Source organism: Gymnodraco acuticeps, unplaced genomic scaffold (assembly GCF_902827175.1).
Source record: "Gymnodraco acuticeps unplaced genomic scaffold, fGymAcu1.1, whole genome shotgun sequence".
In the NCBI taxonomy this organism is placed as follows: domain Eukaryota; kingdom Metazoa; phylum Chordata; class Actinopteri; order Perciformes; family Bathydraconidae; genus Gymnodraco; species Gymnodraco acuticeps.
The window spans coordinates 118,531-231,655 of NW_022992300.1; the positions used below are offsets into that span (position 1 = coordinate 118,531).

The 113,125-nt window shown below is 42.2% G+C and overlaps 9 protein-coding genes across 24 annotated transcripts in view; 6 read left to right on the top strand and 3 right to left on the bottom strand.

Moving 5' to 3' along the window:
* Positions 1–6,493, top strand: part of fam189b (family with sequence similarity 189 member B) — a 9,331-nt gene extending 2,838 nt beyond the window's left edge. The window contains exons 4-14 of one of the 2 annotated variants that reach the window (XM_034208009.1): positions 1–30; positions 638–745; positions 919–1,079; positions 1,606–1,705; positions 1,802–1,853; positions 2,092–2,389; positions 2,775–3,124; positions 3,211–3,252; positions 3,881–4,056; positions 4,180–4,326; positions 4,449–6,493. The exon at positions 1–30 is cut by the window's left edge and continues 87 nt beyond it. In XM_034208009.1, coding sequence (XP_034063900.1) covers positions 1–30; positions 638–745; positions 919–1,079; positions 1,606–1,705; positions 1,802–1,853; positions 2,092–2,389; positions 2,775–3,124; positions 3,211–3,252; positions 3,881–4,056; positions 4,180–4,326; positions 4,449–4,694 — 1,710 coding nt within the window. In that variant the 3' untranslated portion in view covers positions 4,695–6,493. Of the gene's footprint in view, positions 31–637; positions 746–918; positions 1,080–1,605; positions 1,706–1,780; positions 1,854–2,091; positions 2,390–2,774; positions 3,125–3,210; positions 3,253–3,880; positions 4,057–4,179; positions 4,327–4,448 lie in introns of both variants that reach the window. The other variant, XM_034208008.1, reaches the window with a different exon arrangement.
* Positions 6,494–8,077: 1,584 nt separating this feature from the next.
* On the top strand, positions 8,078–12,251 carry fdps (farnesyl diphosphate synthase (farnesyl pyrophosphate synthetase, dimethylallyltranstransferase, geranyltranstransferase)). 2 transcript variants are annotated; one of them, XM_034208011.1, is made up of 10 exons: positions 8,078–8,280; positions 8,703–8,858; positions 8,951–9,091; positions 9,647–9,727; positions 9,851–9,973; positions 10,050–10,138; positions 10,229–10,301; positions 10,396–10,473; positions 10,574–10,708; positions 11,469–12,251. In XM_034208011.1, exons 1-10 carry the CDS (start codon positions 8,278–8,280, stop codon positions 11,667–11,669), a joined length of 1,080 nt encoding a protein of 359 aa, XP_034063902.1. In that variant the 5' UTR covers positions 8,078–8,277; the 3' UTR covers positions 11,670–12,251. The 2 variants fall into 2 exon arrangements, with proteins under 2 accessions (XP_034063902.1, XP_034063901.1); XM_034208010.1 differs by lacking the exon at positions 8,078–8,280 and having other exon boundaries at positions 8,305–8,858.
* Positions 12,252–12,767: 516 nt separating this feature from the next.
* Positions 12,768–28,135, top strand: rusc1 (RUN and SH3 domain containing 1). Of its 6 annotated transcripts, XM_034208030.1 has the most exons (13): positions 12,768–12,887; positions 14,365–17,714; positions 19,889–20,728; positions 21,776–21,898; positions 22,009–22,085; positions 22,264–22,281; positions 22,513–22,687; positions 23,019–23,124; positions 23,257–23,303; positions 23,761–24,263; positions 24,347–24,576; positions 24,747–24,908; positions 25,661–28,135. In XM_034208030.1, the coding sequence occupies exons 2-13, from the start codon at positions 14,492–14,494 to the stop codon at positions 25,827–25,829; spliced, it is 5,673 nt and encodes a 1,890-aa protein (XP_034063921.1). In that variant the 5' UTR covers positions 12,768–12,887; positions 14,365–14,491; the 3' UTR covers positions 25,830–28,135. The 6 variants fall into 6 exon arrangements, 4 of the variants coding, with proteins under 4 accessions (XP_034063921.1, XP_034063924.1, XP_034063922.1 ...); XM_034208033.1 differs by lacking the exon at positions 19,889–20,728; XM_034208031.1 differs by lacking the exon at positions 22,264–22,281 and having other exon boundaries at positions 25,661–25,829.
* Positions 28,136–28,970: 835 nt separating this feature from the next.
* On the bottom strand, positions 28,971–44,442 carry LOC117540997 (histone-lysine N-methyltransferase ASH1L-like). Of its 8 annotated transcripts, XM_034208027.1 has the most exons (14): positions 43,890–44,441; positions 40,400–41,244; positions 35,461–39,520; positions 33,693–34,029; positions 33,341–33,514; positions 33,155–33,252; positions 32,962–33,035; positions 32,782–32,827; positions 32,636–32,676; positions 31,963–32,030; positions 31,698–31,876; positions 31,138–31,229; positions 30,917–31,054; positions 28,971–30,832 (listed from the first exon to the last, which is right to left on the bottom strand). In XM_034208027.1, the coding sequence occupies exons 2-13, from the start codon at positions 41,039–41,041 to the stop codon at positions 30,929–30,931; spliced, it is 5,937 nt and encodes a 1,978-aa protein (XP_034063918.1). In that variant the 5' UTR covers positions 41,042–41,244; positions 43,890–44,441; the 3' UTR covers positions 28,971–30,832; positions 30,917–30,928. The 8 variants fall into 8 exon arrangements, 5 of the variants coding, with proteins under 5 accessions (XP_034063918.1, XP_034063917.1, XP_034063914.1 ...); XR_004568250.1 differs by having other exon boundaries at positions 31,685–31,876; positions 32,636–32,827; positions 43,890–44,442; XM_034208026.1 differs by having other exon boundaries at positions 32,636–32,827; positions 33,341–33,466; positions 43,890–44,442.
* Positions 44,443–45,698: 1,256 nt separating this feature from the next.
* On the top strand, positions 45,699–51,725 carry dap3 (death associated protein 3). Its single transcript, XM_034208039.1, has 13 exons — positions 45,699–45,871; positions 46,056–46,097; positions 47,770–47,886; positions 48,036–48,137; positions 48,249–48,357; positions 48,458–48,550; positions 48,652–48,782; positions 49,401–49,481; positions 50,146–50,310; positions 50,410–50,469; positions 50,560–50,649; positions 51,219–51,336; positions 51,429–51,725. Exons 2-13 carry the CDS (start codon positions 46,059–46,061, stop codon positions 51,512–51,514), a joined length of 1,191 nt encoding a protein of 396 aa, XP_034063930.1. The 5' UTR covers positions 45,699–45,871; positions 46,056–46,058; the 3' UTR covers positions 51,515–51,725.
* A 507-nt stretch (positions 51,726–52,232) lies between these two features.
* On the top strand, positions 52,233–58,555 carry gba (glucosidase, beta, acid). Its single transcript, XM_034208036.1, has 12 exons — positions 52,233–52,387; positions 52,542–52,613; positions 52,743–52,934; positions 53,459–53,605; positions 54,311–54,444; positions 55,092–55,264; positions 55,363–55,452; positions 55,533–55,680; positions 56,880–57,104; positions 57,507–57,670; positions 57,778–57,894; positions 57,976–58,555. The coding sequence occupies exons 2-12, from the start codon at positions 52,547–52,549 to the stop codon at positions 58,079–58,081; spliced, it is 1,563 nt and encodes a 520-aa protein (XP_034063927.1). The 5' UTR covers positions 52,233–52,387; positions 52,542–52,546; the 3' UTR covers positions 58,082–58,555.
* A 47-nt stretch (positions 58,556–58,602) lies between these two features.
* rnf115 (ring finger protein 115) lies at positions 58,603–65,643 on the bottom strand. Its single transcript, XM_034208037.1, is given in 10 exon segments — positions 58,603–59,762; positions 60,449–60,564; positions 61,464–61,557; positions 61,641–61,713; positions 62,146–62,214; positions 62,341–62,624; positions 62,864–62,918; positions 63,102–63,160; positions 65,490–65,606; positions 65,608–65,643. Coding segments are annotated over 10 exon segments (1,023 nt in total). The 3' UTR covers positions 58,603–59,642.
* Positions 65,644–66,404: 761 nt separating this feature from the next.
* polr3c (polymerase (RNA) III (DNA directed) polypeptide C) lies at positions 66,405–74,963 on the top strand. Of its 2 annotated transcripts, none has more exons than XM_034208051.1 (13): positions 66,405–66,538; positions 67,225–67,371; positions 67,924–68,188; positions 68,340–68,641; positions 68,788–68,892; positions 69,498–69,671; positions 69,763–69,814; positions 69,926–69,986; positions 70,071–70,221; positions 74,062–74,163; positions 74,268–74,317; positions 74,460–74,609; positions 74,692–74,963. In XM_034208051.1, exons 2-13 carry the CDS (start codon positions 67,225–67,227, stop codon positions 74,771–74,773), a joined length of 1,641 nt encoding a protein of 546 aa, XP_034063942.1. In that variant the 5' UTR covers positions 66,405–66,538; the 3' UTR covers positions 74,774–74,963. The 2 variants fall into 2 exon arrangements, with proteins under 2 accessions (XP_034063942.1, XP_034063943.1); XM_034208052.1 differs by having other exon boundaries at positions 67,954–68,188.
* A 189-nt stretch (positions 74,964–75,152) lies between these two features.
* Positions 75,153–102,839, bottom strand: itga10 (integrin, alpha 10). The gene is made up of 30 exons (XM_034208050.1): positions 102,001–102,839; positions 92,791–92,902; positions 92,571–92,680; positions 92,399–92,487; positions 90,416–90,530; positions 90,186–90,313; positions 89,451–89,599; positions 85,068–85,218; positions 82,390–82,555; positions 81,424–81,497; positions 81,199–81,343; positions 79,781–79,929; positions 79,488–79,631; positions 79,132–79,338; positions 78,907–79,037; positions 78,266–78,432; positions 77,981–78,123; positions 77,775–77,885; positions 77,538–77,623; positions 77,291–77,432; positions 77,104–77,196; positions 76,909–76,985; positions 76,601–76,690; positions 76,430–76,514; positions 76,239–76,349; positions 76,059–76,166; positions 75,858–75,971; positions 75,663–75,758; positions 75,460–75,573; positions 75,153–75,367 (listed from the first exon to the last, which is right to left on the bottom strand). Exons 1-30 carry the CDS (start codon positions 102,050–102,052, stop codon positions 75,314–75,316), a joined length of 3,513 nt encoding a protein of 1,170 aa, XP_034063941.1. The 5' UTR covers positions 102,053–102,839; the 3' UTR covers positions 75,153–75,313.
* Positions 102,840–113,125: the final 10,286 nt, after the last annotated feature.

Genomic DNA, 113,125 nt, shown 5'->3' on the forward strand with positions numbered 1-113,125 from the left:
GACTGTCACTCAGTCAGACATCAGCTAAAGGTAAGTCATTTATTTCTATGCAAGAGTCACCCAACTATTAAAAGATTGTCGTTCAAGTTTGTCTTAAATAGTTCTCAACAGGTTTTCTTGTTGTAATGATTCCTCATGTGCAAACTGCCCATTAAAATATATCCTGTGTTGAAGGACACAGATCTTGTTTTGTGCACAGATGTATTCAAAAGTCTATCTGAAACTAAGTAAAGCCATTTGGGTTAAACACGTTTACTTGTTTCTTAGATTGTCAGGGACAATGCAAAAAACATTGTAGCTGGTTATAATAACATTATAAAGATATGTTGCATATTGGATTTTTTACAAAGGCTTATTTGAGACCCTTTTCCCTTGTTAGTCACTGCTTAAAAAGGTCATAACATCAAGTGAACATCTCCCTGAGTTTCAGTGTATTAGTACCAATTACATATTTTTGTGACTATCTTTCCACTGCAGCTCAGGGGAAAACAAAGCATGTTTCAATGTGTGTATAGGGCATGGGAAACTGACTATTGTTTTAAAACAGACTCTGAAAATGGTGAATCTGACATATTCCCACTATAAAATGCCATTACATTGTGAGATTGTAATCTTCTGAATGCATATTTCTCCAAAGGACCTTTTGTTCAGTGCATGCGGTCTCAGCATTCTCTCCACCATCATCTGCACTCTGTCCACTGTGACCTGCAGTATCCACATATTCTCTCTGGATCTCGTGCACCTGGTGAGTACAGACACAGCACATTTTACATTTACCAGGCTGGCTTTTTCCCCCACAAATGACAAGCACTCAGCAATAAACTACACAGCTGCACATTGAAGGACAGACTTGTACTGTAGCATTATTGAAGCTCATCACATTTATCTGCTATGTGTTTTCCTTCTTTCCCTGCCTAGCTGGCCCCACATCGCTCCCGTTCAGTCAACCCAGAATGCACCACTCCTCAGGACGCCTTCCTGACCAACATCATGGACTTTGAGGAGTTTGTCCCACCCATCCCTCCTCCCCCCTACTATCCTCCGGAGTACACCTGCAGCTCTGAAACAGACGCTCAGAGGTACTACCTTCAAAAAATGTATAATACTTTAACATTACTAATGCACAGTGTGTCAAACAGTCGTACAAAGTATTCAAATAATTGAATCTTAAAATGTTGTTATGGTTTCAAGGTTAGGAAATTGCCTGAATTTAATTATAGTCCCTAAAGAATGCTTGGTGTTTAATATGACCACAAATCTATAGATGTTTAAAATAAAAGAATTGCGTATTCATATTTGTTCGTTGTCTCCTGGCATCTTAAACCAGACATCGAGCAATGGGAGCTAGCTAAGCATTAAATAAATTAAACATATAATCAATTATAATATAAACAGCTGGTAAAATATATATATATGGGTATAAATTCATTCTTTAGTCTTTTTTGGAAATATTTCAGTTTAAACGTGCTGAAAAAATGCTTGAATTTAAAACTTAAAAAATGTAAGAACCATTTAATAGTCACGCAAACTATGATCCTTTGTTTACATTGACCACATTGAATGTGCACAATAATGATTGTTTGACATTTTTTAATTAACGCCCAGCATCACGTATAATGGCTCCAGGGAGAGCCCCGCTCTTCTCTACCCCACGGACTGCCCCCCTCCTTATGAACTTGTGATGGGACAAAGAGCTGCAAGCCAGGTGAGTTTGTGTGTGTGCGTATGTGCATGTTTGTGTTTAATTCAATGCTGATCCTTGTTTATTTTAATTATCAAGGTAACAGTGTTTGACCCCCAGGGCACTGAGCTGTCTGGAGAGAGAGGAACTTCTACTGCCTTCAGTGGAGAAGGTGAGAAGATGTTCAGTCCTAAAGGTTGTAAATGTGCTGAAGGGACATTTGGAGATATTCAAATATATCTGTTATTCAAAGTGTGATACTGAAAATCCTGAAACAGCAACATTAAAATGTATGATAATAAAACAAGCCAATAATGTAATTCAGTTATCACATACCGTTCTTTAAAGAGGTAAACCAAAAAAAGGGATGCTTAATATAATCAAATAAAATAAGTACCTTTGTTTATTAGTGTCCATGGATAGTGGATCTCTGTTGATGTCAGAGATTGTGGACATCCCTGATGACTCCTCGCCCTCTGAGGACTCCTGTCTGATGGAGGTTGGGCTGCGGACCCGTGGGGAGAGGGGCCACAGGAACGTGAGTGAGGGGGGAGACGTAGGAGACAGCGGGGAGTACATCAGCTTCCGCGGTCCCCCGTCTCAGACGCCAGAGAGTCCTTTGGCAGGAGGACAGAGAGCCAGACTTTGCACCAGAGGAGAGAGGTCTAACTCCTGCTCTTCCCCCAGCACAGCAACCCCCACATACAGGTGAGCACCAACACAAATGTATGTATTAATATGAGAAAAAAAACTGTCAAATGTATTTTGTATAGCACCTTTCATAAAAGAAATGCCGCACAAAGAGCTCTACAAAAAGGGAAATTAGACAGAATGAACATAAAACTGCTATATTTGTCCTTTAATAACAAAACAAACGTCTAAAATATTAGATTGGAAATATAACACACTATAAAAATACTTGAAATAAATTAATGAATTGAATACATAGAATGAATAACAAAAGATGGAAAATAAAACTTGAGTTAAAAAACATTTAAATCAATACCCATAATTGCAGCTTGCACATATAGAATAAGCACTAATATTGTAAGAGCTCTACAGTTCATTTGTAATGCCCTCCTCTGTCCTGCAGGTCTCCATTATTGCGTCACCAGGCAGTGATAGCTAGAAGCTGTTCCCAGCTTGAGGCCATCGGGAAAGCCAGCTCTCCACAGCGATCCTCCATCCCAGAGTTTCGAGGTCGGCCCTCCACTCCCTTAAGCCAAGGAGCTACCCCAACCTCCTCTGCTCCCCCCATTTCATCCTCAGCCACATGTGAGCAGAGTGCTGGTGATGGGCCACCGCTCACAGGTCCATTGTACCTTCGACGAAAGGCCGGGAAGAATGAGAAGAGTGGGGAGCGGGTAAGAAGGGATAGTGAAGGGCTCCTTCGTCTGGTGAGGTCACACAGTGAACCGGGCCTCAGCTCCTCCACTGACACAGGTAAGTCAGACACACACGAACAAGAGTACATCTCCTAAATACCATTTTGTTGTCTATAACCTGTCCTTGTATCTTCTCTTTTCTAGTTGAATTTGGCTCTGGAGGCAGCAAAGTATCTATAGACACAGGTAAGAGCTTAGCAATAACATCCTGCGGTAAGATCTGTTTGTTGAATGTCATCACTGTGTCTCTCTTTCAATCTCTCGTTTCACATTTAGCTGGCAGAAAAGCCGAAAAGGAAACACTTCTAAATTGTCTAAACGACAAATATGCGCTTAATGGCTTTCATTTATCAAACCCTCTTAGAAACTAGTGCAGATTCTACACTGATCTGTCACTGGCCGCATGTGATTTATTAATATATCTCACAAGATCTAAATAAGCAGTGATTTAATTTCAGATTGATGAATTTGATTCTGCTGCGGAAACAATAATGAGCCTCACCAGTTCCTCATGTACATGTTTTTATCAATTGAAGCATTCTGATTTATGAATGTTATGCTTCTTTTTGTATGAATAGATCAGGGAACATGTGTTGGTTCTTGTGTACGATGTTGACAACTTTATGTCAGAAAGGTAGTCCTATTTTGCAGTTTATTTAGTATTTGTTATTTATTTCAGGCTGGTTAGTCCTTCTGGCTTTATCCCTCCCCAAAGTTAAATGTAGCCGTTTTTACCTGGCAATAGAAATAATAAATGTGCAAACTGACTCCTGATGAGGGTCTAAATCTCTCTCTTTGTCTCTGACTCTGATAGGTCCACCCTCTGAGGCATGCCTTCTGCCCCGCACCTCTTTGACTCCTGCTGAAGCTCTGCCAAGGAAAGGCAGCATGACATCTGCAGCCACAGGGGGGCCGATCCCCGCCAAACCTCCCCCCACCTCACCACTGCGTTTACCTAAAGACTGCCACCGTTCCCTAGGAGACCTCAAGGTTAGTTCGAAAAAAGATGATTTGCAAGCAAAAAAAAGTGCAATAGTTGTTCATCACATGGAAGTCTGAGCTGTTGTTGTTGTCTTATTTATATCCTTCCCTTTTTTTTAACTTATCCTTCAGGTGACTCGGGGTCTGGTGGCTCGCTTCCTGCAGCGCTCCAAACGCAACATATCGCCCTCCTCCGAGCATGCTGGGAGCACAGGGCAGTGGCCTAAGAGACGGAGTGGAGTTGAGGGCGCTGCCAACAACCACCTGCAACTGGAACAAGTGTGACAGCATCTCTGATTTGGCATATTTATGTTCCCGTCTCCAGCTCATTACATCAGAAAGTTCATTGTTTCTGTGAGTTAAGCCCTCTGCACTTTGCATTAAATATGATTCATCTCCAGGTGTTGCTGACCCCTTGGAGCACCAGAGGAGGACACCCCAATCATCACTCACATCACCCTCATCGCCGTGGACACCACCATTCCCATAGTGACAGTCGACACAACCGGCATCACGGCAGTCGGGCGCCAGAGGGAATCCACCTGCGCAGCTGTGGAGATTTAAGCTCCTCGTCACTATGTCGACTCGTGACACCTCATCCACCGCATGGGTCATCGGGAGCCCTCTACTCAGAGTCTGCACTGTGAGCAGGGGGAAGGAGGGATGGAGGAGGAACATAGGACAGATATGAGTTGATAGGGTTGTTAGGAAGTTGGGAGGCAGGCTGATGAAAAGTCTGAGGCAGTTAAGTGGAAATATCTAGCTCTGGAAATGAGTGTTTACTTCTTTTCCTCTTTGTCAACTCAGTTTGCTGAAGCCAACTGTCAAAATGGCCTTATTCAGTGGTGCTCTTTATCACTCTGAACATCAGCCCAAAGCTCACACTATTTCACTTTTCAACATCAGTGAAAGAGTCACTAGATGCTGGGCAGTGGGTCCCTATTCGATCAGAATAAATCACACAGAGACAACAAGCATATTTTCTGCTGTATTCTCCACTTCCCCTCTCTGAATACTGATCTGCAGACATATTTTTCCTCAAGACTGGATACAGAACTCGACTAGCATTCATGCTACAACAACCACTCACATGTACATTCGGCGAACATTATTATGGGTTGCTATATCCTTCTGGCCCTTTTGTACATTGCTAATCATCCACCAGGTGAAGTGATCATGGAAACACATATTTGTTGTCTTCCATTGATAAAAAAAGGATCTCAATAGACATATACTTAGCTGAGTATAATGTAAGATAAACAGACAATGTTGCACATGAGGACACAGGAGCTCACATGGAAACATCTTAGCTGAGTTGCTGATTTTGTCTTTTTATTTTTGCAATTCACACTCTCCACATTTTTCCACTTTCACACTGGCCTTCAAAAAGGCAGCCAGCATTTGTAACATTGACATTAATGCACGCCACAGACACATGCTAAGCGTTTGAAATGTATTCTCTGTTGGTGGCCCTTGGACACGGTGGTATGATTTGCATATGTGCATGTTTTGCTACAGTCCCCGAAATACAGCAGGAACCTTGTGCATTCAACCCTGACCGTCTGTGTAACTATGTAACACGTCCTCAGAATGTCTTTAACTGCATGTTTGACGATGCTTATATCTTTTTTTTCCTCTTGCACCCAAGACTATGATAGTATTCATTTGAGATGTGTTTGTGTTATAGATAGCTGAAGGGGAAGGTCAGAGTCAAAGATGCGCAGTGCTCCCAAAGTTTTCTGTCAGATGGCTCAAAAAATGTCTCTGCAACCTAATTTGATGTTGATAAGGTTTGAAAATGATTCAAGAGCACAGGCGTCTCTGTGACACTGGCTAAAGTAGGTGGATCCTGGAAGATAAAAGGAGTACATTGCACTGTCACTCTGATGACATGACGAGTCTCTTGCAATAAATGTACAGACTAATTTGTTTTAGGGTCGGGCTTTGCACTATGTGTTGGTACGGTTTCGCTTTGTGGATAGGTGGTAAATGAACAAAAACTTGGGCTGCTGAGTGAACATGTGTTGGTTTTGGCAGCTCTACATTTTGAAGTATATTAATATTTGTGTCAGATGGAGTTATTTCTTTTTTGGAAAGTATTTTTGGTGTGCTCACTAAGTGATGATAATGGCTCCATATCAGTAAAGGCACAGTTTAAAAACATTCATATGTATGTATCTAATTTTAAAAAATGTACACACTTACACTTAGCCTGCACACAGAAACAGGCACAACATACACACCCTTATTAAGACACTACGTTGTATTTCTACCTCCTGTCTTGCAAAAAAAACGTTATTTATTTGAATAAATGTATATATGTATGGCAGGCTTAACAGGATAGAGCCTTGAAACATGAATAATAAATGTATCTTAATATGACACCTATTCCAAGTTATGTATTTCAAAATATGAAATAAATTATAGACATTAAATTAAAAAAGAACTTATGTTGATGTTTTGTAAATCTTATACAACATTGTAGGGTTAATTTTGTATGGGTTCTTATTAGCGTTTTTTCCCCACTTTTCTACTCTATCTCGGGCCCGGCGCCACAAGGGGGCAAAAGGGGGCATTGCCCCCTCAGTTGTATTCTTTGCCCCCTCACTTTGAGCATCATTCATCCATCGAAAAGTAAAATAAATGTCACAATTATTAAATAACTTTAAATAATTATTTCCCCCAACACACGTTACTATGATTAGATCAGATATGTGGGCAGGCAGCATGGGCGGCGCCAGGATTGTTTTGCTGCAGTAGCTTAGCAGTTGCTATATGACAGCACGGCGTTGCTAGTTAATTTAAAAAATAAATAAACAAACAATACCAATGGGCCAAGCACGAGCCTGTTCATATTGTAGCGTTCACCGCTATTCAAAATCACAGATCACGAGCCTTCAATGTCGAAAACGTTCTCTTTATTTTCTGGTAGGCCTATTGACGGCCACAGCCACGCCGTACAGAACCAATCAATAACACTCATTATTACTTTTCCCCACACTCGAACACAACTCCTACCGTCTTGTACTCCCTCCACACACCGGAAACCACACACACACACACACACACACACACACACACACACACACACACACACACACACACACACACACACACACACACACACACACACACACACACACACACACACACACACACACACACACACACACACACACACACACACACACACACACACACACACACACACACACACACACACACACACACACACACACACACACACACACACACACACACACACACACACCTGGAAGGGGCGGTCTCTCACTAACTCCCACAAACAACATTGCCTAAATAACTTTACAAATGTACTAAACTGTGCACATCTGATAACTGACATAATTATTAACTTGGACACGCTACAATAATATCATTAATATTTACATTAAAACATTCCTTTGACACTTATAACATTACTTTGCAAGGTAAGCACAACCAACATAAGTTGATAAAAGCAGAATTTGAACACTGTTTCTGTGCTCCTATAATATTTTTGTATAATAGGCGTGTGGTGCAGTGGGTTGAGTGTTGGTGTTCGGATCAAGGGGTCACAGGTTCAAACCCCACTGCAGTCAGCATGTCGTTGTGTCCCTCGGCAAAACACTTCACCCCAAATTGCTCCTGTTGGGATTTCCCACAGTATTGAGTATGTAAGTCGCTTTGGATAAAAGTGTTTAACAAGTGACATGTAATACCATAAGTACACAATAGCGATCGTTCACTGTTTCAACTGGCATGTACACACACACACACACACACACACACACACACACACACACACACACAAACGGATGTCCGGCTCCATTGGAGATCGTTTACGCTGACTTACTATATAGGCTCACCTCTAGCTTCACAAATCTCCCCACTCCACCTTGGCTCCACCTCTTCTGTAATCCTATTGGAAACCAGTGGAAAAACCCATCCTGGTTCGATTGCACTGGCCAATCAAAACGCTCAATGTCAAATGGAGCCTTCCAAAGTTCACGCCCACATGCACCATTCGAGTTCTCGCAATGGATGTTGGGGAATTTAGTTCTGGCGCTTTATATTAAAACGGACTGCAACGTGACAGCGAACTACAACCTGCACATCCTGGTCTGAGGAGACGTTCACTGTCTTCAGTTTAAAAGCAAGACGAAGAAACAGAAGATAAACTAATAAGCGTTCGAGTACTTCACAATACGGGACAACAGGACAGTAATCATTATGGTATGAAAAGGCATATGTTTGACTCCAAAAATATTTAATTTGGCAATTTATAGCTAGCTTTGTTCACAGGCTGGATGCATGAACATAATGTCAGCTAACGCTTCTTTTCATGATAGGGAAACCAACTTTAGCTAATAATAGTAATCCTGGCTCTTGTTTATGAGCTTAGTGGGCTAAGAGACCATGGAGATAACCGCCGGCTTGATAGTTTTCTTCAACCGGAACAAGTTTAACGTTATGTTGTTATAATTAAAACCGGAACCGCTTGTTCACAGTTAGAGATGACATTTAGCAGGTTGGGAATGAGACGTCTGCGTAGCTTGGTCATTAATGCCCCTCAAATATTCCGCACAATGTGGCGCGAGGTCTCTCCGTTCAAATTAAAAACCACATCTGCTTTGCTGTGCACCTCGTCTATCCAGGGAGACAGCATTTGCAATGGGACGCACAGCAGCAAAAAGGCGTTGCTGTCGGACCCTCAGTTGTTTGAAGCCCAGTTTGACGAGCTGGTGACGGAGCTTTCAGAGAGGGACTTATCTGACCCGGCGCTGGCTGACGCACTCAGCAGGTTAAGAGAGGTATGTATGGTGTCATGCTTTGTTTCCTCTGACAGGTGCATGAGTGGACTGCTACTTCATTTTGATCCTACCTGCGCCTGTTTTCCTCTTAGGTTTTGGTGTACAACTCCCCTGGAGGCAAGAGGAACCGAGGCCTGTCTGTGATTGGCTCACTGAGGGAGCTACTCCCGCCCACTGAGCTCACACAGGAGACCGTGCAGAGGGCCCTGGTTGTGGGATGGTGCATTGAGTTGGTAAATAGATGTTTTGTGTTTTTCTTACAATAAACCTTACATTTAAAAACGTAAAAAGTACATTTAGGATGTGCACCAAAAAAACTAAATAAACTAAGATGCAATGAAAAACAGGACTTTACAACACTTACAATTGCATCAGAAGTAATAACATAAAATAAGAAATATACAAAATACAGTCAGCCTTATGCTTTAAAGTTGAGCCTGTGTATTGGAGCCTTTATCTTGTCAAGTGTAAGTAAAAGAGGTCTGGCAAAAGAAAACTGGTATAAGAAATATGGAATAAAACACGGTGGTTCATTACACCTTAAAACAATGAATTCACAATATCTTTAACCATGTCATTTGTTTAATACTTTATTCAGACCTGAGCTCCACATGATCAAGGTTACACAGTTGTGGGGGGGTTGTAGGAAAGTAAAGCTCTTATGGGCTCCTAATGTGTCATCACAACAAGCACAGACTCAGACTGACTGCTGTGATGACACTTTGCCAGGGTGTTACGTTCTCTCGGTCATTAGGAAAGTGTTACGACTGTGTCTCTTTTGCTCGCAGCTTCAGGCATTTTTCCTGGTGGCAGATGATATGATGGATGGATCTGTGACTCGGAGAGGACAACCCTGCTGGTACAAAAAGGTGAGGCTTTATATTTTACAAAAAGATACTCAAACGCCTTGTTTGTTGATATGTGATTATTCATTTTCCACTATTAATGGTGTGCTCAGTATCTCAGGTGAATCATGCGTGTTTGTTTTGAAGGATGGGATTGGTCTGGATGCCATCAATGATTCGTTTCTCTTGGAAGCGACGATCTACAGACTTCTGCGCAGACATTGCCGGGAGCAGCCCTACTACGTCCACTTATTGGAGCTATTTACTGAGGTACTTTACGTCCGGATTGATTAAACAGGCCTACACATTGACACATTGTTCTTACTGCATGTTACCGCTGTTTCAGACCTCTTTCCAGACCGAGCTCGGTCAAGCTCTGGACCTCATGACGGCCCCCCCTGGTCAGATTGACCTCAGCAGATTTACAATGGCAAGGTAGTGAAGAAAATCAGTAAATAAATGTTCAGAGAAGGATGTTGCTTCCAAAAGTAAATGTGAATATTTGATTCTGTTCTTGTCTTTCAGATACAAAGCTATTGTAAAATACAAGACGGCCTTTTACTCATTTTATCTCCCAGTAGCAGCTTCAATGTACATGGTGAGTTTGTTTCTTTACTTTTGTCGTGTGTACAAATGAAACAGAGTAGTATCAATCAAATATTTTTCTTAACTACTTCACCTTACTTTTTCAGGCAGGAATTGAGAGTGAGGAGGAACACAATAATGCCAAACACATCTTACTTGAGATGGGAGAGTTCTTTCAAATACAGGTAATTCCTTAAACACGTCATCCCTCTTTCCCGTCACGTATTGAATCATTTGCATCAGACTATTCAGTGTTGATAACCACCCTATGTGTATCATTTGCAGGATGACTACTTGGACTGTTACGGAGACCCTGCTGTGACCGGAAAGATTGGTACTGACATCCAGGATAATAAATGCAGCTGGCTGGTGGTGACAGCCCTGGAAATAATGACTGCTGAACAGAGAGCAGAGCTCGAGGTGGGACTTTAGATAACAACCCTCTGTTTTAACACTTTTATATATCCAAATAACTTGTATTCAAACTATGGTTAGATATAATTGCAGGGAATTTATTGCCAGCCCATACATTTTAAAGTGTGGTATTTCACTATAATGTAGGCCTACCATGAATTCACTCGGTGGGTTTACTCCCTATTTCCATCACAAAATTATAAGAAGTATGCATAAATACTTAACATTTGGTTAGTATATGCAACAGATAAAATACAATGATATAATTACATCTCAGAACTGTACATTTAAATTCAATCAATTACTAGTCGACAGATTCTCAAATTCTCCTTTTGATTAAATGTTATTAACGCAAAATATACCACCATAAGAAAATTGGTAATTCTTCAAGTAAGTGTAGTAAAATGGTGTTTTAAAAGATAGAAATGCAGAACTGTGTGACTATATAAGTGTCCCTTCTTACAAATCTTTTAATACTCCCTATGTCTAATAAAATAAAAACAGGTCATAATACCTAATGTAACAATTCAAACAAACAGAATTGCTTCTCTGCAATAGATACAAATATTTATTAAAACGTACATAAAAACATGACTTATTGTAATAATGTGCTAGAACAAAGAAACTATGTTTTCTATGGTTCTGACCTCTGAACTCTTCCCTGTAGGATGTGGCCCCCGACACAAACGTTTAAAAAAGTTCTATCTGAGTTGCTTTCTTGAAGATGATGTGCAAAACCTAAATCTGTCTTCCTCTCCTCTTGTAGGTATGTTACGCGCAACATGATGATGCCTGTGTGGAGCAGGTCAAAGCTCTGTACAACACCCTGCAAATGCCAGCTTTGTACCACAAATATGAGGAAGAGAGCTACCAGCGGCTACAGAAACTCATCGCGTGTCACGCTCAAAACCTTCCCCACTCAGTCTTCCTCAACTTTGCTAAGAAAATATACAAGAGGAACAAGTGAGAGCACAAACAGTGTCAGATGTATGAGCCTGGGCTCATTTTGGGTTTGTCCATGACGCTCAGATTAACTCCTCGCCATTATTAAAGAGGGTTCGTCAAGGACAAGGCTGACTCCGATCAGCATGACCCGAACAGCTCTTAAAAATCCTGCAGGCAGTTTCTTATCGTGGCGGCTGTTTGTAGATATCTGGTTGTGACTGTCATTAAACAGCCTGCCTCTTTTGGTCCATGCTACCTATTTATTGAACGCAATGCATAATCAACAGTGTGTTGTTTTCTCTATTGAAGAAACCTGTAGATTGAAGAATGTGAAATGATTCACATATGCTGTAGCATTCATAGAAGTGTGCACTGTTGAGTGCAGAGCAGGATAGAGAAACATATCAGAGTAGAAATAGTTTTAATTGTTTAAATACAGATGTATTTGTTGCTTAGGGACTACAAGTAACAGTACATTTATGACAGCAGATGCACTCTTGTCAAAGGGCATCTTTCTAATTCCATATATTTTCATATTGCTGCTGTAAAATCTGTACTGAACTGAATGTTATATCTTTAAATAAATAATAATGTGAAGACTATATTTCTTTCTATTACATGTTTTTGATGATTGTAAAGCAAAAAACTGTAAATTGTTTCAATAATATATATACAATACTTATATGAAATATATTGTTTTGATTATCTATTCAATGTTTCAGCCATTTATTTTACAAAAATGACAATGCTTATTTTTCCATGTATGATAGTAATTCAATAATGGGGTGAATATAGTGGGGATTTTTGACATTATTATTAGATTGATCAAGAATATAGTTGACACATTAATAGATGGTTACAATCACGACTAGAAGCAGTAGTTGGGATATGTGAGGAGGATTGTATGTTAGTTAATTTCCTTAAAGCAGATTAATAAATACATGGATGAGCTGCAGATAGGATGATGTCACAGGAAAATGAGGCTCTTCACCTCAAAACTAATAATTTGAAGGACTTGAAGCTGAAAATGACATAAGATAAATTGAATGTGATGATAAGCCAAGTGAGGGGTGGGGTCTGGTTGGGTTGGGTTGGGAGGGGGGTGGGGGCGATGGTTTGTCGGACGCTCGCGAGAAGACATGCTGAGGCTGCCGTCGGAGAGAGTCACTTTCACACGGACTGGGATGTGAGCGAGCGCGACGAGATGGAGACCTTCATCCATCTTTACCTGAATCTGACTGTGAGTCGAGTCCGTATATTGTGTCATTCTATATACATATCTTTAAACAAATAATATGTTTTCTAATAAACCTGCATAGTGTGGTCGGATTAGCGAAAGCTGCTATTTCCACACGGAGCCTGCGTATCAAGGAACATGCATTCCGCTATTAGCAGTGACATTTAACGCATATTTTTGAGACAAAACATATTATTATTATCATCGGTTTTAACTGCAATCTTAATATTATGTGTGATATTTGAGAAATAGTAGGGGCCTGTGGGCTATATGAGGGCGATGCGGATGGAGGTACCCCTCCTCCCCCCCCTCCTCCTCCCTGTCTCCATCAGCTCTGTTGGATCAATAAATGCATGGGGTAAATACTGTGAACGGGTTAACTTACATATGTACATTTACTGTTATTTTTGTTTTATTTCGTGGCTTTGTTGGCTACAATGTTCATTCCGACGAAGGCCTAGTGCTAGCTTACTAGAGTGATTTATATTCCTCACTGATGTGAAGGGCACTGTGGAGGAATATATGAGTAATAGCTTTGGTGGGTTTTAAAAAGGCAGACTCAGTGTTGTTCAGAGCTGCTGCTAGATTATTTCATGCTCCAGTTACATTTTAAGTCATTGCTTCAGGTACTGTGTTTTTTTTTTTAACGTTATTTCTTTTGATCTACATCCTAGGCCTCTTGTTAACTTGTAAGGAAGGGCTGGCACAGATGGATAGTATAAATCATGATAATCAGTGCTCAGTGGAGCTGAACATGACTGATGAAGATTATGAGTGACAGTTATTAAGCGAGGAATTAGCTGACAATTATTATCATGGGGATTCTTAATATTTGTGGGTGACTGTTTTCTGAATTTGAATGCCAGGGAGACAGCATATTGAGGCAAACATGCACCCTAAAAAACATATGGACATTTTCAAGTATTGGTGTAACTGAGCAATTTGTAACTAGGTGTAGGTGTAACTAGGCATCTGAATATTTACAAAAAATAAAAATCTCTTGTTTAGTCCGACCGATGATCTAAATGTTCTGTTATGTGCAGTTTTCTTTCATAAAAGAGTCCAAACACATACGAGTATTCACATTTGAGAAGTTGGAACCAGTGAATATTTGACTTAAAAGATTAATTGAAAATCAATATAGTTGCTGATTCCTTTTCTGTCTGTTTTTTTATTTACTATTTATATTAGTTTGATTATAATCCTTTTGTGTTGATCCTTTTTCTTTTCTACAGTGCTGTGTGTAAGACAGTTTGTGTTCATATGATTGTTGTTGTATCCTCCCAGGAATTGGGCTGAGATAATTATAAAACAAAAAGCACAAAAGCAATCGTTTTAATGAATAGTCCAGATGGTGGGTTTAAACTTCAAAGACTTTGGTGAAAACGTGTTAAGAGCAAGAAAACGGTCTACGTTTGTAGAGAAGAATTTTGCTGCTAGTCGTTATTCACTGTGTGTCTCCCCTCCTTTGATGTTACAGGATCTTGGGAGTCAAGCCAAGATGTGACCGTCACCGCGCGTCATTGTTTGGATCCGTCCTGCCTTTTCAACACTTGTTTCTATAGCAACAAAAATATCAGAGAATACTTAAAAGTCCCTTTCCAACCATGCAGTCCTCTAGCAGCTCCTCTCAGCCTCCAAAGCCGCGGCGCTTTGACGTCAGCAGGCGGACCAATACCGTGGCTGGACTGAAGTCTCACGGCCCCGGTTTTCAGAGGGAGGATAAGAACATGAACACGATCGCCGCGGCCTCCCCACGCCGAGTTACCAAAACCCCTGTTGCAGCCACCAGGACCAGGGTTGGGGTGCAGCCTCGAGCACCGGTCACCCAGCCCAGGTTTGTCTCGCAAAGGTTGAGCCAACAAGGCCCCACCATCTCCAAAACAGCTAAGCCCAAACCCAAGACTCGTGCATCTGCCGCAGCCAAAATTGCACCAGCGGCCGCTCCACCTCCACTTCCCTCCGTTCTCCCTCTTGACACGAACTGCAACGAGCCGAGCCTCCCGTGTCTGTGCTGCGATGGCCGCTCCCCGCAGGACAACAACAGCATGTTTAACCATAACCACAACAACAACAACACCATCTCTATCCGACAGCAACTGAAGCTACCGCCTCCTCCGGCCCCCTTGCCACAGAGGCAGGATGGGAAAGGAGCCAAGGAGCCGTCTCAGCCTCCGTCACAAGCGCAGGCCCAGCTGGAGGCCTCCGCCCGCCCTGCTGCCACTCTGGAAAACGAAGGCAAGAACGCAGACGCTAGCGCTGATCTGGACAACAAGAAAAATGTCAAAGTAGAGGAAGAAGATGACGATGAAGACAGTGGGGATATTGATATTGATGATGATGAAGATGAGGCTGACGACGATGATGATGATGACACCCTGGTCCCCTCGTGCTGTGACTGTCCCCCCTCCTTACTGGAGTTCTCGCTCTCCTCCTCCACCTCCTCGTCCTCCACTTCCATCAGCTCCTGCTCTGATCTGGAGTCTGACTGTGCAGATCAATCCGCCTCCATCTGCTCTTCCCACGACGAAGATAATCTGTCCCTCGCTCTGTCCCCCAAAGACCACTCTCTCCCACTAGCCCCTGAATGCAAGCCTCCTGCGCGTTCACCCCCATCCCTTCCTCTTAACTGCAACCCCTTCATCCTGACGTCACACTCCCCAATTCCCCCGTGCTCCCCAGATGAGGGTTACCCCTCTGCCCTGGACTCCCCTTCTCCAGACTACTTAGGAGTCAAAGGTGATTCAGAGGTCAACAAACTAGGTTTGCTTGACTTTCTTGAGTCAGTAGGGGAGTTTGGGAAAATGGAGCGCTTCAGCCAGGTGATCCAAGTGGCTCGTTGGGACCTTGAGGGGGAGCAACACTGGGATGTTCTGAAGGATCGACTAGACCACCTGGACCACCTGGAGAAGGTGAACAGGGAAGTAAAACTGGCTTACATCGCCAAACTCCACGAGAAGGGATTTGATCTTGGGGATCTTGAGGAGCAAGATCTCTCAGATGTAATGGATGAAATGGGCAACATCGACATTACCTGGAAGTTGTATAAAAGCGGCAGAGGAGCGATGGGAGACTCTCAGGAGTTTTCAGATGCAGGGGTTGATCTTACGGCTCCTTCAGACTGTGAGGACCCTCTCCTTCCTGATTCCCTCACTTCTTCTCCTGTCGGCCCGCCACCGAGACCCCCCAAACCCCCAGCGCGTCATGCCAGCGTGAGCTCTGACCTCCACACCTACATCAATATCAGCAGGGAGACGACTTCCATGGCTGTCTCCACCTCTCCCACCCTGTCTACTTTCTCCCCTAACTCCTCGTCCCCCACTTTCACTACTTTTAGATGTGAGAAACCCCTACCTCCATCTCCACCCTCCATTCCTCCCCTCCCAACTTCTAAACCTGTCCCTTACTTCACTCTTTACACCACCCCTTCTCCGCCTCCATCACTCCCCACCCCAACTCCTCCCATTCCTCCCCCTAGGAAGCGTCACCTTGCCAGGAAGGAGGCACAGCGGCTCGCTGCTCTTCAGGCCCTACAGGAAAGCACCCCCCTTTCCCTCCCTCCGCCTACCACACGTCCCCCACCTCTGCCTCCCCCGCCAGTTATCTCAATCTCCTCCTCATCTCCCCCTGCCATACCACCTCCGCCTCCACCTGTCCTGCCCTCTCCCCCATCCTTCCATGTACTAGATGTAGAGATTCATAAGCTGTTGATGCTTGCTGGAGTGACCCAAGCGGAGCTTCTCAAACTCAGCCCAGAGCTCAGTGTTTGCGTTGGAGGGTTAGAGGATGAAGGAGATCATGATATCTCGTCCAGGTGTGGGGATTCTTATGAGTTCAGATTAAATGAGAGGGAGGTGGAAAAGGATTGTTATAGAGATGGATGGAGCAGCAGAGGCAAGTTAGATGGAGATCGAATAGCATATATAGCTCAAGAAACCAACAAGGAAGCGGAGAGCACACAACGAACCACCTCGTTCACTGAGATGGCGAGGAGGAAGAAGAGGAGCTGCGGTCTGACCTCCGACCCCTATTACAGCACTGGTTTTAGCAATACACATGAAACTAAAGCAAACAATATTAGCTTTGACTCTTACCGGTATTCTGCAGAGGAGCTAGATTCACCTCCCCCTCCACCTCCTCCTCGTCCTTTACCCCCAATCCCCCCATCTGTGCCATCCCACAAAGTGAGCACTCTTGTGGCTAACTCTGCACAGCCTGATCGATTTGATTGGCTAATAGCGTTCACACCTGAATGTGAAGGCCCACCAAAGCTTCCACCCCTTGCAATGAGAAAATCTCACGTGGAAAGTCAAAAGAAGCTCAGCTCATCGGGGTCATCTCCAGGTTCAGCTCCACATGTCACGACTTTTAAAGAGCTTCGTAACGGCAACAAGAGCACCTTCCTGCAAACAAAGGTGATCACTGATCCGGACCCTGACCCAAACATTATCACTCCAGATGCAGACATCCTGTACAACCTGAGGTGGAGACGACAGATGGCAGGCGGAGACGGCAACGAATGGGAATACACTTCTCAGGCTCAGGCCTTCTTCATGCAGCCGCCACCAGCCCTCACTTCAATGGCCGCTCTGAAGGAAATGCTCCAGAGAGCTGACGAGGAGGGTAGACAACCCGAGCTGTGCCCAATACAGAAGATTGGCTGCTCGGTCAGTGACAGCAGCCTGTGGACCACGGGCAGAGAGTGGGAGGTTGAAGGAGTCAAGAGGGAGGAGAACGAAGGAAAAGAAGAAGAGGAGGAAAAGGTGGTGTTGGAAGTTGAGGTGCGGGGACGAGCCGATGGAGGAAGGACTCTTGAAACAAGAACCACAGGTGAGTATTATAACCAAAATGATGCAAGTGCTAATAAAAGGGCAGCTGAATTCAATGATATAGGGGAGAAGGTCTGCATGGGTGTGTGTGTGGGTGAGGGAGAAAATAAACACGTCAAATAAAAAATGTTAACAACACAACTAATCTGGAATGGACAGATGATGAAAAGAAAAAGATGGAGAAAAGACTTGATCGCTTTTCTGTAATGCACAAATTACAACCTTGGACAGTACAATAGAACAAATCAGAAAAGCAAGAGTTGACTCATTTATTGAAAATATGTAGCTTTTGGAACGAGAGCATCGAGATGAAGGACAAGCATGAGTCACAGAAAGGATGATGTGTGATGGATACATGTTGACAAGGGATAAACAGAAGGTGATTGCAGGCGTGAAGTGAACAAGACAGTGGGAGTGAAGCTGCAGAGGGAAAAAGACCACCAATGAGAGATGCAGGGATACAGACAGTGAGGGGAGTGAGCGTAATATGAGGAGAAAGAGGAAGTTGGACACTTTCCAGCCAGTCTTTCCTGCACTCGTTATCAAAGTGTGATGTCATCACTGCCTTATTTAATTATTCATCTGCTCTTCAGACCAATGAGGGGGATTATGGAGCGCCCACTGAGCTCTCCACTTTCTTCCCCCCTTTATTTTTTTACCTTAATCTTCTTTTTGCATTCTTTTAGTTTATTTCTTAAATATTTTTGTATTTGTTACCTCTGCCTCTTTACTGGTTGTCCATCCCATCAACTTGGGATGCTTTCCTCTTGCTACCTCTCCTGTCTCGCCGCTCCCAAACCCCGCACCCACCCTCGCTCCCTAGAGTGGCACAGATAGCTAAGATCAAGTTACTTATCTCATGCAGTGCTGCAGTATACTACATAAAAACTAAGAATGAGATAGTTTGAAAGGGTGTATGTTGGATTTCAATTGCTCATATTCTTCCCCAATCGGCTTCACATTTTTAAAGTAAAATTACCTCTCTGATTTTACAAGAACTCTAACATTATTTCAGACTTTATATTTGCTTAATTGTTATAAAAAAATGCTGAATTACTAATGAGTTTTATGCTGCAGGAGTTTCCCTCTAAAACCACTGCAACAAGCCAGAAATAGGTGTGTACACCTTTAAGAGCCCAAGGGGTGGATCTTAGCACATGGACCAATGCCTGAGAGCCAGTGCCAGAAAAATAGGAAGTATCATGTGTTGCAGTTCAAAGACAGCTCAAGTCTAACAAAGGTATGATTGTTTTTTTAGCTGATTTTGTAACTCATAACTTAGGAGTCTGTTACAGGTAAGTGAAGGTAATGAAAACGGTTGTTGCTACAGTCTCTGAATATCCATAGAGAGGCAGATGGTGATTGAGCAGGAACGGGCAGAACTCTGCTATCTGTTGACTGACTCAGCATTACACTGTATGCTTTGCTGCTGGAGAGGGGAGGGGTGGTGGGGAAGCAAAAGGATGTAAAAAACGAAAGATATAGAAGAGAAAGACAGACAGGCATAGAGAGGAAGGTGATCCAGAGGTGATGATGGCACGCACTGCAGTAACGTTTAAAACACTGTGCTGTGAACTCTCAAATTCAAGTATGAAAAGAAAGTGAAAGCAGATGCTGTAAAGTAAACCTCACATTGAAATATGATGGACCTTTGTGATTGATGGTGACATTTTAATGATGCTGTCATTGGTGAATGAGTGGCTGATTGACATGCTGAGTATTTCTACCGTGCAGCTGCACAACTGCTCAACAGTTATCCTTTTATGGCCAGGGTATCATTTCCTGTTGTGTTAAATCGTTTTAAATGATAGACTGTGGTTATTGCTCTTCATAAATCAACTCCATTGACTCTCATGTGTAACTGTCAATCAACTGTTTGAATTCTGCATTACTGCATGATGTTACATGATGACGATATCTGCTGGAATACACTCATGTGCATTTTTCTCTCGACAGACACTAACATTTTCGACATCTCTCTCTCCTTCCCATTTCTCTGCCACATTTATTTTTTTACTTTTATCTTGATACCCTGTTTTTCTCACCTATCCATCCCATTCTGTTGTTTCCATTGTTTGTCCATTGCTCCGCTTTGCTCCTTCATACCGCTTTGCTTGTTCGCCTGCCCTCTCCACCCTGACTCCTGCTCCAATTTTTGGCTTTTTTAATAAGTAGTTTCCTCCCCACCACTGTCCCTCGCCCAGTCCTCCCAACCCTACTTCCTGCACACTGCCCTCCCTTCCTATCATCCAGGCTACTGTAACGCCCAGCCCTTTGCAGATCCCAGACCCCACAGCCATGCAGGCAGGGAATCCAAAGACAAATACTGCAACACACCGACCCCCCCTGCTGCCAGCTCAGCTTGTATCCACAGAGATGATTCTGGCACTGACATGAGCTTCGGCTTTAATTTTGAATCCCTGGATGATGTTAGTGTAGACTCTCCTTGTGATTATGGGACTATCTTTAACACACAGAGGGACTTTGTGTCTGACTCTCCCTGTCATTTTGACTCCCTATACTGCAGTAACTCAGGCACACACGTTAAGTCAGACACACCTGATAGTGGCACCACAGTGGCCCCAGGCTGCACCACCCCATATAAGAACATAGATGTTATGATGACGTATTCAAACAGTATCAACGCATTCGATTCGCTGCATTCAGAAAAGCGCCCACACTCTCACACAGACAACAGAAACAAGGCCAGGACGTCCAAAGAGCTTCCTCCTCTCCCTACATATTACCTGTACCACCCTAAAAACTGCCCTCTGCACAGGGGAGCCCCTCCTCGTCTCTCCCCTATCGGTGCCCTCTCCCCTCCCCATCGCCCCGGAGCCCCCCCCCCAGGCACTGCAGGCTTCCGCCTCAGCTCCCCGCTTTTCCCCCGCTCTCACACCTTGCCTGCCCTCGCTGCTCCCCTATACTATCCAAACCTTTACCCTCCTATACCGCCAAGGGCGCCCCCCCTTCCCCCAAAACTCTACCAGGCTCCTCCGCAGTCACACGTGGCGAGTAAGATTTCTCTCTCTCTTCTCTCTCCCCACGTCTTAAGCTCTCTTTCTATTTGTCTGACATCTTGCTTGCAAGCACGTCCGTCTGTCTTTCTTACTGTCTGTTTCTGACCTGGATATAGTGTCCCTAACACTTTTGTTGCGACCCGAGGGATTTGCAGATTTGAAAGAACTGTGGCTGCATCAGAAGGTAGCTCCCTGCAGGTCATCTGACACATCTTCACTGTCCTTTCAAATCTGCAAAGGGCCTTCAATGGAGTGACAGTTCTTCCTGTCTGGAGTCACTATCATCACTTTCTTTCTTTGTCTTCCTCTGTCTGTCCGTCTGTCTGTCTTTGTGTCTGTCTCGTCCGGTCAGTCTCCATGTTGTTTTTGTTTTATGCACGATGTGTTGAAATGTAAACATACATTACATGCCAGGCACAACCCAAGTAACTAGTCCATGATGTTGTGAAATTGAGTTAACATGTTTTCCTTGTATGTGTAGATTGAAGGCATTTTAAAGTACATGTTTTAAGATTCACTGCATCTTGTTCATTAAATGATAGTCTGTATTTATATAACTGGTTTATATAAATCTATTTATATGAACATTACACTGGACACAACACCTGCCCTTTATACATTATGTGTAATTGTATACAACCTGACTGAGCTTCAACAACTGTTTCCCGCCACGCTCAGAGGTTCCTCCTATGTTTGCTTATATTAAGTATGTATGAGTGTATTGTTTGAATGTGAGTCAAGACTAATGCATGGGAATCTGTTTATCCCTTTGACATACAGAAAGTTGTTTTTACAGATGTTGAAAGCTAATACCAGTAAACCAATATTTATAGGATGTCCTCACACACTGTTTTCCGTCAGTAGTACCATCTGCTTTTATTTGCCTGCTCAAATTCTTCTCATTGCTTAATGGCTTCTACTAACACTAATATTCTAGTTTTGGTATTGCTCTCTGTTGTGACTCATCTTTTTTTAATCTGTTGAATTTGTATTCTTTTATACAAATTACAGTAAGTAATTGCTCTTCTGCTGTTGCTGTCAGCTGTTCGCAGTGTCTCATTCGCTGGCTCTGTTCAGAGGACAGAGGCATCCTGGATGGGCGAAGATGTGAAGCATCCAATGAGAGGTCTGGGCCTGTCCTCTCTGTGCCTGCAGGAAAAAAAAGGTGTGCCTTTCATCCGTGTGTGTGTTCACCTGTCGAACTGTGTGTCTTTGTCCTTGATATATGTCCATATCTCCTACATATTAACTGTAACGTATTGTTCTTCCCTCCAGCTCTGGTCAGTGCCGTCAGTGTGGCAGTGGAAGCCATCTTGGCCCAGTTCAGCTCTTCTCGGACTGTAGTTCAGAAGGTCAGTCACAGCTGAATTTACATATTTTGAATAACATAAACAAGTTGTTTGTTTAACTATCAATCAATGTGTACTTCACTCTTGGTGATGAAACATATTGATTTGTTTATCATTGAAAATACTTTCCCTCCCTTCCTTCTTGTTCTGACTCTAAATATTTTGCTCTGTCTCTCCTCAGTCTCTCTCAGTTAACAAGGTACTAGAATATCTTTAGATAACCCAATCTTGTAGACTCAAGACTCTCTTTATAAACTAACTCCAATCCCCTAAATCATGTCTCATCACATCATACTGACCCCCATTCATTTGTCCTATTTCTTCTCTCCTCCCTCTCTCTTGAGTCATTCTTTCTCTTCCATTCCCTTGTCCCTCCCTATCACTGCACGTCATCTTCTTCCTCTCCCTCCCTCTCCTCTCCCGTCCTCAGGCTTTATCAGGAGACAGCACTATAAATCCTTCTCTGGGCCGTCTGGTGCTGCAGTGCCTCTGCCCTGCACTGCACAGCTTGCTGACCGATGGCTTGAAACCTCATCAGAGTGACCTGATTGCAGGCAGGAGGCCAAATTCAGCCTGGGGTTTGGTCCAGGCATCAACCAAGCCAGGTACCACTCTACGAATCCTAGGAAAATTAGCATTTATAGACTTGGATATTGTGGAATTGGTATGAATTGTGTCTTGCTTTTTTCCCCTGGTTGATAATAATAAGCCCTGGGTTTTGTCCGGCTCTCATTTTCCCACACATCATTCAATACTTGTTGATTGTAGCGTCTAAAATGCTGAAGTGAACAACAGAATGCAGATATCGATTGGCCTATGAGTGCCAAGTTTCACTGCAATGTTTTGCTTGCCTCAATAGATGTGTCTGTTGATCCCCTGATCTTTCTCGCTCTCTTTTATATAAATGTTCTCTTTTTCCTCTCGACTAATTTCAAGGTCCGAAAACACAAGCGTTGTTCAACCTACAAGTTCGAATTGGAGAGCTGCCTCAGCTCAGACAGAGCAAACACCGGTTCAACGCATTCCTCCTTGGCCTACTCAAGTAAGTACTGGCTTCTTATCCTCTCTTGTATCCTCTGTTGGCATGCAAAGTGCTCAAATCTGTAAATTCATTTTTTATACTGTATTTCAAATGCATCATCAGTTTTCCTTTTCTCTCAATGTTTTCTTCTAGTACAAAGCTTCTTGATTTCTGGCTGTCTCACCTTCAGTCTTGCAGTGGTAAGTTTCCATCACTTCCCTCTCATTCTTGTGAGCATGCTTGTGTGTAACAGTGATCTTGTCATGGAATCCGAAACCTTAGACACTCAAGACATAACCAAATGTATAACAAAATAGAAACACAGACACGCTGCTGATTGAAGGAATTATTATTTGTTTTACAACAGTATAAGAGCCAGAATACTTGCGTCAAGTCCGCCAAGAGTATATGTGTCTGTCTAAAGAATAACAGTAATCGTACAGGTTTTATACACTTCTTTTTAGTTTACACAGCACTATACCTTTGGACCTTCTACAATGACATGTTACAAGATCCTATATCACGTTGCAAACAGACATGTGTACATTCATGGTACAAAGGTCTCTTTAGATACACTAAATGATGAAACTCATGAGCATGGCTTACAGCACATGATCATATAATATAGATTATTTCAACAATCTCTCTTCCTCTCAGATGTGCTGGAGACATATTACCGGCCCAACTCCATCATGCGTCTGTCGCTGACCGCCTGCCAGCCTCTGTTCGAGGAGCTGCTCCTTGTGCTGCAGCCTCTCAGCCTGCTGACCTTTAACCTGGACCTGCTCTTCCAGCACCATCATTTAGAGGCAGACAGTCACAGTCCAGACATCCCCAGTCCACCTTGTCAGGATGCAGGAATTAAGCTTTCAAAAGAGGGGTCCCAATCCAAAACAGCAGGCTGCAGATATATGGAAAGCCTCTCGGATGTAGACTTTCGAAGCTCAGAACAACGAGCAGCAAAACAAAAATCGTCACCATTGAGTAGCCCAATGAATGGAGGGCCAGGGGAGTCGACACAATGCAGCGCTGCACCCACAAACGCTTCGGCCACTTACGCACAGACAAGTCCTCAGCTGTTGTGGGTGCAGGAGACAAATATTGGAGACCTGCCCCCTCCTAATTCTGAGGAGGACAGCTTCACTCAGCAGGCTGGACAGGTACTCCCCTTCATGCTGTTCCGAGTTTGAAGTTAAATATGTTTTGTGTGATCCTGCAGGGCTGACATTTCTGTTTATCATAGGTGATCCAGCAGGGATGGGGGGCTGTGATGCGCTGGGGAGGCAGAATGAGCCATAACCTGTCTGAGCTGAACCTGAAAAAGGAGGAGATGAGGATGGATCTGCCAGAACTTCATGCAGAGAGTGACTTTGCTCCGGTCAGCAGTGGTGCTTCGGTTCCCTGGCGTCTGGGGCGGATCTTTGGAGCCTCTAAAAGCCTCAGCAGCCCACCAGGTCAAACCCCACCAACCAGGTTAGCAACATGCACTGTCCTTTTTAAATTCATCCTAAAATGGAGAGACAGTAAGAACTTGGATGACAACTCTATGTAATTCCTCTCTGCCCTCCTGTCCCACTCTCTCTCTCTCTTCCTCACTGTTTCTACACTCCTCTCGTCTTCTGTGTGTCTGTCTGTCTGTGCAGGCGTCCCTCTCAGTGGCTGGCTCCTGGAGTCACTGCTCTGACCCGAATGGTGAGCAGCAACTCCACCCCGATAATAACGACGGCCCCGGAGCCCCAGGTAGAGAGAGCGTCAGAGAAAGAGCTTGAGACACTGGAGATGAACGACAGACCCAGACCACTCAGGTACAAAATACATTTAGTGATTGTTATTAGGGTGGGCTTATGTGTTTTGTTGAGTTACTTTTTAAAAGCTTTGAAAATAACTCTTTTACATTTCCATGCATTTGGGGTTGAACTCACCAATTCATTCATAGATTTGGGGGATCACATTCTCAATTTCTGTGTCAGCACAACATATTTCAAGATTAGTTTGAGAGGGGACGGGGGAAATTGGGGATGACATAAACCCAGATTCAAGACCCAGGCCACTGTAGTAAGGACCCAGCCTCATTACAGGGCATTACTGCTCTACAAGGTGAACTACCTGGGTGCCACTCTAATTCAAAAATAATATCACATTTTTGGCCGTAATGTTCTGGGATTTAAAAAAAAAAGTATTGATTGGCCTCATGTTAAAGCATCAGTTTAATATAAAAATTAAAAGATGGAAAGAAACATATCTGCATGGGTGTGGCATTACAAAAAGGTTAAACTTGAATATGAGCTTCAATAAATGAAACCCACCTGAATTTCTTATGGCATTTCTCAAGTTATTTCCCCATCCAAGAACACCAGTGGGTGTAAGAGACACCAGAATAGCTGCTTCTATATTTTCTGTCCTTTTTTAAAGATTTTGATTGGTGACTCACCAGATACCCTGCATTGTGACTCATCCAAGATTCAGATAAATCATATGTTGTGGATGACGTTAATGTTTGTGGTCGGTGTATATGTAAGCAATGTTGGCTGAGAAGTTCTCTGCGGTGTGTCCTCAGGTCGGTGCGAACGCTGTGTGATCACTCTGCTGGAAGAGGGTCGGAGCTCAGCTTCTGCAAAGGGGAGGAACTGGTGGTGTTGGGAGGAGTTGATCAGGACTGGATCCGCTGTCGTCAGGGAGACAAAGAGGGGATGGTACCTATCGGCTACACCTCCCTCATCATGTGACCTCAGTGCCATTACTGCTGCACTCCATCAATAAGAAAAAACCAAGAAAAAAATATTTTAGGCGAGAGGTTATGGTGAGGCTCCACTACTCTGAAAGGGATATTTCACGCTTGCTCGGTTTGAGTGCAGAACACCATCTGCTCTGCTTTACGTGCATCAGGAGCAATCTGCAGCTCTCTCCTTTTATGAACATATGGGAGTTTCCCCCCCCATCACAATCCATCTAGTTTGGTAGCATTAAACTAATGGATGATAGCAGCAGGAATGCAGTAGATGGTGTGAAAAAATGACTCAAGTCAAATCTAGACCATTTCATACTAAAAAACCTTTGATCTTGAAGTGAAGTATCCCTTTAAAATGTCTTTTTCTCAATGCCTGCCTTCCGTGTCAGCCACTGATCTGAAAATGATCACAGGGCAATCAACTATTCGCAGATTTAAGAGCTTTCAGATCAGCGTCTGCCCGCCGTCAGAAGGCAATCCGACAGCCTGGTAGTAGCCACTTTAACATCTTGAAGATAGTGGCGGCTGGCAGGTTGTCGAGAGGAGAAAGCATGTGAGAGTAGAGGGCCGTAGCTCCTGTTGCATACTGCGTAGTAATGTAGTGAATTGTAGCTGTGTAGATCTGTGTTCTATTGACCTTTCACCCCTATTGACCTCTCACCTTTATCGCCTGGTTCATGTGTGTTTGACATGTTTCTGCTACTATATATGACTGTATAAATATACATACAAAATATATATATATATAAGGGTATATAAAATAAGATTGATATTACCAAGATAGATAGAAAGAACGATGAACAAGAGAAGGCAGATAGTAAAACACAAGCAGCAGCTTAATACTGTGGCCACATTGAGGAAGTAAATTATTAAAATACTTTATCTTTACATCTGCAACTTCACACATACATTAAGTGGTTGTCATACATGCCAAAAAAACGGTATATGTGTTTGTTTTAAGTATGAAATCCAGTATCTTCCCTTATGTGTGCTTCATCTATTGCTGTTATTGTGACATCATATTCATACATTATTAGATTTATCCTCATACCTTAAACACTAAATGCATTGTAATGTGCCATGAATGCTCTGAGTGAATGCCAGAAAATATCACACAGTTCTAGAAGATAATATTTGGCTACAGCAATCTCTAGCCAAACTCAACTCGTCCAAAATGTAATGTCCGAGTAAACGCTTCACAACACTTTGCTCAGCTCTTGTTTAACACTATCTGACCTTAGACTTAATGCAGTGAGAACATCCCAGATGTGTGTAACTCATGACTGCTTCTGTAAAGTCTGCAGGTTTGGTGGCTGGTCTTCACCTCATACCTCAGCTTTGGTATTTGTCTTCACCCTCCCCCCACCATGTTTGCTCATCATAATCATTGATATTAATGATAGTGGTAGTGGTGTAAGTGTTGATTCTAATGTTGAAACACATTGCTTTGTGTCATTAGTTATTCTCTAGATTCTGCATAGATTACTATGCATATGGTTCAATGTACAACGTTTGTTTTTAAAGTCATGGTTTCGATTTGATGCTGACACCTAAAGCCAAAAAAAAAAAGCTTAAATATATAAAAGAGATTTAACCGGTCTGGCTGACACTAAAGGACCTCTAATTAATTCATTAGGAATGTGTCTTTGCTATAGATCAATCAGGGAAAGCTCAGTTCTTCAAAGTTTCCTAGTGTTATCGTGTCAATGCCATGTAGCATGACATCTCGTTGCATTAAGTCGAACTAGTGCTCATAACGTGTAACTTATGATCACAATAAAATGCCAACAAACGGATAATACCTAGATGTTTACAAGAAATAAGAATCAGCTGACACATTAAATTGTGTTCATCTTTTTGGTTTTGTTTATTTTTTTAGATTCTGGTCTAAATGCATTTGTTTGAAAGCTGTTAAAAATGATTGGATGTTCTATTTATTGATCTGGAGGTTCCTGAAAGGAAAAGCTCTATCTGACCCATCTAGTGTCTCTCTATCTATCTGGGTTATTTATGTGTGTATGAGCTTGTGTGTGTGAGCGTGCACACAGCAGTGAAAGCAGAGATGAGTGTGAGCACATTGGTGTGTCTGCACATCCTGCACTTTCACCTGTATGCGTGTGTGTTTGTAACAATGATATGTGTACCTCCCTCTCCTCCTCTTTCTCTCTGGTGTCATGTAGCCCGTAGACATTCCTGTGTCCTACTATTGCATATAGTTCAGTGCCCCTTAGTGTCAGTCACTGTCCACCTCCTGCATGTGCTTGTTTGTAAATACACCAAATAAAAAGATCAGTATAAACCAAACATGGGCAGCTGTTTGAGTCATAATTTAGCACTTAAATGTATGTTTCAAGCCTTTCAAACAGAGTTTTTATGTTAAACCATCATGGAAAACATGTCCTGTAATCGGTGCTATCTGAAATGTGACAGAAACGACCTGCATGTGTGTGTGTGTGTAGAGACTCTGTAAAACACTTTAAATATCTGATTACACACTAGAGGTGATTTTATATTACTGCTTTGCTCAGATAAAAAAATCCCAGGATGCACTCGGATGTGGTGAAGGGCGTAAAGAGGAGAATAAATCTCGGGAGTGAGCTGCAGCCCTCCCCCATCTTGTAACCGTGGGCCTTTTGATAACGTCCTCCATTGTGGGTCATTATGGAGGACAACACTGAGTGAGATATACAACCTAACACCACTAGATAGCACTGTTAGCTCAAGCTGATTAAAATCACTGCAGTAACTTCCCATCACACACACACATATACACACATACCATGTATACATCACTTCAGGGGACATTACATTGACTTACATGCATTTCCTGGAGACTTATCCTAACCATAACCAACACATGCCTAACCCTAACCCTTACCCTAATCCTAACCCTAACCAAGTCTTCACCCTAAAATGAATGATTCCCCTCATGGGGACCTCCAATTTGTCCCCATAAGGGAAGCCAGTCCCCACATGTGACTATGTAAACAGATTTAGGTCCCCACAAGTATAGTAATGCTAGACCACACACACACACACACACACACACACACACACACACACACACACACACACACACACACACACACACACACACACCAAGAGAGCCTTGCAATGGATACACAGAGTCTGCAGGGAGAACTAGTAGACATAAAATGCTTTATTATTATGGTTATAGAGGCAAAAGATCTGAGCTGACATTCTATGGCATTGAGTTATAACTGTTTTTTGATGTTTTGTTTTTTGAGATGCACATTATCAGAGGCAACAGGCAAAGGTTACATGTCATGCAAACTAGATAAATAACTCTTTATGTGTACCTTTGCTATAAAGTTAACCATCCACCGGCAATAATGTAGTGCTCTTAGTTAAAAAAGGAAAGAGGAAAAATATACACAGTATGTAAACAGTCAAAGAAATTGCACTTTCTCGGCTTGTTATTAGAAGCCACACTACTGAAAGAGAGCAGAAATGTAACACTGGCAAAACTATTTCACTGTCACTGATTGTCTGACCAAAAAAAGTCAGTTAAAAAAAAGTTATTTAATTCTACACAATAAATCATACAATCATAGTCAATTATTTAGGGACAAATTACTGATACATGTATATTGGTCAGCTGTATAATCCGTTAAAAACATGTTAGTAAAATCATGAAATGATTATTAAGTTGTATGTATTATCCCAATAGTATTGTCATGTATAATACTCATTGTACACGCTACTGCTGATAGGAGGAAAGCAGGTCTCTCTCTATGTACATATACATGAAACTAAACGCTTATGGTTTCTTCCACTAAGTGGATTAACCCAATGTTCCTAAAATGTGAACAATCTACTTTGCAACTGTACAGGAAAATGACCTCCTATCCTCACATATTCACAACTAAAAAAAACACAAGTCCTTATATAGTCCTTATCAGAGAAGATATTGCTTTTAAAGACTGCATGAGAGTTCACTTAGGTACGTACACAAGACAACATGGCACTTCCACAGAGCATTTGGGGCAAATCAATTCTAGTTTTCTCTCCTTTCACCCAAGGACATTCTGATTGTCAATGCTCGGGAGCAAAAACATTCTCAAAGGCAGCCTGAAGTAAACAAAACACTTTTTATCCATCCCTTCCCCAGGAAGCAATACTGAAAATAGTCAACAATAAACATTCCTATCATGAATATACATTTGCCCATCTCTTTAGCAGACAGTGCTCAAGCTGTCCTTTTTTTCAAAAAATAACTTCTTTCTTAAAACCTCATTAGAAATTCTCTTGCAGCAATGCCAAAATTCCTATCACTAAGCCCGCCCCTCCCCTGCCTATTCACTGGTACATAGCAGACGCTGTCTTGGAAAAGTTAAGGAAAACCTACCACTGTCTCTCAACAGCTTTCACTTCTCCTTGTCTCGTTTCCCAAAGGGGCAATGTGACTTTGAAAGCTTAATGAGTAAAAAGAGGGTTCAATTTTGACCTACTTTGGGCCCAGGCTACATTTTTGTTCCCCCAGGCATCTCCTGAGCTCCTCGCGTACCATATATGTCCACTTTCAGTCCGTGACCAATGTCTGTCTTTCCTAGTTTGCTTAAGGTGCCGAAGTAAAAGTGTATGTGTTTATAGTGTGTCCACTCAGCATACATACATACAGTCTTTAGTGTGCTTGATCATCCAGCACTAGTGCAAATTCATATCAGCTGGTCTGTTTCTTTCTTTCATCCGGGACAGTGTATCTCCGTTTCTCTCATCCCTCGCCTCTTGGACAAAAGAAGTGTTGCCATGGTTTCATTCTTGGTGTGATGCCCTTCAGAGTGATCGGTTCACCACACTCATCTGTCAGTGTGTGAGATGTCTTTTTTGCATTTTTCAGCCGCAATAATTCTCCATCCCTCCTCTCCTTTTTCTCGCTTGTTCTCTCTGGCACTACTTCTGTTGATAGCAGTGCTGTGACATCAGTTCCTGTCCATCTGTCCGGTGGTGGGCCTGGTCCCTTTCTCAGAGTGGTCCAACCTACGTAAAACAAGATACTATCAAAAAGACAATGCATATACATCTCTGAGTCACTAGTGTTTCTGTATTCGATGCTCTGCTTACCTCTCAGTTAGCTTATGAATGCTGCAGGGTCAAAAGTAAATCATTCAGCCGTTTTCCTCTCTGTTCTCTGGTGCAGACCTCTTCTTCTGGTTTTTCTTCCTCTCCCTCCTCCTGTTGTCTGTTCTGGGTTTTGGTGGGCTGTAGTGTACAAGTAAACACAATTAATTGCAAAAGCAGATTTTTTATTGATGTGTTTTGTATGTGGGTAGTGCTTCACTCACACAGGGGCTGGCCGTGAGCGAGCTGGAGGTGTCTCGACTCTGATGGTGGGGGTCACTGCTGATAACCGTCCCCTCAATCCCTGCTTCCTGATCTGAGGGGTCAGAGGTCAAACAGTATTGAAAACAGCACATTATTTTGTCATCTGTAATGATGTGATGTTCCGAATTTTCTTTCCTATCTCCAACCAGTCAGTGAGTCTTTGATGGAAATGGTATGGTGTCACTGCTTTAGGAGAAAGTCTGTGGCTTGGTTCATCGACACCAGCGATGGATGATAGAAATGGGGAAACATTTCTGCAGGGTAAAATACTGTGGTTGGAAAACCACTTAGTTTCTGCTGAGTATGATATGGAGAGACAAGCCAAACATGAGGATGACTGTCTGTTAGCAGCACAGCACACACACGCACATCCATGCACACAGAAAAACACACAGCACAGGACACCAGAAGAAATCTATACAGACGTAGAAATTAAAAAGTAAAGAGATCAACACATACACGGATGCATTCACGAACACCTACAGGAACAAAAACTAACACACACACTTGCTTCATGGACCTGACTTGATGTGGCTGTCTTCCTCATCATCGGCTCCATCGCAGGACAGACCTTGTGAGTCCCTCCCCTCTTCCTCCATGTCTCCTTTCCTCTCCCTCTCTATCCTCAGCCGGATCTGTCTGTTTCTCACCATCTCCAAGTTCCTCACCAGGAAGACGTGATGTTTCACCACAAAGCTCCTGGACGGCACACAGGGAGAACCATTAGCTCACTGTCATTGGTTCAGCAACAATGCATCAAGTAGTTTCTCTTGACATTTCCATACCTCTCAACACTGGTCAAAGGCTCCAGGTCGAGGTGAGGGTACAAGCCAGCAGTTTCACTAGAGCTCTCCTGTAAAGAAAGAGGTGAAAGTTTTAACACTAACTAGTTAAATGATGACACCATCTGAGGTTGGTTATATATAAGCCTTGTTTTACAACGCAATTTCAGCCTTAAATACAAAACAAAATTAGACAAAAAACAGATTACTGTTGCTGACCCCTGGTACAAGAAAAAGACTGGAGTAATGTAAACTGTGTAATTAACTAAATCAGCCAAATATTAATACTACTAGGGATTTTGGTCTGCATTTATTATAGCACATAGATCCATTTCTAGGTCAAATGTGGTGGTTTTTGGTTGTTTCTTGTGTTGTAAGCTAGGCTGCAAGCTTTAGCCATCTTTATAAGGATAAAATAACAAGTAGATTTACTTTGTGTGAAAATCAATGGACCATATATATAGATATATATTATGAATGTCTCCTTTAGTTTGTAAACAAATGCAGTGTGTGCTGGGGTGTTGGTAGCCTAGAGGAAAAACTGAAACAAATCTGTTTTGTTTTTGCACCAACAATAATACCACAACTAAACTCTAGGCGTGGAAAAGTTATTTATTTTCTCTTTAAAACTACATTCTTCAATAGAATGAAACAGCCTGGAGGCAGAAGATCTCACCGCTGTCTGATGAGAGGATAAACTCCTCATCTTCAGCTGGCCTGAGTGACAAAGAGAGACAGTAACACAGTCAGTTGCAGTATGAGAGAATGTATCTGATGCATTTACTAAACCTGAAGATAACACATCCAAAACTAGCAACTCACAGTAACGCCGCTTCCTCTTCAGGGGAACAGCAGGCTGACTGTGAAGCTGTGACAACACAAGATGAGAATTACATGCACACTCACTCCACAAATCTCCTTTTATCATAACATTTTATCTCCAACGATGCTTCAAGTTGACTGTCTAACTTCCTGATTCTGTGTTATAGAGCTCTATAGTACCTGATTGTTCTGCCACAGCCACATCACATCATAGGGTAACTGGAAATTCATCCGCTTCAGCCTTAGGTACTTCCCTGGAGGACAAAAAGAGAGTTTGGATGAACTATCACGGCTACAACAACTATATAAATAAACTTGCCTTGCCTTGCCTTACAACAAACTACATCACTATATCCCTTGTCCTTGTACTTACCAACATTTATGGGAGCAGGTAAAAGGCTGTATTCACGCTCATCCCCTGAAGTGTCTTCCATGCTCTCTGTGCACGACTGCTGGGCTTGGGAGGGCGGGCTAGGAAGGAGACACATTGAATACATTAACTAAAAAACTGATAACGTAAAAAAAGTTATTAATTTGTTTTTGAAATCAGTGTACTCACTCTATAGTTTTGTAATCATCAGAGTAAAGACCCGCCCTCAGAAACGTCTTCCCGGGAGGCTCATCTTCGCTCTCCTCTCTTAGGATGGTTTCCGGTGAAGATGGAGCCTGGTCGAGATCTGAATGGCTGAAACATTCAGGTAGGGTGTCACACTCAGGTTTATCCTCAGCGACACTAAAAGGAAAGCATGAAGAGAGAGATAGAAAGATAGAGGAAAAAGAGAAAGAGAGAAAGGCACTGGTTTAGCACACAGTGCTGAAAACAGTGGGTTAATATAGCAATAGTGAGTGGTTGTATTGAATTTCCAAGTCAACCAGCGCAGGTACTTGATAATACATTTGTGAGTGTTTACCTCTGTTGACAGGGAGAGTCACCATGTTTTCTCTTCTGTCGCTTCTTCCTCCTGGCCTGCAGCTCCACTTCAGTCACCTGCTGGATGGTGTCACCTCCTCGTTCTCTCACTGGCCCTTCTTTACTCCCTATTGCTTCTCTACTATCTCTGTTATGTCCTGGCAACTGATCATTTGATGACACGAAGGGAGCTGCAGATGAGTGTGTGGGGGGGGATACAGCAGAGGGCAGTGGGTTCTTTCTGGGCCGTCCTGGCCTTCTCTTTTTTCCTCCTGCCACACTGTCGAGCGTTGGCACATTTTTCTGCTGCCCGCGGCTTCTTGAGTCACCTTGTAAACCTGCAGTCATTGAAATGGAAAGAGGGAGGGGTTGTGCCAGAGAAAGGCAGAAGGGGTGTAAGTGGCATAAAGGAAATGAGACAGATGTGGATCAGCGATTGAGCCAGCAGGAGGTGTGAGGTGAGGCCAGTCTGGGCTGAGTCATGCGGATGGGACACAGATTATGAGTCACAACATTTCCTCTAACAGTTCACTTCTGGGAAATGCATTAAGAAGTGATTTATGTACACACATTCACAGCAAAAAAGAAAAAGAATGGAAAGTTGCATATTTGCTAATGTAAGCATGCACACGTATGCACTCTTCCACTGAAATAGTTTTTGCACATTCAGTTAATGGGTAACACAATCTCAAAAGGCTGAGCAGACAAAGAAAGAGACAAGAAATGTGGATGAGTGTGCCCGTGGTAGGGAGCTGCACCTCAAAACACATGTGTGTTTAGTTAGATGATGAACTTATGTTGAGTGTTTTCCACATCTTTTCAAAACAACATCTTTCCTGCACAAGCTCTGTTTGCCCCCTTTCTGACCTCCGTGCTATTCCTTCCTCAATCCCTCCATCTATCTTTTTGTTCTATTTTCCACAGACCCTGACAAGACTGACCACTCTTTCCTTATTGAATTTTTCCAAGTCAAATAGGCCAGACTTGAAATAGCCAATCTGGTGGTTCACTAATGACTGTGTTCACTGAGTAGCCCAGGGCTGCAACAGCGTGCGGTTCGCTGCAGGCAGAGAAGATTTCAAAGATTTCCTGGAAGTTTCCCATCAAGATGCAGCCCTCCTGCTATAACACTTTCCAAACATTCCAACAGAGAACAGAGTGGTTGCATTTGTGTGTGTGTGTGTGTGTGTGTGTGTGTGTGTGTGTGTGTGTGTGTGTGTATGTGTGTGTGTGTTTGTATGTATTTGACACACGTCTACTGCACAGCAGAGGGAGACTGAAATTGGCTATAAAAAGAATGGAGTCTGATTTCCTCTTAAACACGCTCTAAGCTTTGATGGGTGGCTCAACACCACTTCAGAAAAAAACTGTCTCTATATTGGGAAAACTATTGGTGCCACAATCTCATCTCCACATTGTGCAAGTATAGAAATCTGTCATACTGTGCAAAGAGCCTCTTTGCATAAAACCTATTCACTCAGCCTGCTGTCAAGTTGTGTGTGCTGTTCAATGATCACGATTGATGTTAGATTTTCCATATTATCTATGAATGTATCTTTCTGCCAATGAAATTATAACACAATACATATGAGCATCTTTAAATCAATATTAACAATGTCATAGCATTTATTAATATTGACAGTTTCCAGCACTGCAGTATTTACACAGACGTTAGCACTAATGCTACCATGAGTTCACAGCCGTCAGACAGTCACGTCAGCGCTCATTCATTCCCACATGTATTGATTAACCCATTCATGCACCCTCACCTGTTCCTCTCCTCTCTGTCCATGCTGGCTCCTCCCTCCTCCACGACCTGTCTCCACTTCCTGGATTCCTACCGGCCAATCCGCTGTTCAGACCCCTCCCCCCTGTTGTCACGGCAGCTGATGTGAACAGGTTGGTGTGTGTTGGAGACGGGGATGTCCTGTACAGGTTTGACTCGTCCTCACCGTCTTCTTCTTCTCCATCCGATGCAATCAGTCTGCCTGTATTGAACTCCGCGGAGAAGCCTTTCCAGCTGGGGGATGAATTTCCAAATCCTGTCCCTCCCAGCCCCCCAAATTTCTTCCAACTCTGGCCCAGGCCCCCCCAGCTTCCTCCAAATGAAGATAGGTGAGAGGAGCCCAACCCCAGTGAGGTGAGAGATGTGTGTTTGTACCTTTCTGCTGAGGATGATGATGATGTTGAAGCAGCAGTGGACCCCATTCCTCTCGCCCCTTTCCTTCCTCCTTCTCCTTGACCTAAAATGAACCCTGACCTTGACTTTGAATTGAGCAACACTTCCCTCTCCCTCCTATCTTCCTCCTCATCCTCGGGCAACTCCTCCTCGTCATCCATGTCTCTCTCGCAGTGCCTGTGCCGATGTTTATGTTTGTGTTTGTGTTCGCTCCTCCCACAGCCACAGGAGAGACTGGAGGTGAACCCTGAGCTAAGGTGTGGGCCTCCTCCACTACCTCCCCCCATATCTCCCTCAGCCTCTCCTCCTAAAGCTCCTTCCCTCAGCAACCTGCTCCTCCGCCTGTGGAACCTGGCAGGGTTGAGGAGGAAGTGGGCATGATGGGACTGATGGGGGGAATACTGGTGTGGAGAGGGAAGCTGATAAGAGCTGGGGAGGTGGTGGTAGAGTGTTGTGGCTGGGGGATAGCCGCTATAAAAGCCCATATTATCGATGGTGTCCTGGAACTTTGAAGGGCAACCACATTGCCTGCGGTCTTGCTTCCTGTTGCAATGCAGAGGCTGGCAGGGGTAGAAAGGCTGGGGTGAAAAGGAAGGATTACCAGCGTAAGATGAAGTGTGAGGCGAGTAAAAGCCATTCAGATTTATCCTGAAGATGTTGGAGCGGAGAGAATTTGAGGGGGAGTGGTGACGCCGTCCTCCAGGAGCATTACCACTCCCATCAAAGCCCTGTCCCAGGCCCGTCCGCGCCCAACTACGCCGCCCGATATGGACCTCGCTGAACTGACCGATCAGATCTTCTAACTCGGCCATGAACTCTGGATCCTGCATGTGCAGCTGCTGGTGCTTCTTCTTATGTTTATTTTTCTGCCTCTTCAGTGCATTGTGCCCAAGGCAAGGGTAAAAGTCAGAATGAGTGCACTTGTTGTGTCCTGGGCAGGGGCACAAGCAACTATAGGCCGAGGAACAGTCGTAATCCCTCCGTCTGTGCCTGTGTTTGTCTCTGTGCCGCTCCAGAGTAGAGGAGTTGCTGATGGGGCTTGTGTGTCTTGGCATGAGAGAGAGGGGGGAAGAGACAGGAGAGGGGCGATCCACAAGAGAGGAGAGGTGCTTTTGTCCCCCAAGAATAACTCCTGACCCCTGGCCCAACCTGAACATGCCTCGAACTCCCCTCTTCTCTGCTCGCTCAGAAACACTGTTGTTATCTGTTCCTATCCCACTGTCGCTGGGCAGCGTCTCCTCACTGTGCGACTCACTCCTGGGGGAGGGGGTGGCCTCTTTTAGGTGGCTGGGAGAACCAGGTGTGTGGTGCAGAGCGAGGGTGGGACAGGAGAGCTTACATGACGACTGGTGAAAGGGGAAGTGATGCCTTCCCTGACATGGACAACTCTTCTTCACAAAGGGAGAGAGGGATGAGGAGGAGGGAGGGCGTGGGGAGGTACAGGAGGACGATGGGGAAGGAAGGGAGAAGGAGTGAGGAAAAAGTAGGGAGGATGTTGGTTCTGTGAGGCTTCCTTCACTATAAGGGCTTTGGGCCCCACTGGAGTGTGTGAGAGATGGGGAGGGAAATGGATGAGAGGAAGGGGGCTGGGGTTGGTTAGAGGAGAAGAGACTTGATTCAGAGGATGTGGTAAACAGGGATGATTGAGTGGCGTTCTTGGAATTAAGGTAAGATGTTTGGGCCTTAGGCTTGCGTCCCCGCCTCTTGCCCATGTAGATGGTCCCTCTCTTGCTCACATTGATCTGAGGGCCCAGCTTGCTCCCAAAGGAGGATGACAGGGCTGAGAGTGTGTTCACTGTTGTAGCCTCTATCGATTTACAAATTCCCAGAGACGTCTCGCCATTTGCTGCCTGGCCTGCCCTTCCCTCCTTTCCCACATACCCAGAAAGCATTACTTTGTGAAGCCTCTTCTTTTTTCTTTTCTTCATCTCATTAATCAGCCTCCTGATCTTAAGCTGCCTGTTCCCCTGTTCAGAAGGATGAAAAGTGTTGTTCCTGCGATTCAGTACGTCTCCGCTCTGGTCCACTGGGAGTGGTTGTTTGGGAGGACGGCCACGCTTCTTGGGGCTGGATTTAGACTGAGTGGCACACTGCAGTTTGGGACTTGGCTCTAGCACAGGGGCTTTCTGAACTGCGTCACACCCCAGAAGAGGCACATCAGTAGGGACAGCATTGGGTGAACGTTTAGGGGGAGGTTCATCTAAGCTAGAGCTCGGGGTTTTAGGGCGGCCTCTTTTTCGGGCAGGGGTTATTTGGCATCTGGAAGCATGGTGGCTATGGTCTGATGTGGGGTAACTCTGCTTTGGGGATGAGGGTTTGGTTGCAGAAGAGAGTGGGGGGCAGCTGCTTGTTAAAGAGCTAGACGGAGATGGTCGGGAGTCATCAGTCTGCTGAACGGTGGCCTTGGCAGGAAGGGGGGACTTGGGGTTTTGGGGAAAGCTGTGTAGAGGATTATGTTGGAAATCTGACGGGGCTTCCTGATTTTCTGCCCTCTGAGCCCGTTGCACAAGCTTGGTCCAGCTGGGCCGCCTGGCTTTACGTTTTTTGAGCGGACGGCTGTCCTGCTCTTGGGGGGAGCGAGGGGGAGAAACAGGGGCACGGGCAGAGGGAGTGGGTAAAGAGGGCGGAGCAGAAGAAGAGGGGTGGCTTGGAGGCACATTTGAATGCCTTGAGACATCTTGTTCTTTTGATTTACTGGTGTCACCTGTTGCTGGCTCTGCTTGCTTAACTGGCTTGCAACCGTCATCCGTCTTTTCTCTCTCATCTGGTCTGCCTGGATTGACTATTTTACATGTTTTATCTAGTATACCACTATCAACTGATTCTCCAAATGTATTATCTTCTGTTTGTTGTCTGTCTGGGCTAAGCCTATCCCTTTTTTTGTCAGCCTTTCCTTTTTCAATGTTTAACTCATCCCTCAAAATATCTTCAGTCTTATGTCTTTCATCCTTTTCTTTACTGTGCCTTGATTTCCCTTTATCCTTCCCTTTCTCCTTTTTCTTCTTCTTGCCTTCATCCTTTCTGATCTCACTCTTTGCGGTTTCAGCCTCCAATTTATCTCGTTTAGATTTCTTGTCTTTCCGTTTCTCTTTCTTTGCTTTCCTCTCTTTGTCTCTCTTTTTCTCTAGAGGGGGGTCCTGATCTTTGGATTGGGCAGAGGAGATATCCACAGAGGGGGAGGACTGTGGTTTAGGGGTGGCTGAAGAGGAGGAAGGAGAGTCTGGCCTACTCTTGTTGGACAGGCTGAGTTCTTTATTGGCGCTGATAGAGACTGGAGGTTTTGCCGAAGAGTCCATGGAGGGAACAGAGGAAGAACTACTCTGTTTTCCAACTTTGCTTTTTGACGAGGTGGAAGTGCCAAGGATGCCAGCAGAGCTTTTCCCGTTAGATAGCCCCTTCTGTTTTGTTGTCTGAACCAAACCATTATGTATCTTGGAGGTCTTTCCTTCATTCCTGGTTTCCGGTACAGACGGGACTTGGATGCCTGCGGTGGAAGGAGTGGAGGAAACCGTCTGGTCTATTGTAGGCGAGCAGGGTTTCTGTCCTGCATTGACAGTCTGCCCGTTGGTATTAGGAAGCTTGTCTTTCTTCACTCTCTCAGATGAACCATTTGAGTTCACCTCTGTCTTATCAGCCAGTTTGACAGGAACCTAGAGAGGGCAGACACAACATCTCTGTCATAGACAACAATGGCTGTGGCTTTCACTACTTTTCTGTTGACAACTTTGAAGCACAATGGGGAGGAGACAACCACTGAAATGCTTTTGTTTTTGTCCGCCCATTAAAAGAGAGAGTGAGGACAAAATGACTCAATCAGGCAGAGAAAAAGAGGGCATACTGAAGAGAAGGAGAGTGAGGTGATGGAAACAAGAATGGGGTTGACACAGAAAGGAGAAATACAAAGGCAGAGAGGAAGGGAGTGGGACAGGGACAGGGGGGGGAGTGAAAGATAAATGAGAGCAGGTAGAGAAAAAGAGCGGATGTAAAAATAGAAGAGAGGGACTGATATAGAGAGCCAAGGAGAGACAGAAAGAGAGAGACAGAAAGCCCTGCTATTGGTAGCTATAAATTGCCACTAATACAGATGAGAAGGCTTGACATTTTGTACTTATCCCATCATTTTGGTATGCTGCAGCTTGAGTGGCGTTTTCTGCAGCTAAAGCAATAAGCTTTCCCTTGGGTGATTGTCATAGGGACTGATGGACCAATGTCTGTAATAGCTCCAAGTGGTTGCCGTGCTGTTTTCCTATTTATAGGTCTGTTTCTTTAAATGGGCTACTTAGGTTTCAGTATTGAGACAATAGCTCATTTGACCTTATTACAACTGAGCACAAAGCCGGGCCAATTTGCACCACATAAGCATGTCTGGTAACGAACTGCAAAAACTAAAACAGAGCTGCAGCACATGTGTGCACCACGTTAATCACTAACCCTAACCCTTTACCATTGAAATCAAATACAATTGAGAGTAGGTTCATTTTAACAGCTAACAATATGTTTATCTGTGTGTGGGTGTGTACTTTGCTTACCTGTTTGGCAGACTTGGTTCCTTGGCTGATTATGGCAGGGACCGAGGTTGCCTTGGAAGCTGTGGTAGACGCTGGCTGTGGTGACGATGATAATGATGATGATGATGATGCAAGTGGTGGTGAAGCAGCAGATGCATTTTGTTTGAACGTGGTCTGGACAGCATCCAAGGCTGAGCGTTGATCTCTGGTTGCCTCGACTGGAGTAGAGCTGTTTTTGTTTTGCTGTCCCCCTTCTCCATCTCCCTTTAGCAGTCCCCCCCTGGCTTGCCTCTGATAGGTCCTTATGGTGGGCTTGCAGACGTAGCTTTCCAAGATCTTCGGCGGTTTCTTGGTGCGTTTGGCCTGGAGCCCAATGCGGAGTCGTACATTTCCCTCGGGGCAGCTGGTCTCTCTGCCGGAGATCTGAAGCTGTTGTTGCCCTGTGCTTCCACAGCGGCCCTCGATCAGCAGCTCCAGAACTGCCCCCTTGTCCCCTTCTCTCTTTTTCCCTGATCCTCTCTTCTCCTCCTCCTTCTGCCCAACATCTGCATCACCCTCACCCCATCGCTTTTTCTCTGAAACTTCAGAGTCTTCAGATGCAGAGGTGGGGTCCACAGTGGAGTTTGTGGTTGGAGGGGTTCCCCCCTTCACTCTCTGGTCCATCAGAGAAGTCAGGGGGGGGGAGGCAGGATGCTGTGGGGTTCCCAGTTTAACACTTTTAAATTATCCCGCTGGGGTTATTGGGCTCAAGAGCAAAGAGCCAAATGTAGGTTTAGGTTCCCAAAATAATATCCTGATATAGTCCAAGTCCAGTTGGGCTTTTTATCCAGCGAAGGAATGTCTTTCTCTGGTCCTTTAAGCTTGAACTGAGAAGGAGTTTGAGGGAGAGAAAGAAAAGACAGTGAGACACAGACAGGAAGATAGAGAGGCCAGTGATTAGTCATTTCAGTGAGCTCAGATGCTGAGTCGCAGTAGTACAGGAATCGAAGGGAAAGTACCCTTCCTGCAGGCAGCTGTGGAGAGGTGCTTAAGTCTGCGTCCACAGAGATGATCTCATCATACAGCACCTACAGATCTCCTCACTCAGGGGGGCAATCAGTGCCACAGATTCCCAGAATGTCGGCACTAACTGGAAGAAAGACCTACTCACGTTCTTCAATAACAGCCTCAGCTGGTTTTCTCGAGTAATTTGTAAATAACGGCCGCTCTGAATGATAGCAAATGCTTCCCAAACCTTTTACTTATGCTCACTCCGCCTCCTCTTCCCAAATCAATATATCAATCTATCAGCTCCTGACTAATTCAGTCACTTATCCAGTCCCCTCCCCTTCTCTCCCCACTGTCTTTGCGCCTTCTGTTCTCAGCTACTCCCACAAGCACTCCTCCACCCACCCTTCCCTCTGCTGTACTTTCTTTTCTCTCCGAAACTCCCCTTTTCATGTTGGGCAGAAAGCTTTTGCATGCATTCTCTATTAGTCCCATCTACTCGCTCTCTCTCTCTCTCTTTCCCTCTTTGTCGACCACACAGTGAAATGGTCAACTCACACACTGTATCCATGCTAATCAAAACCATATTTCCTCCTCCACTTCGTTCTTTTCCTCCTCTTCAACCTAAATCCCTCCATTCACAGTCAGACCATTCCCCTCCTCCTCTTTCAGTAGTGGTAACACAAATCCGTAGGAAAGGGTAAAACTTATTTTTGGAAAGGAGTGCAAATTCTTCCTCCTCCCATTGCTTCCTCTTAGTCAAGTAAGCTTTTCATTGACCCCATTGTAAATTGCCTTTTATGTGACATTATAGCAAGAAACCCAGCCTAAAAAAACATTCTCCTCGGCGAAAAAAAAACGTTCACTCTCCCTCGACCTCTGTTCAGCCTAGTTTTTAAACATATCTAAAGGAAGCAGCATCTTCTGTCATGCTTCCTTCATTATATTCACTCGCTCATTAAGGGAGAACATCATCCATTTTCTAATAAAACACACCCGCCTAGCATTCTTTCAGTCCTCTCATGAGAGCGTCTTATGAAATAGCTCATCTGTCTCTCAACGCCCCGAACTGCCTACTTAAACTTACAAAAGCATCTCAGATAATGTTTTCATTTAAGAGCTCAGTGGGCTATCTCTCCTGCCTCTTGGTCCCTCCACACCCAAACCCTTTCCTTGAATCATTCGAAGCTCGAATAAACATCTGTTCCAGTAACTCTTATGTAACAGTTTTGAAAAGCATTTCCGATGCCAAACCTCCTCACAATCAAATAAAATGAGCACAGAGATGGACAGTGTTCCTCTTTAAAAAACTGCAGCCTCTTTTCATGACCTCTACTCCCAAGGCCCGACTTGCATGAAGAAGAAGATACAGGCATGAGAAGAAGCTTCACTCCTGTGGGTGATACTCATGTTGTGCAAAGTGAAGAAGAGCCAAAGTAAGGAATAAGAGTGGCAGGTTTTCAAACCCATTCAATAACAGTCAAAGTGCATACGTATAGCTTGTTATACTCTCCAGAGTTATACCTCTCAAACATAACTCAAAATTATTCCAACATTAGACTAGAAGCTATTTCCAGTGACAGGATGATGGGTGGACTTGACACTGCAGTCAGTGTGGGTTCCTCTGTGGCTATAAGGCGATGATTAAATCATGATAATGGCCCTCCATATTTCCAGCCATCATCACCATCCCATGACAGTGTTATCATCAATAACTACAACACCATTATCCTCTGCCTGACAACAGCAGGAGCACAGAAACCCTGCTGGAAATTAGGGCTGCTGTGATGGCATCTTAAAATACTAAAGCCACACTCCACAGATACAGGGAAGTTTCTCACGTGGGTCTCTCTTTCTCACACACACACACTTTTTAGTGTATTTTAAGTGTGTTGATCGTACATTGTGTACCTAGGTCGCAGCTGCGTAGGTTGACAGATGTTGCTACTGTAGATACAGTATGGGCGGCAGTGGGGGTGTTACCGCACTTGAGCAACCTCTCTCTGGTTTACTGAGGACGTCAACAGGGGCTTCCTTCTCAAAAATGACTTTGCGCATCTCTGAAAAATCACTATCCGCCTGATGCTGTCGCACTTACAATTGATACACACATGCACGTGTTGTTGTTGTCGTCACTCCTATCTCCAGAAATAAAAAATAAAACACGTTTAAGCGTCCTGAAATATGCACAAATTGAAAGTCAACATGGAAGTGGGGTAGCGTCAAAATGTGTGCTCGTGGTGTTATTAATGTGGATTAGTCCTCGAGCCACCTTTTCCTCTCTTCTATCTGTCCTCTGCCAGCCCTTCTGCTGGTGTCAGCAACATTGAAATAAGAAATATCACCGTGCACGGAGAACAGGGGGAGAAACATACTCGGCAACAAGGGGATCAAATTAGCGCAACGTGGATGCACACAATTACAAGTAACCTACAATGCTAAGAGCTCGCTGTTGATGACAGGCCTGCACACATTAATACAGACTGCCATGGAAATCTGTAATAAGGCTACGTAGGCTACTCACCCGAGAGCGCGTCCCGGAGCCAACTGCGTTTCGGCATGAGGTTAAGGTGTTGCTGTCCTGCTCCCCCCTTCAGCAATCCGGAGGTTTCTGGCGCATTAGATGTTGCTTTGATTACATAACGAAGACAAGCAGAGGTTAAAACACCTCCTAAAACCGAGTTTAAGGCTCATCGGAGCTCGGAGCCGACTGTGCAACAACATTGGCGCGGGTGTTTTCATAATCATACAGTCGACCGATCGGCGCGTCTCCGCAGCTAGGTGGCGGACTGGTTACACTCCTATGGTTACACTACAGAGGCTCTTGTTTTTGCCCACTTCTTTCGGGAAAGTTACATCGCTCCCTTCCAGTCATAATGGCTCAGATTGTGCTCACACAAGCTGTTAACGTGTCCGGATGACGGGGCTGCAGCAGCGTGTGTGCGGGGTTACAGGCTGTGACATATAGAAGTGCGGGAATGCATTGCGTGGCCATTTTCGTGTGGCCAGAGGAGGAGATAAAATACAGCACAGGATCTCATTGCGGTTCATAACAGGCGATTGGGGAGGGCTATTTAGACTTAATAAAATGGCGACGACTTGTCTAAAGTGGGCTGCTGGTAGGAATTTGGGGAGCAGCTCAAAAGTTGTGTCGCTGTACGTAATATGGGATGGCTCTAGTGGGGGAGGAAGGAAAGGCAGGCTGGAGGGAAGCACTTATTCCAAAGTTAATACATGAGAGCTGTTTATTATGCATCAGTTAAACAGGAAATATGAATCCCAAACTACAAACAATGTTTTATTCACAGGAATGACAACATCATATGTGACATAAACATAATATATAATTATGTACAGCACTTTGGCTCGACCAAAAATCGTTGTTAAATGTGCTCTATAAATAAAACCTGATTTGATAGGCTACCAGTTTTAACTATGTGTTTAAGTGAACCTACAAATATTATATGAAAATCGACCTAGTTATATCATTCATGATGATTTTAATAATAATATCACTTTCATTATTTGTAGCCTATAGCTTGTGCTTTTGTGTTATTTAAAAATGTATTTAGTGATAATGGTAACTGTTTTCAGGATAGACACTACAGCTTGGTGAACCAATGTGAACCTTTAGGATCTTATTGGCCCCATTTTCTCCTGTTTTCCATGCATTGTTTACACTACTGTGTACAATTATAAAAGACATATTAAGTGCACACTACAGATTAGCTTAATCGTGAATAAAGCCTCTAGTAAACAACCTTTCTGAGGGTTTGCTGCTGTAAGCACAATATGTTTAATGTTATGGAAATGAAAAACACACTTATGTAAGAATGTGCACAAAAGACACTTGCTCCTCAGACTAAAGTTTTGTATTACTCCCTCTAAAAGAAAGACACATTTTTATTTTAAATAGACATGTACAACATGGCAGACATACATGTACTACACATAATGGTACAGAAAAACTACAATAAAAGTAAATTGAAATAACATTTTAAAATAACATAATTTGGATAAATAAACTTTAAAAAAATCTAAATTTACAAAAACTTGAAAAGAATCTCAGAATCATTTAGTGCTAATAAGAGTCTTTATAATATTTGAATTCACAAAACAATCCAGTAAAATGGGGGAGGATAACTGATGGTATTCTGGATTTACATTTGTAAATGTTACTTTGTATAAATAATACGTTTATGTGTTATTCTGTATCATATTCAAGAGATATATAATGACATTTTAATGTGTCAAACTGACAAACTCCATTTTCCTCAGTTGTTGTCGCCTGGCTCGCAGCGTCTTATTGGCTAAAAATAATTGTGATGGCGTGACGTCACTTCCTGCTGTGAGCTGCATGATGGCGGTGCCCATGACAGATCTGGCACATTGACTTTAACTGGAGGTGTGCAGCTTACCCTCTCTTTAAAACACTTCAGCGACATTTATCAGTAGATGAGCTAAACCGAAATCCTCGTCAGTGAATGTTGTTGAACTCAACAGCAGGTAAAGTTGCGCTTTAAATAACTCCTAGCATTGCTAATGTTTCCTGATAGGTTCCACAGCTAAGTTAGCTGTTAGCTTAGTGTTTACGCAAGGTTAGAGGACACTGCTGTCTTATGCACACTGTCCTCTTCTTTGGCTCTCCCCTTTATCTTAACTTAAATGCATGTCGTATTTCTTGTTTCAGATCATGGCTCTTCAAAGACTGTCCTTCAGACTACGGCAAACGGTAAGCTCACTGTTAACAGGAGGTTTAAGATAAAGGAGAAGATGCAGCCAGGAGCTGGACAGTATATGATTCAAAATACTTTTTTGATATATAGTTTTGACCTGGCTCAGCTGCTCTGTTTTATATATTGATGGTTGTGACGATTAACTGATCCATTACATAGGCCTAGATGTGTTCGTCTTTGTAGGGTGCATTACTTGCTCTCATAAATGTATGAGAGCAAGAAGAATATAACTTACACACATCATATTATGGGCTCAGAACAGTCTCATAATACACACATACACACAGGAGGATCCTTTTGCGGATCATGAAATACAAGTGTGAATCCTTCTGTGTGCATGTGTGTATTATGAGACTGTTCTGAGCCCATATCAATGAACTAGCACAACCATTGTTTTACCAATGTTGTTAAAAGAGCTATTCATGGGAATTATAGCTCCCATAGTAAGGTTAACATGTCCTTAAAAAATTGATAACGAATATCTAGCTAACCAACATTTAGAACACACTTTGTCATTTGGCACATGTACCATCCAGAGCAGTACTTTATGTCAAGAAAGCATTTCATTTCAAACCTTTATTTACCCAGGTGTATCCCATTGAGATAATTGATCTCTTTTTCAAGGGAGACCTGCTCTAGTAGGTTCCACATGAAACATGTGAAACATGTCATTTGTACATAAAAACTCCTTTACCTGTTCACTCACTAGGCGTTCAAGAACCTTAGCCAGAACTGATAATTTAGAGATGGGCCTATAGTTATTTAATAAAGTGGCCTCCCCTCCTTTTAGTAGAGGCAGGACATACGCTGACTTCCACAATTTTGGGAATTGTGTTAGTGCTGAGGGAGAGGTTAAAAAGAGTAGTGAGAGGTGGAGCAATAAAATCTGCAGCTATCTTTAAAAAGAAAGGTTCTACGTTGTCCGGGCCAGCCGGTTTCTTAGGATCTAACTTGGTTAAAACTTCACGAACAACATCAACAGTATAAGGAGTAAAACTAAAAGGGTTTTCCAAAACACGTTTTTCAGAGTCACAGACTGTAGTGTTCACAGAAGCAGAGTTAGTGACAGAATCAAACAGAGAACCACAGGACACAAAATGCTCATTAAAACAATTTAACATAGTGGCCCTGTCCGATATAGTGCCAGATGCTGTGGTAATGCACGGAGGTAGCTCATTACGGATATCACCCGTGGATATCGATTTTATGGCTTTCCAACATTTTCCAGGATTATTCAGGTTCTTTGTGGTTACTGATAGATAGTACTTTGATTTAGCACTTTGGATTTGCGATGTATCAGCATCACCTGTGTGCTCTTCTATTTATTTCCCATGATACTCTTGTATATTCCTGCAAATACTCCCAATATATCTAAGTCTGATCTACATGAATGTAGATCATAGCACATGTTTACACACAAGCCGTTTGACTTGGCTCACCTTTTGCTAAAGGTTCACCGTCGCTCTATTAAGGTGTTGTACTTTATCTTTAATTGGGCGGTTTCTGATATAATGAGTTTTGACACGTATCTATTAAATACCATGTATTCTGTTTGGATAATTTTTCAGTTTTCTCTTTTTTTTAAACAGTGTCTTGATGGCCCATGTGGGCAAGGCACCTGATGTAAAGCATTTTAATACAAATATTTACTATATTAAATGTTTACAGGTAACACATGTTCGGTCCCTTCACACCAGTGGCTGTGGGCAGCAGCAGCAGGCGGCTGAGGCTGTAGAGTCAGAACCTGAGCCGCTCTCAGTATTCAGAACACGAGAGAATGATCCGGTAAGCAGACCTGGTTTTACTCGTCATAATGCTCACCTGCAGGGGAATAGCAGCTAACCTGCTTAGTTGAATCAGATTTGTTTGTAGAAGCAGTTGTCTGTACATTTGAATGATTTCAGTTGCCATGCTTACGGCCCTTTTCTTTCCAGGCATGTCATTCAGAGCAGCATATGGGACAGTATTACACACTGCCCTCCACACACATCCGCACCCTGTTTCCTCATGGTCTCCCAGGGCGCTATCAACAACAGGTATGTGCTTGTGTCTATGCATGCACATTATTTTTAAACGTACGGTGTTTTTGTGACTTTTTTGTAAGATGTACTCTAAAGAGAAATTGTCATGCATTTTTTTTTTTTTAGCTAAAGACGTTCAATGAAGCCTGTATGATGGTGAGGAAGCCTTCTCTCGAGGTCATCTCTTACCTGAAGAAAACAGACTTCAGCAAACCTTCGCTGCGATATTTATTCTGTATCCTTTACAACACAAACTCCCACTCACTCAGATAATCATGCTCTTCTTCTCTTGATGTTCTGATTAACCTGTTGTTAACCTTAATCAAGTTGTTCAGATGGGTTGAATGGCACTGGGAAGACAATGTCTCTCTGTCACACAGTCCACTACTGCTACACACAGGGATGGCTGGTGCTGCATGTTCCTGATGGTAAGACTAACACAAACACATACTAGTGGATCAACTGCTGCCTCTGTACAGAAAGTATCAACAGTGACTCTTCTATGTCTTCTGTGTTTTTTCTAATACAGCTCACATCTGGATGAAGAACTGTAAGGAGCTGATGCCTTCATCCTATAACGACACTCGCTTTGATCAGCCTTTACAGGCCTCTGAGTGGTTACGCAACTTCAGAATCACAAACGAGCCCTTCCTCTCAAAGGTAATTATTTTCTGTGCTTTAATGAACATCAGTCATTAGACACTATTTATACAGGCTGCAATTTTACAATACGAACTTGATGACTGAGTATACATAGTCAAAATGAAGGCTTGTAAGTATAACAAAATGTGTCACAAAACCAAGCATGTAGGCATTTATAAGCTTTAAATGAGCCGGGACTGCATCTCACAGCAGTTTAGGTCACATGCTGATACACATTAGGCCATTAAACCTAAGCTTTATGACACCACCTGCATTTACCCACATGTACTGCTGTAAAAGCACTGTGTCTTTGCGTGGAGCAGGAGCAATATAACAGCATGATATGTTAGAGGTTTATTATTGGTGGAGAACATTTGATACTTTAATGTATTGGGATGGAGGATGTTAGGTACTTAAGTGTTCTTTACAGTGTAAAAATGAATATCAATAAAGAAGTCTAGTTTCCTACATTGATTATGGTTGGGTTGTAATATAAATTAATGTATTTGGCATCATGGAACAAACTAAAAGATTGCTAGCTTTATGTGAAAAAAACATTAAAGACCTGGTTCATGAAGTAAAATGAGGAGCTAGCCCATGCACGCATATTCAATGAAACTGTTTTCTTTGTCCCAGATAAAGACAAAGCAGCGCTATGTGTGGACAAAGAGAGAGTCTACTGAGGAGGGGAGTTTACTAGGACAGCTGGTGGATCAGGTGAGCTTCCTCACACATTTCTTTGGCTCTAAATATTGTTTTGTGTTCATTTGAAATGTGATTTATCTTAATATATGAGACATTTTCATCAGTTTGTTGTATTTTCTGTCTGTTACCTATTCTTCCCTTCTTGTGCCCTACCGATATCCCCACAGGGAGTCATTAAAATGTCATCTCTCATGTTGCCTGTGCTTAGCGGTGATCAATAGCCAATGAACTGAGCATGGAGATGGATCAGCACAATATTTTTGGACCATAGTCCCTGACAAAGGCAGAAAAAAGCAGTAGATTTATGTTCAGTCTGTGAATTTTAACACCTTCCAATCACTCATCTTGCTCTCTACTTCTCCTCCCTAATAAGGAAACAATGAGATATTAGTGCTGTCCTAATTTGTCTGTCTTGTCACAAAAACGAATTTGTGGTCTCTGTTGAAGGCTGTAAATAGATCTGATATTAATAGCCACCTGACAGCACATTATTAGAACAAAAAGTTCAGTTGTGTTATGTTAGTAACTGCTTTATGGATATCATACAACTATTTGTACCCATGCAGTAGTACTATCCAAGACCTGTAAACTTGCTTTGATGTGTCACTTTGGTGTAGTGGGCCCTTTAGTTGCTTTTAATAGAATTTCATCAGGGGTCTGATGGTATTTTCTGTAGGGTATATCTCGTGTGAAGAGCAGCAGCGACGTGGTGGGGGCGGTGTTGAAGGAGCTGAGGCTGCAGAGCGGGCAGCCGGAGTCAGACTTCCGCATGGCCGTGGCTGTGGACGGTGTCAACGGCCTGTGGGGAAGATCCACCATCAAGAAGAAGGATAAGAGTCCAGTAAGGAAACACAAGAACAATCCTGTCACGCCTCATATTTGTCTTTTTTCAGTTTGGACTGATTAGAGGTGTTGCCTGTTCTCTTTTCACCATCATCAGGTGGAATCAGACGAGCTGACTTTGGTTTACAACCTGAAGAAGCTGCTGACAAAGGACTGGGTGAGCAGAAAGCACTAAAGACCATGCATAAGAATATTGTGTTTGTATTAGTATTTAGTTCCCAGTTGACATATACTCTCTTTGGCTCAGACTGGAGGCGCCATCATCACCACTCTGTCTCAGACGGGGTCTCTCTACACTTCGAAATTTGACTACTTGCCTCAAGAGCTGCTGGGAGAGGTCAGAGAACATTTTAATGTACATTGCTTAGCTCTTGTACTCACGCTCTGACAGAAGATGAGTCTTACTTTCTTTCTAACTTTGGTCATTTGTCGGGTAAATATCAAACCTGGCCTTTTGACTGCTTCACTCCTCAGAACTAGTGAGCTAAAGTCGTTTAAGATTTAGGATTTAAATAAATTGATGCACACAGCAGACAATTGGACACCATTTAAACTGTATCATAGAAGGGTCATATAACAATCTTGCCACTTCACCCAAATAGAACATAATGTGATGTTATAAATTATAATTGCATAATGTTAATTAATTTAGCCTTTATTTCTTGACAAATGATCAAAAATTATATTAAAATAGTTTCAAGATGCAATTATCTGCTAATACTCAACTTTGATTATATAATGATGAATGTCTCTATGTTAAATACAGTAACTGGGCCTGTGGTGCATTATGAACAATGATAAATGTGTTCAAAGTTGTTGATTTATTGCATCTAAAAAGTGATATTTTCTGATAATGTTAGAGATTGATGTTCTGGATGTTGACTCCCTGTGTGTTTTGCTCTTCAGAGAGGGTTTGACAGCATGGACCCGTTCCTCCCGGTGTCGGTGCCCAACTACAGCGAGAAGGAGTTTGAGAGCTGTTACCTCTACTGGATGGACCGCCAGTGGCTGCAGCATCCACAGAGTGAGTGATCCTACTGTGGATGTTTATCTACATATGAAAATATGTTTATGTGATGTTTAGTAACTCTAAATTATGTTCTTCCCCCTCTTCAGGTCGAACAGAGGAAGGAAAGAAAGAAATCATCTTTCTGTGCAACAGAAATCCATCAATGATGGACAGAATTTGTGCCTCCCTATAAAGACCTGAATCACTCTCTCACACACAAATAAATATCTCTCACACACACACACACACAAATATAAATCACAAGCATACACACACACAAATATCACACCCATCAATACCAGTGTCGTAAATACATGAATATACAAATGTCCGTGTCCATAATATCTATAAAATATGATGCATGTGTGTTTCTTTGATAATAAAATGTTGAATAATATAAAAAAGTACTTTGTTGTTTAATTAAAGGAAGTTGGATAATAACTTGGCATCAGTTTAAAACTGTAAATTCAAAATGCGGTCTTAATTTTCAATTACCTCAGTATTTAGTATTCAGACATAAGATAGATGCCATGGAAAATATCATGTCTAGGACTATGGATTTGAAAAGCCTCCTTTTATTAGAGAAACATGTTAAATCTGCCACCTAGTTATGACAGTTTATTTTTGTTATTGAGTTGGGAAGCTAGGAGGGAAATTAGTGCAGAAATACTTGTAAACCCATATTTTCAAACGTACAATGTTTTACTTTGACAAAGCTATTACAATACGAATACATAGGTTGTATAATATACTTAAATATACACGGAATAGCATACGTAATGTCTTTGTTAACTTCAAAAAAGTCAGCTGCAGTCAAACTGATTAACTCCTTTAGCCTAGTTTATGGTACAGCGTCACCTGGCGGCTGTCTACATTACTGCGAGGTTGGTCACGTGGTATTTACAAAGTCACATGACTGGCCAGAAGTCCCATTTGACGCCAAAACACAGGGGTCTGAGGAAACGCTGGTATGGCAGATTGGACAAAGTTAAGGTGACAGTCGAGGGTGAATACTTTCTAAATGAACCAGCGGGACATGCAAGAGTTTCTGTCTGCTTCCTCTGAGGTGAGATAATGTTCTCTGAATGGCATAACAATAAAATGTGTGTGTCAGCTAAATGAATAGAGCAGTTGGGTCTTTGTTAACCTGTATTTAACAATTCAGGTGCTGACTTTGTATGATTTCTACCTGGCAACACTGAAACATTATTTATTTGCAGGTAAAATGGCGTTGTCTTCATCTGTACATTTGGTTCTTGTTTTCCTCACAACTGAAGTGACCCTCTCTACAGGTAACATAGAACAAGTTGCAATTGCCCAAATGTGTGTATCCTCTTTTGTTGCTTTAAGGGGAAACATGTGTCTTTTGTGCATCAATTCAGACAGAAAATCCTGTATCTATGACTTATTGCCCCATCCAGGAAGCAATGAATGTGTTGCCAGAAACTTTGGCCATGGCTCTGTGGTGTGTGAGTGTAATTCCACCCACTGTGACAGTGTGGGGTCTGTCACCCTGCATCCTCTGGGACAGTTCTCCTCCTACCTGAGCAGCAGGACCGGCAGCAGACTGGAGGCAGGCGGAGGGGCGGTCCAGGGGAACAGCACCGGGGAAGGTGAGAGACGGGGAGTCTGTGGAGTTGGAGCTACAGCTGCAAAGATTTATTAATTCAATGTTTAGTTGTCATCTATTAAATCAAACACCAACTATTTTGAGAATAGATTCATCTGTACATTTATCTCATTTTAGCTTCTTACATTATATTTGACTTCCTGGTTCCTGATCTAAACTATGACGGGAAACTAAATATAGTTGTCTAGTGAACAAAACATTCACTTGGGTAGGGCTGTTCTCTCTAAAACAGATTTGTATTCGACTCACACTCTTGAATTTGTCACTAAAATGTAAATGTTGTTTACCTGATAGCTGCTCAAAAGTGTCTCTGTCATAAGTAATTCAGCAGCTAAAGAGCTTTAAAAATGACTTATTGATTAAAGAAGTATTAGTTGACTAAGTCTTAAACAACCACTTGGACCACTTGTAACATTTTATAGACGAACAGGATTTAAAGATTTATCTAGTAGAAAATTCAAAGAATATTCCACAGTTACGACACAGAGCATCTTTCTTCTCTTTCAGGTCTCAGGTTGACCATCGTTCCCTACCAGAAGTACCAGAAGATCAGGGGGTTCGGAGGAGCCATGACGGACGCAGCAGCCATTAACATCCTGTCTCTCTCTGCCGGGGCACAGGACCAGCTGCTGCGCCAGTACTTCTCCCCTGAAGGTACACTCAGTAAAAGTCAACTTTATTGTCAATCTTTCAGTTTGTGTGTACAGACAGAGAGATCGAAATACCCACAATTTCCCACAATCCCGAATAAAAAAATACAAATATATATAAAATATATATATCTTATATATACACAATCAACAGACACATTTATACATATGCACACATTAAGACATAAATAAAAGCACAACAATCAATATATACAAAATAACAGTCACTTCAATATCTTTGGGAAATGTACATTAGTGCAAGATTGTCCATAGCAGCGTAAAAAGACTCCTGGAAATGACCACTTTTTATGCAAAAGTAGGGATATTGATATTCTAAACCAATTATTAGTATACTGCTTATAAGTGCAAAATAGTAGAGCTACAACGATAAGACGACAAATTGTTTTTATTATATTATTATTATTATTATTATAGTCTTTTTTAATTTGAACTGATTGATTAGTACGTATCCAGAAAAATAATCCAGTGAATAGACATTGTAAAAGAACCAAAAACAACAAACACATGTTAGCAATACAATTGTATTCTGTATGATCAACTGGTTTTATTGATTATGTCAACAATGCAAAAAAGGAAAAGTATTTTTTTTTTTTAAAACAGATAAATCTCATAACAATCCGAGGGTCACTAGTGATGGTGTGGAATGATAATGCAGCCTTTAGTCATTTTGGTGCTGTGTGTCTGGCAGGTATTGGTTACAGCGTGGTGCGTGTCCCCATGGCCAGCTGTGACTTCTCCACCCGTCTGTACACGTATGCCGACACACCTGGAGACTACAACCTAGACAACTTCACGCTGGCCCCCGAGGACATCAAAATGAAGGTCAATATAATCTCCTACTCTCACATATAACCTTCAATCCATAACTCTATGCTGCCTACACAGTGTGAGAAATTAGGGATTTCCAGCTCTTGATAAGTATAGGAAAACATTTAGAAAAAATACATTGTTGTGTTTTATTCAGACTATTATTATTATTATAAATTATTTATGTTTTCTAAAAAATAAATTCAAATGTACATTAGTAAATTGATTATACAAGCAGTGTTTTTCATGGCTATTGGATCTGCTTTCTACATTTTGTGTGAAAGGCACTCTTTTAAAATATAATTTCTAATTTATATTGAAACTTTCTCCAATGTATTTGTTTAACAGTGTTTATAAGTCTGTTTTACTCCATCGCCAAAAACCAATAAAGCAAAAATCAATTGATGCCATGCTTTAAACATTTCTGGGTTTGTTGTTAATAGATTTGTATGAGCTACAGTACCTAACTACCTTCTCCTGGAAATAGCATACATAGTCATAATGTAATGTACATATAGACAATTGGATTGATATTAACATGCTAAACATCTGGCGAGTTTTTTCTCATGTGTGAAATATGTTCTGTCAGGAATTCATGAAATGTGAGTCAGGAAAAGTTTGGAATTTAGAATTTGAAAATGAGTAGGAATCCCTCCTCTCAGATCCCTCTCCTGCAGCGCGCTCAGGCCTTGTCTCCTGTCCCTCTGTCTCTGCTGGCCAGTGCCTGGAGCGCCCCCGCCTGGATGAAAACTAACGGGGCCCTCATAGGAAAAGGCTCTCTGAAGGGCCAGCCTGGGGGCAAGGAGCACAAATCCTGGGCCCAGTACTATATCAGGTGACATGTTGGGCTTTACCTTAATGCAACATCACATGTTTGTAATGCTTCATCCAAGGGGAACTTATTCTGATGGTCACTTTTTTCTTTCCTCTCAGGTTCTTGGAGGAATATGCTAAATATAACTTGACCTTCTGGGCTTTGACCACAGGGAATGAGCCCTCTGCAGGACACATAACAAACTACAGGTCTCTCCTCACATAATATTACACAGAATTATCATCACTCCTAGATTTCACAACGGACTAAGAAGTATCTTATCTTGCAGTTTCCAGGCTCTTGGCTTCACTCCTGAGGAGCAGAGGGACTGGGTGGCTCTGGACCTGGGCCCTGCCCTGCACGCCTCCTCACACCCACACACACACGTCCTCATCCTGGATGACAACCGCCTGCTGCTGCCTCACTGGGCTAAAGTGGTGAGTCCAAGGACGAAGAGAAAGTTGGCAAAGTTATAATAAACTTTGTTATACCTGAGGCTACTCTGGCGCTGCAGGAAGGAAATTAGGAATTGTATCATAAATCAGTATAAGACAAGAAAATGGCTTAATCATTACGACTGGATAACTTAAGATATGATGCAATATAAAGTTAACCCAATTTAAAACGATTTGAAGATCATCGATTTTAATATAAAAAAATCTAACACATAATTGAAGTTCATTTAAGTTTCTGGTAAAATGAACTCTTGCCTATTGCGAGACCATGAGCTTCTTAGCTACTGTAGCACTCAGAATAAAAAAAGTGTTTGCTAAGGTCAGATGGTGATGACTAACGGCCCGTCCACACAGCGGCGTGCGTTGAAGCTTCCAACGCTTCTGCCCATTCACTTTGAATGGGGTGACGTCACTTTTAGCCGAACTGCATTGTGGGAAGCGACGTGGAGCGTTGCTGGCGTTGCTCGCTTCAAAAGTTGAGCAATGTTCAACTTTTGACGCCTCGGCAGAAGCGTCAGCCAATCGAATCATATGCCAGTACAAGCTCTAGCCAATCAAACCGCTGCTTGTGTGTCAGGGGCGGGAGATTCATGTGATTGGTTGTTGGTCGAGTGTCAGACACGCCCGCCGGCAAGCGTCAACGCACGCCGCTGTGTGGACGGGCTGTAACGGCCCGTGCGTTGAAGCTTGCCGGCGGGCGTGTCTGAAACTCGACCAACAACCAATCACATGAATCTCCCGCCCCTGACACACAAGCAGCGGTTTGATTGGCTAGAGCTTGTACTGGCATATGATTCGATTGGCTGACGCTTCTGCCGAGGCTTCAAAAGTTGAACATTGCTCAACTTTTGCAGCGAGCCACGCCAGCAAAGCTCCGCGTCGCTTCCCACAATGCAGTTCGGCGAAAAGTGACGTCACCCCATTCAAAGTGAATGGTGAAGCTTTCAACGCACGCCGCTGTGTGGACGGGCCGTAAAAGTCCATAAATAAGGGCCTTTTGTCCATCATTTTGCACCAGACTTACTTTTCGTTCGTAGATGTGCAGGCAAGAGAAAATATCACTATCGTAAGTGAATACCATAGAACCTCCCTTCCCCTTTTGAACACGCTTTGTAATGCTTCATGACTACCTCAGCATTTGATGTGGAAACTCACTTATTTTTCTCCCCTCGTCCCTCCAGGTCCTAAGTGACATTCACGCAGGAAAGTACATTCACGGCGTTGCGGTCCACTGGTACCTGGACAGCCTGGTCCCAGCAGAGATCAGCCTGGGAGTCACACACCATCTCTTCCCAGAGTATTACCTGTTTGGCACCGAGGCCTGCTCTGGTTTCAGCCCACTAGACAGAGGGGTGAAGCTGGGTGGCTGGGACAGGGCTGAACACTACGCACGGGACATTATAGAGGTGAGGTCTGCTTATATCTTTGCATGAGACAGTGTGATGGATTTTTTAAAAAAGATGTGAGGTGATCCTGAAAGGTGAATCCCCTCCCTGGATGCTGCAGTGCAGGTTTACACTTTTCAGAAATCGCCTGTGAGCTGGGACTGGTGTTTTGTTTCTCCTTTTGTCACTCTCCCTCTAATGAAATAGGACTCCCTCCATTCTATCTATTTTGCATGAGTGCTTTCAGATCTAGACATCTTGAGAATCAGGAGGGAGTTGTTTATGTAGATGTGCTGTCTTTGTGACATTCAAACAAAACACCAGGCACCAGTCCAGGTGATTCATTAAAACAAAACACCGCCTCTTAATACAAAGTTAAATCCCAGACTAGATGCTAAACTGTGGGTGTTTTCTCTGCGGCAGGACTTAAATCATTATGTGGTGGGTTGGACTGACTGGAACCTGGCGTTGGATCAGACTGGTGGGCCAAACTGGGTTAAAAACTTTGTGGACAGCCCTATTATAGTGGACGCAAAGCGGGATGTGTTCTACAAGCAGCCACACTTCTACAGCATCGCCCACTTCAGGTTAACAACGTCATCTTTGTTCATATTACAGGAACAGCATTTTCATGTCTTCCAATATTTCAAGGAGACGGTCAAATGAAATCTAACCCGATCACATTATTACACAGTAAGTTCCTGTTGGAGGGGTCTCAGAGAGTGGGTGTGTTGGCCAATCAGCACACAGATCTGGAATACACTGCCTTCATCAGACCAGACGGCTCAGTGGTGCTCGTCGTTCTCAACAGGTAAGTCAAATGTGTGTTAGTGTAAAATATGGAAGAAAGGAAATTGAATGAAAAAGGAAATTGTGTGTTTGGGTTTTGTAGGTCATCGACCGTGATCCAGTTTGAAGTCTGGGATCCCGCTGTGGGTTACATCTCCTCCACAGTACCGGACCATTCATTGCTCACTCTTGCCTGGAATACACAATAATCCTTAATACAAGTTCACATACATTTGTTCCTACTCAATCACAAATATCTCTATTCATGTGAAAATGCCGCAACGTTGGATTCTCTCACACACCTTTTCTAATTAATTGGTTGCAAGATTGATTTATTATCTGCTGTACTTCAGTGCACAGTTTTGGCGATTTCTCTTAAATTAACGTCAGCAAACAAGAGTATTTTTCAACTAATTCAACTTTTATTCCAAAGCCAAAAATGCTTTTTTTCTGCACTGACTCCTATCAGGAATGATCTTAGAAAGTACTGAATGTATGTATTGGTTCTCCAGGATGACCTGTGTTGAAGCTGGTGCCTTGATCGGCAGCTTTAAAATGGTTTAAGTGTCCTTACAATATCTAAAGAAAGAATATAAATGATGTACAGAAATTGTAAATGCTGATTGTAAATGCTTCATGCTTTTGCTATTTAATTTTTAAATAAAGTGCATTTGTCTTAAAATATAAGTTTTAAGTATCTTTGGGCACGGAGGAAAAATTGAACCAGGAATCTTTTTGGTCAATTTATTAATACATCATAGACATTTTTCATATATATAATATACAGTTCGATAACCAGGTATTTCACATTTGTGTCTCCATTCTCATTTTTTTTTCCTTTTGCAAACCATAACTTGGACTAAAATTATTTACATCAAAAAAGTGATAAAAAAATTGAAACAAAAGACAGAGGAATAAAACAACAGAGGGATGCCATTTGTTTATAATATATACACTCGGAGGAGAATGTTTCAATCTTAATCATTCAATAAAGGGCGATTTTCATTCCCTTACAGGTATGGTGTTGGATGTGTTCCCAGAAAGCTGTGACTTTCATTTGAAGTCACAACTTTATTTGAGGCCATTTTACAGCGGCGACTCAAACTGATGTCTATAAAATACTTTGTCCTGTTCTTAAAGTACGTTACAGAGGATGGACGCAATAACATGAACCTCTTTAGAATAAACAATAGAACAAATAACCAAGAGTTAATCAAGTTCTTCCTGAGAAAACCTCAACAGGAATGCATCATTGATCTTAAACATAGGGTTTATTGCAGGGCTGCAGGTGTTATTAGGTCCAGACTCTGTAAATACAAAGAGTGAAGGTAAACCCTCCAGTAATCCCGTATGCCGTCCAGGGCTCAGTTGCAGGACTTAGCTCATTTTCTGTAAAGAGGGCGTGGTATATGATATAAAGTATGGCATTTCCCCACAATAGTATAACGCAGCAGTGCATTTTAAGAAAGATGGAAAAGGAGGTTGCTTGAGGGATGGAAGTAGAGAAGACATGGGCTTGATCATCACCATCAATCTAGGCTGGTTCCTTATGCAGCAAAAAAAAGAGTCTCCTTGACCTCGACCGACCGTTAACACATCTGTATACATGGTTGAGGAGAAAGGCATTCAAATAGAAAATAAAAGTACAAAAATCCGACTGAGATGATTATAACTGCAACGGAGATGAAAGGAGGCGAGTGAGAAGCGCTGTGTCTTCTCGTGTGGTGGATGTGGGCGAGGTGAACCAAGGGCTCAGACGGGTGGGGGGTATCAGAAGGACCATCTCTCCTGTGTGCGGGGGTCCATGGACAGGGTGGGGGACTCTGATGGGGGCTGGCTGCTGCTGTCTTCTCCGTTTAAACTCTTCCTACACACTGGACATGTGTCATGCTGTGTGGCCACCGAACAGAAAGTACATGGCATTAGTTTTTGGCAGTTTATCAAGTGGACTCTTTATTTTAACAGATGCTCAGGCTGTTCTTTGACTAAATGGCAGGATTTTTCAGTCTAGTTTTGCCGGCACAAAACCCAAGATTGGTTTAGTTTCATATAAAGAGAAAAGCAGGAAATCTTTTGTATGAACAATTACTTGAATGGCGATGTTTTTCAGACTGTTGACTAATAACCTTTTTTGTTGTGGCTCTGCCCACTCATAAAAACCCCTTGGCAAAATTCCCCACAGCTAATATTAGCAATGTCAGCTTGGGAAAAGAAATCCTGCATTTAGCGTTGTTTTTTATTGTACTGCATACTTTACTTTGATATTAGTTAGTACAAGTAAAAAGGATGGCAATATTCTACATTTTCCTTTTCCACAAAGCTCATGAAAAGACAAAAAACTAACAATGGATTGATCTGAATAACTATCGTAATACTTTTTCCTACAACTACTACTCCTATTTAGCCAGGGTCAGATACAGCTTATTCCAACTTCCACTGTGTTTGAAAAACGATTAAGAACAATCAATGAGATCATTACAGAACGAGCGCCGTTATTATCTTGTATATTATATCCTTGTAAGTACCTATTGTATCAGTTTATAATACAAAGTTCCACCCTCTTTGTCATGACTCACCATTTCCAGCCATGGTACTATACAGTCTGAATGAAAGAAGTGGTTACAGGGTAGCTGTCTGACTGGCTCTCCCACTGCGAAGTCCTCTTTGCACACCGGACATTCCATACAGCAGTCTGCAGCAGAGGAGAGAGAAAGCATTTATAAATACCCCTGTGATTCCTAATAATAATAATAATAATAATAGATGTTATTTATATAGTGCTTTTCCTGGTGCTCAAAGCGCTTTGCAAGCCAGTAAAGAAAAATAACAACAAAAGGGAAATAGGGGCGAGGGGTTGTAGGGTTAGGAGTTGAAGGCAAGAGTGAAATAAACATTAATTATCACTTGATGATACATCTGTTTAGGGGACAAATAACAGATCATTAGTTCTGCATCAAAAAGTGTATTAGCACTAAAACGTTTAAACTACGAAGCACGGTCTATCCTAATTACAGAAAAAATGTAAACACAAAGATTTAAAAAGCCTAGCAGATAAATACAAAAAAAGAAGGATATGTCGTGGTTTCTCAAGACAGCCATCAACAGACTTGAAGCATGGCTGCATAAATAAACCGTACAGGTGAGTGGTAAAATAGGACAGCACATATAAGAAGAAGTCAAATAGCTCAAATGGAGAGAATAACATTTGATGTGAAAGGCCAGCAAGCAAAAATAGTAAATATGGAACACATTGTTGATACTCTCAAGGTTAATGGGCATTTCGTCCCAAACAGACACAGTTTCTGTGTCTTCTTTTGGCAGGCGGCTACAGCGAATACACACAAGTGCCTTCTCAAGCTGTATCCAAGTGTTAGCACAGATTCTAAGCGACTAAAAACATGACAGATGTGTTCTTAGCCTTTCTCTTTTTTTAATTTACTCAGGACTATTAAGGACCAGATGCCATTAAATCAATACTTAATAATATGTGTGCATTTAGATAATTGTCTGAATACATTGCATACAAAGCATTCAGGGACTCGGAGAGAGAAACAGAGTGAGCTCAAGTTAGAAAAGTGGAAAACAACTGACCTGCTTGTTCCTGAGAGATATTGACTGTTGGGAGAGAAGAGATCTTCTCTTTCTCTGCTGGAGGAGGTCCCGTGTTCTCCAACTGACCGAGTAACTATGCACACAACACACATGTATAAACATCAGAGAAATCCACAAGGTGGCCAGGACATAAAGCTGGAGTTCATTTTGGTTTACCTGTGTTATCACAGCGTCTAACCCTCCCTGTCCCCAGGCGTAATCCCCTGGGTTAGAGTGCAGCATCCCCGTCCTGAGAGAGACAGACAAGTATATGAGAAATAGTGCCAATACTGTGATGCTAACACTGTGATGCTAACACTGTGATGCTAGCACTGTGATGCTAGCACTGTGATGCTAACACTGTGCTGCTAACACTGTGATGCTAACACTGTGCTGCTAACACTGTGATGCTAACACTGTGATGCTAACACTGTGCTGCTAACACTGTGCTGCTAACACTGTGATGCTAACACTGTGATGCTAGCACTGTGATGCTAGCACTGTGATGCTAGCACTGTGATGCTAGCACTGTGATGCTAGCACTGTGATGCTAACACTGTGATGCTAACACTGTGATGCTAGCACTGTGATGCTAGCACTGTGATGCTAGCACTGTGATGCTAGCACTGTGATGCTAGCACTGTGATGCTAGCACTGTGACGCTGCTGTAATGTCACCTTACCAAGAGAGGGGAGGTGAGCCGGGGACTCCAGAGTTGGCAAAGAGACCGGCGAGAAACTGTTGTACAATCCTAATGAACAGACAGAAAATATAAAAATGACATCACCAAAAATCTGAGGAGAAAAGTTTGTAATAGCATAGTTATTATTTAATGATTCTAAGTGGGAGTATGCGTGGTGGGGTGTGGGTTACTCACCCCTCCACAGCAGGAGAGCGGTCTGGTCTGCTGCTGCCTCTGGAGCGGTATCTCCTCTGGCTGTGTAGGCGAGGCGGGCGTCCCGGTCCCCAGTTATCCCCGGCCCCTAGTAGACTCCCCATAGGTCCCCCAAGGCCTGCTGGGACTGACCCCCCGATTGGTCCCCCTCCCAACCCCCCCAGGTCACTCAGACCCCCCAAACGCCCTCCAGGGAGCCGGGGTTCTGAGTCCGGTGTGTCAGCGTCTATTGTAAATGGCCGCTCCAGTAACAACAGGTGCCATAGCTACAGGGAGGGGGGGATTGGACAGGGAAGGGTCCGGAGAAGGACAGAAAGGGGGTTAGGGATAGGAAAGCAGGCAGCACAATAGGAAAAGAGAGGACATAAACATGCAGTAGCAAAAAGAACGACAGGAAGGGGAGGAGAGGGTAGGGAAAGACAAAGTTAATTAAAAAGTAAACAATTATTGCAATCAATCTTCTCCCACCCTATTCCCCCCCAAAATCCCTCAGGTCAGCTTGTACCTCTGCAAATTGTGTGGCTGCGTCATCTATCCCGTTAGCGCCACCCTCTAGGAGACTGAGGGGAAATGCGCAAAAGAAACACATTATTAGAAACGTCCACTGAACCCAAACACATGTTCACATGTATGGCTAGCTTACAAGCTTCTACAGAAAATATGTTGGTTCATGTGAATAAGAAGAGAACACCAAGTGTTGTCTGGAGAAGTGAGGTAGATACGCAGAATAATAAATGTCTCACCTTGAGTCTTCTGTTACTTCCTCTATGAACCCTGAGTCACATCTCGGACAGATATACTCCTGGAGAGAATCACGACAGAACTGGGTCACACGGAAGTCATACCCGCAATAAAACAATTCAGCATTTAATTCACTGGAAATCTAAGAGTCATATTTGGCTCTCTTTCATTTCCTGTTTTTTATTTTAATAAGCTTTAATTAATTATTTCTGGTGTGTGTTTAATAGTAAATGTTATTGTTTTATTATCTTACTATCTTATTGTATAGTCTCTTAGTTTATTCCTACTTTTCTGTTTTTATTTAACTGTAATTGTATTGGATTCAGTTTTTTTGTTTCTGCAGTGAAGCTAAAAGTCTAATATTACTACTATAACTATTAAAATGTTGGTTTTGTTGTTTTGTTTGACCAAAAGCGCACAACAGCCTAAAAGATATTCAGTCTGCAACAATATAATACCAATAAAAGCTTTACATTCTCACATTGGGGAAGCAAGAACCAAAAAAGGTTTATCATTTTTTAGCTCTACTTTAGCTAAATGACTGACATAATCTAATCATATTGGATATTGTTATCTGAAATAATACTAAAATACAATATAAATTGAATAGACAACACAACTCATAATTGTGTTTTTTGTTCAGCACGTGTTTTTTGTCTAACGTGATGCATCAAAAATAAACATAGTTGGATTTTTTTTAAAGAAATATCCATATACTGTATTTGCCCTATTGTCAAAGTATGTTAAAATATTCACTCAACCTTTGAAGTTCAACATAAACTAATTGAAAACAGACAATTTGCAGACTGGTTTGGTCAACAAAGCAAAACGGTGTTGCATTTGTCTTTGCAAGGACAATCTCAGTCAGTGAATGAATGTAGCCCAGGAGGTAGAGCTGGTATGCCAACCACACCTAACCGAGTGTGTGTTAAAGAAACCACTGCATTAGAATGAGGAAAACACCAGCCAGCGCGGATGATATTATCCCCTCAGTGTAAAACAGAATTACTCAACATGGGAAAAGAAGTGAAGGAATATATTGTTCATCCTTAAATACATTGTTGAAAAAGCTAGGTCTAAAAAACATTATATAATATATTTATACTCAATGGATTATTTTGTCACAGGACAATTAACACGCTCTATTATCTTGGTTAACACAACACATCTAGGGGTGTAAAACTATGGTAATAAGAAGTAAATAGATGATTTGAGTTGTGTGTCATCATGTGTTGCATAATTAGATATATGACTGAGAGACAGCCTTTGGTCTCTCTACACTGTAGTAGTGAGTAGGTGTCATTTGGCTCAGTGAAGACATGCCACAGGACTGAGTGTGTCTGAGGCAAGCAGGCCAGTTTAGAGTCAGTGACAGGCTGGAATTACTCTCAGCCATAACATAAAACGGAGGATGCAGCTGATCTGGTGGACTGATCTACTGACATAAACAATGCAATATACACTCAGTTGGCTACATGTTGTCCACCTCCTTTGAAACAATCAAGATGCACACCTTAGTGTTAGGGCAGGAACACACACTTCTTTTATCTTTTTTAATTGATAGATAGTTTGGTTAATCATCTTTTAACACATTATATGTCAACTACAGACCACAGCTTTGAAAATGATAAAATACATTTACAAATAACACCTATTCTAAAACACTAATTAAACCATTATAACCTTTTTGAACCTATGATTTCCTGATGGGTTGCTGTACTAGACTGGATTAGTTTGAGCTAGGTGAACCCAATACACTGGTGACTGAGTGTAAATAGTAGACCCTCACAATTATCTAGGATGTAGAAAATAAAAATTTTAATATATGCGAGTTAAGGTCTGGCAAACTGTTGGCCAAGTCAGCTTCTCAACATCCAATTACTCTTATGCTTATCTTTAAAACTGAAACTAAAACGAGATGTTTATGTTCCAGAAAAGTCCCCAACTCGCCCAGCCAAGAGTGTGTTTTAATGGAAACGAAAATTAAAATAGCCTTATATCAAACAATATACACGGTTTTTAACATTAAATAACAAGGTAATGGCACAGATCTTCCTCAGCTGTGTTGTGCAAAACACAACAACCCCCAAGCTGTCAAAGAAAGGCGTCAAGCACAGTACTTTGACAAAAGTGTCAAAAACATACATGCTTTAATAAACCTGTCGATTTTTTATTTAATACCCGATTTTTAGAATAAGACATTTGCGAGTGTCACGAGTTTATTTAGAGAGTTAACAACAACAAACGCCGCTAACTGCTAACATGCTAGCTAGTGTTTAGCTGTAGCTTGCAAGCGAAACAAACGGTATTTCGGAGAAAGCTTCACTTGTCAAGCGCACATTTTATACAGGAGATTATGAAAGATAAATAGAGGAAAACATCTGCCTTACCGGGAGTTTGGGGTTCACTTCTCCCTTACAACAGTGACAGAAAAACCGATGCGGTGGAACAGCCGCAGCCTCCGCCATCTTCCCCAGAGCCGCACAAACACTGACGTCGGTCCTCCAGCAGCCTGAAGACAGCTGTCCGCCTCCAGCCCGGCATGCACCGCGGCACCAGGGCACATCCGAGCACAGAAGAAGACCGGAAGAACAAGGCATTTAATCAGGAACATGTGAACCTCTTAAAATACATCCATTATATGAACGCTTCCTCAACATTTGTCATGGTTTTATAAGACATGGAACTATAGAAAACATCCATTCAAAGTTGCATAAGTAAAAAAGCCCAACAAGTATTCCAATTGCTACCCACCTTAATTCCTGATTGACCACTTTTCTGTTTTTTCCCCTGTTTTTCTTCAGGGCAAATCCGAACCACGAGCACATAAGAAGACCAGAAGTAGACAGGAGTAAATAATGGAAATTGCACTCATTAGATATTTCCCCCCCTATCTTTATTCAAGAAGATGTATGAACATCATATATTTTGTATACAAACAAGTTCACATCATGGGTAGACATACGTTTATTAAAAATTACATAAAATAAAAAAAGTAATATATTAACACATATTTGTTAAATACACATTTAGTGTTGATAACCTTTTAATTCATATTACTTCTATATTGTTTTACATTCTTGGTAAAAAACATTTGTAAGTTTAAGTTTGGAGTCCATTTATCTAAATATGACATTTTCCCAAAATGAAATAAACTGAACAAAAAAAGTCAATAAAGATAATTACATTTATGTTTTGTTTTTTATTTATGTTGGTGTACTGTGTAGAGATCATTCTGGTCCGCACTCCAATAGGTGGCGGTAATGCGCTTTTAACGCTGGTTGCCACCGGCCGTAAACAACGTAAAATGAAAGAGAAGAAGAAGAAAACCGGAAAAGTGTGTGTGTTGTCAACGAGAAGCCGCATGTGTTTGGATGAAGATCTGTGGGATGCTTTAAAACAAACGTAACCTTTGTCCTGAAACGTTTCTGTCGGAAAGGTTTGTGGAAAAAACGGAAGTAGCAGACCTTTAGGAGGACATAATGTTCAAGTGTAAACGTTAGCTGTCAACTAGCTGGACTGCAAAGTGCGCAGCCTTAGCTCTGAGGCTGTTAGAAATAGCTGACAGGCTTTGTATTGTTTTGAACTTCTCAAACTATTCATTGTCGAAGTAGTCACGTTTTTGAATGTATAAACGCCCTACCCTTCTGTTGGTTGAATTTAAAGGTATTTGATATGATAGGGATGATGCCATTTGAGGCAACAAACAGTTACACCTGACACCGTATACAACTGATATATATCATGCTGCATAGAGAGTTTATTGCTTTTGCTTATTTTTCTACTTGTGTCCCTTTTGGGGCTTTTGATACGCACAGTATACATGGCATCCACTGCTTTCAGTATTATAAAACCGAATTGACAATAAAATACACACCACACGTAATGTGTGTACCTTGTTAATTTCCAGTGCAACTAGCTAAATTGTTTGTTTTATGTATGGCATTCACTGTCCTTCCTTATACTTGTAATAAGTGCTTATTATATGTTCTAGGAACGTCTACTAGTCGTGCTAAGCCTGTCATGTATTATGTATATTTTAAGCACATAGACAGTGTTATATATTATGAATGTATGTTATGTTGTGGTGACACAGATGCCTAATTTTTGTGTTATTCTGTGCAGATGACTGCCCAGGAGGTGCGCCTGTGTGGTCTCCTGCTGCAGGAGCACTTTGGAGAAATGGTGGAGAAAGTGGGAACACATCTGCTAAAAAGTGGAGCACAGAATTTGAGAATGATCCTTCATGAGACCGGCATCTCATTGGACCTGGTAACAATCCTAAAGTTTTTGTTTCTAGGCTGTTACTGTAATTACATTGCACCATGGAAATACTTTTATACATGTTTTATTTACTGTTATACACACTGCACTACATTCTCAGCTTGTTCAAATATAGTTACGCAGTCCTGTCAAGCATACTGTCAAGCCATTCAATAAATAATATACAGTTTTGTTTACATAGGCTGATTATTCCACACTTAAAGTAGTAGTACAGGAGTAGCTTTTTAGTAACTATCCCTTTACATGACAGGTGGATTTGTGCTCCACAAAAACGGAATATATTACCACTTAAGTGACAAACCCATGAAGAACAAACACATAAGAGCTAAGAGAACAGCTTTTACATGTTTTTATACATGGTTAAAATGTCTGTTTGCTGGGCTTATTTGCAATATAAAGGAGCAAAACGCTTGCAAAAACGTTTCGTACAGAATAAACATAGATTTCTTCTTTTATTTTATAAGTAATCTTGTTTGGTGTGACTGTGAAAGGAGTTGTGATGGTAAAGCACCTATTCCCTTCCTATTGGTTCTCATGTAGCTGAAGAAGTCCCTGTGTGTGCTGGTGCAGCACGGGGCCTGTGTTTTCAGCTCAGGCCGTAAAGGGCCTGGGAGCCCTACAGAGTATCGGACCAGCTGTGACCGGATTCTGAGAATTCTGCGATACCCGCGCTACATCTACACTGCGAAAACCCTGTATGGGGACACTGGAGAGCTAATCATAGAGGAGCTACTACAGAGAGGTCACATGACCATGAGCAGCACGGTTAAAACCGTCGCTGACCGCCTAACACAGAACATGGAGGGTCAGTATCTCAGCTTCTATTTTGATAAAAAACTGGACACGATTTCAATCAAGCAACGTGCAAGAAATAAAAACTTTGTTGGAAATCCTAATATCTGTCAAGAGATAAATGTCCCGTTTTACAACAGCTTTTCTGTTTCCTGTCGTTCCAGATGGTCGCAGCATGGATTACAATGACGTTTCTAATTCATTCTCCAATCTGGTGGAGACCCATTTCCTTCAGCGATGCCCTCCACCGCCCAGAGCAGGGCCAAAAGAGAGCGCCACTCCAGCCCCCCCACCAGTCCCTGGTACTCCTACTCCCCCCATCAGCACCTCCCTGCCCACAGCGGAGAGCTTCCCCGACTGCTACAAAGTGCCTCACGTGACACTCATAGGGAGAGGCAAACGCCCACTCTCCAGTGAGGATGTAGATGACCAAAGAAATGCAAAGAAAGCTAAGATGGATTCAGAGGTGGGTGATTGCTACATGTTAGTTACTTCTAAAACATGCACTTTTAAATCTTAAATGATGTCTTAATTTCCCTGTCGATTGCATGTTATGTATTACTTATCTTTTGTTTGACTCTGGATCTCTCCATGTGTGCTTTTTATGCTTAGACACATGGTGATGAGGGGATTTGCTGGCAGGTGAATTTTGAGAGGTTTCATCTCCACTTCAGAGACCAGGCCATCATCAGCGCTGTAGCCAACAAACTGGACCAGGTCAGGGTTTTGAACATGAGAGAAAATGTTTTGTTCAAAGAATAGTTAGACTATAGGAAACTTTGCTTTCTTTTAGAAACTTCAATTACAAAACGGATTTGACTAACTTTAACATCTCTGTGTTTCAAAGCTACAGCCAGTACCCAGCAAAAATAACTACCTACCAGCTAGGGGTGTACGAAAATATTGATATAGTATTGTATTACAATACTTGTGATACTGTATCAGTTCTCAAAAACTCAGTATTTACATGCAAAGACTGGTGAACATTGGTTCACTTTGTGTTGCACTTTGATGTTGGATGTAAAAGAGACTGATAAATGCATATGCAGATCCCACTATTCTCTGATGTATTCTTTATAAACTTCATAGTTTCCTACAATAACAAATTCTCTTTGCTTAAATATATATAGTGATATATGACGTCATAACCCCTGTATTATGATCATCTGTAATCCTCATTTTACAGTGAGCACTGATTTATCTAAATGTTCCTATCTGTCCACCTATATATTACAGTTGTTTATGATGATGATGATGATGATGATGATGATGATGATGATAATAAATGTCTTTGTAATAATTATTTCCTCTTCATTTCTCAGACTAGCAGTGAGATAGTGCGGACTATGCTGAGGATGAGTGAGGTGACGACCTCGCCCTCAGCCACCTGCACAAAGCCCCTCTCAGCCAATGAGATCTTCAGGTCGCTGCCCACCAACTACAACATCGCCAGGCCCATCTTAGACCAGTACCTCACTCTACTGGTTGATGACCCGGTATGAGCTCTGCAAGGCACCTGTCACATTTAACAATCTTATTTTTAATCTGGGAGATGTTTTTTATATTCACTTGTCCTTTACCTCCTAGATGGAGTTTGTTGGGAAGGCTGGTGAAAGTGGAGGAGGGATGTATGTTGTCAGTATCCTTTTTCAAACTTAAAGGGTCCTGAGCCAACTGTCAAGAACGACTACACTTCGATTTTAAGGAATGAAGCACAAGGTATAGGTGCTTTCCCTAACTCCCTTCTCAGATATGCACAGAGCGCTGGCCAATCTGGCGCGAGCCACGCTTGAGTCTGTCGTTCAGGAGAGGTAAGTGTGTGTTTTTTAAATTGGTATGCATTTGATTGTTCTATCATCAGGTAATACTTATTAATGACTTTAACTCTGGTGCAGATTTGGCTCCCGATCAGCCCGCATCTTCCGCTTGTTGCTAAGGAAACGTCACCTGGAGCAGAAGCAGGTGGAGGATTTTGCTATGATTCCAGCCAAAGAGGCTAAAGACATGCTCTACTCGCTGCTCTCACAGAACCTAGTCCAACTACAGGTACACACTCCACATGTGAACATGCTTTCATGATGCCCCCCCACCTTTTTTTATAGTTTGTGTTTGTTTTAGAGCAGTGGTTCTCAAATGGGGGTACGCGGACCCCTAGGGGTACGTTGGAGTACTGCAGGGGGTATGTGAGATTTATTTTATGTTAATGAAGAAAAAAAACGTAATTAATGCATTTAAACAAACTACTAATAGTAGATTAACTACTTTCTTCAAAGGTTTACAGAAACTCTGGATAATAAAATGGGAACAATAAACGGGGTGCTCTCTTTTCCTCTCCCTCTCCTGACAGCTCGTCAGTCTCGTGCAGCTCGCTGAACCTGTAATAAGTGACCCGACAGTAAAGAATAAATATATGTATAACTAGTTTAGCTAGTTCCAGAGTAGATAAACTAGCTAAGTGTGTTAGGTCTAACTCTTAGTGTATTTTGCTCCACTCAACGGTCCGTCACAGCGGACGAGCTGTGATCATGCAGAGCTGCGTGTTCTCCGTCAGCAGCAGCTGATCTGATCTCTGATCTCTCTCTCTCGCGTCCGGTTAGACTTCACTCGCATTTATGTCTAAATCTATCAGATCTAGTTAATTCTAGCTAATCATATGACTGCCTGCTTATCAAAGGACCTAAACAATAAGCGTTGCTTGGCAACGGCGTGTGGCCGCAAAGTATAGCATTATGCATATGTTTTATATGAGGGGTCAAAATCCCATGCTCATAAAATGCTCATATATATTTTTCTCTTCATTCCCCACGCCCCAAAATAAATAAATATACTAATTTTAGGAAAAGTAACAAAGTTTGAGCAGTGTGGGTTTTATATTAAAAGAGTTACACATATCAAAACGCGAAGTGTAATAACTGCAGTTTGCCTCCCTGTCAGCATGACAAAGTTCCTCAGTGAAGCACAAGCCCATGTTTCTCACTAAATTGTAAGTACAACTTATTAAAAAGATCAGTTCAATGCAACTAATGTCGTCTTAGTGTTATTGCATGATGTTAAAATTGGTTTGCCATGAATTTAGTGATGGATTGTAAACATTTGAAATGTAGCATTTAAGTGTTTCTCAGTTACAAGGTTGTTGTTTTAATAAATCAGACACTGATGGTGCAGCGCTGTACTCATGCCCGGCGCCGTGGGAGGGCCAGGGAGGGCCAGGCCTTCCCATTTGACATTCCTGCCCTCCCCCAATAAACACGTTTTTTTATTATTTATAAAAAAAATATATATATATTTTATTTTTTTAATTATAAATAAACTGTGAACTTTTAGGCTACGATGTATGTGATGTCAGAACTAAAAAAAAAATCGCAGGCTACGTCAAATAAATGCATGTATCTGTTGTGATTTGTGATTCGTCCCCATTTAAACCAATCACAGCGTCACACTCTGCCGCCTATTCTGGATTTGTTTATTGTTTATTGTGCATTCGGTAGACTCCCATTTCTGTTTGAATTACAAAATGGACATCAGAAATCAGCTTAAAAGGTCTAAGGATTTATTAAAACGAAATAGCGATGAAAGAACTGCAGCCGATGGTGCTGCTGGCGACCCTGCACCTGCCGTTGCAGCAGCACGCCTTAATGTCACAAGCTTGACCTCGGTAAACCCCGGGGCTGAGTTAGCGAGCCCAATCCTTGACTCATCAAGGCGGCCGCCACCAACGCTGTCCTCCGAGGCACAGCTCCTTGTGCCCCTACCATCACCACCTGCGTTGCCACACCCTGTACCACACCCGCCAGCATCCTCCTCCTCCTGCTCCGTGCCGGTGCCTCCGCTACAGACGCTACCTCGCAGCACATCAACAGGTTCTATTGGGCCAGCAACCGCTCAAAGACTAACAGCCCCAGATGATCTTGGGGTTAATAAACCCAACCAGGTGAAACTGGATCGTTATCCAGGGAGATTGTTTCCAGGAAAGAAGCGCATTTTAGCCGCTGCATGGTACAACAACAGACCACGGCTTGAAGATTCGTTAAAAGCAGACGCAGCCTTTTGTTTCCCCTGTAGACAGTTTAAAGTAAATACGTCTTCATCTGATGCGGCTTTTACTGTCAAAGGTTTTTGCGACTGGAAAAACGCATTACAGACTGATAAAGGACTGCTAAGACATGCCGCATCAAAAGAACACATTTCATGTGAGAGTTTGTGGAGAGAGAGATACGCGAGAAAACAAATAAGGAAATTAGAACTTTGGTGCAGATCAGCTGGCACGGAGCCGATTACGTGTCAGCTGTCGTTGATATTATAGCTTTTTTAGCTGTCAACCAACTCCCTCTCAGAGGTGACTCGATTCACTCCACAGCATGTCCGAGTGCAGTGCATAGGAAAATAAACCATGCCCAAGGCGGGCTAAACAGCTCATCGTCTCCGTCTCTACTATTTCTCTCCGAGTGCAGCGATGAGGAAGCTGCCATCCGTAACCAGTGTGCCTTGCTCGTGATTTACCAGTGTTTGTGCTGCCACGCACACAATGTTTCAAAGTGGTTGCTATGTTACCCTTTATTTGTGTATGTTTGCGATAAGTGTGCGTCTTTACGCAATGCTGTTGGCCTTGCTGTTTGATATTGTGCCGCAGGCCCCGCAGCACGTGACGGTTTTGTGTGCCCTCCCATGAAAATCATATGCCCTCCCTTTAGATTTGTTCTGGCGCCGGGTCTGTACTGTACCTCTTTATAGAGGCATTTTTTTCCTTAACAATTTTTTTTGCGCTGATCAGGGGGTACTTGGCTGCATTTATTTTTCAAAGGGGGTACATTATTGATAAAAGTTTGAGAACCACTGTTTTAGAGGAACAGACATATACAAAAAAGATTGTTTGTGTGTGTGATATTTTCCCAAAAATCTTTAGGAAGAAATATTTGCACAAATAAAACACTTATAAGTATTACCTCAAGTTCATATCAAGTCCCTAGTCCTCAAATATATAATAAAAATGACTATTGAAAATACACAAAAATAGCCAGTGTAAACAAATTGAACATGTTGCATGGAAGATAAATGAGAAGTGTGCTATAGATGGTAAACCACATTAAGGGGGAATAATAGTGAAATGCTTGCCCTTTGTATTTATGTATTCCTACTTACTGTATTCCAAGGCATGATACAGATATTAAGTTGATGAATACTTTTCTTGTCACACCCATAAACACAGCAGTAACGACCTTCCAAAACAGTCCTTGCTCTTAACTGCCATATATGATTAACTTTGACAAGAAATACAACGACATTAGTCTTCGATAGATTTAAATATACAAAGCAAGCTGTTTCAGGCTCATTTTCTTAGTGTATTATCAAGAGTGGCTGCCTGAAATGTAGGAGTAATACAAAAAAGAAAAGAAACTGATCTAAAAACCCACTTTGGAAATGGTTTGGCACACTTTTTGATGATGCACTCTCATTGATGCACTGATTGTGTATGTGTATGTGTATGCCAACAGAGGACGGAGACATTACTTTTTGGTTTTCCATCCTTCTGTCAGACCCATGGGAACACAATATTTTAAACAGCAAAACAGGATGATTGGTAAATATTGATGACTTTTAGGACAGACATGGATTTAACTTGACCTTGACTGGGTGGCGGAGGCATTCATCTGCTGGGTAAAACTATACATTGAAAGCACTATAGCCTTTTATCTGAGTTTATGGACAATGACGCAATAATAATCTAACCAAAGTGACGATTTGGTAAATTCTCTGACATATTGGAATAAGTACACTAGAATGATTTAAGTCATAGTGTAAGTGCTGCAGCCATATTTCTTATTTGTTATTGTACCTACTCATTCTGTCTGAACTGCCATGACTCTTTTGTTTGTTTGTTTTCATCAGGAAGTCCCAAAGACTCCTGACTACGCTCCCTCTCGTACCTTCTATCTTTACACCGTCAACCAACTCCCCACTGCGAGAATGCTGCTTCAGAACTGCTACAAGGTAAATAAGTTGTTATACTGTAACCTTAATTGCTCGTACTAATGCAATGCTTTTTATGTCTTTCATATTGGATTTGCCTTCAGTAATGTTTTGTCTCTGTGCAGACAGTTGCCAACCTCATAGAGCGCCGCCTGTATGAGTCCAAAGAGAGCAAGTGAGTCCATTTTGTCGCAATGTTTTCTGCGTCCCACTGCCTGCGCAAAACCCAGATACATTCTCATGATCTACCTAAAGAGTTGTCTGTCTCACACACTGTCACAGATCAGTGTTTAATTGCTTTCTCTCTTGATCGGCAGGCGTCTGCTGGAGAAATCCCAGCGAATCGAAGCCATCCTGGCCTCTCTGCAGGCCAGCGGGGCGGAGCCTGAGCAGCTGACGGAGGTGGAGGAGATGATCACTGCTCCTGAAAAACAACAGCTGGATGCCTTACGGCTTCATATCAACAAGTAGGAGAACAAATCCAAACATCAGTTCTCTTCACCTCTTCGGTCTCTTATTTGGTCTCATCATTGTTCTTTTCCCCTCTAGGTTAGACTCAGCAGAGAACCAGGTAGATGAAACCATCTTTCTTATAGAGTCCTACGTCAACTCCACCACAACCACAAGTTGAGAGCATTTCAACGTACGTTTGAAGATTTCCCTCTTTACCTTTTGTGTATGAATGTTGTCAAGTATGGCTGTTTTATAGTTAATATGACTGGATTGTTTCAGTTTGAAGTGCAGTCAAATCTGAATAGATAACCTTTCTTGTTTTTATTTCATCCCTGAACAAATGAATAAACTGAATACTTATTTTTCAACAGTTTTAATTTCATCGAAGAACAAACACAAAACTATAAGACAAACATAAAACAGAGTGATTGTTTGAAATGTAAAACCATGATGATGTCCTTATATTAAATAGAAGAATTGTGATTTAATGCACTTTGGTGTTTCCTTAAAAATAGAAAAAGATTATTTACATAAGTGCTCCCGACCCTGGAAATAATGGGTAGTGCATTTGTGTTGGACCCTTGTGATGCTCTCTTTGGTCCTGGAGGTCCTGTTGGGTTTGTGGATCGAATCCAAACTGTCTCTGTGGCTGCTGAGAGGCAGCGCATGTGGTGGTCGTCATGGCAAACGATTGTTGTCATTCCAGCGATATTTGGGCTCAGTCTTCATGGTTCTCATCTTCTCCTCTCTGTTTGCGTGTGAAGAATCCCAGCTGATGAAAAGATCATTGTAGATGATTAGAATACACTCTTAACACGTTCATTTTATTGAAGCAATTCTTAGGTAAATATAAAACTGAAATACCTTCCATAGTATGAAAATGATTAGGGCCAGTAGCAGCAAACCTCCAATGATGCTACCGATCAGAATCCACAGCGAGATAGGAATAGCTCGGCCCTTAAGCACCTCCAATACCGTCTACAGCATAACAGATGAAGGGAGAGATTAGAGAAAGTAAATGCCATTCCCGTTCTCCGTCAAAAGAAATCCGACTGCAGTCTTCTTACCTCCCTCCAGACTGTTCCTGTGCCCAGAGTAATGAGGTTAGTCTCCTGGGCTGCGAGGCTGTAGGCCCCTATTATCTTCACTGACTTATATTTTGCCTAAAAAAGGAGACACAGAAGTGATGACCAATGATTGTGTCACAGGACAAAAAAATATATATGTTGAAATGAGCATCAGCATTCTGTTGTGTAACTCACTTTTCTGAAAAAGTCATCATGAACTCTGCGGCTGACACGAATGAGAGCGAACTGCCCTCGTAAAAGCTGCTTTACTTCACACACAACCTCAGTGCACCATGACCTGCTGCAGTTCTAAACGCAAATATATAAACATCCATGTTAACACGTATACTGATGCTGCACTGTGTTCATTCGCTTCGTTGCTACCAGGGGCCTCACCAGTATGTCGTTAGGCATCATGTCTTCTGGGTGAAGGGAGCGTACGTCTCTCTGTCTGGCCTTCAGCTGGGGCAGATCACTCAGCACGCTGCAGTTCACCCACGAGGCCTATGGGTACATTCAAATTAGTCAGATACGATCTAAATGAGATACAAACCCTCACTCTGCAGCACTACTCACGTTGTATGAAACATCAGTGATGGTCATGAAGACTGTGTCTCCTGCAGCTACTGAGGGCAGAAGCAGCCTCAGCAACACATTACTCACAGAGTAACATCCGAGGTTCTGCAGCTAAAAACAAAAAAAGCTGCAATTTTGCCGCATCTAGTCTTTTTTAGATCAACAATATTATTTATGCATGTGAGCCATACCTTGAGTTGTGTATAAAACTCTGGTCCAATAGCCTCTGATGCTGTGCGAGTGGGGTGGACCTCGTATCGGTTCAAATTAGATTCACTGTACAAAAAAAACGGGGTTAAAAAAACACATCAATACAATACTCTTTGAAGTAGCTAATACATCATATTGTTGTACACACATACCTGATAACAAACAACTCTGGTTCGTACTGAACGAAACTCTGCAGCTGAACACTGTTGTCCCCAAAAGTGTCCTCTCTCTCCACACTGTCACTGTAAAAGAAGCAGATGGTTACATAGAGTAAACTCAGGAGCTTATTGCATAAGAATATGCAATTTACTGTATCTACCAGCACTTTGGCTCCACCAAAAATCGTTTTAATGTGCTATATAAATAAAAATATAAATACAACTTGATTTGATGCTCTGGAAACTATGTTTTATTGAGGTTTTCAGTCGTTTTGAACTGCTGTTTTGCTTTGGTGAGATACCTTTTAGCATGAAGCTTCATCTGCACTCGGTTGTGCAGAGAGGTGCAGCTGAACTCAAACTCCAACATGAAGTTAACCTGCAAACAAACAAAAGAGAACAGCCTGCTGAAGTGACACATATCACATGGAGGAAGTGAAGTATGAGTGGGCTGAGTCGAGAGAGGGATGGAGCTATTTTTCTCGGCATGGACATACTTTTGACTGCGAGCGAAATACTGGATAGCTGACATTACACGAGTGGCTGTTGGCTCCAAGTGCTGTACACTCAATCTTAAAGTTGGCATCCTCCTACATCAAAAGAAAAGAAACAACCATGTAAGTTTGTTGGTGTTTATGTGTGTGAATGTCTGGTGTGTTTGCAGTATATATGTGTGTGGTTTACCCTGATGCTGAGGCTGGAGAAGTGCAGGTTGCGGGAATAGCTCAGCATCAGGCTGGTGTTGTAGGCGTTTTCCAGTCTGTTCTGAAGCTGCACCTCCACCGCCAGACGCCTACGAGGGCTGCGAATCACATAAGGCTTCTGTCTGTGGAGGAAACACAATGAAAACTGAAACAACAGAATAGATGTCTGATCCTGTCAAACTGATGCAGAAAGAAAAGAGAACGAGAGGAAGATCTAAAATATGTACCTCGTCCCGGAGATGTCCATATGAGCCTGCAGCACCAGGTCTGTTGTACACACATCGTCCTCACCACAGTCTTTAAAGAACTGGATCTGCAAAGTGTAGGAAGACAAGTTTGATTATTACCTTGCATGGAGGTTGAATCCATATTCCAGGCTTCAGTTAATGCATGTGTGTCCGGTTAGTTTGAGAACAGTGAGGTCATGTGGTGCCGTTGGAAAGCTAGAAACGATAACCACTCACAGATTTCTTGACGGTTGTTGGCCAGCCTTCATCCAGCACCGGACCACTCCCTGTATCGTTGATCTTAAACCGCAGCGAGAAGCTTATTGGACGGATGTAATCTGCTGTGTCCTACAACAAAGACAGGCATACATGTTAGTGATGCATTAAAGTAGCCTCGGCATTTAAATGTGAAACGTGTGGTGGATGTGTGTAGCATTGCTCACATAGACATGGAAAGGCATTCTGTAGCAGAGCGTTTGTCCTGTGTGAACTCGAACCGCCAGCTGGGTCTGACGGTGGGAGCTGTCGTCAAACAGGGCCCTCGCAGACAACTTCCTGTCATCTAACATGGCCGACACCCACAGATCTGAGGAGAGGGCAGGTAATTAGGACAGATGGTAAGTGTTGGTAAATCCCTTTTGTAATTATTATGCACGTCTGGCCAGTTCACAACTGTTCCAGTCCTCATTATTAGGATTAGAGAGGGTAAGAAATACAATGTGTCATACTGAAGCTGTTTGTGTGTGGGCCGGGGGAGCGGGAGACGGTAGTGAAGCAGGCGGTGGCGTTGAGACAGGCCGACTCCCTGGCCCCCCTCTGGCAGGTCTTCTGAATGACGTTGATGGAGTGCGGCTGGAAGGACAGACTCACGTTGATCTGCACTATGCTTCGAGAGCTGGGGATAGGAGGAACATGGGATATAAGTTTTAGCCATGTGACCCAACAGATATAAAGGGGGTGTATTACTTGGATTAGGACCATCACAAAATCTGAATTTAGCTACACGATTTACCTACACAGATTGCAATATCTATAGAACATTTGAAATTCATCTGAATCTTTGTTCATTGTGTTTTGTCTCTTTTTTTGGCAGATTAATTATTACACTAATGTGTGTGTTGGGAGTGGGGAACAAAGACAAAGCAAGAACAAAAATAAACAGAAATGATTGAGAGATGCTGGATAATTTACACACTATATTGATATGTTTTATTAACTAAATATGAATATTTCTTAATACTGGCAATCTTCTATACCAGTGCCACACCTGTAATTTGACTACATCGTAAATCTACAGCTAGAAAAGGAAAATCTGTTCTCTCAATCTCCGTCACTCCCTCCCTCCCTCCATATTTGGGCCTCTACCCACCTGAGCATCACAGCACTGCCCTGTGCTCCCACTGCCAAGTCTATCAGCTCATCTCCATCCAAATCCAACCGAGCACTCACACTGCGGCCAAAATACTGAATGGAGGGCGAAATCGATGCCCCTGAAATACGCTGAAGGAAGCCAAGAGGCAGAAAACCAAAGTCAGCTTGATTGCATCTTGAAATACACCTTACGAAAATGTAAATGTAAGCAAAAGACGGGTACCTGCTTGTAATTGTGCACGACGTAAATACCGTCTCCGTGGTAGAGATAAATGGCTCCTCTGTGATCATCCTCCAGCGGGGCCCCCACCAGCAGGTCAGTGAAGCCGTCGTGGTTGAGGTCTGGAGCGGCCGCCAGGGCGTAACCAAACCTGGCATCCTGGGACTTTTCTTCTGACTTCAGAGTACCATTGGAAACAAACACTTCCTCCTGGGAGCAAAGAAAGAAGATTGGAAGTAACAAAAATACATCTTTTGAGAAAATAATTATTGAAGTATCACAAGAGTTTGCTAATGTTGTGTATTCTCATACGGACTGCATATAATCAATAAGAAGAAGTTGGAACACTGCAGTCTTACCCCACTGAGGGTGTAGATGTACACTCTACCAGTTTCCTTGTTTCCTGAGCCAAGGAACATTGGTGCAGCTACCAGAAGGACATCAGTGATGCCATCCTGGTCGATGTCCAGCCCACACACCTCGCTGCCATAGTAAGATCCAATCTGCAGACAGAAACATTCTTATCCAGTTTACTGCCACTAGATGGAGCCCTTGCTCTAGTCTTTGACAAATGAGATTCCTAATTTGGTATGCTTTAACACATAAACAGAAAAAGGTGTTATAGGGAAAAGAGAGGAACAGAGAGGTTTACCTGTTCTCCATTCAGGGCCTGTACAATGTTGACATCACCATCATCGCTGAGTTCAAACAAGATGACTTTGCCTTTGTGTTTGAATCGAGGAGCACCAGCCACATACAGCCTCTTCCAGTCACCAACTATCACAGAAGATACTGTGTAACCTGGGGACAGATACAAACATATCATTTAACACTGCAACATAATCTATGGTCTTCAGTAAAGAGTTTAAGACTCAAACTGGTGTTGTTGACAATGAAATATACAAAGAAATGTGCTTGAGTAAAGTAATGCGTCACATGTGTGGTTCACCTTATACTTCTGTCAATGTTTAAATCGTGTAACACATTCATACAGCTGAAAGTGTGGTCTGACTTCAGCCTGCTCTGAGGCGGTGTGTGTTTTTGTGTGCTGCTGGAAAGAGCTCTGACGTGTGATTTGAGAGCTTGCTCCAGAACAGGAGTTCATTCACAAGTTATGTTAAGATAAACAATAATCAAACAAGGATGTGTTGGAAAGGATCATATGAATTTTGGAGGGTATTCCATTGAAAGGTTTAAGTTAGGTAGCTGGATTTTAAACGGGGTGAATAAGGTAAGTGCCACTCTAAACCCAAACAGGCCTGAGGTTCACTGTTTGGCAACTGTCTTTTAATGTGATCTTTAATTGAATATTTTTTGGCTTTTGGTTAGTAGGCAAAAACAGGCAAATGGAAGATGTTACCTTTTACATTTTTAGAAATTGTAACAAGCTGCTGTCATTGTTATGGTCTGATATTTGATGGACTCCACTCCTTTACTTTGTTGACTTTATTAAAGGTGCATTCAGCATTTCATATCCAAAACACTTTTTGGAAAATGCAGCGAGTATTTCTTCACAGTACACACGCTGTCTGTTTTGTGTTGGTGCTGGAAAAATATATAGTGCTGGCTCTGTAAATTGGAAACAAACACAGTGGCTCGGATCATGCTACACAATTATCTCAGCCAAGTGGGTTTGTGCTCTTGCAGAGGACAGAGGGAAGGCCATGGGTGTGTAAAAAGAAAAGCAGTGGTAGAAGAGGGAAGGAAAATCTGGAGGGGGATATCTGTTTTTTTGGATTTGAGTTCAAATATCAAATTGTTTTCACTGACTTCACCTTTAATGTAGAACATATTCTGCAGATTAATTGATTGTGTGTATCATTGTTGCAGTTCTAACCAAACAAACTTGTAGGTGGGGGGTGATTCGGGGTACCAATTGCAGTTAAAGTCAGCCCTGCAGACAGCACTAATGTCCAGGCTTTCCACCAACACATGAATGCATCCATCGCCCTAGTAGGATCAGCCCAAGCTCAAACGACACAATAACCTGTAAAGTAATAGACTAACATGCAAAAGCACCACAAGCATGATTATTTTGTTATCATGTTTAGTGGTGTGATATATGGGTACCTAAATAAGCAGCATGATTTTTGAGCTCCAGTGGAAACTCGCTTTCAAAAGCCTCTCTGGACGGTATGATGCGTCCATTGATTCCTTCTTTCAGCACTCCACCATCCCAGTCGTAGGCGCCCACCATCCCAAACAGGATGCCATCCTGAAGAATGGAGGAGGGCATGGATGAGACAAAAGAAAACCTGCACTTCACACATGGATATGAACAGCTCCTGGACTTACATCCAGAGTGTGTGTGGAGAAGCCGATCTGAGACATCTCCATGTGGAACGAGCTCTGGTTATAGCCCAGAGTGCCTGCATGAGGACAGAGACAGCAGGTCAGTATTCTTTGTAGTCACTTTTCTCTACACATCTCCTCCCTTCCTTCCTCTCCCTCTCAAGATCTGATGTAGATGGCATCATTGGCACCCTCACTCCCCCTGAGGACTGCAGGTGACAGACATGCCTCACCCTTTCCTCTCCTCCTGTCCATTACTCTCTGATTTCCCTAAACATTTAAGGGTGGCATCGCTTTTCGTCAGTCTTCCTCTCATGTTCCCGGGGTTATTGTGATAGCTAAACACTTCATACTGTCTTTTCCACCCATTGCTTTCTTTGCAGAGCTACTGTGTATTTTCTCACATGGATCTAATCCTTCGTCACTTTTTCCCACACTCTTAAAATATTATCCAAAAATATTATTTCATATTCTTGTTTCATTTTCCGTCTTCTTTCTCAGATTCTACTTTCAGTCTGTGTGCTCTCATGTTTGTGTTGACAAATCAATATCATTTATAAATCAAAGTTAGTCGATTAATCTGAAAGTGTTACTGTAAATAATAATCTGAATTACTTTGTGAGTAGCGAGTACATTTTAAACTTTAAAAAAGGACATCAGATGATCCTGTAAAGTGACAGCAGATAAAATACTGTATTTATAACTTAAAATAAAAGAAGGTGATTTTGAATTAAAATGGTGTTGGTTAAATGCTTTCATAAAACTTAAATAAGAACTACTGACCAACAGTTAGTATGCTATCTTGTGACACAACTATAAATACAAATGAATGGGTTTAAAAAAATGAAACCGGCTGATAAATGATGGGGTTTGAAACTACAGAGGTCCCTGGTGCTACATTGTGCCGCTGTCTTTCATGTTTTTTTTTTTTTTACATTTATCCACAGCCTCCTTCTCTGTATCACTAACCTTCCAGAGTGAAGATGCGATCTCCCAGGGCGTCCACAATGTCATTGAGCGCGGCCTCATCGGTCACATTGAAAAAGTATTTCTCCTCTGGGTCGCTGGCGATAGACTTGATCTCCTTAATAAACGTCTCAGGGTCCTGCTGTCGGCGGATGTAATGACCCAAAACCTGGAGGCCAGCGAGAGAGAAAAAGTGAGAGGAAAACGATTTTAGAGAAGAGAATACGGTAAATGAATAAGCAGATAACACAAGCACTTTACAACATTGACAACATTAAGCTGGAAGCAGAGTAAGGAGGTGAAAGCAACAGAAACAGAGCACTTGCACAGACACTTTGGCATGTATCAGAGAAATCACTTCTCCATGTTTCTGAGGGATAATGTATCGTATAGTGTATCATATAAGTCTGAAGGAGGACAAGAGATGTATTCTAAAGTAGCATAAGAGTTTCCTGGAACTGAAGGATTCAATTAAGTAAATAAAAATAAACAAACTCCATAGGTGCATTACTGCCTGTGTAACCTAATAGTAATCAAGCAATACCTAAAGGCAACTGGAAAACATAAGAACGAAGGAAACGGTATCCACCAGAGATTTGTAAATTAGGAGCGCAGCCCTAGCTGAGAGGTGAAGAGATGACTGATGCATAGGACATATTGTAGCAGCAGTGGCTTATGGCTTAACGCCTGAAGTACAAATGAGAAAATTCCATAAGAGAAACCAAAACCAGGAATCTCCCCCTGTGACTCCAGCTGCCACGCTAACTAAGGAAATCCTCTGTTTTCAAAGGGTAAGGGATGTGGAGGGGTTTAGTGTGTAACGTGAAGAGAGCTTATAAAGATGTACATTCAGATCTGGTCAATTCCTCTCAGGCTGCTGCTGGCTTTCACATAATCATAAACAGAGAAATAGAAGAATAAAGACAGGAAAGAGAAAGCCATAGAATATAAAACACATTTCTAGATTTAATAGGACTTGGAAACGCAATGTCATTTGAATATATGAATACAATTGTGCATACATACATGGCCCTGCTTAAACTGCTCTCCCACAAACACACACACACACACACACACACACACACACACACACACACACACACACACACACACACACACTTCAGGCACTGATGTATAAAACACAGACTGCGATCTTGTTTTGGAAGATCTGTCCTCCCATGTGAGCCATTTTCACTCCACACGCACACAACCTACACACAGGCACTGCACAGAGAGCAGCATCAAAACATGGGCTCTATTACAAGAAGTGCTTACCTGTCATCACTTTGACTTTTTGAGAAAACATTGACCACAAAACCCACCTCATTTTATCTTGTTTTCTTCATACAGCTTTGTTTGTTTCCTTTTGTATTACAGGTTCTATACTTATCCCGTTGACTGTTTCTCTGACTGTCTGTTTCCTGCTCTCAAATGAAGGTTACATTAACCCTAACATTAGGTTGCTCACATGCAAAAGTTAGTAGCGAATCACATTTACCTAAATGTACTCGAGTAATTTTAAGTGAATTTAACTGAAACTGAAAGAGCAGTTGTTTTGCGGTACACTTTTTACTCTTACTCTTTTTTGACTCTTACTCAAAAGCATTTTCAATAGAAAGTATGCACTTCTACTCCATTACATTAAGCTATGCACAAACTACAACACTTCAAAATCAATAGATGGTCTCGGGAAAACATCGAGAGATAGCCTGAACACACACAAGCCTCTCCTTTGAGGATTCAGTTATTGACAAGCTTTTTCTGGTCACTTTGTTTTAAGAGATTAAACTGTACCTAAAAGTATGTATTTTGTCATTAACATGGTTCTGGATTTGACACTTTAAGGAAAATGAAGGTGCATTTCATATTCATAATTACCTTTTGAAACAAAATACATTCATTCCGTATGCGAGTATTCTTTTAAGAGACACATTTTTACTATTCAAGTAGTTTTTTCACTAGATTATTATTAATGAACAATGCTTTTCCTTAAGTACATTTTAGTAAGTTGACCCTTCCCTTTCACTGTGTGGTGGATGGATTGCCATGAAATTAGGCACCATGGATAACTAGCACAGAACAAACCAACCAAGCTGTATATAACCCAAACATCAGTGTTATCCACACAATGGGACCTCCTAGGTTTTGTAACTGTTCTCCATCCATAACTTACTAGGTATATCTGATCTTCATCGTCTCCAGATATTTCTAAAGTGGCACTCCCCCTGCTCATTTCTCCTTTTCTGTGGTCCCCAGCTTCTCTTGTGGGGAAGGGAGAGGTCTGCATCCCGCCCGGCCACCAGAGTCTGTCTGCCCCTCTGACACTAAACCATGCCACCACTCAGTGTGCTTCTGTGTGTTGAGGGGGTCGGGTGGGGTTGGAAAGGAAGAGCTTTAGTTCCCACTCTGCTATTTTAGTAGACCAAAGGGGGTCATTTAGGGGTGTTATTTTTGGGGGAGTGGTATTGTGTGGTTTCTTGAGGGAGTATACGCTCACCATACCACTTTCACACAATGTGTGAGGAATATCAGGGAAACTCTACACACCCCACTGATAGTTAGTTGTTTGTGTGTTTCCACATAGCTTCACTCATGTCATTGTACAAAGGACCTAAAACTCCAGATATAAGGATTATCTAGGGAGGCAGAATGACCCTATAGAGCTGATGAGATGTACTCACAGCGATGGCATATCTGGTGATGTTTCTGCTGATGCACTCACTCAGAGCGCCTTCCAGCTCCTCCCCGTCGTGTGACTCTCCGTCCGTCACTACGATCATGACCTTGTCGGCCCCATCCCTCGCTCCACGCTCAGCACTGAACGCCTCTGTGCTACAAACAAAGAAAGCAACAGACTGAGGTTAAAGAATATCATGCTACTTTGCTAAAATATCCATCTAAATTATCTTGAACTAAAAACAGAGAACACAAGAAAGAGTGAGAAGAAGAATGGGAAGAAATGAAAGAGCAAGGAGTGAAAGAGCCAGAGGGAGAGTGGGGATACGAGGGAGTGTCAGACACATTCATAACATCTCAAATAAACAAAAGATAATATACAATTTCAAATTCTTCTCTGATAAAAATTAATAGCCAGCAAAACAATGAAAGTTGGATTTAAGTTCCTTCCCATCAAGTAAGATAAACAAGTGGTCCAAATCACAACTGGTCTTTCCCACAACGATATTAGTCATAATTGGCACACATACATTAGCTGCCGGTTGACTCGATTTGGTCATTGCATGCAGCGTGCGTGTGTCATTGCACACAGCGACCGCATCTGTGCATACCCATCCGCTTGTGCCATGATACAGAGAGGAAATCTAAATGACAAACACACGGACAGACCAAGCCGCACCCTGTTTGTCTGCGAGAAACCTGTTCTCAGTGGGACCTCAGACCAACACACACACACACACACACACACACACACACACACACACACACACACACACACACACACACACACACACACACACACACACACACACACACACACACACACACACACACACACACACACACACACACACACACACACACACACACACACACACACACACACACACACACACACACACTAGTCACAGCAAGTGAACTCAGTCATTTTCAGTCCTAACTCCAGCCCTTGTCTAAATATAACATTGTGGTCAGCCGCAAGAAACTCAGAGTTAAAAACAACCGTTTCCCCTATGCAGTCTCCAAATTACATAGGGTGCCGAGAAGGAGAAAGGAGAAGAAAATAGGAGAGAGGTGAAAGAGAAATATTGGAGTATAACAAATTAATGAGAAAGGCTGGATGAAATGCAGATAAACCTTAAGGTTACAAAAAATATCAGAAAAGAGAGAAATCTTGTCATCCAAATTAAAAGAAAACCAAAGACAGTAATTTCAGGCTAAATATTACATCTGTAAAGTACAAGTCCTGCTCTGATGTGGTATTAGGGTGTGTGGTGTTAAGAAATGTAAGATTGATTGACGTACAGTGAAATAAAAAAGATCAGAAGGATACAGGAGATGGGAGAAAAGTAGAGGAGAAAACAAACAATAAGAAGGAAAAGTAGGAAGCACGAAAGAAAAAAAAGGTGACAGTAATAAGAGTTGTGAAGAAGCAAGGGGAGATGAAAGAGGAGAGAAAGTGAGTGGAGCTAATTGGGAGGCCTGGTTGTATTTACAAGCCATTTTATGAAGTCAAAGCAGTGTGGTAATGACACAGCACAGTGGTCTGTGTGTGTACTGTTTGTGTGTGTGTGTGTGTGTGTGTGTGTGTGTGTGTGTGTGTGTGTGTGTGTGTGTGTGTGTGTGTGTGTGTGTGTGTGTGTGTGTGTGTGTGTGAGCCGGAGTCTTAGACGGGTGGAGCAATATAAGAATTAGTGGCTTATCCAATTGTAGACGGCTGTTTGATGTTCATGCATTGGTCTGTCATTTACTTTGAATTAAAATTGTCCTCTGTGCACTCGATTAATGACATTTACATGTCAACATCACACTGTGAGAAACCTACTTTTACAGTCATTGCATTAGGTTACCTAATTATAATTTGTTGGCATTATTTAGCTGAGAAGATCAATACCACCCTCAAGTCTGCATGAGTAAATATAACGCTACATTAGATTTGTTTGCCATTTTTTAGACTATAAGCAGGGCAAACAGTTAGCATGGCTTTCCAACAGTAATACAATCCACCTTCCAGCACCTTTAACTCTCACTAAATAACACGTTATGTGTTTTTGTAATCTGTACAAAGTGTTAAAACAATGTGATACAGTGTACAGGGGTTAGGAGATAGAGCATTAATGGATGCTGCGGAAGTTGAAGTGCAAGTATGTCTAGTCTTAGTCAAATAAAATCCTCCAATTTGTAACTTAAAGTCTGACTTCAGGCCAAATCTCAAGGTTTAAGTCTACAGTTCTTCAGTGTACTACTGATAGTCCACACAACAAATTAAATGATAAAGAGCTTCCAGGGAGATATATTTAGGAGGTATGGTAGCTACGTTCTTAGGTTTAGGGTTAAGTTTATAATAAGTACAAGGTTAGGGTAAAGGTTAAAGGTCAAACATGCAGTAAAGAGGGCTACAGTTGAGGTAAAGGGGACCAAGGAATGGATGTGGTGAATGTCAGCCCTTAAGAACGTAAGAATAGTCATACAATGTGAACTTGAGTGTCTGTTTTGAGTCTTTATAAATGGTCTGTGTTGTTAATCTGTGTCTGTGTGTATTGTACAGTAGACCTGGGTGTCTGTGTGTGTATTTGTACAGCTGTAGGAGCCCGGCTTGGCTGGCCAGGTGGGGTCAGGCTGTGCCACACCTGCAGCAGTGCTGAGTCGGCAGCCGCCGGGTCCAGCTCAGCTAATCTCAGTGTTTTTCTACCCCGTCACCTTCCTGCCTGGTGCCAGCGCTGCTATCTGTCCATCTGTATGTGTGCGTGTATGAGCAGGAGTGCTGCTATGACCTCCTCTCAAAGTGATCTTAAATTATTTCAACACTGGAAACCTGGGCTTGATTTCCTAAACCTGACACACACACACTTGAGAAACATTTCTAAAGATTTGACTTCTGACTAACAATTTCTAAGTTTTTTATTTTTTCTTAGTCTACTGATGTGTTCTTACTATTTGACATTGAAAGATAAAAAGCAACGAGAAGTTACGAGTAGGAGCGTCTGGATTTCCCGTCACTGGTGTTTTAATGCCACAATTTTACTGGCTCCAATTTCCAGTCACTGCTTTTCAACTAGCTTTAAATAATTCCCCTTAACCACTCCAACTTTTACCTTTTAAATGAACCAGAAAACAGGAACTCAGCAATTACCTGTGTGTGTGAGTGTGTGTGTTGGTGTGTCTGCCTGCCTTTGTGTAAGTTGAACACCTCTCCAAGACACACACATCCTAAAAAGGAATCCGTGGCCACACATCGGGTCTGGGTGTGGTGCTCCATGTGGGTATGACTTTAATAAAGCAGGAATTTTATTTTGAAAAGAAAGAGATATTTTAAGACATAGACGTTTTCACTTAGCCACTGACCCTCAACCTATGGAGCTGTTTCTTTAGACTCAAGTTTCCAGCTCAAATACCCTCAGCAGACTTCTACGAAAATGAAAACCTAGGCAACAATTCATGTTAAAGAAGAGTAGTTTAAAGATGGTATACAGTGGCATTCTAGGTGGCATTCATAATTTTTTTACTTTTAAGCTTTAATTTGGTCTCCACCAACTCCTGAGGGCTATACCTGTCTCTTTAGCTCCTAAACGCTCCACTACGTTCACTAGCTAGTCCCTAACCTTCTCTGCCTGCTGATACTGGGAAAGTAGCGTATAGCGAGTTGTCAGAGATTTAGTTGAGGATTTATTATATATGTGTGGGTTTTTCACTACTTTAAATTACGAAAAGTCATTTGGTAAAAGCTAAATATTGATTAGAGCAACATTAGAGAAGACATAATAAGCACATTTCAAGTTCAAATTCATATTTTGGGAGTATAATACAACATGTTTACATTTTTTAATGTTCCAAAGTACTTAATTGTAATCACACTGTCGCCAAGTCTGGTCTGTACTCATTGTTTTTCAAGAAGGACAGGGGGTGGTATATTCCAATGCGCGTTCATGTGACATAGGAAGGGGAGCAAAAACTTGAATGACTTGTTGAATCAGTGACCAAGCATCTTACAAAAAGCTGATTGGGTTTTCTGTTTTCACAGTTTGGGGCAGGCACTCTAGATACCAATATGTACGGTATATGTATACAACAATTGAAACAGGGATTTTCCCTTTAAGTACCCAATGTAACACAACTCATCCTTGTGTAATTTCCTGGTCGGCTGTAAATCAAAAGCAGCCTGATGAGATCATACTGGAGCATATTACAGACTATAAGGAAATAGACCTCATTGTCATTATAACTATAAATTACACAGTGACATATTTAGAAAAAAATAACAAGAATGTTATAGAAAAATCAAAAAAGCCAGACAGTTTCCAGTGAGCCCGCCAAATCTACAGTATGTGCAGTATAGCACAAGGAGCATCAGCCAGTCAGACTGCAGTAATAGAGATTGACAGGCCTACCAGGCAGTCTGGATAGCGAATGCCGTGCGTGTCTCTCTTCCCTCCTGTCTGCTGATGTTCTTTGCGGCCTCCACAACCGCCTGTGTGGTCTGGTAGTCCTTCAGAGACCACTCGTGGACTGCTACCTCACCATACTGCAGTATACCAACCTGAATGTGCACACACATACACAAACACATAAGTATGTCAACAATGCCACATGTTTGTGCTGGCATGTAATCGTGGAAAGCATCATCTGAGACTCTTGTTTCTGGTGAGCTATCTCTTTAAGTACAAATCCTGTTGTTAATGCAAACAGTGCACTTGGGGAATTTTTGAATTTATTCAAAAACCAAAGCTATTTCCTTTTCACCTCACATTGCCTGCTACCCCTTACCCTCCCTTTTCAAAACCCAAACCCCCTCTCGCTCCTCTTGTTGTTCGGCTTAAAAAAACGTCCCCAGTTCCCCCCCTCCGACTTCCATTCCTCCCTAACCTCAAGCTAGTGCTGCTCACGTCTCTTTACATTACTAAAGCAATCCATTTTGGTCATTTTTGCCATACTAGTTCTTTATACGTGTCACTGTGTGCATGTTTTCACTCAAGGGACTATATTGTCTTACTCTTCTGGGCAACAGCTATGGGGTTCCAGAGATTTATGTGGGGGACTCACTCAAAATCTAACCCACAAGTTTCTATTACTAATGTAAATGATATTTATAGGCAGTGCAAATACACATGGACATGCAATTTTACCTGCATCTGGTCCAAGCTGATGTGGAACTTGCTGAGGATGTTGCTGAGAAAGTTCTGGACTTCGTACCAGGGGTAGATACTGTTAGAGCCATCCAGCACAATCACAATGTCCATGTATGTGGAGCACCCTGCCACATGAGGGGGTTACAAAAAAACATTTGGTTGGCAAAAACAGGCCCATGCAGCTTGATTCTCTGCCTCAATGTGTGTGTGTGCAAATGTGTGGTTACTTTGCGCTGTGGGAGCGATGGCCTCTCGTGGCTTTAGGTCATCGCTGACAGAGGCACAGATGCCAGTGCTGAACATAGACGTACCACACTCCTGAGACCATAGAGGGGCACATGCCTGACAAACACACACAGGCAAAGACATCAACATCTTTCTGACAGGTGAAACCATTTTCAGGAGTCATTCTGAGTTTCAAATGTTTGTGTTATGCTCACAAGAAGTGTAGGTGTTTTTTTTGTTGGTTATAAAAGGGTTTTGACACGTGTGGTTAGGTGACTGAATAAACACAGAAAAAATACCAAGTGAGGGCAAATGGGGAACAAAAAGCAAACAAGTCATGAGAGGGAATAAGTAATGGAAAACTACAATGGTGTGTTTTGGGGGACAGAGAAACGAGGGAGAGGCAGAGAGTTGGAGGCTATTGTTGACTCGCTGGCAGTCACTTTTGTCGAGAGTGGTTAAACAGAGCTCCAACACCAGACCAGAAGAGCAATTTAAATCTGAATGTGCTAAATAAAAGGGGCTGAAAGTGGGGGGGGTCGTAAAAAAAAATATTTCTGTCTTCAAAGCACGCCGTTTATTTGGCTTTCATACCAAGAGGGAGCAAAAAGGGGGGAAGTGCGGAATGAAAAGATAAAAGAGAAACTCATGCAAACGGCAGAGAGACAAAAGGGAGAGACCAAAAATGGGTGAAATGAGGGAAGAATGAGAGAAAGAGAAACATCCTGGTTTTACTCGCCCTGTCATTATAGACGGGTTTCTCCTCAGGCACACAGACAGGCAGGGAAGAAGGGATGGAGCGAGGGATGAGAGAAAAGAAGGAGGGAGAGCACAGAGGAAAGCGAGAGGTGCTATGGCTTTTGGTAGGTCTGTCATTAACAAAGGTCCGGAGACGCATTCCGATCCTGTTATAGACCTGACCACTAGGGTTAAGATAAACACACACACACACACACACACACACAAACACACACACACACACACACACACACACACACACACACACACACACACACACACACATTGAAGTAGGCTAAACTGAATGGCGTACACGACTCCACACCCAGAGCAGCAGTAAAATAAGACACCAAAACATGTGAGCACAATTGCTTTACTTACACACACACACACACACACACACACACACACACACACACACACACACACACACACACACACACACACACACACACACACACACACACACACACACACACACACACACACACACACACACACACACACACACACACACACACACACACACACACACACTCTCTCTAGATGTGTTCCCCCCTTATGTGCCCATCCCCCCACATGGATCAAACCTGGCACACGCAATACATGTTCAGTGTCTATTCTTTGTATATTTACTGCAGTTTTTCATGTATACCAGTAGTCTGATACAATATGTACAGTTTGAAAGGGAGTTAAATGAGATTTGGTGATGATTAATGGTTTTTGTGTTAATTGTAATAGCAGTTAAAACAGGACCAGTTGACCGCAAACACCAAAGTAAGGGGGGGGGGGACGAAGACAATAGGAGGGTTAACTAAAGTTTCAAAACTAAGGACATGCACTTGACCTGCTCTGAGATTTAACTTTAAATTGAGAACAAACTGTTTACTTTGGTCCATAAAATGGAACAAACATGTTCCAGAGATGGGCAGGCTTTACACAGCCAACACAAATAAAGGCATTACAGTATTGTGCCTACTACAGTATATGCATTTAAAGCAGTTAAGGCAAGCAGTTCAGTCAACCAATTAGGTATTTTTGACTTTGTAAATGTGCAAATGAAGTGAGGGGTTGTTGTGACGCAGATGTGAGCTCATAACTAAGGTCAAATAAAAACATGATTCATTACAATTCAGACATACACAAATAACCTGGTCTCACCACAGCCCTTCAATCTAAATCATAAGAATTGAATGCCTACAAAATAAAAATAAAAAGTATTGTTTTTCAGTGTTGAAACCACATACCAGGAATCCATCAGGCGAGTCTGGAGTGAGCGTCATTCCCAGGTGAGAATTCCTCAGGTTTTTAGAAACGTTCTGGAGAGCGGTCTCACCTGAGATAGATAAACAGTTTATTGTAGCATCTGGGTAACTTATCAGTGAGCATGTACATGTTAAGGATATTTGCTTTTCTCACCTAGATTTATTTTGCTGCAGTTTGAGTTCCTCTCCTCTCCCACGATGCATTTGTAAACATCTCCTTTCCTGTTGTTGGGCGGCCCGTCCCACGGAGCACCGACCAGCATCCTTCAAAGACACAGTGAGTCATTTATTATCATCCTCTTTTTGTAACAATTATGATAGTTGTATAGTACTTATTTGTTGTTCTTTCTTCATTCACTCTAAAAGAAACTTACGATTTCTCTCCGCCGTCTTCATGTTGTAAAACAGAGAAGCCAAACAGAGCGTCCTCTGGACCGGTAAAGATGCGAGGATTCTTTACATCAATGTTGAAACACTGGCACAACCCTGAAAGACACAACAGAAACGATTACTACACAGATTACCAAAAGAAGAATAAAATATAAAGCTACAGCCTAGAGCAGGGGTACTCAAATACAAATCTTAAAGGTCCAAAATAAATGTTTCAATAAAACAAAGGTCCGTTTATCACGGTCATTCAAACTTTTAAACAATTGCAACAAGATTCTTAACACGAGGTTGCAAAAACAAAAAGTCTCTGTATGCAGCAGTTTTCATTGTTATTGTGTCTGTGCTTGACCCCTCAGAGTCGCAGTGTAAGAGCTGCACAGTTAGGAATAAAGGCAGCTGCACCCTCTTTCATTCAGCATTCCCATTATTGCTTTATAAATGTCTTGCCCTCTTGTGCGTCCACTGAGGTTCGTCAGGCCCAACACATCTTCAACAAACTCCCCCTTTGCCTCATCATAACAACTCACAAACACCAGCAACTGAGCATTGTCAGTGGTGTCAGTGGACTCATCCACAGCTAAGGAAATTCACTGTGCATTTTTTATTCCATCACAAAGCTGATGAATCAAATCACCAGCCAGTATTTATGTTCTTCTGGTTGCTGTGGAATCTGAGAGGGAGATTTGCTTTGACCTGTTATTTCCTCTTTGTGTTTGCCTTCAACATGGTCTCCATCAATTCAGTCATGCATTCTTTTATACTCAGTTATTATCCAGTGGAAAGTCCTTACCTACTGGCCTAGTTCAATCAAAGTGGTTACTTTCTGTTGGCTGGGCAGTGTAGTTTTACACACCGTCTTATTTGACTTTCTCAGGACTTAAAACAGTTTTTTGGGGGCAGACCCCCTCAAAGAAAAAAAATATATTTACACACGTCTTAATAGTCATCATCTTAATAGTTGTGTATGCTCATCCGTGAGCAGAGCATCAAGTTGGCATGTCTATTACAGCTGAATGCGGCGATTACCATTTTGTTCAGCAAAACGCCTCACAAACGTATTAAGATCAACAGCTTTAGTGCGTTTTGATTCAATGCTGAGTACAGCCACACTGACAGTCTCTTCTCTGTCAGACCGCAAATACCTCATTGCTTCAGTGCTTGGGTCCGAATGCTTCTCGTTTTGCGCCGTCCAGTTCAAAATGAAATGGCCGCCAATCATGTCCACGCTCGCGCCAGGACCGGGGGAGGGGTTACATGACGTGCATCTTGTGCTGCATTCACTTGCACTCGGACATTAGAGACTTTCTCTCATAAATGTCCGATGAGCCACAACTTTTCTTTCAAAACAAAGCTGCCAACTGGGGTGGCAGCTGGGGTGGCAAGGCCTATTTGTAGGGTGTCAGTTGCCACCCCGGTAGGAGAAACTAGGCTACTAGCTACAGTACAGATGGAACTAGATGAGCTGTTAACTTTTCGCTCTGAATTTTTTTTTTTAATTCTCGCTCTGACTTAGACAGGTTGAAAGAGACACACACATTTTTCCCACCCGCAGTCCGCGAAGACCCGCCCTACTGTGCCTCTGATTCGCAGATTGTTTGGGGGGAAAAAACGCTGACTGGATGCTGAATGTGATTGGACCAAAGCGTTGACACACACAGGTGGAACACAGTGGAACAGTCAGACATGCAGAGCGCTGTTTGCAGTGGACATAGCGGATCATTTTGACTCGTTGCGAATGCGTTGTGGCGATGTCTCACATATAATACAGAGAGATAATACATATGAAAAGTATAATTTGCTCAGAGTCCGGAGACAGTGGTGGTTCGGTCCGGATCCGGACCTGAGTCCGTAGTTTGAGGATGCCTGGGGCCCTAGAGCTTACTTAGCTTAGCATAAGGACAGCAAATAAGGGAAACCTGCTAGCCTTGCTCTGGCCAAAAGTAACAAAATGGTCCTAACAGCATGTGAAGCTAACATAATAACAAGTTATATCTTGTTTAAAAATGACAAATCACTTGCGGTTCTGTGCCGGACTACCTTTTAGTAACCATTTTTTGTACAAATATGATAGAATCAATCTTTTCATCGATCTCTCGGTAAGAAAGTGAATAAACGTGTTTCCTGATATGTTGTATTTTTACTGAAAGGCGCTACGAATACGAGTTGAACTAACAATATGAATCAGCCTTTAAAATGAGTAAAACATGAAGCTGGGCACTGTGTGTACACAAGCGTACATACAGTGCAGAGTCAGATTATTATTTTTCCTTTTTGCCTTGGGAGAGGGGATTCAGGTTGGGAGAAGGGGGGCTGAAAAAGATGGATAAACAGAGTGACCAAAGGCAACCTCTGGAAAATGGGAGTTCAGTCTGAGGGGAAAGAGGGAGGGGAGAGAAGAGGCAGGGAAGGGTGTGGGTTAGAAAAACTATGGAGTATAGTAAGCCCCCTGTTGTGACACACAAGCCTGCCCTTCATTCAACGAGAGAGAGGTGAGGGAGACACAGAGAAGACAGAGAAACAAGATGGTAGTCAGACAGTTCACAGAGTTGTGTTTGGGTGCAAAGTGAGGCAAGAAAACATGTTCCAACTGGTAAAATTAAACAACTTAGAAACATGTCTGAATGGGAAAGTCTAAATGTTCTGAAAAAACAACATATTGGTAGCTTCATTCACAACTACATAGATTAAATGTTGCCTATGCTTATCTGAGTGAAACTACAACTATGATGTTTATGTTATACCATCTTAGTTTAGCGTGTTAGCATGCCAACATGTGAAGTATAGTTTTACATTTAGTTCTGCTAAGGCGGACAGGATATAGATAGACATAAAGATTTTATAAATAGAAAAAGTGATCTGTTGATGCCACTATAATAATAATTAAGTTATAACCAAAGTTACTTAATTTCATCCTAAAAATAGTCGTTGAGACATTTCACAATAAACCACAAATGAAAGACGTATGGTCTGAGTAAACTTCAGGCTGACACCAAGGCCGTGACGTGTTTGTTTTACACTTGGATAGTTTTCTGTATTAAAATGTGTAAACTGCAGAGTACGTACTGATGACAAATGGATCCACACAACATTCCTGTTTCAGGAGAAGTGTTTGCTGATGTCAGTAGGGGGCAGGAAACAAACCCACCTTGCTATTTCCTTTAGATACACAATGTCACCTAAATTAAAGAGCATCTTTGTGTAGTATTTCCAGTTAAGTATCAGAAACACTAAGCTACTCGTGACAGATAGTATTTAACTTGTCCAACTTGTGCATTTACTGTATGTTATTTGAAGCCCGGGAAAGCAGGTTGTGTTGGATGTGTTTTGCTTAAGGGTATTTCTAAATACATTTGAGTTGACATGTAATTTAGCAGCATCCTGTACGTAGCTCTGGTGATTCCACTGTAGAAAAGTAATCCAGATGGGGAGCAAGACCAGAACCCTGCACAGTGATTATACACAAGCTACTCACATACTTTTATAGATACTTCCCCACAAATACACACTGACACCCACACAGACAGTTACCTCGGCCAGTCCAATCAAAGGGGGATTCCACTTGGTTTTGAGAGGGAAACTAGATATGTTCAATGTTTCTCTTCAATCTCTGCTTCTGCCTTTCTCACATACTGCTGTCTACTGCTACAAATATGGGAGTTTTTATATTCATGCTATCAGCATCAGTTCTCCAACGCTCTCTCTACCATTTTGGTTCAGTCTGAAATATCTCAACCAACATTTGATAGATTGCAATAAAACTGCGTACACATTACCATGTTTCCCAAAGGATGAGTTGTGTTGACTTTGGGGTTCCCTTAACTTTTGTCACAATAAGGTTTCGGATTTGGGGTTTTGAGTTAAATGTCAACAAATATGGGAATCATTTATATGAAAAGTGGGAAACACATTCATGTTAACTTTAGTGATAACATTTCATTTTTCATTAGTAGGTCAAAACTTGAATTAGTTAAATACTTTAGCTTATGGCAAAACACCTGCAATGTAAACGACAATCCTCCTCAGATTCACCTGAATGCTTATTTGAAGATATAAGTGGTGAATAAGGTCAACATTAGCATTTAACCTCGGTGCTAATGTACAGCCGTTACATAAGTCTTGTTTCTGCTCATCCTGCATATCTTTGTGAGCCTGTAATAGGTCAACGTCCAAACTTCCAGTGAATTTGTTGAGATTCAGCCAACTACCTGATTCTGCGCAGATGTTTAAAACACTTCACCTATGGGAGTATGCTTAGCCAAGGAGAGAGTTATTCCTTAATACTAAATCTTTCGTTTTCATAACCAGAAGGAATACAAATCTTTCTATCCAGCCTTGTTGCAACATTTCGCGTACTCCTTTACTATCCCACCACCCTTCTTATACAGTGTTGTAAAATGTTTCTGGCTTTTTTTGTGGCAAGATCACCCACCCTCTGTGATTCCAAATTGCTTTCCACAACAAACTGGGCCTCCGATAACAACTTCTGCTACTGATTTTCTCTGTCATCCTCCTATTTCACTCATTCTCTCATAAACCATACATTGCTCCTTTCTTTTACCCTCTCTCATAAAACACACACACACACACACACACACACACACACACACACACACAACACACACACACACACACACACACACACACACACACACACACACACACACACACACACACACACACACACAACACACACACACACACACACACACACACACACACACACACGCACACTATAGCTCTCCCACAAGGCCCCCTCTCCCTTCCCAACCCGCAAAACTGTACCATTGTTTCCCTGTCCTGTCCTCCCTTCTCTGGTTCCTTTTTCATTGGGGTTTATATATGACACTTTACCACAAGCCTGTCTGACCACCTATCGTCATGACAACTGGCGGCAAACATTTATCAAGGCGAACTGGGTCCAGATTCTCTCAACCACACGTTCGGCTCTGGGCGCTGCTCCTGCTGTATGCGTATGCTGTGATTGTGCAGTATGTATGTGTGTGTGCACAGAAACTGAACTTGACACTGAAACGTTTTGGATACTATGGAGACATGCCAGCACTTATGCAGAGACATTGAAGTATGCTGTTTTAATTGGGCTAATGTGAGTTTATAGTTGTTTTTTGGTTTCTTCTTGAACGTGTTTACATGCTAAAATGTTCAAAAACAAATTGCTTTCTCACTGTCTGTCTGATTATATCTGTATTCAACCTCTTTCTATGTCTTTTTAAGGTAGCTACTTCCCGAAACAACAGACTGGCAAAAGGGAAAACCCTGAAAATGCCCACTAATTTCAGGCTAAACCAAGTTTTATTTTTGATACGTGATGTCATTTGTTACTATATGTTCTTCTGCCGTGGTATGGGTCACTCTGGCCATCGCAGCCACGGACATAACAGAGCAATACTGCCGGACTGTTCCAAATGTATTCTTTTAACTTTGAGGGAAGATACGTGTTACCCATCCCCATTCTTGGCCCGTCCACACGGCGGCGTGCGTTGAAGCTTCAACGCTTCTGCCCATTCACTTTGAATGGGGTGACGTCACGCTTTGCCGAACTGCATTGTGGGAGCGTTGCTTCGCTTTGCTTGCATTGCTCGCTTCAAAAGTTGAGCAATGTTCAACTTTTGAAGCTTCGGCGGAAGCGTCAGCCAATCAAATCATATGCCAGTACAAGCTCTAGCCAATCAAACCGTGGGCTTGTGTGTCCGGGGTGGGAGATTCATGTGATTGGTTGTTGGTCGAGTTTCAGACAAGCTCACTGGCAAGCTTCAACGCACGCCGCCGTGTGGACGCTGCGTAACTGATCCTCTACTGCTGCTTTCTCTCTCTCTTGCTTATTGAACTGGGGAGAAGGTGCCAAACTTGAATGGTGTGTGTTTACTAACAGCAAAAGACAAGGTTTACTACTGGAGAAAATCCCCTTCTGCTCTTATAGAGAGGCGTAGTCCCTCCCTTTCCGGTGGACCTCCATGGGACCTTATAGATGGGCGAAGTCCCGCCCATCTACTTCCGGTACATGGGACCTTATTTCGGAAAGATTATGTATTGAAGTCAATGGAGAGTGAAAACGTATATTTCGATCCCGTTTGAATTGTGCCATGAATTACACAAATGATGTTTGTCAATCTTAAAAAATAATTTCCATGTAAAAAAAGTCACAGTTTGTCTTAAAACTGTTGAAATATAAGACTATGAAAAATAAGCAACTAGAAAGACTACAAATCCCAGAATCCCGGACCCGCATGCTGGCTCTTACGGAACCGACTCACTCCCCTTGTGTGTATGTACAGCTCTCACCGTGCCTAGAGTAGTGATTTTCACCTCTTTTAATACTTTTCGCCTCATTCTGAAAGAAAGAAGTGAAATATGCTAACGTGACGGCCGTCTTGGTGTGTGGTGCGGGATGAGAGATGTAGTTCATTGAGCGTTTCACACAAAAAAAAACGTGTTACTTCACAGTTTTACGACACATTTTTATTTTTTTGGCTTGCAAAATTATCTTTTATAAATTATATATTGAAGTCAATGGCGAGAGAAACGTTATCTTTCGATTCCATTTGAATTGTGCCACGAATTACACATATGATGTTTGTCAATTTAAAAGATCATTTTTCAAGTAAAAAAAAAAGGTTTTGCTGTAAAACTGTGAAGTAACACTTTTTTGTGTGAAACCGCTCAATAGAGTGGCGAAGTCCCTCCCTTTCCGGTAGACCTCCGTGAGACCTTATTTTGGAAAAATCATGTATTGAAGTCAATAGAGGTAGAAAGATTATCTTTTGATCCCGTTTGAATTGTGCAACGAATTACACATATGATGTTTGTCAATTTAAAAGATAATTTAGGTAGTTCTCAAGTTGTTTTCGGAGATACTCAGCTTGAGAGCAGTATATTCCTAAAACCTATATTGTGACAGAGAAAGGGGAGCTATATCTATATGGCTTGTTGAGTCCCAAGTTGCAGCCATCATAAAATCTGCCTGGGTTGTCTTGTTTCACAGCTTCTACTAGGCACTCCAGATATCCACATATTAATATCACAAGCACTGAAAATGACAGTCAACTTTAAGTTTCCCTTTCTCATAATCTGTTCTCTGCCTCTTACAATTACATCCCTGACTTATAGCACCATATGTGAAATGTCCTTCAGTGGAGATTTCTGCTCGACTGTCTGTTTCTATCATCTTTATTTGACCAACTCCTGTTTCCAATACATCCCCCGTCCTCACCTCTTATCACCCCCTTTCACAGATTTTCTCTCCATTATCTTAATCGTGTTCTGTTCTCATCTCTGTCACCCTCTCGTGGGGAATGGGGGTGGAAGAAGAGGGGGAGTAGGAATGAAAGTCAGCCAACAATGGAGATAGCTGGGAGAATAATAGCTCAAATGTATGAGTCACACACACACACACACACACACACACACACACACACACACACACACACACACACACACACACACACACACACACACACACACACACACACACACACACACACACACACACACACACACACACACACACACACACACACACACACACACACACACACACACACACACACACACACCTGTGTTCAACATCTCAGTAAAGCATAACAGAGTGTGACAGGCCTGGGATGCCTGCTGTCCACATCAGGGGAGCTCTGCTGAAACCATTAACATTACACACTTACTTACTCACCTAGTACATGCTCCTGTATGACACATGCACAACCTAGCAAACTCATACAGATGCAAGAACACTTACACTTAGATAAAATAAGCTACAGTACAAATTAAATCAAAGGTTGCACAGTAAAAAGGGGAACAAATACCTTGTACATGCTTGATTTAAACTGATAATAGAGGGCAACGTGTAAACCGACCACAGAAACATTTGGCTGCTGGCATGTGTAAATAGTTGTGTGTGTGTGTGTGTGTGTGTGTGTGTGTGTGTGTGTGTGTGTGTGTGTGTGTGTGTGTGTGTGTCTGTGTGCATCTGGGTGTGTAAGTATGTGGTCCTCATTCATTCCTCAGCTTCTGGATGGGAAGCATGTTGCATACCATGAAAACTGGCTGTGTGGATAAGCATTTCTTAGTCTACATTTAAAAAGGTGGCTCAAATGCCAACGCCTCAATCTATACATTAACTCCAGTGAGACTGTGTGTGTGTGTGTGTGTGTGTGTGTGTGTGTGTGTGTGTGTGTGTGTGTGTGTGTCAGCTGGTAAACTTAACACGCCTTGCACAACATAATATCAATGCCTATTGATCTAATTTTGCTTCACGGCTGCATGCTATAATGCAGCAGTTAAACTACTGCTTATCAGTTGCCTACACACAGCTTTGGTAGACAACAATGGTCTTTTTCTTAGGTTTCTCGCCGGTGAACAGAACTGGCTCAATGAGGTGAGGCTGCTCTGCCACACCGACATGAGTACAGGAGGGGAGCTGATGTTCAAGCTTGAGAAAACGCACATGGCATAGCCTTATTAGGGGAACTTTAGACATCCAGTCAAAGCAATGGATATGGCTAATATGACCTGTGGAGTTGAGTTTCACAGTGTCAGCAGTAAACGGAGATGAACCAGTTACCTTTGGCAGAGGAAACATGCCAATATATCTGATTGCTTCAAACATCTTCTGGTTGTAGGAGGCATCTAAAAAGAATGAAATACTTCCTAGACTACTGACAAAACTGATAGATTTACTGAAGGATCTGGCTCTGAGCAAGAAACCATTACTTTGTTGGACTCATGCGCAACTTCCTATACCTTTGATCCGTTGGCAATGGAGTGTGGCCATATGTTATTATGACTGATTCTCTGCTCTCCTGCACAATATCATGTTAAGAATGTCTTCATGGTCAGGCGCTTACTGTCACAGAATAAAGCTCCTTGAGACTCAGGGAGGCACGTGTGACACAATCATTCACATATGTTGTTTGTTTAAGTGCAAAAGATGTGGATGTTATAATGACCATGTCACCCATGAGACAGTGCTGGAGGACAGGAGAGCAACTGGGAAGTAAAGAGGCATCAATCATAGGCAAGAGGTTGACTTTAGTTCTCCAAAGTTCACAAGTTAAGAGCAGGGGGGGGGAGTCGTGTTCTGTTCAGACTCTAATTAAGCAGTGTTACCTTTTAAAAGCATCATATTTAGATACAAATTTGACTTTTGAAACAAAATATATGTTTACAAATATAAATCTTACCTTTAAGGAGAAGGATGAACTCCAGGCACAACAGGTATTTACGCAGCTCCATTTATGAAATTAAATGAAAGCAGAGTCTCCTCACTATTTTTCTTCCTTTCTTCTGTTTACAAAGTGGTCTCCCCTGAGCTGTTGAAAATGTAAAGCATCGGCGACCACCTCACGCACACATAAACGCCCACGCGGTTTTTCAGCTCTCTCTTTCCCCAAGAGATGCGTAAAATCCGGTCAAATGGTGCGGCTGCAGTGGCATGCCGGCTGTGCGTGTTCAAAAACAGTCTTGAGTTGTTGAGTAGACGTGAAAAAATAAAAATAAATCTATTTCACGAGAAATCCTGTCAGTGATTTTGGCGTGTTTGCCTTTCTTAAATGAGGCTGAAAGCCCAGGATAAAGTTATATTTAAGTGCACCAAAAGCTCTTTAGCATAAAGAGAAAATACTTAATTGACACCTCCGTGACCCATGTTTAGGGCGTGAAAATCGTGCACCTGTCCCATCCAACAAGAGGCCGCACAGAATCATTAAACCATTACTAATGTGTAACACCTTCCCAAACAGTCCCTCAGCACCGCGCGTATCCCCCCTGGCTCCGGAGCGCGCCTTTGAAGCTCAAGCTCTCCTGTGGACAGAAACTCTTCTCATCAAGCAAAAGGTTTCAGATGACGTTCCTCTGTGGATTTGCTATTCATGATCCTCTCCGCTGATTTTCTATCATAAAGAAAAAACCGGTTGTTTTTCCGGGAGTTTTCTCGGTGTAATTATGTGCCTCCAGTAACGGATTTCATTTACTTTGAAATGAAAGAGCGCATTTATCCCCAGAGCTCCCTCCCTTCCTTCATCCGTCCTCCTCTATCCAGCGGAGTCCTCTCTGAGCAACTGGTTTACATTGACAAACCTCAACCCCACATCTCTCTCCTTCTCTCTCTCTCTTTTTCAAACATTGCTACTCGGACAATTTTTCTCTGTCAAAGTATTTCAGTTTGCTCACCTCTGACATACATTTGTGTTCTTTGGGCGGCCCTTATCACATACGCTCTAAAACTAAGGGGAAACATACCACTTTCTTATAGGACACCATTCATAAGTCGTTTATACTAGGTGGCCAGAAGTTAATACATCATGAATACCAGGTAGGCCTATTCATTATTCACAGGTCATCATTAATAATCGACTTTTGGGTTGCCAGGTTGGTGAAAATCAAGGAAAATCAGGTTTGCCCATGTTTCTCTGACTTCACTGATAACCATGAATACAATATAGAAAGTATTGATACAAGTTGATGTCACGTGACTGCTGGACTGTGGATTACAGGAGCACATACTGCTAAGAGGATGACACATTGAGTGTCCTGAGTTTATTCACTGTTTACACTTCGATTCAGGAGGCTCTCTTTGTTTAAAATGTGTTGAGTGATAAATTACATTTTATTTGAGATTTCAAGTTATGTTAACTTTTCCATGGTACAGTTGTAGAATTTATATTTAGAAAGCATGACGACTGCACAATACAACTGGCATTTCACCTTTTTTTTGGAAACTTGACCTAAACTTGAAGTGAAAATATAATAAAGAAGTGATGTTGACCTGGACAACGTTGGGTGGTTATTTGCACTATCTCTATACATGGACACTTCTCTCCTAAATATTCTTGTATAGCTCTTGGGCGCCACTCTGAGGCTTCTACAGTTACTGCACATGTGGCACAAAGTGCACAAAATACAAACAACTGCCAGGTTGTGATTGTGTGTAGGCCTACATTGCTTACTTAACATATGCCATTTACTTGAATCATAGTTTAGCAGCAAGGAATAGCCTACATGTTTTTGGGTAGGTCATATTATATTTAATGCATAACAACCATACACATCGCAGGGGAACGACGCAAGTGAGGGACGTAAGGAATCCATTAACGCAGCCTAAGGTCGATCACTTGCGTCGTTTCCCTGCGTTTAGTCCCTCCCACTAGGGAAGCATGGAGAGACGCAAGGAAACCACGAGAAGCAGGGAAATTAGTTTTAAGAGCAATGGGACGTCCTTTCTTCCGGAAAGCGTGAAGTCACCCCATTCAAAGTGAATGGGCAGAAGCGTTGAAGCTTCAACGCACGCCGCCGTGTGGACAGGCCGTTAGGAACCAAAGTAGACAATAGGCGTTGGCGTTGCTATAGCAACACGTCATGTTTACGCTGCATTTTCCATGAGGTAAATATTACCCGCTGGCAGATACAAATGCTGTCGAGCCCTCACTGCTTGTAAAATAAACAGCACAAACTGACTACTTACCGGAGCCCCGCTGTTCTCCGTCATCTTTCTCCCGGATTGTTTTGATCACATGACTGACAAAGCCGTGCTCTGATAGGCCAGAAATCGGTTCGATTGCATTCAGGCTCGATTGCTTATCCTGTCTGGGTAGCCCGGATGATGTTGCATCGCAATTTTGGACGTCGAATTTTAAACACCGAAATTGTGCATTCGAATTTTTACTTGAATTTTTACATTGTTATAGGTAAATTCGGAGCAAAACATTTCAGATACATGATTTTCAAAGTAATTATTTTCTATGCTATAAATTCGATGTCTGATCAAATTAAAAATACTTCTGTCTCTTGTTTGCTTCCATAGAGGAGGGGCTCTGTAAGGAAGTGGCAGATTTTTTCCGGCTGTATTTTCCAAATTCTTGCGCACTCGAGCTGGTTTCTCAAGCCCACCTTTAAAAATAAATATATAAGTGGTCATGAACACAGTCCTGTCCATCAGACAGGCTGCTGTGCCTCCTGTCATCATTAATGGACGTCTCTTTAAAATGACCGCTGAGAGGAGAGGATTTCTAATTTCTCTAAACGCCTGCTGCTTCCACTCCTCTCTCCTCGGTTCCCCTCCTCGACTCCTCCGCTTGCATCTCCTGTGGGCGGGACTAAGACACGAGGATAGGAGTCGAGGAGGGGAAGAGGAGGGGAAATTAGAGAATTGAGAAGCCTAGTTAACTTTCAATACAAATTCCCCCTTTCTTTATCGCACTGAGTTATGTATTTCTTACGTTACACCGACCTGTTGTGGATTTCCCCACCTGATAAGATGTCAATAACATTGTCGTCCTTTTAGTGGGCTCACATTTACAAACTTATCCCTGTAAGGACTTAAATTAAAACAAAAAGACTGAGACTTTCTGTTTCCGGTGCTAGCCATCGAGGACAGTTGGCAAGCTAACAGTAGGCCTACACCACTTCCCCACCCGCAGAGTTAGTGGCAGGTGAACAAAGTGCATCATTTATGATATTTTACCTGGAAATGGACGACTAAACAAGGATGACAACAAATGGGAATATTCCGCAGAAGACCTAAAAAAAAACTCAAAACGAGATTTTCTAACTTAAACATAAAGACAGATAATAGGCTCATCACAGACAAACTGGATGTGGCTTTTTTTCCACAAACATAGCCACAACTCTTGTAAATAAATTACCCTCCCACTCAGGGCTTTTTGGAGTAGATCACATCATGACCTACTACAAAAACCTAGGGGTACGCAAAGATGATTTCAGTCTAGCAAGGGTAACAACAGCAGAGGTACTCATTAAACTGAGCGCCCTCCAACCTAACAAGGCCACTGGCCACGACAATATCCCCTCCAAATTCCTCAGAGACACAGCAACCGCCATCTCACCAGTCATAGCTCACATAATTAACCTCTCCATAAAACAGGGAAAAGTACCCAAAGACTTCCAAATTGCAAGAGTAACCCCCCTGCACAAAAAGGGCAGCAAATTGGACCCAGGCAACTACCGCCCTGTTTCTATACTTACCTCCATCTCGAAAGTCATGGAAAAAATAATATATGAACAGGTCGAAAAGTACCTCGCTGAAAAGAAACTAATCTATGAATTTCAATCTGGCTTTAGAACATCCCACTCCACTGACACATGCCTTCTTATTTGAGCGACCACATCAAACAAGAGGTGGACGAGGGCAAGTACTGCGGCATGGTGATGCTGGACCTACAAAAGGCTTTCGACACTGTCAATCACCCCATTCTGATTGACAAGCTAAAAGCAATTGGTTTTGATAAACTATCGGTGAGCTGGATGAAATCCTACCTGGAGGGGAGAGAACAGATGGTGGAGGTAAACGGTACTCTGTCCCCCCCCCTCCCAGTGAGCTGTGGTGTTCCACAAGGAAGCATATTAGGTCCGTTACTGTTCCTAATTTATGCAAACGACATGTCATCAGCATGTGACTGCAACTTGTTCCTGTTCGCGGACGACTCAGCCCTGCTGGTCTCTGACAGGAGCAGATTGCAGGTTGAAAAAACCCTCAGCTCCAAGCTCGGCAGAATCTGCACCTGGCTCGCCGATAATAAATTATCATTACACCTGGGTAAAACAGAGTCCATTCTCTTCGGTTCGAAACATAATCTCAGCAAATCCGACGACTTCTCAGTTGCAGTGGGCGACATTATTGTCACAAGTAAGAAGGAAATTACATACCTAGGATCTATTCTTGAGGCAAACCTCTCCTGTGACAAAATGGCATCCAATGTAATAAAAAAAGTCAATCAAAGAACTAGATTCCTATACCGGATCTCCTCTCTGGTAAACAAAAACACCCTGAATACTCTGGCAGGAGCACTCATTCAAGGGTACTATGACTATGCTTGCACGTCATGGTACCATAGCACCTCCAAGGCGCTAAAAATAAAACTTCAAACATCGCAAAATAAACTGGTCAGACTACTGCTTGACCTTTCATCTAGAACCCACCTCACCTCTGCCCACTTTGACAACCTAGGATGGCTTAGAGTAGACGACAGAGTACAGCTACTTGCAATGGGCCTGGTCTACAAGATCCACTACACCTCTATGGTACCCATGTACATGTCAAAATTCTTCCCAAAGGTCAAGGAATACCATGATCATAACACCAGAGGGAGCTCCACAAATCATGTGAAACCCAGATTTGGCACAAAAAAGGGGGAATACACGTTTCGCAATTATGCCACATCAAGGTGGAACGCTCTTCCCACAACTGTAAAGGAAAGTAAAACTATACTTACCTTCAAAACCTCTCTTAAAGAGCACCTTCGGGGGAGAGCATTGCAAAACTGGCCCCGGTAATGGTCCAAATCTCAACCTGTCGTTCAATGGACAGCTTCCCCCCCCCCCCCCATCTATGTATATACTCGCATTTTAGACTCTGTTACTCTGTAGACTTGGTATGTCTTAAATGTCCGGTTAGGATGTATTAGAACGAAATCTAAAATTAAAATTGTAAATAAGCCATCTGTATGTCTTATATGTCTTAAATGATATGATGAATTGGAAATGGGGGACCCTGATGTAAACAAGACGAAAGTCTTTCTCTGGTCTGCATCCCCTTAACAATTGTATGTTTTGAGCTGTACTGTACTGTACTGTACCCAATATACAAGCTGTTAATAAACTTGTCAATCAATCAATCAAACCTTAAGAAGTTGACCCTGACTGTCGTCGTGTTTCTGCTGGATAGACAACAACAACTTCACAAACTAGCTAAATCTTCTTGAGTTTGTTACTTAATTATGACTCATAGTGACAAATACTAAATACACCTGGAATAACCTTAATAAGATGAGTTTAGAGAGTCTGAAAAATACAAAAAAAGTGGCGACAGATAACCCACAAGTAGCCTACCGAGAAAGCTTTAGTTTATTTAGATGCCAGTCACATATTGAATCCCCAGAGGGAACAAGACAATCAACATTTCAGAATATATTCTCAGACAAAACGGGGACATGCATGCTGTGAGATTCCTCTGTTTTATTCCAGACATTCTTTTACTAAATGTACTGTAATTTGACTTTTGGTAATAGCTACAGACTAGTATACTGAATTGCATAGGCCCAGAATAAGCTGCTTGAATCTATACTGTTTACAGTAATAAGCTATTACAAAAGTTGAAAGAGATAGCTTAGAAATTCCTGTGAAAAAAGTACATTATAACTAATATAATGACAGCTTAATTGGTATTGGTATTGTTTGTTTCCCCCTGTGTTTTCATGTATTTGATTGTGTCTATGTTTTAGGCGAGTTTACTAATTAAGTAGATTTGAGGGATTTTTTTGTTTTCACTTAAAGTCTGAGTTATAACTGGAGTACTTTTAGTTGTGTCGTTGCACACCCAAAATACCAGCTCTGATTAAATGTGCGTCTATTGACTGCTGCTATTACACTTGTCACCACTTGATGTCGCTCTTTTTCAACTAATGTACTTTCCAAGCCAGCCTGAACATCTTCATGTTGTTCAGCTGGACAAAATCTGTGAAATGTTCCCTTTATTGCAAAGATCATCCATAGCCAGTTTCTGTCTTCTGATTGTCATGATGATCAGCTGACCACTGGTTCACATTATGCTGCTGAATTCCTCCTTTCACATTCAATTGGCGTTACTGACTTTTTATTTCTCTGGCTCTCTCACTCAAGACTCATGATGTGGCAATGTGTTTCTGCTTGGACAAGGACAGGGAGTGGAACGGGTTTGGAGAGTAAACTCTTAAGTGGCGAACACATCTGGAAAGGAGAAGAACTTCATTAGCTTTAGATGTATTAATCCATTCGGAGAAAAGATAATGATTATTGGCTAATTGACCTTGGTTTGTTCCTCATTACTCTTTACAGTTACTGCCTTAATGACATTGGTTTCCATCAGTGTCCTTGCCATTATTGCCTTCCTCTGCTTCATCTTTATCATCCTCCTTCTTCATTTGTTTCTTTCTTGTCTTGTATCTTAGTTGTTCCGATTCTCATCTTATATCACCAATTTTCAAACACACTTTTGATGTTTGCAGCAACCCACGTTAGATTTTTTTTTGGCAGGTAGCTGCTACTGTAAGTGTCAGTATTCTTGCTGACTGGCAGCCGTATGTTAGGTCAGATGTGTTTGCTCACATGCAAACAAGCCTCACTGTACACAACCACAGATTCCTGCATAGAGGTGGAACTGCAGTGAGGGCCAAAACAAACACCTATACGGACTGTTTCACACCACTGGGAGCTACGCAGGAGCCTATTAACATCTGGCATACTATTGAACTCTGCAAAGTTGCGTTGCTGTTAAAACACAAGTTGAATCAATGAACAGTATATCACTTTCACAGCTTTTACAAACTACTCATGCACAGCAAAGTGAATACTGAATAAGGTGGAACACATACTTTATTATCTATGTCCCTAAGGATTTTTAACATTGATTAGGCATTGAAGAGTTTCGTTTTTTTTCTAGATTTGAAGATATTGCGGATGCATATTGTAATAAGATGTGCATTGTCTAAAATTGAGAAATACAACACATTAAACTTGATGTGAGGTATATCAGAGACAAAAGTAGTGATTCAAATGACGGATACTGCTCAGTGTGCCGAGTTCCCCTTTCAAAGCAAATGCACATTTTAGGTTGAATGCACAAGGCATGTCTGGCCGTTCTACCTTGGATGGCATGTCCATGGAATATTTTGCCTGCTGGAAGATCAGTCAAGCATTGGTAGACATACAGCCCTGCTGTGTGGATGGATAGATGGAGGGCAGTAGCAGACCCTAGCATGAGTGTGCTACATATCATCATTGCAGTACAGTAAGACTGCATCTGTGATTTGTGGATAAGTTAGACGGTGGTGACAGTGTAGTGTTAGCAGACGAGCCTGTTTTCTATTTGTCACCATGGTGCTCCTGCAGTGTCACTCCTGCTGCCGTGCCAATATGTCACGCCTTTGGTTATCGTGATGATTTTCTTTCATCTTTTCTGTGTGCACTTCTCCTTCCCATGAAGAGTGCACAGCTTTGCTTTTTCAGAAAACATGGCACTCTCACAGCAACTTGTGGGTAGCACATTTCAATGTGTGAGTGTGTGTGCAGCAGCCAGTAGTTTTTTGTTTTTTTTTACAAGGTGTTCTTCCTCCATCCCTGTTACCTAAATCACAGTCCTCTGCAACCAATCAAAGGACACCGCAGCACACCTCAACCAGCAATACGCTGTGTCCAGAGATGACATGCTGGTCTCCGGTATGTGTTGGCCTCACTGCCGTCTGGAGCTGGTCAAAAGAGGAAAGAGATGGAGCGAGTGAGGAAGGGAGGGAAGAAAAGAAAGGGAGGGTGATAAGCTAAACCTCATGTATGCAGTAATCAAATGCAGGCTCCTTAAAAGTACCAGTGATCCAACCCTAGCTATTATTTTCTCCTCCTAAAGGTTCATAATGCTATACCTCATTAAGCCCTCTGGGATCACTCAATGTTTAATTAATTTAATGGACTCATTTTGTAAAGAATCTGTTGATCCATAACAAAAATGCATAGCTGAGGGGTGTGTGTGTGTGTGTGTGTGTGTGTGTGTGTGTGTGTGTGTGTGTGTGTGTGTGTGTGGGTGTGTGTGGTGTGTGTGTGTGTGTGTGTGTGTGTGTGTGTATGTGTGTGTGTGTTCCTTTTGGTATGTGAGAGAGTGCCCTGACAGTGAGCTATAAAAAAAGAAGTGAGTCATGGAGCTCTGACAGTTGATCATCCTGTAATGCCTGATGATCCCCTGGGCGCCTCTCTTTTCTTTCTCCTTCTCTACATATTATTCTTATGTTGCAGGATGCATGACCAAAGTTTTAGGATAGTTATATTTTAAGATGTCTTAGTTTTCTAAAAGTGTGTCCAGTTGCGGCATGGTATTGTCCCTGTGGGCAAAGCGAAGTCCAAACAGAAATGGTTGGTAGAGCTTGTTGTCCCAACATGTTGGGGGAAGCCTGAAACAAGACGGGTGGAGGCTAGAATGAGATAACACAAAGCCACATATCTAAGTATGATCCCAGTAATAAACAGACAACTTAGTGTACACATTTCTTACAATTTCAACAATAACATTTTGAAAGCTGTGAAGAATAATGGCACAACAGCTGCATTGTATTCCAATAGATTGTGTTTAATTTTCCATGATATGCTGCTCCATTATAAACTGCACATATACCCAACTGGGTTTGAAAGTGAACTGTATACGCTGTATGCTTTGCAGTGTTTGGGTGTCTCCTATTTAAAGTACAATATGTAGTTATGTAAACAGATGAGAAAATACTGGCTGGAACATGAGGAACCACAACGAAGCAAATGGTCGGACACAATTTGGGAAGATAAAAATGTTCCATATAAAATATTAAACCACAAAAAGAAAACAATATACATTAATATATTAGCTGAACGAAACCTTACTTTATCTACTTGTATTTAATATTATTTTCTAACTACTTGTATTTTGATTAATTTGTTGTACCTTTTGATCGTAAGGGTGTGTTTAAAGAGTTGTTTAATGCTAACATTATTCATTCTTTTCTGAGAAGTAACTCTAAAGGACATAAAGAGTATATTAATTTACTTTATTTTAAACGCAATCTTATTCCTCTCATAAGATAACTCTTCCCTCTCTTTAACTTTCCTTACTCTCGGCCTCTTTTCTCTTATTCTGTCAACAGTATCTTGCATCTTTCCATCATCTCCCTCCCTGTCTACCCAGAGGTCAGCGTCAGAGTCTGTAATCACTTTTAATATTACATTCTTCATCTCTACAAAGACTTCATTCAGCTTAGCTCGGGTATACTGTGAGACCATTGTCCTACGCTAAGCAGAGGAGCAGGATGATGATGATGGCCCCCATGGTGCTAGCATTAGATCTCCAGATGTCTGAGCAAAGTAAATGAGATAAATCTTTAACTCATCGATGTGTAAATGAATAAATTATCTTTAGTTAGCATGTCACATTTCATCCTTACCTCATCCCTCCTTTTGTCTCTTACTTACTCTCCCCACCTCTTTCCATTCCACTCCTCTTTCATTTGATTTTCTCCTCGGGAAGAATTCTGTGCCCAGACATTAAAGAGAAGGCTTTTTGAAGGTTTGAGTGTCATGTGTGCCAACCATTTATTCAGAGACGTCTTCCCAAGACCTTTACCGAATACCTTCCCCACTCTGGATGAATCCAAGCGCTTATTAACTGTGAGTTTTGACAGTAATAGATAGGAATTTTACAATAATATAAGGGATTATATTTCAAATGTTACATTTGGATGTGTGTAAAAGTGTGTTTCAAGAGGGCCAGTGTGGTTTTGATGACTCCTTTTTTCTACTTTTGCCCATAAACATTGAGACTGTAAGGATGTAAGAGCAGCTGTGTGTGTGTGTGTGTGTGTGTGTGTGTGTGTGTGTGTGTGTGTGTGTGTGTGTGTGTGTGTGTGTGTGTGTGTGTGTGTGTGTGTGTGTGTGTGTGTGTGTGTGTGTGTGTGTGTGTGTGTGTGTGTGTGTGTGTGTGAGGTATGCCCACATGTGTACTATTCTTGACCAATGTTTTACAAGAGGCCTCACAGGTTCCTGGGTGGTCTAATTGCGTTTGCCACAGGACATTGGTGCACTTTACCACTGTGCGTGTGACTGTTAGATGTGTGTATCACTTTGTGCAGGCTTGCAGGTGTGTGTGGGTGTAGATCAATATCCTGGACAGAGACAGTACAGTATGTTAGGGTGTTTAATGAGACTCACCTGTCATCGCTCTGTCACATGCTGGCTCTTTCTATGAATTTGTGTGCCTGTTTGCACGAAAATGTGCGACTTTTTTCCCCGTCATGATGTCCTGAGGGCAATTTTTCTACGTGCTCTCCCTCTTCTTTACTACATCACACAGAATGCACTGGACCTGTGTGGCAATAATTGCTTCAACCAGATCACAAATCACCCATCTTGGCTTTTGTGACATGCTCTGAAGTATGCAGACAAGTACACACACTACACTTCTATCTGCACAAAAAGTCATATATCAAACAGCGGCCTGACTGAGCCTTGGCCCCGGGGCACCTAATCTACCTGCTCTCACACAAAGAGGCTAACGTTAGGTTTCTATTCAGACAGCTATGGTTACCTTGTTAGACATGCTAAAAGGGTATCCAATTCCACTTAATTCTGATGGATGAAGTGCATTAGTTATGTGTCGGCGTGGGCCTTCATCATACAGGTGTTTTCTATTTTGTTGGTATGCGTGGGTATGTTTTTACTCTTTCTAGTGTGTCCCTGTTTATTTCTAGACTAACAGGGAGTGTAGGAGTGAGGTATGTCTGTCCCGATGTTGCCAATCTGTCTTCT

Excerpts from the sequence above, each read along its gene's own strand:
- fdps (XM_034208010.1), top strand. The coding sequence starts at position 8,562 with ATGACATTTAGCAGGTTGGGAATGAGACGTCTGCGTAGCTTGGTCATT. Across the intron at positions 9,974-10,049 it reads TATTGGAGCTATTTACTGAG|ACCTCTTTCCAGACCGAGCT; the intron begins GTACTTTACGTC and ends CCGCTGTTTCAG. Across the intron at positions 10,474-10,573 it reads GAGAGTTCTTTCAAATACAG|GATGACTACTTGGACTGTTA; the intron begins GTAATTCCTTAA and ends TATCATTTGCAG.
- rusc1 (XM_034208030.1), top strand. The coding sequence starts at position 14,492 with ATGCAGTCCTCTAGCAGCTCCTCTCAGCCTCCAAAGCCGCGGCGCTTT. Across the intron at positions 24,264-24,346 it reads TCACTCAGCAGGCTGGACAG|GTGATCCAGCAGGGATGGGG; the intron begins GTACTCCCCTTC and ends TGTTTATCATAG. Across the intron at positions 24,577-24,746 it reads GGTCAAACCCCACCAACCAG|GCGTCCCTCTCAGTGGCTGG; the intron begins GTTAGCAACATG and ends CTGTCTGTGCAG.
- LOC117540997 (XM_034208023.1), bottom strand. The coding sequence starts at position 41,041 with ATGGACCAGAGAGTGAAGGGGGGAACCCCTCCAACCACAAACTCCACT. Across the intron at positions 33,515-33,692 it reads GACTCTCCCTGTCAACAGAG|TGTCGCTGAGGATAAACCTG; the intron begins GTAAACACTCAC and ends CTTTCCTTTTAG. Across the intron at positions 32,031-32,635 it reads TATCCTCTCATCAGACAGCG|GAGAGCTCTAGTGAAACTGC; the intron begins GTGAGATCTTCT and ends CTTTCTTTACAG.
- dap3 (XM_034208039.1), top strand. The coding sequence starts at position 46,059 with ATGGCTCTTCAAAGACTGTCCTTCAGACTACGGCAAACG. Across the intron at positions 48,783-49,400 it reads ACGAGCCCTTCCTCTCAAAG|ATAAAGACAAAGCAGCGCTA; the intron begins GTAATTATTTTC and ends TCTTTGTCCCAG. Across the intron at positions 49,482-50,145 it reads TAGGACAGCTGGTGGATCAG|GGTATATCTCGTGTGAAGAG; the intron begins GTGAGCTTCCTC and ends TATTTTCTGTAG.
- gba (XM_034208036.1), top strand. The coding sequence starts at position 52,547 with ATGGCGTTGTCTTCATCTGTACATTTGGTTCTTGTTTTCCTCACAACT. Across the intron at positions 55,681-56,879 it reads TGCCTCACTGGGCTAAAGTG|GTCCTAAGTGACATTCACGC; the intron begins GTGAGTCCAAGG and ends TCGTCCCTCCAG. Across the intron at positions 57,895-57,975 it reads GTGCTCGTCGTTCTCAACAG|GTCATCGACCGTGATCCAGT; the intron begins GTAAGTCAAATG and ends TGGGTTTTGTAG.
- polr3c (XM_034208051.1), top strand. The coding sequence starts at position 67,225 with ATGACTGCCCAGGAGGTGCGCCTGTGTGGTCTCCTGCTGCAGGAGCAC. Across the intron at positions 70,222-74,061 it reads AGAACCTAGTCCAACTACAG|GAAGTCCCAAAGACTCCTGA; the intron begins GTACACACTCCA and ends TGTTTTCATCAG. Across the intron at positions 74,164-74,267 it reads TGCTTCAGAACTGCTACAAG|ACAGTTGCCAACCTCATAGA; the intron begins GTAAATAAGTTG and ends GTCTCTGTGCAG.
- itga10 (XM_034208050.1), bottom strand. The coding sequence starts at position 102,052 with ATGGAGCTGCGTAAATACCTGTTGTGCCTGGAGTTCATCCTTCTCCTT. Across the intron at positions 82,556-85,067 it reads TCACCAGATATGCCATCGCT|GTTTTGGGTCATTACATCCG; the intron begins GTGAGTACATCT and ends GCTGGCCTCCAG. Across the intron at positions 81,344-81,423 it reads TCTCCACACACACTCTGGAT|GATGGCATCCTGTTTGGGAT; the intron begins GTAAGTCCAGGA and ends TCCATTCTTCAG.